Source organism: Ranitomeya variabilis, chromosome 3 (genome assembly GCF_051348905.1).
Source record: "Ranitomeya variabilis isolate aRanVar5 chromosome 3, aRanVar5.hap1, whole genome shotgun sequence".
NCBI lineage: Eukaryota > Metazoa > Chordata > Amphibia > Anura > Dendrobatidae > Ranitomeya > Ranitomeya variabilis.
Window position 1 is genome coordinate 613,555,258 of NC_135234.1, and position 144,179 is coordinate 613,699,436.

The following is a 144,179-nucleotide window of genomic DNA, read 5'->3' on the forward strand; positions in this document are numbered from 1 at the left end:
TTATTCAGTTGAGGGCAACACCAGGGAGGGGCAGACACCGTTAGTAGGCCCTAACCACCAATTTTTAAAAACACAGCACTTAATGAGAGCCAGAAGGTTGAAGCTCAGCTTTATTCAGTTGAGGGCAACACCAGGGAGGGGCAGACACCGTTAGTAGGCCCTAACCAAAGTTGAAGGCCAAATGCAGTTTAATATCTGATACTATAGGCCGAAAGCCACAAGGTTGAAGCACAGCTTTATTCAGTTGAGGGCAACACCAGGGAGGGGCAGACACCGTTAGTAGGCCCTAACCACCAATTTTTAAAAACACAGCACTTAATGAGAGCCAGAAGGTTGAAGCTCAGCTTTATTCAGTTGAGGGCAACACCAGGGAGGGGCAGACACCGTTAGTAGGCCGTAACCAAAGTTGAAGGCCAAATGCAGTTTAATATCTGATACTATAGGCCGAAAGCCAGAAGGTTGAAGCACAGCTTTATTCAATTGAGGGCAACACCAGGGAGGGGCAGACACCGTTAGTAGGCCCTAACCACCAATTTTTAAAAACACAGCACTTAATGAGAGCCAGAAGGTTGAAGCTCAGCTGTATTCAGTTGAGGACAACACCAGGGAGGGGCAGACACCGTTAGTAGGCCGTAACCAAAGTTGAAGGCCAAATGCAGTTTAATATCTGATACTATAGGCCGAAAGCCAGAAGGTTGAAGCACAGCTTTATTCAGTTGAGGGCAACACCAGGGAGGGGCAGACACCGTTAGTAGGCCCTAACCACCAATTTTTAAAAACACAGCACTTAATGAGAGCCAGAAGGTTGAAGCTCAGCTTTATTCAGTTGAGGGCAACACCAGGGAGGGGCAGACACCGTTAGTAGGCCGTAACCAAAGTTGAAGGCCAAATGCAGTTTAATATCTGATACTATAGGCCGAAAGCCACAAGGTTGAAGCACAGCTTTATTCAGTTGAGGGCAACACCAGGGAGGGGCAGACACCGTTAGTAGGCCGTAACCAAAGTTGAAGGCCAAATGCAGTTTAATATCTGATACTATAGGCCGAAAGCCAGAAGGTTGAAGCACAGCTTTATTCAGTTGAGGGCAACACCAGGGAGGGGCAGACACCGTTAGTAGGCCCTAACCACCAATTTTCAAAAACACAGCACTTAATGAGAGCCAGAAGGTTGAAGCTCAGCTTTATTCAGTTGAGGGCAACACCAGGGAGGGGCAGACACCGTTAGTAGGCCGTAACCAAAGTTGAAGGCCAAATGCAGTTTAATATCTGATACTATAGGCCGAAAGCCACAAGGTTGAAGCACAGCTTTATTCAGTTGAGGGCAACACCAGGGAGGGGCAGACACCGTTAGTAGGCCCTAACCACCAATTTTTAAAAACACAGCACTTAATGAGAGCCAGAAGGTTGAAGCTCAGCTGTATTCAGTTGAGGACAACACCAGGGAGGGGCAGACACCGTTAGTAGGCCGTAACCAAAGTTGAAGGCCAAATGCAGTTTAATATCTGATACTATAGGCCGAAAGCCAGAAGGTTGAAGCACAGCTTTATTCAGTTGAGGGCAACACCAGGGAGGGGCAGACACCGTTAGTAGGCCCTAACCACCAATTTTTAAAAACACAGCACTTAATGAGAGCCAGAAGGTTGAAGCTCAGCTTTATTCAGTTGAGGGCAACACCAGGGAGGGGCAGACACCGTTAGTAGGCCCTAACCACCAATTTTTAAAAACACAGCACTTAATGAGAGCCAGAAGGTTGAAGCTCAGCTGTATTCAGTTGAGGACAACACCAGGGAGGGGCAGACACCGTTAGTAGGCCGTAACCAAAGTTGAAGGCCAAATGCAGTTTAATATCTGATACTATAGGCCGAAAGCCAGAAGGTTGAAGCACAGCTTTATTCAGTTGAGGGCAACACCAGGGAGGGGCAGACACCGTTAGTAGGCCCTAACCACCAATTTTTAAAAACACAGCACTTAATGAGAGCCAGAAGGTTGAAGCTCAGCTTTATTCAGTTGAGGGCAACACCAGGGAGGGGCAGACACCGTTAGTAGGCCGTAACCAAAGTTGAAGGCCAAATGCAGTTTAATATCTGATACTATAGGCCGAAAGCCACAAGGTTGAAGCGCAGCTTTATTCAGTTGAGGGCAACACCAGGGAGGGGCAGACACCGTTAGTAGGCCCTAACCACCAATTTTTAAAAACACAGCACTTAATGAGAGCCAGAAGGTTGAAGCTCAGCTTTATTCAGTTGAGGGCAACACCAGGGAGGGGCAGACACCGTTAGTAGGCCGTAACCAAAGTTGAAGGCCAAATGCAGTTTAATATCTGATACTATAGGCCGAAAGCCACAAGGTTGAAGCACAGCTTTATTCAGTTGAGGGCAACACCAGGGAGGGGCAGACACCGTTAGTAGGCCGTAACCAAAGTTGAAGGCCAAATGCAGTTTAATATCTGATACTATAGGCCGAAAACCACAAGGTTGAAGCACAGCTTTATTCAGTTGAGGGCAACACCAGGGAGGGGCAGACACCGTTAGTAGGCCGTAACCAAAGTTGAAGGCCAAATGCAGTTTAATATCTGATACTATAGGCCGAAAGCCAGAAGGTTGAAGCACAGCTTTATTCAGTTGAGGGCAACACCAGGGAGGGGCAGACACCGTTAGTAGGCCCTAACCACCAATTTTTAAAAACACAGCACTTAATGAGAGCCAGAAGGTTGAAGCTCAGCTTTATTCAGTTGAGGGCAACACCAGGGAGGGGCAGACACCGTTAGTAGGCCCTAACCACCATTTTGTTTTTTAAAAAACACTTAATGAGAGCCAGAAGGTTGAAGCTCAGCTTTATTCAGTTGAGGGCAACACCAGGGAGGGGCAGACACCGTTAGTAGGCCCTAACCACCAATTTTTAAAAACACAGCACTTAATGAGAGCCAGAAGGTTGAAGCTCAGCTGTATTCAGTTGAGGACAACACCAGGGAGGGGCAGACACCGTTAGTAGGCCGTAACCAAAGTTGAAGGCCAAATGCAGTTTAATATCTGATACTATAGGCCGAAAGCCAGAAGGTTGAAGCACAGCTTTATTCAGTTGAGGGCAACACCAGGGAGGGGCAGACACCGTTAGTAGGCCCTAACCACCAATTTTTAAAAACACAGCACTTAATGAGAGCCAGAAGGTTGAAGCTCAGCTGTATTCAGTTGAGGACAACACCAGGGAGGGGCAGACACCGTTAGTAGGCCGTAACCAAAGTTGAAGGCCAAATGCAGTTTAATATCTGATACTATAGGCCGAAAGCCAGAAGGTTGAAGCACAGCTTTATTCAGTTGAGGGCAACACCAGGGAGGGGCAGACACCGTTAGTAGGCCCTAACCACCAATTTTTAAAAACACAACACTTAATGAGAGCCAGAAGGTTGAAGCTCAGCTTTATTCAGTTGAGGGCAACACCAGGGAGGGGCAGACACCGTTAGTAGGCCGTAACCAAAGTTGAAGGCCAAATGCAGTTTAATATCTGATACTATAGGCCGAAAGCCACAAGGTTGAACTACAGCTTTATTCAGTTGAGGGCAACACCAGGGAGGGGCAGACACCGTTAGTAGGCCGTAACCAAAGTTGAAGGCCAAATGCAGTTTAATATCTGATACTATAGGCCGAAAGCCACAAGGTTGAAGCACAGCTTTATTCAGTTGAGGGCAACACCAGGAAGGGGCAGACACCGTTAGTAGGCCCTAACCACCAATTTTTAAAAACACAGCACTTAATGAGAGCCAGAAGGTTGAAGCTCAGCTTTATTCAGTTGAGGGCAACACCAGGGAGGGGCAGACACCGTTAGTAGGCCGTAACCAAAGTTGAAGGCCAAATGCAGTTTAATATCTGATACTATAGGCCGAAAGCCACAAGGTTGAAGCACAGCTTTATTCAGTTGAGGGCAACACCAGGGAGGGGCAGACACCGTTAGTAGGCCCTAACCACCAATTTTTAAAAACACAGCACTTAATGAGAGCCAGAAGGTTGAAGCTCAGCTGTATTCAGTTGAGGACAACACCAGGGAGGGGCAGACACCGTTAGTAGGCCCTAACCACCAATTTTTAAAAACACAGCACTTAATGAGAGCCAGAAGGTTGAAGCTCAGCTTTATTCAGTTGAGGGCAACACCAGGGAGGGGCAGACACCGTTAGTAGGCCGTAACCAAAGTTGAAGGCCAAATGCAGTTTAATATCTGATACTATAGGCCGAAAGCCACAAGGTTGAAGCACAGCTTTATTCAGTTGAGGGCAACACCAGGGAGGGGCAGACACCGTTAGTAGGCCCTAACCACCAATTTTTAAAAACACAGCACTTAATGAGAGCCAGAAGGTTGAAGCTCAGCTGTATTCAGTTGAGGACAACACCAGGGAGGGGCAGACACCGTTAGTAGGCCGTAACCAAAGTTGAAGGCCAAATGCAGTTTAATATCTGATACTATAGGCCGAAAGCCAGAAGGTTGAAGCACAGCTTTATTCAGTTGAGGGCAACACCAGGGAGGGGCAGACACCGTTAGTAGGCCCTAACCACCAATTTTTAAAAACACAGCACTTAATGAGAGCCAGAAGGTTGAAGCTCAGCTGTATTCAGTTGAGGACAACACCAGGGAGGGGCAGACACCGTTAGTAGGCCGTAACCAAAGTTGAAGGCCAAATGCAGTTTAATATCTGATACTATAGGCCGAAAGCCAGAAGGTTGAAGCACAGCTTTATTCAGTTGAGGGCAACACCAGGGAGGGGCAGACACCGTTAGGAGGCCCTAACCACCAATTTTTAAAAACACAGCACTTAATGAGAGCCAGAAGGTTGAAGCTCAGCTTTATTCAGTTGAGGGCAACACCAGGGAGGGGCAGACACCGTTAGTAGGCCGTAACCAAAGTTGAAGGCCAAATGCAGTTTAATATCTGATACTATAGGCCGAAAGCCACAAGGTTGAAGCACAGCTTTATTCAGTTGAGGGCAACACCAGGGAGGGGCAGACACCGTTAGTAGGCCCTAACCACCAATTTTTAAAAACACAGCACTTAATGAGAGCCAGAAGGTTGAAGCTCAGCTGTATTCAGTTGAGGACAACACCAGGGAGGGGCAGACACCGTTAGTAGGCCGTAACCAAAGTTGAAGGCCAAATGCAGTTTAATATCTGATACTATAGGCCGAAAGCCAGAAGGTTGAAGCACAGCTTTATTCAGTTGAGGGCAACACCAGGGAGGGGCAGACACCGTTAGTAGGCCCTAACCACCAATTTTTAAAAACACAGCACTTAATGAGAGCCAGAAGGTTGAAGCTCAGCTGTATTCAGTTGAGGACAACACCAGGGAGGGGCAGACACCGTTAGTAGGCCGTAACCAAAGTTGAAGGCCAAATGCAGTTTAATATCTGATACTATAGGCCGAAAGCCAGAAGGTTGAAGCACAGCTTTATTCAGTTGAGGGCAACACCAGGGAGGGGCAGACACCGTTAGTAGGCCCTAACCACCAATTTTTAAAAACACAGCACTTAATGAGAGCCAGAAGGTTGAAGCTCAGCTGTATTCAGTTGAGGACAACACCAGGGAGGGGCAGACACCGTTAGTAGGCCCTAACCACCAATTTTTAAAAACACAGCACTTAATGAGAGCCAGAAGGTTGAAGCTCAGCTTTATTCAGTTGAGGGCAACACCAGGGAGGGGCAGACACCGTTAGTAGGCCCTAACCACCAATTTTTAAAAACACAGCACTTAATGAGAGCCAGAAGGTTGAAGCTCAGCTGTATTCAGTTGAGGACAACACCAGGGAGGGGCAGACACCGTTAGTAGGCCGTAACCAAAGTTGAAGGCCAAATGCAGTTTAATATCTGATACTATAGGCCGAAAGCCAGAAGGTTGAAGCACAGCTTTATTCAGTTGAGGGCAACACCAGGGAGGGGCAGACACCGTTAGGAGGCCCTAACCACCAATTTTTAAAAACACAGCACTTAATGAGAGCCAGAAGGTTGAAGCTCAGCTTTATTCAGTTGAGGGCAACACCAGGGAGGGGCAGACACCGTTAGTAGGCCGTAACCAAAGTTGAAGGCCAAATGCAGTTTAATATCTGATACTATAGGCCGAAAGCCACAAGGTTGAAGCACAGCTTTATTCAGTTGAGGGCAACACCAGGGAGGGGCAGACACCGTTAGTAGGCCCTAACCACCAATTTTTAAAAACACAGCACTTAATGAGAGCCAGAAGGTTGAAGCTCAGCTGTATTCAGTTGAGGACAACACCAGGGAGGGGCAGACACCGTTAGTAGGCCGTAACCAAAGTTGAAGGCCTAATGCAGTTTAATATCTGATACTATAGGCCGAAAGCCAGAAGGTTGAAGCACAGCTTTATTCAGTTGAGGGCAACACCAGGGAGGGGCAGACACCGTTAGTAGGCCCTAACCACCAATTTTTAAAAACACAGCACTTAATGAGAGCCAGAAGGTTGAAGCTCAGCTGTATTCAGTTGAGGACAACACCAGGGAGGGGCAGACACCGTTAGTAGGCCGTAACCAAAGTTGAAGGCCAAATGCAGTTTAATATCTGATACTATAGGCCGAAAGCCAGAAGGTTGAAGCACAGCTTTATTCAGTTGAGGGCAACACCAGGGAGGGGCAGACACCGTTAGTAGGCCCTAACCACCAATTTTTAAAAACACAGCACTTAATGAGAGCCAGAAGGTTGAAGCTCAGCTTTATTCAGTTGAGGGCAACACCAGGGAGGGGCAGACACCGTTAGTAGGCCCTAACCACCAATTTTTAAAAACACAGCACTTAATGAGAGCCAGAAGGTTGAAGCTCAGCTTTATTCAGTTGAGGGCAACACCAGGGAGGGGCAGACACCGTTAGTAGGCCCTAACCAAAGTTGAAGGCCAAATGCAGTTTAATATCTGATACTATAGGCCGAAAGCCACAAGGTTGAAGCACAGCTTTATTCAGTTGAGGGCAACACCAGGGAGGGGCAGACACCGTTAGTAGGCCCTAACCACCAATTTTTAAAAACACAGCACTTAATGAGAGCCAGAAGGTTGAAGCTCAGCTTTATTCAGTTGAGGGCAACACCAGGGAGGGGCAGACACCGTTAGTAGGCCGTAACCAAAGTTGAAGGCCAAATGCAGTTTAATATCTGATACTATAGGCCGAAAGCCAGAAGGTTGAAGCACAGCTTTATTCAGTTGAGGGCAACACCAGGGAGGGGCAGACACCGTTAGTAGGCCCTAACCACCAATTTTTAAAAACACAGCACTTAATGAGAGCCAGAAGGTTGAAGCTCAGCTGTATTCAGTTGAGGACAACACCAGGGAGGGGCAGACACCGTTAGTAGGCCGTAACCAAAGTTGAAGGCCAAATGCAGTTTAATATCTGATACTATAGGCCGAAAGCCAGAAGGTTGAAGCACAGCTTTATTCAGTTGAGGGCAACACCAGGGAGGGGCAGACACCGTTAGTAGGCCCTAACCACCAATTTTTAAAAACACAGCACTTAATGAGAGCCAGAAGGTTGAAGCTCAGCTTTATTCAGTTGAGGGCAACACCAGGGAGGGGCAGACATCGTTAGTAGGCAGTAACCAAAGTTGAAGGCCAAATGCAGTTTAATATCTGATACTATAGGCCGAAAGCCACAAGGTTGAAGCACAGCTTTATTCAGTTGAGGGCAACACCAGGGAGGGGCAGACACCGTTAGTAGGCCGTAACCAAAGTTGAAGGCCAAATGCAGTTTAATATCTGATACTATAGGCCGAAAGCCAGAAGGTTGAAGCACAGCTTTATTCAGTTGAGGGCAACACCAGGGAGGGGCAGACACCGTTAGTAGGCCCTAACCACCAATTTTCAAAAACACAGCACTTAATGAGAGCCAGAAGGTTGAAGCTCAGCTTTATTCAGTTGAGGGCAACACCAGGGACGGGCAGACACCGTTAGTAGGCCGTAACCAAAGTTGAAGGCCAAATGCAGTTTAATATCTGATACTATAGGCCGAAAGCCAGAAGGTTGAAGCACAGCTTTATTCAGTTGAGGGCAACACCAGGGAGGGGCAGACACCGTTAGGAGGCCCTAACCACCAATTTTTAAAAACACAGCACTTAATGAGAGCCAGAAGGTTGAAGCTCAGCTTTATTCAGTTGAGGGCAACACCAGGGAGGGGCAGACACCGTTAGTAGGCCGTAACCAAAGTTGAAGGCCAAATGCAGTTTAATATCTGATACTATAGGCCGAAAGCCACAAGGTTGAAGCACAGCTTTATTCAGTTGAGGGCAACACCAGGGAGGGGCAGACACCGTTAGTAGGCCCTAACCACCAATTTTTAAAAACACAGCACTTAATGAGAGCCAGAAGGTTGAAGCTCAGCTGTATTCAGTTGAGGACAACACCAGGGAGGGGCAGACACCGTTAGTAGGCCGTAACCAAAGTTGAAGGCCAAATGCAGTTTAATATCTGATACTATAGGCCGAAAGCCAGAAGGTTGAAGCACAGCTTTATTCAGTTGAGGGCAACACCAGGGAGGGGCAGACACCGTTAGTAGGCCCTAACCACCAATTTTTAAAAACACAGCACTTAATGAGAGCCAGAAGGTTGAAGCTCAGCTGTATTCAGTTGAGGACAACACCAGGGAGGGGCAGACACCGTTAGTAGGCCGTAACCAAAGTTGAAGGCCAAATGCAGTTTAATATCTGATACTATAGGCCGAAAGCCAGAAGGTTGAAGCACAGCTTTATTCAGTTGAGGGCAACACCAGGGAGGGGCAGACACCGTTAGTAGGCCCTAACCACCAATTTTTAAAAACACAGCACTTAATGAGAGCCAGAAGGTTGAAGCTCAGCTGTATTCAGTTGAGGACAACACCAGGGAGGGGCAGACACCGTTAGTAGGCCCTAACCACCAATTTTTAAAAACACAGCACTTAATGAGAGCCAGAAGGTTGAAGCTCAGCTTTATTCAGTTGAGGGCAACACCAGGGAGGGGCAGACACCGTTAGTAGGCCCTAACCACCAATTTTTAAAAACACAGCACTTAATGAGAGCCAGAAGGTTGAAGCTCAGCTGTATTCAGTTGAGGACAACACCAGGGAGGGGCAGACACCGTTAGTAGGCCGTAACCAAAGTTGAAGGCCAAATGCAGTTTAATATCTGATACTATAGGCCGAAAGCCAGAAGGTTGAAGCACAGCTTTATTCAGTTGAGGGCAACACCAGGGAGGGGCAGACACCGTTAGTAGGCCCTAACCACCAATTTTTAAAAACACAGCACTTAATGAGAGCCAGAAGGTTGAAGCTCAGCTGTATTCAGTTGAGGACAACACCAGGGAGGGGCAGACACCGTTAGTAGGCCGTAACCAAAGTTGAAGGCCAAATGCAGTTTAATATCTGATACTATAGGCCGAAAGCCAGAAGGTTGAAGCACAGCTTTATTCAGTTGAGGGCAACACCAGGGAGGGGCAGACACCGTTAGGAGGCCCTAACCACCAATTTTTAAAAACACAGCACTTAATGAGAGCCAGAAGGTTGAAGCTCAGCTGTATTCAGTTGAGGACAACACCAGGGAGGGGCAGACACCGTTAGTAGGCCGTAACCAAAGTTGAAGGCCAAATGCAGTTTAATATCTGATACTATAGGCCGAAAGCCACAAGGTTGAAGCACAGCTTTATTCAGTTGAGGGCAACACCAGGGAGGGGCAGACACCGTTAGTAGGCCCTAACCACCAATTTTTAAAAACACAGCACTTAATGAGAGCCAGAAGGTTGAAGCTCAGCTGTATTCAGTTGAGGACAACACCAGGGAGGGGCAGACACCGTTAGTAGGCCGTAACCAAAGTTGAAGGCCAAATGCAGTTTAATATCTGATACTATAGGCCGAAAGCCAGAAGGTTGAAGCACAGCTTTATTCAGTTGAGGGCAACACCAGGGAGGGGCAGACACCGTTAGTAGGCCCTAACCACCAATTTTTAAAAACACAGCACTTAATGAGAGCCAGAAGGTTGAAGCTCAGCTTTATTCAGTTGAGGGCAACACCAGGGAGGGGCAGACACCGTTAGTAGGCCCTAACCACCAATTTTTAAAAACACAGCACTTAATGAGAGCCAGAAGGTTGAAGCTCAGCTTTATTCAGTTGAGGGCAACACCAGGGAGGGGCAGACACCGTTAGTAGGCCCTAACCAAAGTTGAAGGCCAAATGCAGTTTAATATCTGATACTATAGGCCGAAAGCCACAAGGTTGAAGCACAGCTTTATTCAGTTGAGGGCAACACCAGGGAGGGGCAGACACCGTTAGTAGGCCCTAACCACCAATTTTTAAAAACACAGCACTTAATGAGAGCCAGAAGGTTGAAGCTCAGCTTTATTCAGTTGAGGGCAACACTAGGGAGGGGCAGACACCGTTAGTAGGCCGTAACCAAAGTTGAAGGCCAAATGCAGTTTAATATCTGATACTATAGGCCGAAAGCCAGAAGGTTGAAGCACAGCTTTATTCAGTTGAGGGCAACACCAGGGAGGGGCAGACACCGTTAGTAGGCCCTAACCACCAATTTTTAAAAACACAGCACTTAATGAGAGCCAGAAGGTTGAAGCTCAGCTGTATTCAGTTGAGGACAACACCAGGGAGGGGCAGACACCGTTAGTAGGCCGTAACCAAAGTTGAAGGCCAAATGCAGTTTAATATCTGATACTATAGGCCGAAAGCCACAAGGTTGAAGCACAGCTTTATTCAGTTGAGGGCAACACCAGGGAGGGGCAGACACCGTTAGTAGGCCGTAACCAAAGTTGAAGGCCAAATGCAGTTTAATATCTGATACTATAGGCCGAAAGCCAGAAGGTTGAAGCACAGCTTTATTCAGTTGAGGGCAACACCAGGGAGGGGCAGACACCGTTAGTAGGCCCTAACCACCAATTTTCAAAAACACAGCACTTAATGAGAGCCAGAAGGTTGAAGCTCAGCTTTATTCAGTTGAGGGCAACACCAGGGAGGGGCAGACACCGTTAGTAGGCCGTAACCAAAGTTGAAGGCCAAATGCAGTTTAATATCTGATACTATAGGCCGAAAGCCACAAGGTTGAAGCACAGCTTTATTCAGTTGAGGGCAACACCAGGGAGGGGCAGACACCGTTAGTAGGCCCTAACCACCAATTTTTAAAAACACAGCACTTAATGAGAGCCAGAAGGTTGAAGCTCAGCTGTATTCAGTTGAGGACAACACCAGGGAGGGGCAGACACCGTTAGTAGGCCGTAACCAAAGTTGAAGGCCAAATGCAGTTTAATATCTGATACTATAGGCCGAAAGCCAGAAGGTTGAAGCACAGCTTTATTCAGTTGAGGGCAACACCAGGGAGGGGCAGACACCGTTAGTAGGCCCTAACCACCAATTTTTAAAAACACAGCACTTAATGAGAGCCAGAAGGTTGAAGCTCAGCTGTATTCAGTTGAGGACAACACCAGGGAGGGGCAGACACCGTTAGTAGGCCGTAACCAAAGTTGAAGGCCAAATGCAGTTTAATATCTGATACTATAGGCCGAAAGCCAGAAGGTTGAAGCACAGCTTTATTCAGTTGAGGGCAACACCAGGGAGGGGCAGACACCGTTAGTAGGCCCTAACCACCAATTTTTAAAAACACAGCACTTAATGAGAGCCAGAAGGTTGAAGCTCAGCTTTATTCAGTTGAGGGCAACACCAGGGAGGGGCAGACACCGTTAGTAGGCCCTAACCACCAATTTTTAAAAACACAGCACTTAATGAGAGCCAGAAGGTTGAAGCTCAGCTGTGTTCAGTTGAGGACAACACCAGGGAGGGGCAGACACCGTTAGTAGGCCGTAACCAAAGTTGAAGGCCAAATGCAGTTTAATATCTGATACTATAGGCCGAAAGCCAGAAGGTTGAAGCACAGCTTTATTCAGTTGAGGGCAACACCAGGGAGGGGCAGACACTGTTAGTAGGCCCTAACCACCAATTTTTAAAAACACAGCACTTAATGAGAGCCAGAAGGTTGAAGCTCAGCTTTATTCAGTTGAGGGCAACACCAGGGAGGGGCAGACACCGTTAGTAGGCCCTAACCACCAATTTTTAAAAACACAGCAATTAATGAGAGCCAGAAGGTTGAAGCTCAGCTGTATTCAGTTGAGGACAACACCAGGGAGGGGCAGACACCGTTAGTAGGCCGTAACCAAAGTTGAAGGCCAAATGCAGTTTAATATCTGATACTATAGGCCGAAAGCCAGAAGGTTGAAGCACAGCTTTATTCAGTTGAGGGCAACACCAGGGAGGGGCAGACACCGTTAGTAGGCCCTAACCACCAATTTTTAAAAACACAGCACTTAATGAGAGCCAGAAGGTTGAAGCTCAGCTTTATTCAGTTGAGGGCAACACCAGGGAGGGGCAGACACCGTTAGTAGGCCGTAACCAAAGTTGAAGGCCAAATGCAGTTTAATATCTGATACTATAGGCCGAAAGCCAGAAGGTTGAAGCACAGCTTTATTCAGTTGAGGGCAACACCAGGGAGGGGCAGACACCGTTAGTAGGCCCTAACCACCAATTTTTAAAAACACAGCACTTAATGAGAGCCAGAAGGTTGAAGCTCAGCTTTATTCAGTTGAGGGCAACACCAGGGAGGGGCAGACACCGTTAGTAGGCCCTAACCACCAATTTTTAAAAACACAGCACTTAATGAGAGCCAGAAGGTTGAAGCTCAGCTGTATTCAGTTGAGGACAACACCAGGGAGGGGCAGACACCGTTAGTAGGCCGTAACCAAAGTTGAAGGCCAAATGCAGTTTAATATCTGATACTATAGGCCGAAAGCCAGAAGGTTGAAGCACAGCTTTATTCAGTTGAGGGCAACACCAGGGAGGGGCAGACACCGTTAGTAGGCCCTAACCACCAATTTTTAAAAACACAGCACTTAATGAGAGCCAGAAGGTTGAAGCTCAGCTGTATTCAGTTGAGGACAACACCAGGGAGGGGCAGACACCGTTAGTAGGCCGTAACCAAAGTTGAAGGCCAAATGCAGTTTAATATCTGATACTATAGGCCGAAAGCCAGAAGGTTGAAGCACAGCTTTATTCAGTTGAGGGCAACACCAGGGAGGGGCAGACACCGTTAGGAGGCCCTAACCACCAATTTTTAAAAACACAGCACTTAATGAGAGCCAGAAGGTTGAAGCTCAGCTTTATTCAGTTGAGGGCAACACCAGGGAGGGGCAGACACCGTTAGTAGGCCCTAACCACCAATTTTTAAAAACACAGCACTTAATGAGAGCCAGAAGGTTGAAGCTCAGCTTTATTCAGTTGAGGGCAACACCAGGGAGGGGCAGACACCGTTAGTAGCCCTAACCAAAGTTGAAGGCCAAATGCAGTTTAATATCTGATACTATAGGCCGAAAGCCACAAGGTTGAAGCACAGCTTTATTCAGTTGAGGGCAACACCAGGGAGGGGCAGACACCGTTAGTAGGCCCTAACCACCAATTTTTAAAAACACAGCACTTAATGAGAGCCAGAAGGTTGAAGCTCAGCTTTATTCAGTTGAGGGCAACACCAGGGAGGGGCAGACACCGTTAGTAGGCCCTAACCACCAATTTTTAAAAACACAGCACTTAATGAGAGCCAGAAGGTTGAAGCTCAGCTGTATTCAGTTGAGGACAACACCAGGGAGGGGCAGACACCGTTAGTAGGCTGTAACCAAAGTTGAAGGCCAAATGCAGTTTAATATCTGATACTATAGGCCGAAAGCCAGAAGGTTGAAGCACAGCTTTATTCAGTTGAGGGCAACACCAGGGAGGGGCAGACACCGTTAGTAGGCCCTAACCACCAATTTTTAAAAACACAGCACTTAATGAGAGCCAGAAGGTTGAAGCTCAGCTGTATTCAGTTGAGGACAACACCAGGGAGGGGCAGACACCGTTAGTAGGCCGTAACCAAAGTTGAAGGCCAAATGCAGTTTAATATCTGATACTATAGGCCGAAAGCCAGAAGGTTGAAGCACAGCTTTATTCCGTTGAGGGCAACACCAGGGAGGGGCAGACACCGTTAGTAGGCCCTAACCACCAATTTTTAAAAACACAGCACTTAATGAGAGCCAGAAGGTTGAAGCTCAGCTGTATTCAGTTGAGGACAACACCAGGGAGGGGCAGACACCGTTAGTAGGCCGTAACCAAAGTTGAAGGCCAAATGCAGTTTAATATCTGATACTATAGGCCGAAAGCCAGAAGGTTGAAGCACAGCTTTATTCAGTTGAGGGCAACACCAGGGAGGGGCAGACACCGTTAGGAGGCCCTAACCACCAATTTTTAAAAACACAGCACTTAATGAGAGCCAGAAGGTTGAAGCTCAGCTTTTTTCAGTTGAGGGCAACACCAGGGAGGGGCAGACACCGTTAGTAGGCCCTAACCACCAATTTTTAAAAACACAGCACTTAATGAGAGCCAGAAGGTTGAAGCTCAGCTTTATTCAGTTGAGGGCAACACCAGGGAGGGGCAGACACCGTTAGTAGCCCTAACCAAAGTTGAAGGCCAAATGCAGTTTAATATCTGATACTATAGGCCGAAAGCCACAAGGTTGAAGCACAGCTTTATTCAGTTGAGGGCAACACCAGGGAGGGGCAGACACCGTTAGTAGGCCCTAACCACCAATTTTTAAAAACACAGCACTTAATGAGAGCCAGAAGGTTGAAGCTCAGCTTTATTCAGTTGAGGGCAACACCAGGGAGGGGCAGACACCGTTAGTAGGCCCTAACCACCAATTTTTAAAAACACAGCACTTAATGAGAGCCAGAAGGTTGAAGCTCAGCTGTATTCAGTTGAGGACAACACCAGGGAGGGGCAGACACCGTTAGTAGGCCGTAACCAAAGTTGAAGGCCAAATGCAGTTTAATATCTGATACTATAGGCCGAAAGCCAGAAGGTTGAAGCACAGCTTTATTCAGTTGAGGGCAACACCAGGGAGGGGCAGACACCGTTAGTAGGCCCTAACCACCAATTTTTAAAAACACAGCACTTAATGAGAGCCAGAAGGTTGAAGCTCAGCTGTATTCAGTTGAGGACAACACCAGGGAGGGGCAGACACCGTTAGTAGGCCGTAACCAAAGTTGAAGGCCAAATGCAGTTTAATATCTGATACTATAGGCCGAAAGCCAGAAGGTTGAAGCACAGCTTTATTCAGTTGAGGGCAACACCAGGGAGGGGCAGACACCGTTAGTAGGCCCTAACCACCAATTTTTAAAAACACAGCACTTAATGAGAGCCAGAAGGTTGAAGCTCAGCTTTATTCAGTTGAGGGCAACACCAGGGAGGGGCAGACACCGTTAGTAGGCCGTAACCAAAGTTGAAGGCCAAATGCAGTTTAATATCTGATACTATAGGCCGAAAGCCAGAAGGTTGAAGCACAGCTTTATTCAGTTGAGGGCAACACCAGGGAGGGGCAGACACCGTTAGTAGGCCCTAACCACCAATTTTTAAAAACACAGCACTTAATGAGAGCCAGAAGGTTGAAGCTCAGCTTTATTCAGTTGAGGGCAACACCAGGGAGGGGCAGACACCGTTAGTAGGCCCTAACCACCAATTTTTAAAAACACAGCACTTAATGAGAGCCAGAAGGTTGAAGCTCAGCTGTATTCAGTTGAGGACAACACCAGGGAGGGGCAGACACCGTTAGTAGGCCGTAACCAAAGTTGAAGGCCAAATGCAGTTTAATATCTGATACTATAGGCCGAAAGCCAGAAGGTTGAAGCACAGCTTTATTCAGTTGAGGGCAACACCAGGGAGGGGCAGACACCGTTAGTAGGCCCTAACCACCAATTTTTAAAAACACAGCACTTAATGAGAGCCAGAAGGTTGAAGCTCAGCTGTATTCAGTTGAGGACAACACCAGGGAGGGGCAGACACCGTTAGTAGGCCGTAACCAAAGTTGAAGGCCAAATGCAGTTTAATATCTGATACTATAGGCCGAAAGCCAGAAGGTTGAAGCACAGCTTTATTCAGTTGAGGGCAACACCAGGGAGGGGCAGACACCGTTAGGAGGCCCTAACCACCAATTTTTAAAAACACAGCACTTAATGAGAGCCAGAAGGTTGAAGCTCAGCTTTATTCAGTTGAGGGCAACACCAGGGAGGGGCAGACACCGTTAGTAGGCCCTAACCACCAATTTTTAAAAACACAGCACTTAATGAGAGCCAGAAGGTTGAAGCTCAGCTTTATTCAGTTGAGGGCAACACCAGGGAGGGGCAGACACCGTTAGTAGCCCTAACCAAAGTTGAAGGCCAAATGCAGTTTAATATCTGATACTATAGGCCGAAAGCCACAAGGTTGAAGCACAGCTTTATTCAGTTGAGGGCAACACCAGGGAGGGGCAGACACCGTTAGTAGGCCCTAACCACCAATTTTTAAAAACACAGCACTTAATGAGAGCCAGAAGGTTGAAGCTCAGCTTTATTCAGTTGAGGGCAACACCAGGGAGGGGCAGACACCGTTAGTAGGCCCTAACCACCAATTTTTAAAAACACAGCACTTAATGAGAGCCAGAAGGTTGAAGCTCAGCTTTATTCAGTTGAGGGCAACACCAGGGAGGGGCAGACACCGTTAGTAGGCCCTAACCACCAATTTTTAAAAACACAGCACTTAATGAGAGCCAGAAGGTTGAAGCTCAGCTGTATTCAGTTGAGGACAACACCAGGGAGGGGCAGACACCGTTAGTAGGCTGTAACCAAAGTTGAAGGCCAAATGCAGTTTAATATCTGATACTATAGGCCGAAAGCCAGAAGGTTGAAGCACAGCTTTATTCAGTTGAGGGCAACACCAGGGAGGGGCAGACACCGTTAGTAGGCCCTAACCACCAATTTTTAAAAACACAGCACTTAATGAGAGCCAGAAGGTTGAAGCTCAGCTGTATTCAGTTGAGGACAACACCAGGGAGGGGCAGACACCGTTAGTAGGCCGTAACCAAAGTTGAAGGCCAAATGCAGTTTAATATCTGATACTATAGGCCGAAAGCCAGAAGGTTGAAGCACAGCTTTATTCCGTTGAGGGCAACACCAGGGAGGGGCAGACACCGTTAGTAGGCCCTAACCACCAATTTTTAAAAACACAGCACTTAATGAGAGCCAGAAGGTTGAAGCTCAGCTGTATTCAGTTGAGGACAACACCAGGGAGGGGCAGACACCGTTAGTAGGCCGTAACCAAAGTTGAAGGCCAAATGCAGTTTAATATCTGATACTATAGGCCGAAAGCCAGAAGGTTGAAGCACAGCTTTATTCAGTTGAGGGCAACACCAGGGAGGGGCAGACACCGTTAGGAGGCCCTAACCACCAATTTTTAAAAACACAGCACTTAATGAGAGCCAGAAGGTTGAAGCTCAGCTTTTTTCAGTTGAGGGCAACACCAGGGAGGGGCAGACACCGTTAGTAGGCCCTAACCACCAATTTTTAAAAACACAGCACTTAATGAGAGCCAGAAGGTTGAAGCTCAGCTTTATTCAGTTGAGGGCAACACCAGGGAGGGGCAGACACCGTTAGTAGCCCTAACCAAAGTTGAAGGCCAAATGCAGTTTAATATCTGATACTATAGGCCGAAAGCCACAAGGTTGAAGCACAGCTTTATTCAGTTGAGGGCAACACCAGGGAGGGGCAGACACCGTTAGTAGGCCCTAACCACCAATTTTTAAAAACACAGCACTTAATGAGAGCCAGAAGGTTGAAGCTCAGCTTTATTCAGTTGAGGGCAACACCAGGGAGGGGCAGACACCGTTAGTAGGCCCTAACCACCAATTTTTAAAAACACAGCACTTAATGAGAGCCAGAAGGTTGAAGCTCAGCTGTATTCAGTTGAGGACAACACCAGGGAGGGGCAGACACCGTTAGTAGGTCGTAACCAAAGTTGAAGGCCAAATGCAGTTTAATATCTGATACTATAGGCCGAAAGCCAGAAGGTTGAAGCACAGCTTTATTCAGTTGAGGGCAACACCAGGGAGGGGCAGACACCGTTAGTAGGCCCTAACCACCAATTTTTAAAAACACAGCACTTAATGAGAGCCAGAAGGTTGAAGCTCAGCTGTATTCAGTTGAGGACAACACCAGGGAGGGGCAGACACCGTTAGTAGGCCGTAACCAAAGTTGAAGGCCAAATGCAGTTTAATATCTGATACTATAGGCCGAAAGCCAGAAGGTTGAAGCACAGCTTTATTCAGTTGAGGGCAACACCAGGGAGGGGCAGACACCGTTAGTAGGCCCTAACCACCAATTTTTAAAAACACAGCACTTAATGAAAGCCAGAAGGTTGAAGCTCAGCTGTATTCAGTTGAGGACAACACCAGGGAGGGGCAGACACCGTTAGTAGGCCGTAACCAAAGTTGAAGGCCAAATGCAGTTTAATATCTGATACTATAGGCCGAAAGCCAGAAGGTTGAAGCACAGCTTTATTCAGTTGAGGGCAACACCAGGGAGGGGCAGACACCGTTAGGAGGCACTAACCACCAATTTTTAAAAACACAGCACTTAATGAGAGCCAGAAGGTTGAAGCTCAGCTTTATTCAGTTGAGGGCAACACCAGGGAGGGGCAGACACCGTTAGTAGGCCGTAACCAAAGTTGAAGGCCAAATGCAGTTTAATATCTGATACTATAGGCCGAAAGCCACAAGGTTGAAGCACAGCTTTATTCAGTTGAGGGCAACACCAGGGAGGGGCAGACACCGTTAGTAGCCCCTAACCACCAATTTTTAAAAACACAGCACTTAATGAGAGCCAGAAGGTTGAAGCTCAGCTGTATTCAGTTGAGGACAACACCAGGGAGGGGCAGACACCGTTAGTAGGCCGTAACCAAAGTTGAAGGCCAAATGCAGTTTAATATCTGATACTATAGGCCGAAAGCCAGAAGGTTGAAGCACAGCTTTATTCAGTTGAGGGCAACACCAGGGAGGGGCAGACACCGTTAGTAGGCCCTAACCACCACTTTTTAAAAACACAGCACTTAATGAGAGCCAGAAGGTTGAAGCTCAGCTGTATTCAGTTGAGGACAACACCAGGGAGGGGCAGACACCGTTAGTAGGCCGTAACCAAAGTTGAAGGCCAAATGCAGTTTAATATCTGATACTATAGGCCGAAAGCCAGAAGGTTGAAGCACAGCTTTATTCAGTTGAGGGCAACACCAGGGAGGGGCAGACACCGTTAGTAGGCCCTAACCACCAATTTTTAAAAACACAGCACTTAATGAGAGCCAGAAGGTTGAAGCTCAGCTTTATTCAGTTGAGGGCAACACCAGGGAGGGGCAGACACCGTTATTAGGCCCTAACCACCAATTTTTAAAAACACAGCACTTAATGAGAGCCAGAAGGTTGAAGCTCAGCTCTATTCAGTTGAGGGCAACACCAGGGAGGGGCAGACACCGTTAGTAGGCCCTAACCAAAGTTGAAGGCCAAATGCAGTTTAATATCTGATACTATAGGCCGAAAGCCACAAGGTTGAAGCACAGCTTTATTCAGTTGAGGGCAACACCAGGGAGGGGCAGACACCGTTAGTAGGCCCTAACCACCAATTTTTAAAAACACAGCACTTAATGAGAGCCAGAAGGTTGAAGCTCAGCTTTATTCAGTTGAGGGCAACACCAGGGAGGGGCAGACACCGTTAGTAGGCCGTAACCAAAGTTGAAGGCCAAATGCAGTTTAATATCTGATACTATAGGCCGAAAGCCAGAAGGTTGAAGCACAGCTTTATTCAGTTGAGGGCAACACCAGGGAGGGGCAGACACCGTTAGTAGGCCCTAACCACCAATTTTTAAAAACACAGCACTTAATGAGAGCCAGAAGGTTGAAGCTCAGCTTTATTCAGTTGAGGGCAACACCAGGGAGGGGCAGACACCGTTAGTAGGCCGTAACCAAAGTTGAAGGCCAAATGCAGTTTAATATCTGATACTATAGGCCGAAAGCCAGAAGGTTGAAGCACAGCTTTATTCAGTTGAGGGCAACACCAGGGAGGGGCAGACACCGTTAGTAGGCCCTAACCACCAATTTTTAAAAACACAGCACTTAATGAGAGCCAGAAGGTTGAAGCTCAGCTGTATTCAGTTGAGGACAACACCAGGGAGGGGCAGACACCGTTAGTAGGCCGTAACCAAAGTTGAAGGCCAAATGCAGTTTAATATCTGATACTATAGGCCGAAAGCCAGAAGGTTGAAGCACAGCTTTATTCAGTTTAGGGCAACACCAGGGAGGGGCAGACACCGTTAGTAGGCCCTAACCACCAATTTTTAAAAACACAGCACTTAATGAGAGCCAGAAGGTTGAAGTTCAGCTTTATTCAGTTGAGGGCAACACCAGGGAGGGGCAGACATCGTTAGTAGGCCGTAACCAAAGTTGAAGGCCAAATGCAGTTTAATATCTGATACTATAGGCCGAAAGCCACAAGGTTGAAGCACAGCTTTATTCAGTTGAGGGCAACACCAGGGAGGGGCAGACACCGTTAGTAGGCCGTAACCAAAGTTGAAGGCCAAATGCAGTTTAATATCTGATACTATAGGCCGAAAGCCAGAAGGTTGAAGCACAGCTTTATTCAGTTGAGGGCAACACCAGGGAGGGGCAGACACCGTTAGTAGGCCCTAACCACCAATTTTCAAAAACACAGCACTTAATGAGAGCCAGAAGGTTGAAGCTCAGCTTTATTCAGTTGAGGGCAACACCAGGGAGGGGCAGACACCGTTAGTAGGCCGTAACCAAAGTTGAAGGCCAAATGCAGTTTAATATCTGATACTATAGGCCGAAAGCCAGAAGGTTGAAGCACAGCTTTATTCAGTTGAGGGCAACACCAGGGAGGGGCAGACACCGTTAGGAGGCCCTAACCACCAATTTTTAAAAACACAGCACTTAATGAGAGCCAGAAGGTTGAAGCTCAGCTTTATTCAGTTGAGGGCAACACCAGGGAGGGGCAGACACCGTTAGTAGGCCGTAACCAAAGTTGAAGGCCAAATGCAGTTTAATATCTGATACTATAGGCCGAAAGCCACAAGGTTGAAGCACAGCTTTATTCAGTTGAGGGCAACACCAGGGAGGGGCAGACACCGTTAGTAGGCCCTAACCACCAATTTTTAAAAACACAGCACTTAATGAGAGCCAGAAGGTTGAAGCTCAGCTGTATTCAGTTGAGGACAACACCAGGGAGGGGCAGACACCGTTAGTAGGCCGTAACCAAAGTTGAAGGCCAAATGCAGTTTAATATCTGATACTATAGGCCGAAAGCCAGAAGGTTGAAGCACAGCTTTATTCAGTTGAGGGCAACACCAGGGAGGGGCAGACACCGTTAGTAGGCCCTAACCACCAATTTTTAAAAACACAGCACTTAATGAGAGCCAGAAGGTTGAAGCTCAGCTGTATTCAGTTGAGGACAACACCAGGGAGGGGCAGACACCGTTAGTAGGCCGTAACCAAAGTTGAAGGCCAAATGCAGTTTAATATCTGATACTATAGGCCGAAAGCCAGAAGGTTGAAGCACAGCTTTATTCAGTTGAGGGCAACACCAGGGAGGGGCAGACACCGTTAGTAGGCCCTAACCACCAATTTTTAAAAACACAGCACTTAATGAGAGCCAGAAGGTTGAAGCTCAGCTGTATTCAGTTGAGGACAACACCAGGGAGGGGCAGACACCGTTAGTAGGCCCTAACCACCAATTTTTAAAAACACAGCACTTAATGAGAGCCAGAAGGTTGAAGCTCAGCTTTATTCAGTTGAGGGCAACACCAGGGAGGGGCAGACACCGTTAGTAGGCCCTAACCACCAATTTTTAAAAACACAGCACTTAATGAGAGCCAGAAGGTTGAAGCTCAGCTGTATTCAATTGAGGACAACACCAGGGAGGGGCAGACACCGTTAGTAGGCCGTAACCAAAGTTGAAGGCCAAATGCAGTTTAATATCTGATACTATAGGCCGAAAGCCAGAAGGTTGAAGCACAGCTTTATTCAGTTGAGGGCAACACCAGGGAGGGGCAGACACCGTTAGTAGGCCCTAACCACCAATTTTTAAAAACACAGCACTTAATGAGAGCCAGAAGGTTGAAGCTCAGCTGTATTCAGTTGAGGACAACACCAGGGAGGGGCAGACACCGTTAGTAGGCCGTAACCAAAGTTGAAGGCCAAATGCAGTTTAATATCTGATACTATAGGCCGAAAGCCAGAAGGTTGAAGCACAGCTTTATTCAGTTGAGGGCAACACCAGGGAGGGGCAGACACCGTTAGGAGGCCCTAACCACCAATTTTTAAAAACACAGCACTTAATGAGAGCCAGAAGGTTGAAGCTCAGCTTTATTCAGTTGAGGGCAACACCAGGGAGGGGCAGACACCGTTAGTAGGCCGTAACCAAAGTTGAAGGCCAAATGCAGTTTAATATCTGATACTATAGGCCGAAAGCCACAAGGTTGAAGCACAGCTTTATTCAGTTGAGGGCAACACCAGGGAGGGGCAGACACCGTTAGTAGGCCCTAACCACCAATTTTTAAAAACACAGCACTTAATGAGAGCCAGAAGGTTGAAGCTCAGCTGTATTCAGTTGAGGACAACACCAGGGAGGGGCAGACACCGTTAGTAGGCCGTAACCAAAGTTGAAGGCCAAATGCAGTTTAATATCTGATACTATAGGCCGAAAGCCAGAAGGTTGAAGCACAGCTTTATTCAGTTGAGGGCAACACCAGGGAGGGGCAGACACCGTTAGTAGGCCCTAACCACCAATTTTTAAAAACACAGCACTTAATGAGAGCCAGAAGGTTGAAGCTCAGCTGTATTCAGTTGAGGACAACACCAGGGAGGGGCAGACACCGTTAGTAGGCCGTAACCAAAGTTGAAGGCCAAATGCAGTTTAATATCTGATACTATAGGCCGAAAGCCAGAAGGTTGAAGCACAGCTTTATTCAGTTGAGGGCAACACCAGGGAGGGGCAGACACCGTTAGTAGGCCCTAACCACCAATTTTTAAAAACACAGCACTTAATGAGAGCCAGAAGGTTGAAGCTCAGCTTTATTCAGTTGAGGGCAACACCAGGGAGGGGCAGACACCGTTAGTAGGCCCTAACCCCAATTTTTAAAAACACAGCACTTAATGAGAGCCAGAAGGTTGAAGCTCAGCTTTATTCAGTTGAGGGCAACACCAGGGAGGGGCAGACACCGTTAGTAGGCCGTAACCAAAGTTGAAGGCCAAATGCAGTTTAATATCTGATACTATAGGCCGAAAGCCACAAGGTTGAAGCACAGCTTTATTCAGTTGAGGGCAACACCAGGGAGGGGCAGACACCGTTAGTAGGCCCTAACCACCAATTTTTAAAAACACAGCACTTAATGAGAGCCAGAAGGTTGAAGCTCAGCTTTATTCAGTTGAGGGCAACACCAGGGAGGGGCAGACACCGTTAGTAGGCCGTAACCAAAGTTGAAGGCCAAATGCAGTTTAATATCTGATACTATAGGCCGAAAGCCAGAAGGTTGAAGCACAGCTTTATTCAGTTGAGGGCAACACCAGGGAGGGGCAGACACCGTTAGTAGGCCCTAACCACCAATTTTTAAAAACACAGCACTTAATGAGAGCCAGAAGGTTGAAGCTCAGCTGTATTCAGTTGAGGACAACACCAGGGAGGGGCAGACACCGTTAGTAGGCCGTAACCAAAGTTGAAGGCCAAATGCAGTTTAATATCTGATACTATAGGCCGAAAGCCAGAAGGTTGAAGCACAGCTTTATTCAGTTGAGGGCAGCACCAGGGAGGGGCAGACACCGTTAGTAGGCCCTAACCACCAATTTTTAAAAACACAGCACTTAATGAGAGCCAGAAGGTTGAAGCTCAGCTTTATTCAGTTGAGGGCAACACCAGGGAGGGGCAGACATCGTTAGTAGGCCGTAACCAAAGTTGAAGGCCAAATGCAGTTTAATATCTGATACTATAGGCCGAAAGCCACAAGGTTGAAGCACAGCTTTATTCAGTTGAGGGCAACACCAGGGAGGGGCAGACACCGTTAGTAGGCCGTAACCAAAGTTGAAGGCCAAATGCAGTTTAATATCTGATACTATAGGCCGAAAGCCAGAAGGTTGAAGCACAGCTTTATTCAGTTGAGGGCAACACCAGGGAGGGGCAGACACCGTTAGTAGGCCCTAACCACCAATTTTCAAAAACACAGCACTTAATGAGAGCCAGAAGGTTGAAGCTCAGCTTTATTCAGTTGAGGGCAACACCAGGGAGGGGCAGACACCGTTAGTAGGCCGTAACCAAAGTTGAAGGCCAAATGCAGTTTAATATCTGATACTATAGGCCGAAAGCCACAAGGTTGAAGCACAGCTTTATTCAGTTGAGGGCAACACCAGGGAGGGGCAGACACCGTTAGTAGGCCCTAACCACCAATTTTTAAAAACACAGCACTTAATGAGAGCCAGAAGGTTGAAGCTCAGCTGTATTCAGTTGAGGACAACACCAGGGAGGGGCAGACACCGTTAGTAGGCCGTAACCAAAGTTGAAGGCCAAATGCAGTTTAATATCTGATACTATAGGCCGAAAGCCAGAAGGTTGAAGCACAGCTTTATTCAGTTGAGGGCAACACCAGGGAGGGGCAGACACCGTTAGTAGGCCCTAACCACCAATTTTTAAAAACACAGCACTTAATGAGAGCCAGAAGGTTGAAGCTCAGCTGTATTCAGTTGAGGACAACACCAGGGAGGGGCAGACACCGTTAGTAGGCCGTAACCAAAGTTGAAGGCCAAATGCAGTTTAATATCTGATACTATAGGCCGAAAGCCAGAAGGTTGAAGCACAGCTTTATTCAGTTGAGGGCAACACCAGGGAGGGGCAGACACCGTTAGTAGGCCCTAACCACCAATTTTTAAAAACACAGCACTTAATGAGAGCCAGAAGGTTGAAGCTCAGCTTTATTCAGTTGAGGGCAACACCAGGGAGGGGCAGACACCGTTAGTAGGCCCTAACCACCAATTTTTAAAAACACAGCACTTAATGAGAGCCAGAAGGTTGAAGCTCAGCTGTATTCAGTTGAGGACAACACCAGGGAGGGGCAGACACCGTTAGTAGGCCGTAACCAAAGTTGAAGGCCAAATGCAGTTTAATATCTGATACTATAGGCCGAAAGCCAGAAGGTTGAAGCACAGCTTTATTCAGTTGAGGGCAACACCAGGGAGGGGCAGACACCGTTAGTAGGCCCTAACCACCAATTTTTAAAAACACAGCACTTAATGAGAGCCAGAAGGTTGAAGCTCAGCTTTATTCAGTTGAGGGCAACACCAGGGAGGGGCAGACACCGTTAGTAGGCCCTAACCACCAATTTTTAAAAACACAGCACTTAATGAGAGCCAGAAGGTTGAAGCTCAGCTGTATTCAGTTGAGGACAACACCAGGGAGGGGCAGACACCGTTAGTAGGCCGTAACCAAAGTTGAAGGCCAAATGCAGTTTAATATCTGATACTATAGGCCGAAAGCCAGAAGGTTGAAGCACAGCTTTATTCAGTTGAGGGCAACACCAGGGAGGGGCAGACACCGTTAGTAGGCCCTAACCACCAATTTTTAAAAACACAGCACTTAATGAGAGCCAGAAGGTTGAAGCTCAGCTTTATTCAGTTGAGGGCAACACCAGGGAGGGGCAGACACCGTTAGTAGGCCGTAACCAAAGTTGAAGGCCAAATGCAGTTTAATATCTGATACTATAGGCCGAAAGCCAGAAGGTTGAAGCACAGCTTTATTCAGTTGAGGGCAACACCAGGGAGGGGCAGACACCGTTAGTAGGCCCTAACCACCAATATTTAAAAACACAGCACTTAATGAGAGCCAGAAGGTTGAAGCTCAGCTTTATTCAGTTGAGGGCAACACCAGGGAGGGGCAGACACCGTTAGTAGGCCCTAACCACCAATTTTTTAAAACACAGCACTTAATGAGAGCCAGAAGGTTGAAGCTCAGCTGTATTCAGTTGAGGACAACACCAGGGAGGGGCAGACACCGTTAGTAGGCCGTAACCAAAGTTGAAGGCCAAATGCAGTTTAATATCTGATACTATAGGCCGAAAGCCAGAAGGTTGAAGCACAGCTTTATTCAGTTGAGGGCAACACCAGGGAGGGGCAGACACCGTTAGTAGGCCCTAACCACCAATTTTTAAAAACACAGCACTTAATGAGAGCCAGAAGGTTGAAGCTCAGCTGTATTCAGTTGAGGACAACACCAGGGAGGGGCAGACACCGTTAGTAGGCCGTAACCAAAGTTGAAGGCCAAATGCAGTTTAATATCTGATACTATAGGCCGAAAGCCAGAAGGTTGAAGCACAGCTTTATTCAGTTGAGGGCAACACCAGGGAGGGGCAGACACCGTTAGGAGGCCCTAACCACCAATTTTTAAAAACACAGCACTTAATGAGAGCCAGAAGGTTGAAGCTCAGCTTTATTCAGTTGAGGGCAACACCAGGGAGGGGCAGACACCGTTAGTAGGCCCTAACCACCAATTTTTAAAAACACAGCACTTAATGAGAGCCAGAAGGTTGAAGCTCAGCTTTATTCAGTTGAGGGCAACACCAGGGAGGGGCAGACACCGTTAGTAGGCCCTAACCAAAGTTGAAGGCCAAATGCAGTTTAATATCTGATACTATAGGCCGAAAGCCACAAGGTTGAAGCACAGCTTTATTCAGTTGAGGGCAACACCAGGGAGGGGCAGACACCGTTAGTAGGCCCTAACCACCAATTTTTAAAAACACAGCACTTAATGAGAGCCAGAAGGTTGAAGCTCAGCTTTATTCAGTTGAGGGCAACACCAGGGAGGGGCAGACACCGTTAGTAGGCCCTAACCACCAATTTTTAAAAACACAGCACTTAATGAGAGCCAGAAGGTTGAAGCTCAGCTGTATTCAGTTGAGGACAACACCAGGGAGGGGCAGACACCGTTAGTAGGCCGTAACCAAAGTTGAAGGCCAAATGCAGTTTAATATCTGATACTATAGGCCGAAAGCCAGAAGGTTGAAGCACAGCTTTATTCAGTTGAGGGCAACACCAGGGAGGGGCAGACACCGTTAGTAGGCCCTAACCACCAATTTTTAAAAACACAGCACTTAATGAGAGCCAGAAGGTTGAAGCTCAGCTGTATTCAGTTGAGGACAACACCAGGGAGGGGCAGACACCGTTAGTAGGCCGTAACCAAAGTTGAAGGCCAAATGCAGTTTAATATCTGATACTATAGGCCGAAAGCCAGAAGGTTGAAGCACAGCTTTATTCAGTTGAGGGCAACACCAGGGAGGGGCAGACACCGATAGGAGGCCCTAACCACCAATTTTTAAAAACACAGCACTTAATGAGAGCCAGAAGGTTGAAGCTCAGCTTTATTCAGTTGAGGGCAACACCAGGGAGGGGCAGACACCGTTAGTAGGCCCTAACCACCAATTTTTAAAAACACAGCACTTAATGAGAGCCAGAAGGTTGAAGCTCAGCTTTATTCAGTTGAGGGCAACACCAGGGAGGGGCAGACACCGTTAGTAGGCCCTAACCAAAGTTGAAGGCCAAATGCAGTTTAATATCTGATACTATAGGCCGAAAGCCACAAGGTTGAAGCACAGCTTTATTCAGTTGAGGGCAACACCAGGGAGGGGCAGACACCGTTAGTAGGCCCTAACCACCAATTTTTAAAAACACAGCACTTAATGAGAGCCAGAAGGTTGAAGCTCAGCTTTATTCAGTTGAGGGCAACACCAGGGAGGGGCAGACACCGTTAGTAGGCCGTAACCAAAGTTGAAGGCCAAATGCAGTTTAATATCTGATACTATAGGCCGAAAGCCAGAAGGTTGAAGCATAGCTTTATTCAGTTGAGGGCAACACCAGGGAGGGGCAGACACCGTTAGTAGGCCCTAACCACCAATTTTTAAAAACACAGCACTTAATGAGAGCCAGAAGGTTGAAGCTCAGCTGTATTCAGTTGAGGACAACACCAGGGAGGGGCAGACACCGTTAGTAGGCCGTAACCAAAGTTGAAGGCCAAATGCAGTTTAATATCTGATACTATAGGCCGAAAGCCAGAAGGTTGAAGCACAGCTTTATTCAGTTGAGGGCAACACCAGGGAGGGGCAGACACCGTTAGTAGGCCCTAACCACCAATTTTTAAAAACACAGCACTTAATGAGAGCCAGAAGGTTGAAGCTCAGCTTTATTCAGTTGAGGGCAACACCAGGGAGGGGCAGACACCGTTAGTAGGCCGTAACCAAAGTTGAAGGCCAAATGCAGTTTAATATCTGATACTATAGGCCGAAAGCCACAAGGTTGAAGCACAGCTTTATTCAGTTGAGGGCAACACCAGGGAGGGGCAGACACCGTTAGTAGGCCGTAACCAAAGTTGAAGGCCAAATGCAGTTTAATATCTGATACTATAGGCCGAAAGCCAGAAGGTTGAAGCACAGCTTTATTCAGTTGAGGGCAACACCAGGGAGGGGCAGACACCGTTAGTAGGCCCTAACCACCAATTTTCAAAAACACAGCACTTAATGAGAGCCAGAAGGTTGAAGCTCAGCTTTATTCAGTTGAGGGCAACACCAGGGAGGGGCAGACACCGTTAGTAGGCCGTAACCAAAGTTGAAGGCCAAATGCAGTTTAATATCTGATACTATAGGCCGAAAGCCACAAGGTTGAAGCACAGCTTTATTCAGTTGAGGGCAACACCAGGGAGGGGCAGACACCGTTAGTAGGCCCTAACCACCAATTTTTAAAAACACAGCACTTAATGAGAGCCAGAAGGTTGAAGCTCAGCTGTATTCAGTTGAGGACAACACCAGGGAGGGGCAGACACCGTTAGTAGGCCGTAACCAAAGTTGAAGGCCAAATGCAGTTTAATATCTGATACTATAGGCCGAAAGCCAGAAGGTTGAAGCACAGCTTTATTCAGTTGAGGGCAACACCAGGGAGGGGCAGACACCGTTAGTAGGCCCAAACCACCAATTTTTAAAAACACAGCACTTAATGAGAGCCAGAAGGTTGAAGCTCAGCTGTATTCAGTTGAGGACAACACCAGGGAGGGGCAGACACCGTTAGTAGGCCGTAACCAAAGTTGAAGGCCAAATGCAGTTTAATATCTGATACTATAGGCCGAAAGCCAGAAGGTTGAAGCACAGCTTTATTCAGTTGAGGGCAACACCAGGGAGGGGCAGACACCGATAGGAGGCCCTAACCACCAATTTTTAAAAACACAGCACTTAATGAGAGCCAGAAGGTTGAAGCTCAGCTTTATTCAGTTGAGGGCAACACCAGGGAGGGGCAGACACCGTTAGTAGGCCCTAACCACCAATTTTTAAAAACACAGCACTTAATGAGAGCCAGAAGGTTGAAGCTCAGCTTTATTCAGTTGAGGGCAACACCAGGGAGGGGCAGACACCGTTAGTAGGCCCTAACCAAAGTTGAAGGCCAAATGCAGTTTAATATCTGATACTATAGGCCGAAAGCCACAAGGTTGAAGCACAGCTTTATTCAGTTGAGGGCAACACCAGGGAGGGGCAGACACCGTTAGTAGGCCCTAACCACCAATTTTTAAAAACACAGCACTTAATGAGAGCCAGAAGGTTGAAGCTCAGCTTTATTCAGTTGAGGGCAACACCAGGGAGGGGCAGACACCGTTAGTAGGCCGTAACCAAAGTTGAAGGCCAAATGCAGTTTAATATCTGATACTATAGGCCGAAAGCCAGAAGGTTGAAGCATAGCTTTATTCAGTTGAGGGCAACACCAGGGAGGGGCAGACACCGTTAGTAGGCCCTAACCACCAATTTTTAAAAACACAGCACTTAATGAGAGCCAGAAGGTTGAAGCTCAGCTGTATTCAGTTGAGGACAACACCAGGGAGGGGCAGACACCGTTAGTAGGCCGTAACCAAAGTTGAAGGCCAAATGCAGTTTAATATCTGATACTATAGGCCGAAAGCCAGAAGGTTGAAGCACAGCTTTATTCAGTTGAGGGCAACACCAGGGAGGGGCAGACACCGTTAGTAGGCCCTAACCACCAATTTTTAAAAACACAGCACTTAATGAGAGCCAGAAGGTTGAAGCTCAGCTTTATTCAGTTGAGGGCAACACCAGGGAGGGGCAGACACCGTTAGTAGGCCGTAACCAAAGTTGAAGGCCAAATGCAGTTTAATATCTGATACTATAGGCCGAAAGCCACAAGGTTGAAGCACAGCTTTATTCAGTTGAGGGCAACACCAGGGAGGGGCAGACACCGTTAGTAGGCCGTAACCAAAGTTGAAGGCCAAATGCAGTTTAATATCTGATACTATAGGCCGAAAGCCAGAAGGTTGAAGCACAGCTTTATTCAGTTGAGGGCAACACCAGGGAGGGGCAGACACCGTTAGTAGGCCCTAACCACCAATTTTCAAAAACACAGCACTTAATGAGAGCCAGAAGGTTGAAGCTCAGCTTTATTCAGTTGAGGGCAACACCAGGGAGGGGCAGACACCGTTAGTAGGCCGTAACCAAAGTTGAAGGCCAAATGCAGTTTAATATCTGATACTATAGGCCGAAAGCCACAAGGTTGAAGCACAGCTTTATTCAGTTGAGGGCAACACCAGGGAGGGGCAGACACCGTTAGTAGGCCCTAACCACCAATTTTTAAAAACACAGCACTTAATGAGAGCCAGAAGGTTGAAGCTCAGCTGTATTCAGTTGAGGACAACACCAGGGAGGGGCAGACACCGTTAGTAGGCCGTAACCAAAGTTGAAGGCCAAATGCAGTTTAATATCTGATACTATAGGCCGAAAGCCAGAAGGTTGAAGCACAGCTTTATTCAGTTGAGGGCAACACCAGGGAGGGGCAGACACCGTTAGTAGGCCCAAACCACCAATTTTTAAAAACACAGCACTTAATGAGAGCCAGAAGGTTGAAGCTCAGCTGTATTCAGTTGAGGACAACACCAGGGAGGGGCAGACACCGTTAGTAGGCCGTAACCAAAGTTGAAGGCCAAATGCAGTTTAATATCTGATACTATAGGCCGAAAGCCAGAAGGTTGAAGCACAGCTTTATTCAGTTGAGGGCAACACCAGGGAGGGGCAGACACCGTTAGTAGGCCCTAACCACCAATTTTTAAAAACACAGCACTTAATGAGAGCCAGAAGGTTGAAGCTCAGCTTTATTCAGTTGAGGGCAACACCAGGGAGGGGCAGACACCGTTAGTAGGCCCTAACCACCAATTTTTAAAAACACAGCACTTAATGAGAGCCAGAAGGTTGAAGCTCAGCTTTATTCAGTTGAGGGCAACACCAGGGAGGGGCAGACACCGTTAGTAGGCCCTAACCAAAGATGAAGGCCAAATGCAGTTTAATATCTGATACTATAGGCCGAAAGCCACAAGGTTGAAGCACAGCTTTATTCAGTTGAGGGCAACACCAGGGAGGGGCAGACACCGTTAGTAGGCCCTAACCACCAATTTTTAAAAACACAGCACTTAATGAGAGCCAGAAGGTTGAAGCTCAGCTTTATTCAGTTGAGGGCAACACCAGGGAGGGGCAGACACCGTTAGTAGGCCGTAACCAAAGTTGAAGGCCAAATGCAGTTTAATATCTGATACTATAGGCCGAAAGCCAGAAGGTTGAAGCACAGCTTTATTCAGTTGAGGGCAACACCAGGGAGGGGCAGACACCGTTAGTAGGCCCTAACCACCAATTTTTAAAAACACAGCACTTAATGAGAGCCAGAAGATTGAAGCTCAGCTGTATTCAGTTGAGGACAACACCAGGGAGGGGCAGACACCGTTAGTAGGCCGTAACCAAAGTTGAAGGCCAAATGCAGTTTAATATCTGATACTATAGGCCGAAAGCCAGAAGGTTGAAGCACAGCTTTATTCAGTTGAGGGCAACACCAGGGAGGGGCAGACACCGTTAGTAGGCCCTAACCACCAATTTTTAAAAACACAGCACTTAATGAGAGCCAGAAGGTTGAAGCTCAGCTTTATTCAGTTGAGGGCAACACCAGGGAGGGGCAGACACCGTTAGTAGGCCGTAACCAAAGTTGAAGGCCAAATGCAGTTTAATATCTGATACTATAGGCCGAAAGCCACAAGGTTGAAGCACAGCTTTATTCAGTTGAGGGCAACACCAGGGAGGGGCAGACACCGTTAGTAGGCCGTAACCAAAGTTGAAGGCCAAATGCAGTTTAATATCTGATACTATAGGCCGAAAGCCAGAAGGTTGAAGCACAGCTTTATTCAGTTGAGGGCAACACCAGGGAGGGGCAGACACCGTTAGTAGGCCCTAACCACCAATTTTCAAAAACACAGCACTTAATGAGAGCCAGAAGGTTGAAGCTCAGCTTTATTCAGTTGAGTGCAACACCAGGGAGGGGCAGACACCGTTAGTAGGCCGTAACCAAAGTTGAAGGCCAAATGCAGTTTAATATCTGATACTATAGGCCGAAAGCCACAAGGTTGAAGCACAGCTTTATTCAGTTGAGGGCAACACCAGGGAGGGGCAGACACCGTTAGTAGGCCCTAACCACCAATTTTTAAAAACACAGCACTTAATGAGAGCCAGAAGGTTGAAGCTCAGCTGTATTCAGTTGAGGACAACACCAGGGAGGGGCAGACACCGTTAGTAGGCCGTAACCAAAGTTGAAGGCCAAATGCAGTTTAATATCTGATACTATAGGCCGAAAGCCAGAAGGTTGAAGCACAGCTTTATTCAGTTGAGGGCAACACCAGGGAGGGGCAGACACCGTTAGTAGGCCCTAACCACCAATTTTTAAAAACACAGCACTTAATGAGAGCCAGAAGGTTGAAGCTCAGCTGTATTCAGTTGAGGACAACACCAGGGAGGGGCAGACACCGTTAGTAGGCCGTAACCAAAGTTGAAGGCCAAATGCAGTTTAATATCTGATACTATAGGCCGAAAGCCACAAGGTTGAAGCACAGCTTTATTCAGTTGAGGGCAACACCAGGGAGGGGCAGACACCGTTAGTAGGCCCTAACCACCAATTTTTAAAAACACAGCACTTAATGAGAGCCAGAAGGTTGAAGCTCAGCTTTATTCAGTTGAGGGCAACACCAGGGAGGGGCAGACACCGTTAGTAGGCCCTAACCACCAATTTTTAAAAACACAGCACTTAATGAGAGCCAGAAGGTTGAAGCTCAGCTTTATTCAGTTGAGGGCAACACCAGGGAGGGGCAGACACCGTTAGTAGGCCCTAACCAAAGTTGAAGGCCAAATGCAGTTTAATATCTGATACTATAGGCCGAAAGCCACAAGGTTGAAGCACAGCTTTATTCAGTTGAGGGCAACACCAGGGAGGGGCAGACACCGTTAGTAGGCCCTAACCACCAATTTTTAAAAACACAGCACTTAATGAGAGCCAGAAGGTTGAAGCTCAGCTTTATTCAGTTGAGGGCAACACCAGGGAGGGGCAGACACCGTTAGTAGGCCCTAACCACCAATTTTTAAAAACACAGCACTTAATGAGAGCCAGAAGGTTGAAGCTCAGCTGTATTCAGTTGAGGACAACACCAGGGAGGGGCAGACACCGTTAGTAGGCCGTAACCAAAGTTGAAGGCCAAATGCAGTTTAATATCTGATACTATAGGCCGAAAGCCAGAAGGTTGAAGCACAGCTTTATTCAGTTGAGGGCAACACCAGGGAGGGGCAGACACCGTTAGTAGGCCCTAACCACCAATTTTTAAAAACACAGCACTTAATGAGAGCCAGAAGGTTGAAGCTCAGCTGTATTCAGTTGAGGACAACACCAGGGAGGGGCAGACACCGTTAGTAGGCCGTAACCAAAGTTGAAGGCCAAATGCAGTTTAATATCTGATACTATAGGCCGAAAGCCAGAAGGTTGAAGCACAGCTTTATTCAGTTGAGGGCAACACCAGGGAGGGGCAGACACCGTTAGGAGGCCCTAACCACCAATTTTTAAAAACACAGCACTTAATGAGAGCCAGAAGGTTGAAGCTCAGCTTTATTCAGTTGAGGGCAACACCAGGGAGGGGCAGACACCGTTAGTAGGCCCTAACCACCAATTTTTAAAAACACAGCACTTAATGAGAGCCAGAAGGTTGAAGCTCAGCTTTATTCAGTTGAGGGCAACACCAGGGAGGGGCAGACACCGTTAGTAGGCCCTAACCAAAGTTGAAGGCCAAATGCAGTTTAATATCTGATACTATAGGCCGAAAGCCACAAGGTTGAAGCACAGCTTTATTCAGTTGAGGGCAACACCAGGGAGGGGCAGACACCGTTAGTAGGCCCTAACCACCAATTTTTAAAAACACAGCACTTAATGAGAGCCAGAAGGTTGAAGCTCAGCTTTATTCAGTTGAGGGCAACACCAGGGAGGGGCAGACACCGTTAGTAGGCCGTAACCAAAGTTGAAGGCCAAATGCAGTTTAATATCTGATACTATAGGCCGAAAGCCAGAAGGTTGAAGCATAGCTTTATTCAGTTGAGGGCAACACCAGGGAGGGGCAGACACCGTTAGTAGGCCCTAACCACCAATTTTTAAAAACACAGCACTTAATGAGAGCCAGAAGGTTGAAGCTCAGCTGTATTCAGTTGAGGACAACACCAGGGAGGGGCAGACACCGTTAGTAGGCCGTAACCAAAGTTGAAGGCCAAATGCAGTTTAATATCTGATACTATAGGCCGAAAGCCAGAAGGTTGAAGCACAGCTTTATTCAGTTGAGGGCAACACCAGGGAGGGGCAGACACCGTTAGTAGGCCCTAACCACCAATTTTTAAAAACACAGCACTTAATGAGAGCCAGAAGGTTGAAGCTCAGCTTTATTCAGTTGAGGGCAACACCAGGGAGGGGCAGACACCGTTAGTAGGCCGTAACCAAAGTTGAAGGCCAAATGCAGTTTAATATCTGATACTATAGGCCGAAAGCCACAAGGTTGAAGCACAGCTTTATTCAGTTGAGGGCAACACCAGGGAGGGGCAGACACCGTTAGTAGGCCGTAACCAAAGTTGAAGGCCAAATGCAGTTTAATATCTGATACTATAGGCCGAAAGCCAGAAGGTTGAAGCACAGCTTTATTCAGTTGAGGGCAACACCAGGGAGGGGCAGACACCGTTAGTAGGCCCTAACCACCAATTTTCAAAAACACAGCACTTAATGAGAGCCAGAAGGTTGAAGCTCAGCTTTATTCAGTTGAGGGCAACACCAGGGAGGGGCAGACACCGTTAGTAGGCCGTAACCAAAGTTGAAGGCCAAATGCAGTTTAATATCTGATACTATAGGCCGAAAGCCACAAGGTTGAAGCACAGCTTTATTCAGTTGAGGGCAACACCAGGGAGGGGCAGACACCGTTAGTAGGCCCTAACCACCAATTTTTAAAAACACAGCACTTAATGAGAGCCAGAAGGTTGAAGCTCAGCTGTATTCAGTTGAGGACAACACCAGGGAGGGGCAGACACCGTTAGTAGGCCGTAACCAAAGTTGAAGGCCAAATGCAGTTTAATATCTGATACTATAGGCCGAAAGCCAGAAGGTTGAAGCACAGCTTTATTCAGTTGAGGGCAACACCAGGGAGGGGCAGACACCGTTAGTAGGCCCTAACCACCAATTTTTAAAAACACCGCACTTAATGAGAGCCAGAAGGTTGAAGCTCAGCTGTATTCAGTTGAGGACAACACCAGGGAGGGGCAGACACCGTTAGTAGGCCGTAACCAAAGTTGAAGGCCAAATGCAGTTTAATATCTGATACTATAGGCCGAAAGCCAGAAGGTTGAAGCACAGCTTTATTCAGTTGAGGGCAACACCAGGGAGGGGCAGACACCGTTAGTAGGCCCTAACCACCAATTTTTAAAAACACAGCACTTAATGAGAGCCAGAAGGTTGAAGCTCAGCTTTATTCAGTTGAGGGCAACACCAGGGAGGGGCAGACACCGTTAGTAGGCCCTAACCACCAATTTTTAAAAACACAGCACTTAATGAGAGCCAGAAGGTTGAAGCTCAGCTTTATTCAGTTGAGGGCAACACCAGGGAGGGGCAGACACCGTTAGTAGGCCCTAACCAAAGATGAAGGCCAAATGCAGTTTAATATCTGATACTATAGGCCGAAAGCCACAAGGTTGAAGCACAGCTTTATTCAGTTGAGGGCAACACCAGGGAGGGGCAGACACCGTTAGTAGGCCCTAACCACCAATTTTTAAAAACACAGCACTTAATGAGAGCCAGAAGGTTGAAGCTCAGCTTTATTCAGTTGAGGGCAACACCAGGGAGGGGCAGACACCGTTAGTAGGCCGTAACCAAAGTTGAAGGCCAAATGCAGTTTAATATCTGATACTATAGGCCGAAAGCCAGAAGGTTGAAGCACAGCTTTATTCAGTTGAGGGCAACACCAGGGAGGGGCAGACACCGTTAGTAGGCCCTAACCACCAATTTTTAAAAACACAGCACTTAATGAGAGCCAGAAGATTGAAGCTCAGCTGTATTCAGTTGAGGACAACACCAGGGAGGGGCAGACACCGTTAGTAGGCCGTAACCAAAGTTGAAGGCCAAATGCAGTTTAATATCTGATACTATAGGCCGAAAGCCAGAAGGTTGAAGCACAGCTTTATTCAGTTGAGGGCAACACCAGGGAGGGGCAGACACCGTTAGTAGGCCCTAACCACCAATTTTTAAAAACACAGCACTTAATGAGAGCCAGAAGGTTGAAGCTCAGCTTTATTCAGTTGAGGGCAACACCAGGGAGGGGCAGACACCGTTAGTAGGCCGTAACCAAAGTTGAAGGCCAAATGCAGTTTAATATCTGATACTATAGGCCGAAAGCCACAAGGTTGAAGCACAGCTTTATTCAGTTGAGGGCAACACCAGGGAGGGGCAGACACCGTTAGTAGGCCGTAACCAAAGTTGAAGGCCAAATGCAGTTTAATATCTGATACTATAGGCCGAAAGCCAGAAGGTTGAAGCACAGCTTTATTCAGTTGAGGGCAACACCAGGGAGGGGCAGACACCGTTAGTAGGCCCTAACCACCAATTTTCAAAAACACAGCACTTAATGAGAGCCAGAAGGTTGAAGCTCAGCTTTATTCAGTTGAGTGCAACACCAGGGAGGGGCAGACACCGTTAGTAGGCCGTAACCAAAGTTGAAGGCCAAATGCAGTTTAATATCTGATACTATAGGCCGAAAGCCACAAGGTTGAAGCACAGCTTTATTCAGTTGAGGGCAACACCAGGGAGGGGCAGACACCGTTAGTAGGCCCTAACCACCAATTTTTAAAAACACAGCACTTAATGAGAGCCAGAAGGTTGAAGCTCAGCTGTATTCAGTTGAGGACAACACCAGGGAGGGGCAGACACCGTTAGTAGGCCGTAACCAAAGTTGAAGGCCAAATGCAGTTTAATATCTGATACTATAGGCCGAAAGCCAGAAGGTTGAAGCACAGCTTTATTCAGTTGAGGGCAACACCAGGGAGGGGCAGACACCGTTAGTAGGCCCTAACCACCAATTTTTAAAAACACCGCACTTAATGAGAGCCAGAAGGTTGAAGCTCAGCTGTATTCAGTTGAGGACAACACCAGGGAGGGGCAGACACCGTTAGTAGGCCGTAACCAAAGTTGAAGGCCAAATGCAGTTTAATATCTGATACTATAGGCCGAAAGCCAGAAGGTTGAAGCACAGCTTTATTCAGTTGAGGGCAACACCAGGGAGGGGCAGACACCGTTAGTAGGCCCTAACCACCAATTTTTAAAAACACAGCACTTAATGAGAGCCAGAAGGTTGAAGCTCAGCTTTATTCAGTTGAGGGCAACACCAGGGAGGGGCAGACACCGTTAGTAGGCCCTAACCACCAATTTTTAAAAACACAGCACTTAATGAGAGCCAGAAGGTTGAAGCTCAGCTTTATTCAGTTGAGGGCAACACCAGGGAGGGGCAGACACCGTTAGTAGGCCCTAACCAAAGATGAAGGCCAAATGCAGTTTAATATCTGATACTATAGGCCGAAAGCCACAAGGTTGAAGCACAGCTTTATTCAGTTGAGGGCAACACCAGGGAGGGGCAGACACCGTTAGTAGGCCCTAACCACCAATTTTTAAAAACACAGCACTTAATGAGAGCCAGAAGGTTGAAGCTCAGCTTTATTCAGTTGAGGGCAACACCAGGGAGGGGCAGACACCGTTAGTAGGCCGTAACCAAAGTTGAAGGCCAAATGCAGTTTAATATCTGATACTATAGGCCGAAAGCCAGAAGGTTGAAGCACAGCTTTATTCAGTTGAGGGCAACACCAGGGAGGGGCAGACACCGTTAGTAGGCCCTAACCACCAATTTTTAAAAACACAGCACTTAATGAGAGCCAGAAGATTGAAGCTCAGCTGTATTCAGTTGAGGACAACACCAGGGAGGGGCAGACACCGTTAGTAGGCCGTAACCAAAGTTGAAGGCCAAATGCAGTTTAATATCTGATACTATAGGCCGAAAGCCAGAAGGTTGAAGCACAGCTTTATTCAGTTGAGGGCAACACCAGGGAGGGGCAGACACCGTTAGTAGGCCCTAACCACCAATTTTTAAAAACACAGCACTTAATGAGAGCCAGAAGGTTGAAGCTCAGCTTTATTCAGTTGAGGGCAACACCAGGGAGGGGCAGACACCGTTAGTAGGCCGTAACCAAAGTTGAAGGCCAAATGCAGTTTAATATCTGATACTATAGGCCGAAAGCCACAAGGTTGAAGCACAGCTTTATTCAGTTGAGGGCAACACCAGGGAGGGGCAGACACCGTTAGTAGGCCGTAACCAAAGTTGAAGGCCAAATGCAGTTTAATATCTGATACTATAGGCCGAAAGCCAGAAGGTTGAAGCACAGCTTTATTCAGTTGAGGGCAACACCAGGGAGGGGCAGACACCGTTAGTAGGCCCTAACCACCAATTTTCAAAAACACAGCACTTAATGAGAGCCAGAAGGTTGAAGCTCAGCTTTATTCAGTTGAGTGCAACACCAGGGAGGGGCAGACACCGTTAGTAGGCCGTAACCAAAGTTGAAGGCCAAATGCAGTTTAATATCTGATACTATAGGCCGAAAGCCACAAGGTTGAAGCACAGCTTTATTCAGTTGAGGGCAACACCAGGGAGGGGCAGACACCGTTAGTAGGCCCTAACCACCAATTTTTAAAAACACAGCACTTAATGAGAGCCAGAAGGTTGAAGCTCAGCTGTATTCAGTTGAGGACAACACCAGGGAGGGGCAGACACCGTTAGTAGGCCGTAACCAAAGTTGAAGGCCAAATGCAGTTTAATATCTGATACTATAGGCCGAAAGCCAGAAGGTTGAAGCACAGCTTTATTCAGTTGAGGGCAACACCAGGGAGGGGCAGACACCGTTAGTAGGCCCTAACCACCAATTTTTAAAAACACAGCACTTAATGAGAGCCAGAAGGTTGAAGCTCAGCTGTATTCAGTTGAGGACAACACCAGGGAGGGGCAGACACCGTTAGTAGGCCGTAACCAAAGTTGAAGGCCAAATGCAGTTTAATATCTGATACTATAGTGTCATGATCTCTGCAAGCAGAGATCATAGCAAGCCTATAGAAGGACAAGCTCTCGGAAGATGGAACTATACTGACCATGAACTAAGCCTGCCGCGCAACTAGAAATAGCCAGGTAGCATTTCCTATTAATCGCTAGATGCCCAGCTCTGGCCTAAGACCTAAATAGCTAGCAGAGGGAAATATAAGACCTGGCTCACCTCTAGAGAAATATTCCAAAGAAGACAGTAGCCCCCCACATATAATGACGGTGAGTTCAGATGAAACAACAAACGCAGCAGGAAAATAGTCTTAGCAAATTTGAGGTCCGCTTACTAGATAGCAGAAGACAGATAGTATACTTTCATGGCCAGCAGAAAAATACTAACAAAACACCATCCAGAGATTACCTTAAACTCTGGCATTAACTCATAACGCCAGAGTAGCAATCCCTGATCGACGAGAGCTTTCCAGACACAGTAACAAAACTTCAGCTGCGAACTGGAACAAATAGGCAAAACAAAACATGGACAAAAGTCCAACTTATCAGTAGTTGTCTAGAAGCAGGAACAAGCACTGAGAGGCATCAGATAACATTGTTGACCGGCAAGAAACCACCAGAGAAATGAGCTTAAATAGCGACACCCACTACTGATGGAATCAGGTGAAACAGGAAAGAGGATGACAAGTCCAATTCCACAAGCGGCCACCGGGGGAGCCCAGAATCCAAATTCACAACAGTACCCCCCCCTCAAGGAGGGGGCACCGAACCCTCACCAGATCCACCAGGGCGACCAGGATGAGCCCTATGGAAGGCACGAACAAGATCAGAAGCATGAACATCAGATGCATTGACCCAAGAATTATCCTCCTGGCCGTAACCCTTCCAGTTGACCAGATACTGGAGTTTCCGTCTGGAAACACGAGAGTCCAAAATTTTCTCCACAACGTACTCCAACTCACCCTCAACCAACACCGGAGCAGGAGGCTCAACAGAAGGTACAACAGGTACCTCATACCTGCGCAATAACGACCGATGAAAAACGTTATGAATGGAAAAGGACGCAGGGAGGTCCAAACGGAAAGAAACAGGATTAAGAATCTCCAATATTCTATAAGGGCCGATGAACCGAGGTTTAAACTTAGGAGAAGAGACCCTCATAGGGACAAAACGAGAAGACAGCCACACTAAATCTCCAACACAAAGCCGAGAACCAACACGACGATGACGGTTGGCAAAACGCTGAGTCTTCTCCTGTGACAACTTCAAATTGTCCATAACCTGCCCCCAGATGTGATGCAATCTCTCCACCACCGCATCCACTCCAGGACAATCCGAGGATTCCACCTGACCGGAGGAAAATCGAGGGTGAAACCCCGAATTACAGAAAAACGGGGACACCAAGGTGGAAGAACTGGCCCGATTATTGAGGGCGAACTCTGCCAATGGCAAAAAAGCAACCCAATCATCCTGGTCAGCAGAGACAAAACACCTCAGATATGTCTCAAGGGTCTGATTAGTCCGCTCGGTCTGGCCATTAGTCTGAGGGTGAAAAGCAGATGAAAAAGACAAATCTATGCCCATCCTAGCACAGAATGCCCGCCAAAATCTAGACACAAATTGGGTACCTCTGTCAGAAACAATATTCTCAGGAATACCGTGCAATCGGACAACATTCTGAAAAAACAGAGGAACCAACTCAGAAGAAGAAGGCAACTTGGGCAGAGGAACCAAATGGACCATTTTAGAGAAACGGTCACAGACCACCCAGATGACAGACATCTTCTGGGAAACAGGCAGATCTGAAATAAAATCCATCGAGATGTGTGTCCAAGGCCTCTTAGGAATAGGCAAGGGCAACAGCAGTCCGCTAGCCCGAGAACTACAAGACTTGGCCCGAGCACAAACGTCACATGACTGCACAAAGACTCGCACATCTCGTGACAGAGAAGGCCACCAGAAGGATCTTGCCACCAAATCCCTGGTACCAAAAATTCCGGGATGACCTGCCAATGCAGAAGAATGTACCTCAGAGATGACTCTGCTGGTCCAATCATCCGGAACAAACAGTCTATCAGGCGGACAACGATCCGGTCTATCCGCCTGAAACTCTTGCAAGGACCGCCGCAGATCAGGAGAAACGGCCGACAAAATTACTCCCTCCCTAAGGATACCTGTGGGTTCAGAATTACCAGGAGAGTCCGGGTCGAAACTCCTAGAAAGGGCATCTGCCTTAACATTCTTAGAACCCGGTAGGTATGACACCACAAAATTAAAGCGAGAAAAAAATAAAGACCAGCGCGCCTGTCTAGGATTCAGGCGTCTGGCAGTCTCAAGATAAATCAAATTTTTGTGGTCAGTCAATACCACCACCTGATGCCTAGCCCCCTCGAGCCAATGGCGCCACTCCTCAAACGCCCACTTCATGGCCAAAAGCTCCCGATTCCCAACATCATAATTCCGCTCTGCGGGCGAAAATTTGCGAGAAAAGAAGGCACAAGGCCTAATGACGGAGCAGTCGGAACCTTTCTGCGACAACACTGCCCCAGCACCGATCTCCGAAGCGTCAACCTCAACCTGAAAAGGCAGATTCACATCAGGCTGACGCAACACAGGGGCAGAGGCAAAACGGCGCTTAAGCTCCTGAAAGGCCTCTACAGCATGAGGGGACCAATTAGCAACATCAGCGCCTTGTCTGGTCAAATCAGTCAGTGGTTTAACGACATCCGAAAAACCAACAATAAATCGGCGGTAAAAGTTGGCAAAGCCCAAAAATCTCTGAAGACCCTTAAGAGAGGAGGGCTGAGTCCAGTCACAAATAGCTTGCACCTTGACGGGATCCATCTCAATGGAAGAGGGAGAAAAAATATACCCCAAAAAGGAAATTTTCTGGACCCCAAAAACGCACTTAGACCCCTTCACACATAAAGAATTAGACCGCAGAACCTGAAAAACTCTCCTGACCTGCTGGACATGAGAGTCCCAGTCATCAGAAAAAATCAGAATATCATCCAGATATATTATCATAAATTTATCCAGAAAATCGCGGAAAATATCATGCATAAAAGACTGGAAAACTGAAGGGGCATTAGAAAGACCAAAAGGCATGACCAAATACTCAAAGTGGCCCTCGGGCGTATTAAATGCGGTCTTCCACTCATCCCCCTGCCTGATCCGCACCAAATTATACGCCCCACGAAGATCAATTTTAGAGAACCACTTAGCACCCTCTATACGAGCAAACAAATCAGTAAGCAATGGCAATGGGTATTGATACTTAACAGTGATCTTATTCAGAAGCCGATAATCAATACATGGTCTCAAAGAGCCGTCTTTTTTTGAGACAAAGAAAAACCCAGCTCCCAAGGGAGAAGAAGATGGACGAATATGTCCCTTTTCCAAAGACTCCTTTATATATTCCCGCATAGCAGCATGTTCCGGCACAGACAAATTAAACAAACGACCCTTTGGATATTTACAACCCGGTATCAAATCTATGGCACAATCGCACTCACGGTGCGGAGGTAACGACCCAAGCTTGGGTTCGTCAAAGACGTCTTGATAATCAGAGAGGAACTCAGGGACTTCAGAGGGAATGGACGACGAAATAGAAACCAAAGGTACGTCCCCATGAATACCCTTACATCCCCAGCTCAACACAGAAATAGCTCTCCAGTCCAAGACTGGGTTGTGAGACTGCAACCATGGCAATCCCAGTACCAAATCGTCATGTAAATTATACAGCACCAGGAAACGAATAATCTCCTGGTGATCCGGATTGATACGCATGGTTACTTGTGTCCAGTATTGTGGTTTATTATTAGCCAATGGGGTGGAGTCAATCCCCTTCAGAGGAATAAGAGTCTCCAAAGGCTCTAAATCAAAACCACAACGATTGGCAAAGGACCAATCCATAAGACTCAGAGCGGCGCCAGAGTCAACATAGGCGTCCGTGGCAATGGATGACAAAGAGCAAATCAGGGTTACAGACAAAATAAACTTAGACTGAATGGTGCCAATGGAAACAGACTTATCAAGCTTCTTTGTACGCCTAGAGCATGCCGATATAACATGAGTAGAATCCCCACAATAGAAACACAATCCATTCTTCCGTCTAAAATTCTGTCGCTCGCTCCTGGACAGAATTCTATCACACTGCATACTTTCTGGCGTCTTTTCCATAGACACCGCCAGATGGTGCATCGGTTTGCGCTCCCGCAGACGCCTATCAATCTGAATAGCCATTGTCATGGACTCATTCAGACCTGCAGGCAAAGGGAACCCCACCATAACATCCTTAACGGCATCAGAGAGACCTTCTCTGAAAGTTGCCGCCAAGGCGCACTCATTCCACTGAGTAAGCACAGACCATTTACGGAATTTTTGGCAGAAAACTTCAGCTTCGTCTTGCCCCTGAGATAGTGCCATCAAAGTTTTTTCTGCCTGAAGTTCCAAATGAGGTTCCTCATAAAGCAAGCCCAAGGCCAGAAAAAACGCATCCACATCGCGTAACGCAGGATCCCCTGCTGGCAATGAGAAGGCCCAATCTTGAGGGTCACCCCTGAGCAAGGAAATCACAATCCTAACTTGCTGAGCAGGGTCTCCAGCTGAACGAGACTTCAGGGACAAATAAAGCTTACAATTATTTCGGAAATTCTGGAAGCTAGCTCTATTCCCTGTGAAGAACTCCGGCAAAGGAATTCTCGGCTCAGATACCGGAGCATGTACTACAAAATCTTGTAAATTTTGTACTTTCGTGATGAGATTATTCAAACCCGCAGTTACACTCTGGAGATCCATTATTGTCAGGTGCACACAGAGCATACAGAGATTAGGAGGAGAGAGAGAAAAAAGACTGCAGCAAGGCAGACTGGAGGAAAAAAAAAAAAAAAAAAAAAAAAAAAAATTCCAGCAGACTTCTTATAACTCTCCTTTCTCAACCTGGGTCTTTAACACTTTTTCGGGCCGGTCAAACTGTCATGATCTCTGCAAGCAGAGATCATAGCAAGCCTATAGAAGGACAAGCTCTCGGAAGATGGAACTATACTGACCATGAACTAAGCCTGCCGCGCAACTAGAAATAGCCAGGTAGCATTTCCTATTAATCGCTAGATGCCCAGCTCTGGCCTAAGACCTAAATAGCTAGCAGAGGGAAATATAAGACCTGGCTCACCTCTAGAGAAATATTCCAAAGAAGACAGTAGCCCCCCACATATAATGACGGTGAGTTCAGATGAAACAACAAACGCAGCAGGAAAATAGTCTTAGCAAATTTGAGGTCCGCTTACTAGATAGCAGAAGACAGATAGTATACTTTCATGGCCAGCAGAAAAATACTAACAAAACACCATCCAGAGATTACCTTAAACTCTGGCATTAACTCATAACGCCAGAGTAGCAATCCCTGATCGACGAGAGCTTTCCAGACACAGTAACAAAACTTCAGCTGCGAACTGGAACAAATAGGCAAAACAAAACATGGACAAAAGTCCAACTTATCAGTAGTTGTCTAGAAGCAGGAACAAGCACTGAGAGGCATCAGATAACATTGTTGACCGGCAAGAAACCACCAGAGAAATGAGCTTAAATAGCGACACCCACTACTGATGGAATCAGGTGAAACAGGAAAGAGGATGACAAGTCCAATTCCACAAGCGGCCACCGGGGGAGCCCAGAATCCAAATTCACAACACTATAGGCCGAAAGCCAGAAGGTTGAAACACAGCTTTATTCAGTTGAGGGCAACACCAGGGAGGGGCAGACACCGTTAGTAGGCCCTAACCACCAATTTTTAAAAACACAGCACTTAATGAGAGCCAGAAGGTTGAAGCTCAGCTGTATTCAGTTGAGGACAACACCAGGGAGGGGCAGACACCGTTAGTAGGCCCTAACCAAAGTTGAAGGCCAAATGCAGTTTAATATCTGATACTATAGGCCGAAAGCCACAAGGTTGAAGCACAGCTTTATTCAGTTGAGGGCAACACCAGGGAGGGGCAGACACCGTTAGTAGGCCCTAACCACCAATTTTTAAAAACACAGCACTTAATGAGAGCCAGAAGGTTGAAGCTCAGCTTTATTCAGTTGAGGGCAACACCAGGGAGGGGCAGACACCGTTAGTAGGCCCTAACCACCAATTTTTAAAAACACAGCACTTAATGAGAGCCAGAAGGTTGAAGCTCAGCTTTATTCAGTTGAGGGCAACACCAGGGAGGGGCAGACACCGTTAGTAGGCCCTAACCACCATTTTGTTTTTTAAAAAACACTTAATGAGAGCCAGAAGGTTGAAGCTCAGCTGTAATCAGTTGAGGACAACTGTTGTGAATTTGGATTCTGGGCTCCCCCGGTGGCTACTGGTGGAATTGAACTGGTGTCTTCATCTTCTCTGTTCACCTGTTCCCATCAAGATGTGGGAGTCGCTATATAACCTTGCTGCTCTGTTAGTTGCTTGCCGGTCAACAATGTTATCAGAAGCCTCTCTGTGCTTGTTCCTGCTCCTAGACAACTACTAGATAAGTTGGACTCTTGTCCATGTTTGTTTTTGCATTTTGTTCCAGTTCACAGCTGTAGTTTCGTTACTGTGTCTGGAAAGCTCTTGTGAACGGGAATTGCCACTCTGGTGTTATGAGTTAATGCCAGAGTTTTAAAGTAATTTCTGGATGGTGTTTTTTGATAGGGTTTTCAGCTGACCATGAAAGTGTCCTTTCTGTCTTCTGCTATGTAGTAAGTGGACCTCAAATTTGCTAAACCTATTTTCATACTACGTTTGTTATTTCATCTCAACTCACCGCCAATACATGTGGGGGGCCTCTGTCTCCTTTCGGGGTATTTCTCTAGAGGTGAGCTAGGACTAATATTTTCCTCTGCTAGCTTTATTTAGTCCTCCGGCTGGGCTGGGCATCTAGAATCAACGTAGGCATGCTACCCGGCCACTGCTAGTTGTGCGTTAGGTTTAGTTCATGGTCAGCTCAGTTCCCATCTTCCAAGAGCTAGTTCCTATATATGCTTATGCTATGTTCTCTTGCCATTGAGATCATGACAGTTTGACCGGCCCGCAAAGTGTTAATTGTTTGGGCTGAAGCAGGAGAAAAAGAAGTGTTGAAGGGAAATTTTTTTTTTTTCCCCCTCAGAGTTTGGCTGCCTAGCCCTTAATTGCTGTCTAGCTGCTTCTTACCTCCTCTTAACCCTTGAATGGCTCTGTGTCCATCTGTTTGTAATGGATCTTCAGAGTGTAACTGCAGGTTTGAATAATCTCGCCACGAAGGTACAAAATTTGCAAGATTTTGTTTGTCATGCACCTGTATCTGAGCCGAGAATTCCTTTGCCGGAATTTTTCTCGGGGAATAGATCCGGGTTTCAGAATTTTCGAAATAATTGCAAATTATTTTTGTCTCTGAAATCTCGCTCTGCCGGAGACCCTGCACAGCAGGTCAGGATTGTGATTTCCTTGCTCCGGGGCGACCCTCAAGACTGGGCTTTTTCATTGACACCAGGGGATCCTGCGTTGCTCAATGTGGATGCGTTTTTTCTGGCCTTGGGGTTGCTTTATGACGAACCTCATTTGGAGCTTCAGGCAGAAAAAACTTTGATGTCCCTATCTCAGGGGCAAGATGAAGCGGAAATTTACTGCCAAAGATTCCGTAAATGGTCTGTGCTTACTCAGTGGAATGAGTGCGCCCTGGCGGCGACTTTCAGAGAGGGTCTCTCTGATGCCATTAAGGATGTTATGGTGGGGTTCCCTGTGCCTGCGGGTCTGAATGAGTCCATGACAATGGCTATTCAGATCGATAGGCGTTCGCGGGAGCGCAAACCAGTGCACCATCTGGCGGTGTCCACTGAGAAGTCGCCAGAGAGTATGCAGTGTGATAGAATTCTGTCCCGAAGCGAGCGGCAGAATTTTAGACGGAAAAATGGGTTGTGTTTCTATTGTGGTGATTCTACTCATGTTATATCAGCATGCTCTAAGCGCACTAAAAAGCTTGGTAAATCTGTTTCCATTTGCACCTTACCGTCTAAATTTATTCTATCTGTGACCCTGATTTGCTCTTTGTCATCTATTACCACGGACGCCTATGTCGACTCTGGCGCCGCTTTGAGTCTTATGGATTGGTCCTTTGCCAAACGCTGTGGGTATGATTTAGAGCCTTTGGAGACTTCTATTCCTCTGAAGGGTATTGACTCCACCCCATTGGCTAATAATAAACCACAATACTGGACACAAGTAACTATGCGTATTAATCCGGATCACCAGGAGATTATTCGCTTTCTGGTGCTGTATAATCTACATGATGATTTGGTGCTAGGATTGCCTTGGCTGCAATCTCACAACCCAGTCCTCGACTGGAGAGCTATGTCTGTGTTGAGCTGGGGATGTAAGGGGGCTCATGGGGATGTACCTGTGGTTTCCATTTCATCATCCATTCCCTCTGAAATTCCTGAGTTCCTGTCTGACTATCGTGACGTCTTTGAAGAATCCAAGCTTGGTTCGTTACCTCCGCACCGAGAGTGCGATTGTGCCATAGATTTAATCCCGGGTAGTAAATACCCAAAGGGTCGTTTATTTAATCTGTCTGTGCCTGAACATGCTGCTATGCGAGAATATATAAAGGAGTCCTTGGAAAAGGGACATATTCGTCCATCGTCATCTCCCTTAGGAGCCGGTTTTTTCTTTGTGTCAAAAAAAGACGGCTCTTTGAGACCATGTATTGATTATCGGCTTTTGAATAAAATCACTGTTAAATATCAATACCCATTGCCGTTGCTGACTGATTTGTTTGCTCGCATAAAGGGGGCCAAGTGGTTCTCTAAGATTGACCTTCGTGGGGCGTATAATTTGGTGCGAATCAGGCAGGGGGATGAGTGGAAAACCGCATTTAATACGCCCGAGGGCCACTTTGAGTATTTAGTGATGCCTTTTGGTCTTTCTAATGCTCCGTCAGTTTTCCAGTCCTTTATGCATGATATTTTTTGCGATTATTTGGATAAATTTATGATTGTGTATCTGGATGATATTCTGATTTTTTCGGATGACTGGGACTCTCATGTCCAGCAAGTCAGGAGGGTTTTTCAGGTTTTGCGGTCTAATTCTTTGTGTGTGAAGGGTTCTAAGTGTGTTTTTGGGGTACAGAGGATTTCCTTTTTGGGATATATTTTTTCCCCCTCTTCCATTGAAATGGATCCTGTCAAGGTTCAAGCTATTTGTGATTGGACGCAGCCCTCTTCTCTTAAGAGTCTTCAGAAATTTTTGGGCTTTGCTAACTTTTATCGTCGATTTATTGCTGGTTTTTCGGATATTGCTAAGCCATTGACCGATTTGACTAAGAAGGGTGCTGATGTTGCTGATTGGTCCCCTGATGCTGTGGAGGCCTTTCGGGAGCTTAAGCGCCGTTTTTCCTCTGCCCCTGTGTTGCGTCAGCCTGATGTTGCTCTACCTTTTCAGGTTGAGGTCGACGCTTCTGAGATCGGAGCTGGGGCAGTGTTGTCGCAGAAAAGTTCTGACTGCTCCGTGATGAGGCCTTGTGCCTTCTTTTCCCGTAAATTTTCGCCCGCTGAGCGGAATTATGATGTTGGGAATCGGGAGCTTTTGGCCATGAAGTGGGCTTTTGAGGAGTGGCGCCATTGGCTCGAGGGGGCCAGACATCAGGTGGTGGTATTGACTGACCACAAAAATTTGATTTATCTTGAGACCGCCAGGCGCCTGAATCCTAGACAGGCGCGCTGGTCATTATTTTTCTCTCGGTTTAATTTTGTGGTGTCATACCTGCCGGGTTCTAAGAATGTTAAGGCGGATGCCCTTTCTAGGAGTTTTGAGCCTGACTCGCCTGGTAACTCTGAGCCCACAGGTATCCTTAAGGATGGAGTGGTATTGTCAGCCGTTTCTCCAGACCTGCGGCGGGCCTTGCAGGAGTTTCAGGCGGAGAGACCTGATCGTTGCCCACCTGATAAACTGTTTGTTCCTGATGATTGGACCAGTAGAGTCATCTCTGAGGTTCATTCTTCTGCGTTGGCAGGTCATCCTGGCATTTTTGGTACCAGGGATTTGGTGGCAAGGACCTTCTGGTGGCCTTCCCTGTCACGAGATGTGCGAGGCTTTGTGCAGTCTTGTGACGTTTGTGCTCGGGCCAAGCCTTGTTGTTCTCGGGCTAGTGGATTATTGTTGCCCTTGCCTATTCCTAAGAGGCCTTGGACGCACATCTCGATGGATTTTATTTCAGATCTGCCTGTTTCTCAGAAGATGTCTGTCATCTGGGTGGTGTGTGACCGTTTTTCTAAGATGGTCCATTTGGTTCCTCTGCCCAAGTTACCTTCTTCTTCCGAGTTGGTTCCTCTGTTTTTTCAAAATGTTGTTCGTTCGCATGGTATTCCTGAGAATATCGTTTCTGACAGAGGGACCCAATTCGTGTCTAGATTTTGGCGGGCATTCTGTGCTAGGATGGGCATAGATTTATCTTTTTCGTCCGCTTTCCATCCTCAGACGAATGGCCAGACCGAGCGGATTAATCAGACCCTGGAGACATATCTGAGGTGTTTTGTGTCTGCTGACCAGGATGATTGGGTTGCTTTTTTGCCATTGGCGGAGTTCGCTCTTAATAATCGGGCCAGCTCTGCCACTTTGGTGTCCCCGTTTTTCTGTAATTCGGGGTTTCATCCTCGATTTTCCTCTGGTCAGGTGGAATCTTCGGATTGTCCTGGAGTGGATGCTCTGGTGGAGAGATTGCATCAGATCTGGGGGCAGGTGGTGGACAATTTGAGGTTGTCCCAGGAGAAGGCTCAGCTTTTTGCCAACCGCCACCGTCGTGTTGGTCCTCGGCTTTCTGTTGGGGATTTGGTGTGGTTGTCTTCTCGTTTTGTCCCTATGAGGGTCTCTTCTCCTAAGTTTAAGCCTCGGTTTATCGGCCCGTATAAGATATTGGAGATTCTTAACCCTGTTTCCTTCCGTTTGGACCTCCCTGCATCCTTTTCTATTCATAACGTTTTTCATCGGTCATTATTGCGCAGGTATGAGGTACCGGTTGTGCCTTCCGTTGAGCCTCCTGCTCCGGTGTTGGTTGAGGGTGAGTTGGAGTACGTTGTGGAGAAAATCTTGGACTCTCGTGTTTCCAGACGGAGACTCCAGTATCTGGTCAAGTGGAAGGGATACGGCCAGGAGGATAATTCTTGGGTGAATGCATCTGATGTTCATGCCTCCGATCTGGTTCGTGCCTTTCATAGGGCTCATCCTGATCGCCCTGGTGGTTCTGGTGAGGGTTCGGTGCCCCCTCCTTGAGGGGGGGGTACTGTTGTGAATTTGGATTCTGGGCTCCCCCGGTGGCTACTGGTGGAATTGAACTGGTGTCTTCATCTTCTCTGTTCACCTGTTCCCATCAAGATGTGGGAGTCGCTATATAACCTTGCTGCTCTGTTAGTTGCTTGCCGGTCAACAATGTTATCAGAAGCCTCTCTGTGCTTGTTCCTGCTCCTAGACAACTACTAGATAAGTTGGACTCTTGTCCATGTTTGTTTTTGCATTTTGTTCCAGTTCACAGCTGTAGTTTCGTTACTGTGTCTGGAAAGCTCTTGTGAACGGGAATTGCCACTCTGGTGTTATGAGTTAATGCCAGAGTTTTAAAGTAATTTCTGGATGGTGTTTTTTGATAGGGTTTTCAGCTGACCATGAAAGTGTCCTTTCTGTCTTCTGCTATGTAGTAAGTGGACCTCAAATTTGCTAAACCTATTTTCATACTACGTTTGTTATTTCATCTCAACTCACCGCCAATACATGTGGGGGGCCTCTGTCTCCTTTCGGGGTATTTCTCTAGAGGTGAGCTAGGACTAATATTTTCCTCTGCTAGCTTTATTTAGTCCTCCGGCTGGGCTGGGCATCTAGAATCAACGTAGGCATGCTACCCGGCCACTGCTAGTTGTGCGTTAGGTTTAGTTCATGGTCAGCTCAGTTCCCATCTTCCAAGAGCTAGTTCCTATATATGCTTATGCTATGTTCTCTTGCCATTGAGATCATGACAGACAACACCAGGGAGGGGCAGACACCGTTAGTAGGCCGTAACCAAAGTTGAAGGCCAAATGCAGTTTAATATCTGATACTATAGGCCGAAAGCCAGAAGGTTGAAGCACAGCTTTATTCAGTTGAGGGCAACACCAGGGAGGGGCAGACACCGTTAGTAGGCCCTAACCACCAATTTTTAAAAACACAGCACTTAATGAGAGCCAGAAGGTTGAAGCTCAGCTTTATTCAGTTGAGGGCAACACCAGGGAGGGGCAGACACCGTTAGTAGGCCGTAACCAAAGTTGAAGGCCAAATGCAGTTTAATATCTGATACTATAGGCCGAAAGCCACAAGGTTGAAGCACAGCTTTATTCAGTTGAGGACAACACCAGGGAGGGGCAGACACCGTTAGTAGGCCCTAACCACCAATTTTTAAAAACACAGCACTTAATGAGAGCCAGAAGGTTGAAGCTCAGCTGTATTCAGTTGAGGACAACACCAGGGAGGGGCAGACACCGTTAGTAGGCCGTAACCAAAGTTGAAGGCCAAATGCAGTTTAATATCTGATACTATAGGCCGAAAGCCAGAAGGTTGAAGCACAGCTTTATTCAGTTGAGGGCAACACCAGGGAGGGGCAGACACCGTTAGTAGGCCCTAACCACCAATTTTTAAAAACACAGCACTTAATGAGAGCCAGAAGGTTGAAGCTCAGCTGTATTCAGTTGAGGACAACACCAGGGAGGGGCAGACACCGTTAGTAGGCCGTAACCAAAGTTGAAGGCCAAATGCAGTTTAATATCTGATACTATAGGCCGAAAGCCAGAAGGTTGAAGCACAGCTTTATTCAGTTGAGGGCAACACCAGGGAGGGGCAGACACCGTTAGTAGGCCCTAACCACCAATTTTTAAAAACACAGCACTTAATGAGAGCCAGAAGGTTGAAGCTCAGCTTTATTCAGTTGAGGGCAACACCAGGGAGGGGCAGACACCGTTAGTAGGCCGTAACCAAAGTTGAAGGCCAAATGCAGTTTAATATCTAATACTATAGGCCGAAAGCCACAAGGTTGAAGCACAGCTTTATTCAGTTGAGGGCAACACCAGGGAGGGGCAGACACCGTTAGTAGGCCGTAACCAAAGTTGAAGGCCAAATGCAGTTTAATATCTGATACTATAGGCCGAAAGCCACAAAGTTGAAGCACAGCTTTATTCAGTTGAGGGCAACACCAGGGAGGGGCAGACACCGTTAGTAGGCCGTAACCAAAGTTGAAGGCCAAATGCAGTTTAATATCTGATACTATAGGCCGAAAGCCACAAGGTTGAAGCACAGCTTTATTCAGTTGAGGGCAACACCAGGGAGGGGCAGACACCGTTAGTAGGCCCTAACCACCAATTTTTAAAAACACAGCACTTAATGAGAGCCAGAAGGTTGAAGCTCAGCTGTATTCAGTTGAGGACAATACCAGGGAGGGGCAGACACCGTTAGTAGGCCGTAACCAAAGTTGAAGGCCAAATGCAGTTTAATATCTGATACTATAGGCCGAAAGCCAGAAGGTTGAAGCACAGCTTTATTCAGTTGAGGGCAACACCAGGGAGGGGCAGACACCGTTAGTAGGCCCTAACCACCATTTTGTTTTTTAAAAAACACTTAATGAGAGCCAGAAGGTTGAAGCTCAGCTTTATTCAGTTGAGGGCAACACCAGGGAGGGGCAGACACTGTTAGTAGGCCCTAACCACCAATTTTTAAAAACACAGCACTTAATGAGAGCCAGAAGGTTGAAGCTCAGCTGTATTCAGTTGAGGACAACACCAGGGAGGGGCAGACACCGTTAGTAGGCCGTAACCAAAGTTGAAGGCCAAATGCAGTTTAATATCTGATACTATAGGCCGAAAGCCAGAAGGTTGAAGCACAGCTTTATTCAGTTGAGGGCAACACCAGGGAGGGGCAGACACCGTTAGTAGGCCCTAACCACCAATTTTTAAAAACACAGCACTTAATGAGAGCCAGAAGGTTGAAGCTCAGCTTTATTCAGTTGAGGGCAACACCAGGGAGGGGCAGACACCGTTAGTAGGCCCTAACCACCAATTTTTAAAAACACAGCACTTAATGAGAGCCAGAAGGTTGAAGCTCAGCTGTATTCAGTTGAGGACAACACCAGGGAGGGGCAGACACCGTTAGTAGGCTGTAACCAAAGTTGAAGGCCAAATGCAGTTTAATATCTGATACTATAGGCCGAAAGCCAGAAGGTTGAAGCACAGCTTTATTCAGTTGAGGGCAACACCAGGGAGGGGCAGTCACCGTTAGTAGGCCCTAACCACCAATTTTTAAAAACACAGCACTTAATGAGAGCCAGAAGGTTGAAGCTCAGCTTTATTCAGTTGAGGGCAACACCAGGGAGGGGCAGACACCGTTAGTAGGCCGTAACCAAAGTTGAAGGCCAAATGCAGTTTAATATCTGATACTATAGGCCGAAAGCCAGAAGGTTGAAGCACAGCTTTATTCAGTTGAGGGCAACACCAGGGAGGGGCAGACACCGTTAGTAGGCCCTAACCACCAATTTTTAAAAACACAGCACTTAATGAGAGCCAGAAGGTTGAAGCTCAGCTGTATTCAGTTGAGGACAACACCAGGGAGGGGCAGACACCGTTAGTAGGCCGTAACCAAAGTTGAAGGCCAAATGCAGTTTAATATCTGATACTATAGGCCGAAAGCCAGAAGGTTGAAGCACAGCTTTATTCAGTTGAGGGCAACACCAGGGAGGGGCAGACACCGTTAGTAGGCCCTAACCACCAATTTTTAAAAACACAGCACTTAATGAGAGCCAGAAGGTTGAAGCTCAGCTTTATTCAGTTGAGAGCAACACCAGGGAGGGGCAGACACCGTTAGTAGGCCGTAACCAAAGTTGAAGGCCAAATGCAGTTTAATATCTGATACTATAGGCCGAAAGCCACAAGGTTGAAGCACAGCTTTATTCAGTTGAGGGCAACACCAGGGAGGGGCAGACACCGTTAGTAGGCCGTAACCAAAGTTGAAGGCCAAATGCAGTTTAATATCTGATACTATAGGCCGAAAGCCAGAAGGTTGAAGCACAGCTTTATTCAGTTGAGGGCAACACCAGGGAGGGGCAGACACCGTTAGTAGGCCCTAACCACCAATTTTCAAAAACACAGCACTTAATGAGAGCCAGAAGGTTGAAGCTCAGCTGTATTCAGTTGAGTGCAACACCAGGGAGGGGCAGACACCGTTAGTAGGCCGTAACCAAAGTTGAAGGCCAAATGCAGTTTAATATCTGATACTATAGGCCGAAAGCCAGAAGGTTGAAGCACAGCTTTATTCAGTTGAGGGCAACACCAGGGAGGGGCAGACACCGTTAGTAGGCCCTAACCACCAATTTTCAAAAACACAGCACTTAATGAGAGCCAGAAGGTTGAAGCTCAGCTGTATTCAGTTGAGGACAACACCAGGGAGGGGCAGACACCGTTAGTAGGCCATAACCAAAGTTGAAGGCCAAATGCAGTTTAATATCTGATACTATAGGCCGAAAGCCAGAAGGTTGAAGCACAGCTTTATTCAGTTGAGGGCAACACCAGGGAGGGGCAGACACCGTTAGTAGGCCCTAACCACCAATTTTTAAAAACACAGCACTTAATGAGAGCCAGAAGGTTGAAGCTCAGCTGTATTCAGTTGAGGACAACACCAGGGAGGGGCAGACACCGTTAGTAGGCCGTAACCAAAGTTGAAGGCCAAATGCAGTTTAATATCTAATACTATAGGCCGAAAGCCAGAAGGTTGAAGCACAGCTTTATTCGGTTGAGGGCAACACCAGGGAGGGGCAGACACCGTTAGTAGGCCCTAACCACCAATTTTTAAAAACACAGCACTTAATGAGAGCCAGAAGGTTGAAGCTCAGCTTTATTCAGTTGAGGGCAACACCAGGGAGGGGCAGACACCGTTAGTAGGCCGTAACCAAAGTTGAAGGCCAAATGCAGTTTAATATCTAATACTATAGGCCGAAAGCCACAAGGTTGAAGCACAGCTTTATTCAGTTGAGGGCAACACCAGGGAGGGGCAGACACCGTTAGTAGGCCGTAACCAAAGTTGAAGGCCAAATGCAGTTTAATATCTGATACTATAGGCCGAAAGCCACAAAGTTGAAGCACAGCTTTATTCAGTTGAGGGCAACACCAGGGAGGGGCAGACACCGTTAGTAGGCCGTAACCAAAGTTGAAGGCCAAATGCAGTTTAATATCTGATACTATAGGCCGAAAGCCACAAGGTTGAAGCACAGCTTTATTCAGTTGAGGGCAACACCAGGGAGGGGCAGACACCGTTAGTAGGCCCTAACCACCAATTTTTAAAAACACAGCACTTAATGAGAGCCAGAAGGTTGAAGCTCAGCTGTATTCAGTTGAGGACAATACCAGGGAGGGGCAGACACCGTTAGTAGGCCGTAACCAAAGTTGAAGGCCAAATGCAGTTTAATATCTGATACTATAGGCCGAAAGCCAGAAGGTTGAAGCACAGCTTTATTCAGTTGAGGGCAACACCAGGGAGGGGCAGACACCGTTAGTAGGCCCTAACCACCAATTTTTAAAAACACAGCACTTAATGAGAGCCAGAAGTTTGAAGCTCAGCTGTATTCAGTTGAGGACAACACCAGGGAGGGGCAGACACCGTTAGTAGGCCGTAACCAAAGTTGAAGGCCAAATGCAGTTTAATATCTGATACTATAGGCCGAAAGCCACAAGGTTGAAGCACAGCTTTATTCAGTTGAGGGCAACACCAGGGAGGGGCAGACACCGTTAGTAGGCCGTAACCAAAGTTGAAGGCCAAATGCAGTTTAATATCTGATACTATAGGCCGAAAGCCACAAGGTTGAAGCACAGCTTTATTCAGTTGAGGGCAACACCAGGGAGGGGCAGACACCGTTAGTAGGCCCTAACCACCAATTTTTAAAAACACAGCACTTAATGAGAGCCAGAAGGTTGAAGCTCAGCTTTATTCAGTTGAGGGCAACACCAGGGAGGGGCAGACACCGTTAGTAGGCCCTAACCACCATTTTGTTTTTTAAAAAACACTTAATGAGAGCCAGAAGGTTGAAGCTCAGCTTTATTCAGTTGAGGGCAACACCAGGGAGGGGCAGACACTGTTAGTAGGCCCTAACCACCAATTTTTAAAAACACAGCACTTAATGAGAGCCAGAAGGTTGAAGCTCAGCTGTATTCAGTTGAGGACAACACCAGGGAGGGGCAGACACCGTTAGTAGGCCGTAACCAAAGTTGAAGGCCAAATGCAGTTTAATATCTGATACTATAGGCCGAAAGCCAGAAGGTTGAAGCACAGCTTTATTCAGTTGAGGGCAACACCAGGGAGGGGCAGACACCGTTAGTAGGCCCTAACCACCAATTTTTAAAAACACAGCACTTAATGAGAGCCAGAACGTTGAAGCTCAGCTTTATTCAGTTGAGGGCAACACCAGGGAGGGGCAGACACCGTTAGTAGGCCGTAACCAAAGTTGAAGGCCAAATGCAGTTTAATATCTGATACTATAGGCCGAAAGCCAGAAGGTTGAAGCACAGCTTTATTCAGTTGAGGGCAACACCAGGGAGGGGCAGACACCATTAGTAGGCCGTAACCAAAGTTGAAGGCCAAATGCAGTTTAATATCTGATACTATAGGCCGAAAGCCAGAAGGTTGAAGCACAGCTTTATTCAGTTGAGGGCAACACCAGGGAGGGGCAGTCACCGTTAGTAGGCCCTAACCACCAATTTTTAAAAATACAGCACTTAATGAGAGCCAGGAGGTTGAAGCTCAGCTTTATTCAGTTGAGGGCAACACCAGGGAGGGGCAGACACTGTTAGTAGGCCCTAACCACCAATTTTTAAAAACACAGCACTTAATGAGAGCCAGAAGGTTGAAGCTCAGCTGTATTCAGTTGAGGACAACACCAGGGAGGGGCAGACACCGTTAGTAGGCCGTAACCAAAGTTGAAGGCCAAATGCAGTTTAATATCTGATACTATAGGCCGAAAGCCAGAAGGTTGAAGCACAGCTTTATTCAGTTGAGGGCAACACCAGGGAGGGGCAGACACCGTTAGTAGGCCCTAACCACCAATTTTTAAAAACACAGCACTTAATGAGAGCCAGAACGTTGAAGCTCAGCTTTATTCAGTTGAGGGCAACACCAGGGAGGGGCAGACACCGTTAGTAGGCCGTAACCAAAGTTGAAGGCCAAATGCAGTTTAATATCTGATACTATAGGCCGAAAGCCAGAAGGTTGAAGCACAGCTTTATTCAGTTGAGGGCAACACCAGGGAGGGGCAGACACCGTTAGTAGGCCGTAACCAAAGTTGAAGGCCAAATGCAGTTTAATATCTGATACTATAGGCCGAAAGCCACAAGGTTGAAGCACAGCTTTATTCAGTTGAGGGCAACACCAGGGAGGGGCAGACACCGTTAGTAGGCCGTAACCAAAGTTGAAGGCCAAATGCAGTTTAATATCTGATACTATAGGCCGAAAGCCACAAAGTTGAAGCACAGCTTTATTCAGTTGAGGGCAACACCAGGGAGGGGCAGACACCGTTAGTAGGCCCTAACCACCAATTTTTAAAAACACAGCACTTAATGAGAGCCAGAAGGTTGAAGCTCAGCTGTATTCAGTTGAGGACAACACCAGGGAGGGGCAGACACCGTTAGTAGGCCGTAACCAAAGTTGAAGGCCAAATGCAGTTTAATATCTGATACTATAGGCCGAAAGCCAGAAGGTTGAAGCACAGCTTTATTCAGTTGAGGGCAACACCAGGGAGGGGCAGACACCGTTAGTAGGCCCTAACCACCAATTTTTAAAAACACAGCACTTAATGAGAGCCAGAAGGTTGAAGCTCAGCTTTATTCAATTGAGGGCAACACCAGGGAGGGGCAGACACCGTTAGTAGGCCCTAACCACCATTTTGTTTTTTAAAAAACACTTAATGAGAGCCAGAAGGTTGAAGCTCAGCTTTGTTCAGTTGAGGGCAACACCAGGGAGGGGCAGACACCGTTAGTAGGCCCTAACCACCAATTTTTAAAAACACAGCACTTAATGAGAGCCAGAAGGTTGAAGCTCAGCTTTATTCAGTTGAGGGCAACACCAGGGAGGGGCAGACACCGTTAGTAGGCCGTAACCAAAGTTGAAGGCCAAATGGAGTTTAATATCTGATACTATAGGCCGAAAGCCACAAGGTTGAAGCACAGCTTTATTCAGTTGAGGGCAACACCAGGGAGGGGCAGACACTGTTAGTAGGCCCTAACCACCAATTTTTAAAAACACAGCACTTAATGAGAGCCAGAAGGTTGAAGCTCAGCTTTATTCAGTTGAGGGCAACACCAGGGAGGGGCAGACACCGTTAGTAGGCCGTAACCAAAGTTGAAGGCCAAATGCAGTTTAATATCTGATACTATAGGCCGAAAGCCAGAAGGTTGAAGCACAGCTTTATTCAGTTGAGGGCAACACCAGGGAGGGGCAGACACCGTTAGTAGGCCCTAACCACCAATTTTTAAAAACACAGCACTTAATGAGAGCCAGAAGGTTGAAGCTCAGCTTTATTCAGTTGAGGGCAACACCAGGGAGGGGCAGACACCGTTAGTAGGCCGTAACCAAAGTTGAAGGCCAAATGCAGTTTAATATCTGATACTATAGGCCGAAAGCCACAAGGTTGAAGCACAGCTTTATTCAGTTGAGGGCAACACCAGGGAGGGGCAGACACCGTTAGTAGGCCGTAACCAAAGTTGAAGGCCAAATGCAGTTTAATATCTGATACTATAGGCCGAAAGCCACAAGGTTGAAGCACAGCTTTATTCAGTTGAGGGCAACACCAGGGAGGGGCAGACACCGTTAGTAGGCCGTAACCAAAGTTGAAGGCCAAATGCAGTTTAATATCTGATACTATAGGCCGAAAGCCACAAGGTTGAAGCACAGCTTTATTCAGTTGAGGGCAACACCAGGGAGGGGCAGACACCGTTAGTAGGCCCTAACCACCAATTTTTAAAAACACAGCACTTAATGAGAGCCAGAAGGTTGAAGCTCAGCTGTATTCAGTTGAGGACAACACCAGGGAGGGGCAGACACCGTTAGTAGGCCGTAACCAAAGTTGAAGGCCAAATGCAGTTTAATATCTGATACTATAGGCCGAAAGCCACAAGGTTGAAGCACAGCTTTATTCAGTTGAGGGCAACACCAGGGAGGGGCAGACACCGTTAGTAGGCCGTAACCAAAGTTGAAGGCCAAATGCAGTTTAATATCTGATACTATAGGCCGAAAGCCACAAGGTTGAAGCACAGCTTTATTCAGTTGAGGGCAACACCAGGGAGGGGCAGACACCGTTAGTAGGCCCTAACCACCAATTTTTAAAAACACAGCACTTAATGAGAGCCAGAAGGTTGAAGCTCAGCTTTATTCAGTTGAGGGCAACACCAGGGAGGGGCAGACACCGTTAGTAGGCCCTAACCACCATTTTGTTTTTTAAAAAACACTTAATGAGAGCCAGAAGGTTGAAGCTCAGCTTTATTCAGTTGAGGGCAACACCAGGGAGGGGCAGACACTGTTAGTAGGCCCTAACCACCAATTTTTAAAAACACAGCACTTAATGAGAGCCAGAAGGTTGAAGCTCAGCTGTATTCAGTTGAGGACAACACCAGGGAGGGGCAGACACCGTTAGTAGGCCGTAACCAAAGTTGAAGGCCAAATGCAGTTTAATATCTGATACTATAGGCCGAAAGCCAGAAGGTTGAAGCACAGCTTTATTCAGTTGAGGGCAACACCAGGGAGGGGCAGACACCGTTAGTAGGCCCTAACCACCAATTTTTAAAAACACAGCACTTAATGAGAGCCAGAACGTTGAAGCTCAGCTTTATTCAGTTGAGGGCAACACCAGGGAGGGGCAGACACCGTTAGTAGGCCGTAACCAAAGTTGAAGGCCAAATGCAGTTTAATATCTGATACTATAGGCCGAAAGCCAGAAGGTTGAAGCACAGCTTTATTCAGTTGAGGGCAACACCAGGGAGGGGCAGACACCATTAGTAGGCCGTAACCAAAGTTGAAGGCCAAATGCAGTTTAATATCTGATACTATAGGCCGAAAGCCAGAAGGTTGAAGCACAGCTTTATTCAGTTGAGGGCAACACCAGGGAGGGGCAGTCACCGTTAGTAGGCCCTAACCACCAATTTTTAAAAACACAGCACTTAATGAGAGCCAGAAGGTTGAAGCTCAGCTTTATTCAGTTGAGGGCAACACCAGGGAGGGGCAGACACTGTTAGTAGGCCCTAACCACCAATTTTTAAAAACACAGCACTTAATGAGAGCCAGAAGGTTGAAGCTCAGCTGTATTCAGTTGAGGACAACACCAGGGAGGGGCAGACACCGTTAGTAGGCCGTAACCAAAGTTGAAGGCCAAATGCAGTTTAATATCTGATACTATAGGCCGAAAGCCAGAAGGTTGAAGCACAGCTTTATTCAGTTGAGGGCAACACCAGGGAGGGGCAGACACCGTTAGTAGGCCCTAACCACCAATTTTTAAAAACACAGCACTTAATGAGAGCCAGAACGTTGAAGCTCAGCTTTATTCAGTTGAGGGCAACACCAGGGAGGGGCAGACACCGTTAGTAGGCCGTAACCAAAGTTGAAGGCCAAATGCAGTTTAATATCTGATACTATAGGCCGAAAGCCAGAAGGTTGAAGCACAGCTTTATTCAGTTGAGGGCAACACCAGGGAGGGGCAGACACCGTTAGTAGGCCGTAACCAAAGTTGAAGGCCAAATGCAGTTTAATATCTGATACTATAGGCCGAAAGCCACAAGGTTGAAGCACAGCTTTATTCAGTTGAGGGCAACACCAGGGAGGGGCAGACACCGTTAGTAGGCCGTAACCAAAGTTGAAGGCCAAATGCAGTTTAATATCTGATACTATAGGCCGAAAGCCACAAAGTTGAAGCACAGCTTTATTCAGTTGAGGGCAACACCAGGGAGGGGCAGACACCGTTAGTAGGCCCTAACCACCAATTTTTAAAAACACAGCACTTAATGAGAGCCAGAAGGTTGAAGCTCAGCTGTATTCAGTTGAGGACAACACCAGGGAGGGGCAGACACCGTTAGTAGGCCGTAACCAAAGTTGAAGGCCAAATGCAGTTTAATATCTGATACTATAGGCCGAAAGCCAGAAGGTTGAAGCACAGCTTTATTCAGTTGAGGGCAACACCAGGGAGGGGCAGACACCGTTAGTAGGCCCTAACCACCAATTTTTAAAAACACAGCACTTAATGAGAGCCAGAAGGTTGAAGCTCAGCTTTATTCAATTGAGGGCAACACCAGGGAGGGGCAGACACCGTTAGTAGGCCCTAACCACCATTTTGTTTTTTAAAAAACACTTAATGAGAGCCAGAAGGTTGAAGCTCAGCTTTGTTCAGTTGAGGGCAACACCAGGGAGGGGCAGACACCGTTAGTAGGCCCTAACCACCAATTTTTAAAAACACAGCACTTAATGAGAGCCAGAAGGTTGAAGCTCAGCTTTATTCAGTTGAGGGCAACACCAGGGAGGGGCAGACACCGTTAGTAGGCCGTAACCAAAGTTGAAGGCCAAATGGAGTTTAATATCTGATACTATAGGCCGAAAGCCACAAGGTTGAAGCACAGCTTTATTCAGTTGAGGGCAACACCAGGGAGGGGCAGACACTGTTAGTAGGCCCTAACCACCAATTTTTAAAAACACAGCACTTAATGAGAGCCAGAAGGTTGAAGCTCAGCTTTATTCAGTTGAGGGCAACACCAGGGAGGGGCAGACACCGTTAGTAGGCCGTAACCAAAGTTGAAGGCCAAATGCAGTTTAATATCTGATACTATAGGCCGAAAGCCAGAAGGTTGAAGCACAGCTTTATTCAGTTGAGGGCAACACCAGGGAGGGGCAGACACCGTTAGTAGGCCGTAACCAAAGTTGAAGGCCAAATGCAGTTTAATATCTGATACTATAGGCCGAAAGCCACAAGGTTGAAGCACAGCTTTATTCAGTTGAGGGCAACACCAGGGAGGGGCAGACACCGTTAGTAGGCCGTAACCAAAGTTGAAGGCCAAATGCAGTTTAATATCTGATACTATAGGCCGAAAGCCACAAGGTTGAAGCACAGCTTTATTCAGTTGAGGGCAACACCAGGGAGGGGCAGACACCGTTAGTAGGCCGTAACCAAAGTTGAAGGCCAAATGCAGTTTAATATCTGATACTATAGGCCGAAAGCCACAAGGTTGAAGCACAGCTTTATTCAGTTGAGGGCAACACCAGGGAGGGGCAGACACCGTTAGTAGGCCCTAACCACCAATTTTTAAAAACACAGCACTTAATGAGAGCCAGAAGGTTGAAGCTCAGCTGTATTCAGTTGAGGACAACACCAGGGAGGGGCAGACACCGTTAGTAGGCCGTAACCAAAGTTGAAGGCCAAATGCAGTTTAATATCTGATACTATAGGCTGAAAGCCAGAAGGTTGAAGCACAGCTTTATTCAGTTGAGGGCAACACCAGGGAGGGGCAGACACCGTTAGTAGGCCCTAACCACCAATTTTTAAAAACACAGCACTTAATGAGAGCCAGAAGGTTGAAGCTCAGCTTTATTCAGATGAGGGCAACACCAGGGAGGGGCAGACACCGTTAGTAGGCCCTAACCACCAATTTTTAAAAACACAGCACTTAATGAGAGCCAGAAGGTTGAAGCTCAGCTGTATTCAGTTGAGGACAACACCAGGGAGGGGCAGACACCGTTAGTAGGCCGTAACCAAAGTTGAAGGCCAAATGCAGTTTAATATCTGATACTATAGGCCGAAAGCCAGAAGGTTGAAGCACAGCTTTATTCAGTTGAGGGCAACACCAGGGAGGGGCAGACACCGTTAGTAGGCCCTAACCACCAATTTTTAAAAACACAGCACTTAATGAGAGCCAGAAGGTTGAAGCTCAGCTTTATTCAGTTGAGGGCAACACCAGGGAGGGGCAGACACCGTTAGTAGGCCGTAACCAAAGTTGAAGGCCAAATGCAGTTTAATATCTGATACTATAGGCCGAAAGCCACAAGGTTGAAGCGCAGCTTTATTCAGTTGAGGGCAACACCAGGGAGGGGCAGACACCGTTAGTAGGCCCTAACCACCAATTTTTAAAAACACAGCACTTAATGAGAGCCAGAAGGTTGAAGCTCAGCTTTATTCAGTTGAGGGCAACACCAGGGAGGGGCAGACACCGTTAGTAGGCCGTAACCAAAGTTGAAGGCCAAATGCAGTTTAATATCTGATACTATAGGCCGAAAGCCACAAGGTTGAAGCACAGCTTTATTCAGTTGAGGGCAACACCAGGGAGGGGCAGACACCGTTAGTAGGTCGTAACCAAAGTTGAAGGCCAAATGCAGTTTAATATCTGATACTATAGTCCGAAAGCCACAAGGTTGAAGCACAGCTTTATTCAGTTGAGGGCAACACCAGGGAGGGGCAGACACCGTTAGTAGGCCGTAACCAAAGTTGAAGGCCAAATGCAGTTTAATATCTGATACTATAGGCCGAAAGCCAGAAGGTTGAAGCACAGCTTTATTCAGTTGAGGGCAACACCAGGGAGGGGCAGACACCGTTAGTAGGCCCTAACCACCAATTTTTTAAAAACACAGCACTTAATGAGAGCCAGAAGGTTGAAGCTCAGCTTTATTCAGTTGAGGGCAACACCAGGGAGGGGCAGACACCGTTAGTAGGCCCTAACCACCATTTTGTTTTTTAAAAAACACTTAATGAGAGCCAGAAGGTTGAAGCTCAGCTTTATTCAGTTGAGGGCAACACCAGGGAGGGGCAGACACCGTTAGTAGGCCCTAACCACCAATTTTTAAAAACACAGCACTTAATGAGAGCCAGAAGGTTGAAGCTCAGCTGTATTCAGTTGAGGACAACACCAGGGAGGGGCAGACACCGTTAGTAGGCCGTAACCAAAGTTGAAGGCCAAATGCAGTTTAATATCTGATACTATAGGCCGAAAGCCACAAGGTTGAAGCACAGCTTTATTCAGTTGAGGGCAACACCAGGGAGGGGCAGACACCGTTAGTAGGCCGTAACCAAAGTTGAAGGCCAAATGCAGTTTAATATCTGATACTATAGGCCGAAAGCCACAAGGTTGAAGCACAGCTTTATTCAGTTGAGGGCAACACCAGGGAGGGGCAGACACCGTTAGTAGGCCGTAACCAAAGTTGAAGGCCAAATGCAGTTTAATATCTGATACTATAGGCCGAAAGCCACAAGGTTGAAGCACAGCTTTATTCAGTTGAGGGCAACACCAGGGAGGGGCAGACACCGTTAGTAGGCCCTAACCACCAATTTTTAAAAACACAGCACTTAATGAGAGCCAGAAGGTTGAAGCTCAGCTGTATTCAGTTGAGGACAACACCAGGGAGGGGCAGACACCGTTAGTAGGCCGTAACCAAAGTTGAAGGCCAAATGCAGTTTAATATCTGATACTATAGGCTGAAAGCCAGAAGGTTGAAGCACAGCTTTATTCAGTTGAGGGCAACACCAGGGAGGGGCAGACACCGTTAGTAGGCCCTAACCACCAATTTTTAAAAACACAGCACTTAATGAGAGCCAGAAGGTTGAAGCTCAGCTTTATTCAGTTGAGGGCAACACCAGGGAGGGGCAGACACCGTTAGTAGGCCCTAACCACCAATTTTTAAAAACACAGCACTTAATGAGAGCCAGAAGGTTGAAGCTCAGCTGTATTCAGTTGAGGACAACACCAGGGAGGGGCAGACACCGTTAGTAGGCCGTAACCAAAGTTGAAGGCCAAATGCAGTTTAATATCTGATACTATAGGCCGAAAGCCACAAGGTTGAAGCGCAGCTTTATTCAGTTGAGGGCAACACCAGGGAGGGGCAGACACCGTTAGTAGGCCCTAACCACCAATTTTTAAAAACACAGCACTTAATGAGAGCCAGAAGGTTGAAGCTCAGCTTTATTCAGTTGAGGGCAACACCAGGGAGGGGCAGACACCGTTAGTAGGCCGTAACCAAAGTTGAAGGCCAAATGCAGTTTAATATCTGATACTATAGGCCGAAAGCCACAAGGTTGAAGCACAGCTTTATTCAGTTGAGGGCAACACCAGGGAGGGGCAGACACCGTTAGTAGGTCGTAACCAAAGTTGAAGGCCAAATGCAGTTTAATATCTGATACTATAGGCCGAAAGCCACAAGGTTGAAGCACAGCTTTATTCAGTTGAGGGCAACACCAGGGAGGGGCAGACACCGTTAGTAGGCCGTAACCAAAGTTGAAGGCCAAATGCAGTTTAATATCTGATACTATAGGCCGAAAGCCAGAAGGTTGAAGCACAGCTTTATTCAGTTGAGGGCAACACCAGGGAGGGGCAAACACCGTTAGTAGGCCCTAACCACCAATTTTTAAAAACACAGCACTTAATGAGAGCCAGAAGGTTGAAGCTCAGCTTTATTCAGTTGAGGGCAACACCAGGGAGGGGCAGACACCGTTAGTAGGCCCTAACCACCATTTTGTTTTTTAAAAAACACTTAATGAGAGCCAGAAGGTTGAAGCTCAGCCTTATTCAGTTGAGGGCAACACCAGGGAGGGGCAGACACCGTTAGTAGGCCCTAACCACCAATTTTTAAAAACACAGCACTTAATGAGAGCCAGAAGGTTGAAGCTCAGCTGTATTCAGTTGAGGACAACACCAGGGAGGGGCAGACACCGTTAGTAGGCCGTAACCAAAGTTGAAGGCCAAATGCAGTTTAATATCTGATACTATAGGCCGAAAGCCAGAAGGTTGAAGCACAGCTTTATTCAGTTGAGGGCAACACCAGGGAGGGGCAGACACTGTTAGTAGGCCCTAACCACCAATTTTTAAAAACACAGCACTTAATGAGAGCCAGAAGGTTGAAGCTCAGCTTTATTCAGTTGAGGGCAACACACCAGGGAGGGGCAGACACCGTTAGTAGGCCGTAACCAAAGTTGAAGGCCAAATGCAGTTTAATATCTGATACTATAGGCCGAAAGCCACAAGGTTGAAGCACAGCTTTATTCAGTTGAGGGCAACACCAGGGAGGGGCAGACACCGTTAGTAGGCCGTAACCAAAGTTGAAGGCCAAATGCAGTTTAATATCTGATACTATAGGCCGAAAGCCACAAGGTTGAAGCACAGCTTTATTCAGTTGAGGGCAACACCAGGGAGGGGCAGACATCGTTAGTAGGCCGTAACCAAAGTTGAAGGCCAAATGCAGTTTAATATCTGATACTATAGGCCGAAAGCCACAAGGTTGAAGCACAGCTTTATTCAGTTGAGGGCAACACCAGGGAGGGGCAGACACCGTTAGTAGGCCCTAACCACCAATTTTTAAAAACACAGCACTTAATGAGAGCCAGAAGGTTGAAGCTCAGCTGTATTCAGTTGAGGACAACACCAGGGAGGGGCAGACACCGTTAGTAGGCCGTAACCAAAGTTGAAGGCCAAATGCAGTTTAATATCTGATACTATAGGCCGAAAGCCAGAAGGTTGAAGCACAGCTTTATTCAGTTGAGGGCAACACCAGGGAGGGGCAGACACCGTTAGTAGGCCGTAACCAATGTTGAAGGCCAAATGCAGTTTAATATCTGATACTATAGGCCGAAAGCCACAAGGTTGAAGCACAGCTTTATTCAGTTGAGGGCAACACCAGGGAGGGGCAGACACCGTTAGTAGACCCTAACCACCAATTTTTAAAAACACAGCACTTAATGAGAGCCAGAAGGTTGAAGCTCAGCTGTATTCAGTTGAGGACAACACCAGGGAGGGGCAGACACCGTTAGTAGGCCGTAACCAAAGTTGAAGGCCAAATGCAGTTTAATATCTGATACTATAGGCCGAAAGCCAGAAGGTTGAAGCACAGCTTTATTCAGTTGAGGGCAACACCAGGGAGGGGCAGACACCGTTAGTAGGCCCTAACCACCAATTTTTAAAAACACAGCACTTAATGAGAGCCAGAAGGTTGAAGCTCAGCTTTATTCAGTTGAGGGCAACACCAGGGAGGGGCAGACACCGTTAGTAGGCCCTAACCACCATTTTGTTTTTTAAAAAACACTTAATGAGAGCCAGAAGGTTGAAGCTCAGCTTTATTCAGTTGAGGGCAACACCAGGGAGGGGCAGACACCGTTAGTAGGCCCTAACCACCAATTTTTAAAAACACAGCACTTAATGAGAGCCAGAAGGTTGAAGCTCAGCTTTATTCAGTTGAGGGCAACACCAGGGAGGGGCAGACACCGTTAGTAGGCCGTAACCAAAGTTGAAGGCCAAATGCAGTTTAATATCTGATACTATAGGCCGAAAGCCACAAGGTTGAAGCACAGCTTTATTCAGTTGAGGGCAACACCAGGGAGGGGCAGACACTGTTAGTAGGCCCTAACCACCAATTTTTAAAAACACAGCACTTAATGAGAGCCAGAAGGTTGAAGCTCAGCTTTATTTAGTTGAGGGCAACACCAGGGAGGGGCAGACACCGTTAGTAGGCCGTAACCAAAGTTGAAGGCCAAATGCAGTTTAATATCTGATACTATAGGCCAAAAGCCAGAAGGTTGAAGCACAGCTTTATTCAGTTGAGGGCAACACCAGGGAGGGGCAGACACCGTTAGTAGGCCCTAACCACCAATTTTTAAAAACACAGCACTTAATGAGAGCCAGAAGGTTGAAGCTCAGCTTTATTCAGTTGAGGGCAACACCAGGGAGGGGCAGACACCGTTAGTAGGCCGTAACCAAAGTTGAAGGCCAAATGCAGTTTAATATCTGATACTATAGGCCGAAAGCCACAAGGTTGAAGCACAGCTTTATTCAGTTGAGGGCAACACCAGGGAGGGGCAGACACCGTTAGTAGGCCGTAACCAAAGTTGAAGGCCAAATGCAGTTTAATATCTGATACTATAGGCCGAAAGCCACAAGGTTGAAGCACAGCTTTATTCAGTTGAGGGCAACACCAGGGAGGGGCAGACACCGTTAGTAGGCCGTAACCAAAGTTGAAGGCCAAATGCAGTTTAATATCTGATACTATAGGCCGAAAGCCACAAGGTTGAAGCACAGCTTTATTCAGTTGAGGGCAACACCAGGGAGGGGCAGACACCGTTAGTAGGCCCTAACCACCAATTTTTAAAAACACAGCACTTAATGAGAGCCAGAAGGTTGAAGCTCAGCTTTATTTAGTTGAGGGCAACACCAGGGAGGGGCAGACACCGTTAGTAGGCCCTAACCACCAATTTTTAAAAACACAGCACTTAATGAGAGGCAGAAGGTTGAAGCTCAGCTGTATTCAGTTGAGGACAACACCAGGGAGGGGCAGACACCGTTAGTAGGCCGTAACCAAAGTTGAAGGCCAAATGCAGTTTAATATCTGATACTATAGGCTGAAAGCCAGAAGGTTGAAGCACAGCTTTATTCAGTTGAGGGCAACACCAGGGAGGGGCAGACACCGTTAGTAGGCCCTAACCACCAATTTTTAAAAACACAGCACTTAATGAGAGCCAGAAGGTTGAAGCTCAGCTTTATTCAGTTGAGGGCAACACCAGGGAGGGGCAGACACCGTTAGTAGGCCCTAACGACCAATTTTTAAAAACACAGCACTTAATGAGAGCCAGAAGGTTGAAGCTCAGCTGTATTCAGTTGAGGACAACACCAGGGAGGGGCAGACACCGTTAGTAGGCCGTAACCAAAGTTGAAGGCCAAATGCAGTTTAATATCTGATACTATAGGCCGAAAGCCAGAAGGTTGAAGCACAGCTTTATTCAGTTGAGGGCAACACCAGGGAGGGGCAGACACCGTTAGTAGGCCCTAACCACCAATTTTTAAAAACACAGCACTTAATGAGAGCCAGAAGGTTGAAGCTCAGCTGTATTCAGTTGAGGACAACACCAGGGAGGGGCAGACACCGTTAGTAGGCCGTAACCAAAGTTGAAGGCCAAATGCAGTTTAATATCTGATACTATAGGCCGAAAGCCAGAAGGTTGAAGCACAGCTTTATTCAGTTGAGGGCAACACCAGGGAGGGGCAGACACCGTTTGTAGGCCCTAACCACCAATTTTTAAAAACACAGCACTTAATGAGAGCCAGAAGGTTGAAGCTCAGCTTTATTCAGTTGAGGGCAACACCAGGGAGGGGCAGACACCGTTAGTAGGCCCTAACCACCATTTTGTTTTTTAAAAAACACTTAATGAGAGCCAGAAGGTTGAAGCTCAGCTTTATTCAGTTGAGGGCAACACCAGGGAGGGGCAGACACCGTTAGTAGGCCCTAACCACCAATTTTTAAAAACACAGCACTTAATGAGAGCCAGAAGGTTGAAGCTCAGCTTTATTCAGTTGAGGGCAACACCAGGGAGGGGCAGACACCGTTAGTAGGCCGTAACCAAAGTTGAAGGCCAAATGCAGTTTAATATCTGATACTATAGTCCGAAAGCCACAAGGTTGAAGCACAGCTTTATTCAGTTGAGGGCAACACCAGGGAGGGGCAGACACTGTTAGTAGGCCCTAACCACCAATTTTTAAAAACACAGCACTTAATGAGAGCCAGAAGGTTGAAGCTCAGCTTTATTCAGTTGAGGGCAACACCAGGGAGGGGCAGACACCGTTAGTAGGCCGTAACCAAAGTTGAAGGCCAAATGCAGTTTAATATCTGATACTATAGGCCGAAAGCCAGAAGGTTGAAGCACAGCTTTATTCAGTTGAGGGCAACACCAGGGAGGGGCAGACACCGTTAGTAGGCCCTAACCACCAATTTTTAAAAACACAGCACTTAATGAGAGCCAGAAGGTTGAAGCTCAGCTTTATTCAGTTGAGGGCAACACCAGGGAGGGGCAGACACCGTTAGTAGGCCGTAACCAAAGTTGAAGGCCAAATGCAGTTTAATATCTGATACTATAGGCCGAAAGCCACAAGGTTGAAGCACAGCTTTATTCAGTTGAGGGCAACACCAGAGAGGGGCAGACACCGTTAGTAGGCCGTAACCAAAGTTGAAGGCCAAATGCAGTTTAATATCTGATACTATAGGCCGAAAGCCAGAAGGTTGAAGCACAGCTTTATTCAGTTGAGGGCAACACCAGGGAGGGGCAGACACCGTTAGTAGGCCGTAACCAATGTTGAAGGCCAAATGCAGTTTAATATCTGATACTATAGGCCGAAAGCCACAAGGTTGAAGCACAGCTTTATTCAGTTGAGGGCAACACCAGGGAGGGGCAGACACCGTTAGTAGACCCTAACCACCAATTTTTAAAAACACAGCACTTAATGAGAGCCAGAAGGTTGAAGCTCAGCTGTATTCAGTTGAGGACAACACCAGGGAGGGGCAGACACCGTTAGTAGGCCGTAACCAAAGTTGAAGGCCAAATGCAGTTTAATATCTGATACTATAGGCCGAAAGCCAGAAGGTTGAAGCACAGCTTTATTCAGTTGAGGGCAACACCAGGGAGGGGCAGACACCGTTAGTAGGCCCTAACCACCAATTTTTAAAAACACAGCACTTAATGAGAGCCAGAAGGTTGAAGCTCAGCTTTATTCAGTTGAGGGCAACACCAGGGAGGGGCAGACACCGTTAGTAGGCCCTAACCACCATTTTGTTTTTTAAAAAACACTTAATGAGAGCCAGAAGGTTGAAGCTCAGCTTTATTCAGTTGAGGGCAACACCAGGGAGGGGCAGACACCGTTAGTAGGCCCTAACCACCAATTTTTAAAAACACAGCACTTAATGAGAGCCAGAAGGTTGAAGCTCAGCTTTATTCAGTTGAGGGCAACACCAGGGAGGGGCAGACACCGTTAGTAGGCCGTAACCAAAGTTGAAGGCCAAATGCAGTTTAATATCTGATACTATAGGCCGAAAGCCACAAGGTTGAAGCACAGCTTTATTCAGTTGAGGGCAACACCAGGGAGGGGCAGACACTGTTAGTAGGCCCTAACCACCAATTTTTAAAAACACAGCACTTAATGAGAGCCAGAAGGTTGAAGCTCAGCTTTATTTAGTTGAGGGCAACACCAGGGAGGGGCAGACACCGTTAGTAGGCCGTAACCAAAGTTGAAGGCCAAATGCAGTTTAATATCTGATACTATAGGCCAAAAGCCAGAAGGTTGAAGCACAGCTTTATTCAGTTGAGGGCAACACCAGGGAGGGGCAGACACCGTTAGTAGGCCCTAACCACCAATTTTTAAAAACACAGCACTTAATGAGAGCCAGAAGGTTGAAGCTCAGCTTTATTCAGTTGAGGGCAACACCAGGGAGGGGCAGACACCGTTAGTAGGCCGTAACCAAAGTTGAAGGCCAAATGCAGTTTAATATCTGATACTATAGGCCGAAAGCCACAAGGTTGAAGCACAGCTTTATTCAGTTGAGGGCAACACCAGGGAGGGGCAGACACCGTTAGTAGGCCGTAACCAAAGTTGAAGGCCAAATGCAGTTTAATATCTGATACTATAGGCCGAAAGCCACAAGGTTGAAGCACAGCTTTATTCAGTTGAGGGCAACACCAGGGAGGGGCAGACACCGTTAGTAGGCCGTAACCAAAGTTGAAGGCCAAATGCAGTTTAATATCTGATACTATAGGCCGAAAGCCACAAGGTTGAAGCACAGCTTTATTCAGTTGAGGGCAACACCAGGGAGGGGCAGACACCGTTAGTAGGCCCTAACCACCAATTTTTAAAAACACAGCACTTAATGAGAGCCAGAAGGTTGAAGCTCAGCTTTATTCAGTTGAGGGCAACACCAGGGAGGGGCAGACACCGTTAGTAGGCCGTAACCAAAGTTGAAGGCCAAATGCAGTTTAATATCTGATACTATAGTCCGAAAGCCACAAGGTTGAAGCACAGCTTTATTCAGTTGAGGGCAACACCAGGGAGGGGCAGACACTGTTAGTAGGCCCTAACCACCAATTTTTAAAAACACAGCACTTAATGAGAGCCAGAAGGTTGAAGCTCAGCTTTATTCAGTTGAGGGCAACACCAGGGAGGGGCAGACACCGTTAGTAGGCCGTAACCAAAGTTGAAGGCCAAATGCAGTTTAATATCTGATACTATAGGCCGAAAGCCAGAAGGTTGAAGCACAGCTTTATTCAGTTGAGGGCAACACCAGGGAGGGGCAGACACCGTTAGTAGGCCCTAACCACCAATTTTTAAAAACACAGCACTTAATGAGAGCCAGAAGGTTGAAGCTCAGCTTTATTCAGTTGAGGGCAACACCAGGGAGGGGCAGACACCGTTAGTAGGCCGTAACCAAAGTTGAAGGCCAAATGCAGTTTAATATCTGATACTATAGGCCGAAAGCCACAAGGTTGAAGCACAGCTTTATTCAGTTGAGGGCAACACCAGAGAGGGGCAGACACCGTTAGTAGGCCGTAACCAAAGTTGAAGGCCAAATGCAGTTTAATATCTGATACTATAGGCCGAAAGCCAGAAGGTTGAAGCACAGCTTTATTCAGTTGAGGGCAACACCAGGGAGGGGCAGACACCGTTAGTAGGCCGTAACCAATGTTGAAGGCCAAATGCAGTTTAATATCTGATACTATAGGCCGAAAGCCACAAGGTTGAAGCACAGCTTTATTCAGTTGAGGGCAACACCAGGGAGGGGCAGACACCGTTAGTAGACCCTAACCACCAATTTTTAAAAACACAGCACTTAATGAGAGCCAGAAGGTTGAAGCTCAGCTGTATTCAGTTGAGGACAACACCAGGGAGGGGCAGACACCGTTAGTAGGCCGTAACCAAAGTTGAAGGCCAAATGCAGTTTAATATCTGATACTATAGGCCGAAAGCCAGAAGGTTGAAGCACAGCTTTATTCAGTTGAGGGCAACACCAGGGAGGGGCAGACACCGTTAGTAGGCCCTAACCACCAATTTTTAAAAACACAGCACTTAATGAGAGCCAGAAGGTTGAAGCTCAGCTTTATTCAGTTGAGGGCAACACCAGGGAGGGGCAGACACCGTTAGTAGGCCCTAACCACCATTTTGTTTTTTAAAAAACACTTAATGAGAGCCAGAAGGTTGAAGCTCAGCTTTATTCAGTTGAGGGCAACACCAGGGAGGGGCAGACACCGTTAGTAGGCCCTAACCACCAATTTTTAAAAACACAGCACTTAATGAGAGCCAGAAGGTTGAAGCTCAGCTTTATTCAGTTGAGGGCAACACCAGGGAGGGGCAGACACCGTTAGTAGGCCGTAACCAAAGTTGAAGGCCAAATGCAGTTTAATATCTGATACTATAGGCCGAAAGCCACAAGGTTGAAGCACAGCTTTATTCAGTTGAGGGCAACACCAGGGAGGGGCAGACACTGTTAGTAGGCCCTAACCACCAATTTTTAAAAACACAGCACTTAATGAGAGCCAGAAGGTTGAAGCTCAGCTTTATTTAGTTGAGGGCAACACCAGGGAGGGGCAGACACCGTTAGTAGGCCGTAACCAAAGTTGAAGGCCAAATGCAGTTTAATATCTGATACTATAGGCCAAAAGCCAGAAGGTTGAAGCACAGCTTTATTCAGTTGAGGGCAACACCAGGGAGGGGCAGACACCGTTAGTAGGCCCTAACCACCAATTTTTAAAAACACAGCACTTAATGAGAGCCAGAAGGTTGAAGCTCAGCTTTATTCAGTTGAGGGCAACACCAGGGAGGGGCAGACACCGTTAGTAGGCCGTAACCAAAGTTGAAGGCCAAATGCAGTTTAATATCTGATACTATAGGCCGAAAGCCACAAGGTTGAAGCACAGCTTTATTCAGTTGAGGGCAACACCAGGGAGGGGCAGACACCGTTAGTAGGCCGTAACCAAAGTTGAAGGCCAAATGCAGTTTAATATCTGATACTATAGGCCGAAAGCCACAAGGTTGAAGCACAGCTTTATTCAGTTGAGGGCAACACCAGGGAGGGGCAGACACCGTTAGTAGGCCGTAACCAAAGTTGAAGGCCAAATGCAGTTTAATATCTGATACTATAGGCCGAAAGCCACAAGGTTGAAGCACAGCTTTATTCAGTTGAGGGCAACACCAGGGAGGGGCAGACACCGTTAGTAGGCCCTAACCACCAATTTTTAAAAACACAGCACTTAATGAGAGCCAGAAGGTTGAAGCTCAGCTTTATTTAGTTGAGGGCAACACCAGGGAGGGGCAGACACCGTTAGTAGGCCCTAACCACCAATTTTTAAAAACACAGCACTTAATGAGAGGCAGAAGGTTGAAGCTCAGCTGTATTCAGTTGAGGACAACACCAGGGAGGGGCAGACACCGTTAGTAGGCCGTAACCAAAGTTGAAGGCCAAATGCAGTTTAATATCTGATACTATAGGCTGAAAGCCAGAAGGTTGAAGCACAGCTTTATTCAGTTGAGGGCAACACCAGGGAGGGGCAGACACCGTTAGTAGGCCCTAACCACCAATTTTTAAAAACACAGCACTTAATGAGAGCCAGAAGGTTGAAGCTCAGCTTTATTCAGTTGAGGGCAACACCAGGGAGGGGCAGACACCGTTAGTAGGCCCTAACGACCAATTTTTAAAAACACAGCACTTAATGAGAGCCAGAAGGTTGAAGCTCAGCTGTATTCAGTTGAGGACAACACCAGGGAGGGGCAGACACCGTTAGTAGGCCGTAACCAAAGTTGAAGGCCAAATGCAGTTTAATATCTGATACTATAGGCCGAAAGCCAGAAGGTTGAAGCACAGCTTTATTCAGTTGAGGGCAACACCAGGGAGGGGCAGACACCGTTAGTAGGCCCTAACCACCAATTTTTAAAAACACAGCACTTAATGAGAGCCAGAAGGTTGAAGCTCAGCTGTATTCAGTTGAGGACAACACCAGGGAGGGGCAGACACCGTTAGTAGGCCGTAACCAAAGTTGAAGGCCAAATGCAGTTTAATATCTGATACTATAGGCCGAAAGCCAGAAGGTTGAAGCACAGCTTTATTCAGTTGAGGGCAACACCAGGGAGGGGCAGACACCGTTTGTAGGCCCTAACCACCAATTTTTAAAAACACAGCACTTAATGAGAGCCAGAAGGTTGAAGCTCAGCTTTATTCAGTTGAGGGCAACACCAGGGAGGGGCAGACACCGTTAGTAGGCCCTAACCACCATTTTGTTTTTTAAAAAACACTTAATGAGAGCCAGAAGGTTGAAGCTCAGCTTTATTCAGTTGAGGGCAACACCAGGGAGGGGCAGACACCGTTAGTAGGCCCTAACCACCAATTTTTAAAAACACAGCACTTAATGAGAGCCAGAAGGTTGAAGCTCAGCTTTATTCAGTTGAGGGCAACACCAGGGAGGGGCAGACACCGTTAGTAGGCCGTAACCAAAGTTGAAGGCCAAATGCAGTTTAATATCTGATACTATAGTCCGAAAGCCACAAGGTTGAAGCACAGCTTTATTCAGTTGAGGGCAACACCAGGGAGGGGCAGACACTGTTAGTAGGCCCTAACCACCAATTTTTAAAAACACAGCACTTAATGAGAGCCAGAAGGTTGAAGCTCAGCTTTATTCAGTTGAGGGCAACACCAGGGAGGGGCAGACACCGTTAGTAGGCCGTAACCAAAGTTGAAGGCCAAATGCAGTTTAATATCTGATACTATAGGCCGAAAGCCAGAAGGTTGAAGCACAGCTTTATTCAGTTGAGGGCAACACCAGGGAGGGGCAGACACCGTTAGTAGGCCCTAACCACCAATTTTTAAAAACACAGCACTTAATGAGAGCCAGAAGGTTGAAGCTCAGCTTTATTCAGTTGAGGGCAACACCAGGGAGGGGCAGACACCGTTAGTAGGCCGTAACCAAAGTTGAAGGCCAAATGCAGTTTAATATCTGATACTATAGGCCGAAAGCCACAAGGTTGAAGCACAGCTTTATTCAGTTGAGGGCAACACCAGAGAGGGGCAGACACCGTTAGTAGGCCGTAACCAAAGTTGAAGGCCAAATGCAGTTTAATATCTGATACTATAGGCCGAAAGCCACAAGGTTGAAGCACAGCTTTATTCAGTTGAGGGCAACACCAGGGAGGGGCAGACACCGTTAGTAGGCCGTAACCAAAGTTGAAGGCCAAATGCAGTTTAATATCTGATACTATAGGCCGAAAGCCAGAAGGTTGAAGCACAGCTTTATTCAGTTGAGGGCAACACCAGGGAGGGGCAGACACCGTTAGTAGGCCCTAACCACCAATTTTTAAAAACACAGCACTTAATGAGAGCCAGAAGGTTGAAGCTCAGCTTTATTCAGTTGAGGGCAACACCAGGGAGGGGCAGACACCGTTAGTAGGCCCTAACCACCATTTTGTTTTTTAAAAAACACTTAATGAGAGCCAGAAAGTTGAAGCTCAGCTTTATTCAGTTGAGGGCAACACCAGGGAGGGGCAGACACCGTTAGTAGGCCCTAACCACCAATTTTTAAAAACACAGCACTTAATGAGAGCCAGAAGGTTGAAGCTCAGCTGTATTCAGTTGAGGACAACACCAGGGAGGGGCAGACACCGTTAGTAGGCCGTAACCAAAGTTGAAGGCCAAATGCAGTTTAATATCTGATACTATAGGCCGAAAGCCAGAAGGTTGAAGCACAGCTTTATTCAGTTGAGGGCAACACCAGGGAGGGGCAGACACCGTTAGTAGGCCCTAACCACCAATTTTTAAAAACACAGCACTTAATGAGAGCCAGAAGGTTGAAGCTCAGCTTTATTCAGTTGAGGGCAACACACCAGGGAGGGGCAGACACCGTTAGTAGGCCGTAACCAAAGTTGAAGGCCAAATGCAGTTTAATATCTGATACTATAGGCCGAAAGCCACAAGGTTGAAGCACAGCTTTATTCAGTTGAGGGCAACACCAGGGAGGGGCAGACACCGTTAGTAGGCCGTAACCAAAGTTGAAGGCCAAATGCAGTTTAATATCTGATACTATAGGCCGAAAGCCACAAGGTTGAAGCACAGCTTTATTCAGTTGAGGGCAACACCAGGGAGGGGCAGACATCGTTAGTAGGCCGTAACCAAAGTTGAAGGCCAAATGCAGTTTAATATCTGATACTATAGGCCGAAAGCCACAAGGTTGAAGCACAGCTTTATTCAGTTGAGGGCAACACCAGGGAGGGGCAGACACCGTTAGTAGGCCCTAACCACCAATTTTTAAAAACACAGCACTTAATGAGAGCCAGAAGGTTGAAGCTCAGCTGTATTCAGTTGAGGACAACACCAGGGAGGGGCAGACACCGTTAGTAGGCCGTAACCAAAGTTGAAGGCCAAATGCAGTTTAATATCTGATACTATAGGCCGAAAGCCAGAAGGTTGAAGCACAGCTTTATTCAGTTGAGGGCAACACCAGGGAGGGGCAGACACCGTTAGTAGGCCGTAACCAAAGTTGAAGGCCAAATGCAGTTTAATATCTGATACTATAGGCCGATAGCCACAAGGTTGAAGCACAACTTTATTCAGTTGAGGGCAACACCAGGGAGGGGCAGACACCGTTAGTAGGCCCTAACCACCAATTTTTAAAAACACAGCACTTAATGAGAGCCAGAAGGTTGAAGCTCAGCTGTATTCAGTTGAGGACAACACCAGGGAGGGGCAGACACCGTTAGTAGGCCGTAACCAAAGTTGAAGGCCAAATGCAGTTTAATATCTGATACTATAGGCCGAAAGCCAGAAGGTTGAAGCACAGCTTTATTCAGTTGAGGGCAACACCAGGGAGGGGCAGACACCGTTAGTAGGCCCTAACCACCAATTTTTAAAAACACAGCACTTAATGAGAGCCAGAAGGTTGAAGCTCAGCTTTATTCAGTTGAGGGCAACACCAGGGAGGGGCAGACACCGTTAGTAGGCCCTAACCACCATTTTGTTTTTTAAAAAACACTTAATGAGAGCCAGAAGGTTGAAGCTCAGCTTTATTCAGTTGAGGGCAACACCAGGGAGGGGCAGACACCGTTAGTAGGCCCTAACCACCAATTTTTAAAAACACAGCACTTAATGAGAGCCAGAAGGTTGAAGCTCAGCTTTATTCAGTTGAGGGCAACACCAGGGAGGGGCAGACACCGTTAGTAGGCCGTAACCAAAGTTGAAGGCCAAATGCAGTTTAATATCTGATACTATAGGCCGAAAGCCACAAGGTTGAAGCACAGCTTTATTCAGTTGAGGGCAACACCAGGGAGGGGCAGACACCGTTAGTAGGCCCTAACCACCATTTTGTTTTTTAAAAAACACTTAATGAGAGCCAGAAAGTTGAAGCTCAGCTTTATTCAGTTGAGGGCAACACCAGGGAGGGGCAGACACCGTTAGTAGGCCCTAACCACCAATTTTTAAAAACACAGCACTTAATGAGAGCCAGAAGGTTGAAGCTCAGCTGTATTCAGTTGAGGACAACACCAGGGAGGGGCAGACACCGTTAGTAGGCCGTAACCAAAGTTGAAGGCCAAATGCAGTTTAATATCTGATACTATAGGCCGAAAGCCAGAAGGTTGAAGCACAGCTTTATTCAGTTGAGGGCAACACCAGGGAGGGGCAGACACCGTTAGTAGGCCCTAACCACCAATTTTTAAAAACACAGCACTTAATGAGAGCCAGAAGGTTGAAGCTCAGCTTTATTCAGTTGAGGGCAACACACCAGGGAGGGGCAGACACCGTTAGTAGGCCGTAACCAAAGTTGAAGGCCAAATGCAGTTTAATATCTGATACTATAGGCCGAAAGCCACAAGGTTGAAGCACAGCTTTATTCAGTTGAGGGCAACACCAGGGAGGGGCAGACACCGTTAGTAGGCCGTAACCAAAGTTGAAGGCCAAATGCAGTTTAATATCTGATACTATAGGCCGAAAGCCACAAGGTTGAAGCACAGCTTTATTCAGTTGAGGGCAACACCAGGGAGGGGCAGACATCGTTAGTAGGCCGTAACCAAAGTTGAAGGCCAAATGCAGTTTAATATCTGATACTATAGGCCGAAAGCCACAAGGTTGAAGCACAGCTTTATTCAGTTGAGGGCAACACCAGGGAGGGGCAGACACCGTTAGTAGGCCCTAACCACCAATTTTTAAAAACACAGCACTTAATGAGAGCCAGAAGGTTGAAGCTCAGCTGTATTCAGTTGAGGACAACACCAGGGAGGGGCAGACACCGTTAGTAGGCCGTAACCAAAGTTGAAGGCCAAATGCAGTTTAATATCTGATACTATAGGCCGAAAGCCAGAAGGTTGAAGCACAGCTTTATTCAGTTGAGGGCAACACCAGGGAGGGGCAGACACCGTTAGTAGGCCGTAACCAAAGTTGAAGGCCAAATGCAGTTTAATATCTGATACTATAGGCCGATAGCCACAAGGTTGAAGCACAACTTTATTCAGTTGAGGGCAACACCAGGGAGGGGCAGACACCGTTAGTAGGCCCTAACCACCAATTTTTAAAAACACAGCACTTAATGAGAGCCAGAAGGTTGAAGCTCAGCTGTATTCAGTTGAGGACAACACCAGGGAGGGGCAGACACCGTTAGTAGGCCGTAACCAAAGTTGAAGGCCAAATGCAGTTTAATATCTGATACTATAGGCCGAAAGCCAGAAGGTTGAAGCACAGCTTTATTCAGTTGAGGGCAACACCAGGGAGGGGCAGACACCGTTAGTAGGCCCTAACCACCAATTTTTAAAAACACAGCACTTAATGAGAGCCAGAAGGTTGAAGCTCAGCTTTATTCAGTTGAGGGCAACACCAGGGAGGGGCAGACACCGTTAGTAGGCCCTAACCACCATTTTGTTTTTTAAAAAACACTTAATGAGAGCCAGAAGGTTGAAGCTCAGCTTTATTCAGTTGAGGGCAACACCAGGGAGGGGCAGACACCGTTAGTAGGCCCTAACCACCAATTTTTAAAAACACAGCACTTAATGAGAGCCAGAAGGTTGAAGCTCAGCTTTATTCAGTTGAGGGCAACACCAGGGAGGGGCAGACACCGTTAGTAGGCCGTAACCAAAGTTGAAGGCCAAATGCAGTTTAATATCTGATACTATAGGCCGAAAGCCACAAGGTTGAAGCACAGCTTTATTCAGTTGAGGGCAACACCAGGGAGGGGCAGACACTGTTAGTAGGCCCTAACCACCAATTTTTAAAAACACAGCACTTAATGAGAGCCAGAAGGTTGAAGCTCAGCTTTATTCAGTTGAGGGCAACACCAGGGAGGGGCAGACACCGTTAGTAGGCCGTAACCAAAGTTGAAGGCCAAATGCAGTTTAATATCTGATACTATAGGCCGAAAGCCAGAAGGTTGAAGCACAGCTTTATTCAGTTGAGGGCAACACCAGGGAGGGGCAGACACCGTTAGTAGGCCCTAACCACCAATTTTTAAAAACACAGCACTTAATGAGAGCCAGAAGGTTGAAGCTCAGCTTTATTCAGTTGAGGGCAACACCAGGGAGGGGCAGACACCGTTAGTAGGCCGTAACCAAAGTTGAAGGCCAAATGCAGTTTAATATCTGATACTATAGGCCGAAAGCCACAAGGTTGAAGCACAGCTTTATTCAGTTGAGGGCAACACCAGGGAGGGGCAGACACCGTTAGTAGGCCGTAACCAAAGTTGAAGGCCAAATGCAGTTTAATATCTGATACTATAGGCCGAAAGCCACAAGGTTGAAGCACAGCTTTATTCAGTTGAGGGCAACACCAGGGAGGGGCAGACACCGTTAGTAGGCCGTAACCAAAGTTGAAGGCCAAATGCAGTTTAATATCTGATACTATAGGCCGAAAGCCACAAGGTTGAAGCACAGCTTTATTCAGTTGAGGGCAACACCAGGGAGGGGCAGACACCGTTAGTAGGCCCTAACCACCAATTTTTAAAAACACAGCACTTAATGAGAGCCAGAAGGTTGAAGCTCAGCTTTATTCAGTTGAGGGCAACACCAGGGAGGGGCAGACACCGTTAGTAGGCCCTAACCACCAATTTTTAAAAACACAGCACTTAATGAGAGCCAGAAGGTTGAAGCTCAGCTGTATTCAGTTGAGGACAACACCAGGGAGGGGCAGACACCGTTAGTAGGCCGTAACCAAAGTTGAAGGCCAAATGCAGTTTAATATCTGATACTATAGGCTGAAAGCCAGAAGGTTGAAGCACAGCTTTATTCAGTTGAGGGCAACACCAGGGAGGGGCAGACACCGTTAGTAGGCCCTAACCACCAATTTTTAAAAACACAGCACTTAATGAGAGCCAGAAGGTTGAAGCTCAGCTTTATTCAGTTGAGGGCAACACCAGGGAGGGGCAGACACCGTTAGTAGGCCCTAACCACCAATTTTTAAAAACACAGCACTTAATGAGAGCCAGAAGGTTGAAGCTCAGCTGTATTCAGTTGAGGACAACACCAGGGAGGGGCAGACACCGTTAGTAGGCCGTAACCAAAGTTGAAGGCCAAATGCAGTTTAATATCTGATACTATAGGCCGAAAGCCAGAAGGTTGAAGCACAGCTTTATTCAGTTGAGGGCAACACCAGGGAGGGGCAGACACCGTTAGTAGGCCCTAACCACCAATTTTTAAAAACACAGCACTTAATGAGAGCCAGAAGGTTGAAGCTCAGCTGTATTCAGTTGAGGACAACACCAGGGAGGGGCAGACACCGTTAGTAGGCCGTAACCAAAGTTGAAGGCCAAATGCAGCTTAATATCTGATACTATAGGCCGAAAGCCAGAAGGTTGAAGCACAGCTTTATTCAGTTGAGGGCAACACCAGGGAGGGGCAGACACCGTTAGTAGGCCCTAACCACCAATTTTTAAAAACACAGCACTTAATGAGAGCCAGAAGGTTGAAGCTCAGCTTTATTCAGTTGAGGGCAACACCAGGGAGGGGCAGACACCGTTAGTAGGCCCTAACCACCATTTTGTTTTTTAAAAAACACTTAATGAGAGCCAGAAGGTTGAAGCTCAGCTTTATTCAGTTGAGGGCAACACCAGGGAGGGGCAGACACCGTTAGTAGGCCCTAACCACCAATTTTTAAAAAACACAGCACTTAATGAGAGCCAGAAGGTTGAAGCTCAGCTTTATTCAGTTGAGGGCAACACCAGGGAGGGGCAGACACCGTTAGTAGGCCGTAACCAAAGTTGAAGGCCAAATGCAGTTTAATATCTGATACTATAGGCCGAAAGCCACAAGGTTGAAGCACAGCTTTATTCAGTTGAGGGCAACACCAGGGAGGGGCAGACACTGTTAGTAGGCCCTAACCACCAATTTTTAAAAACACAGCACTTAATGAGAGCCAGAAGGTTGAAGCTCAGCTTTATTCAGTTGAGGGCAACACCAGGGAGGGGCAGACACCGTTAGTAGGCCGTAACCAAAGTTGAAGGCCAAATGCAGTTTAATATCTGATACTATAGGCCGAAAGCCAGAAGGTTGAAGCACAGCTTTATTCAGTTGAGGGCAACACCAGGGAGGGGCAGACACCGTTAGTAGGCCCTAACCACCAATTTTTAAAAACACAGCACTTAATGAGAGCCAGAAGGTTGAAGCTCAGCTTTATTCAGTTGAGGGCAACACCAGGGAGGGGCAGACACCGTTAGTAGGCCGTAACCAAAGTTGAAGGCCAAATGCAGTTTAATATCTGATACTATAGGCCGAAAGCCACAAGGTTGAAGCACAGCTTTATTCAGTTGAGGGCAACACCAGGGAGGGGCAGACACCGTTAGTAGGCCGTAACCAAAGTTGAAGGCCAAATGCAGTTTAATATCTGATACTATAGGCCGAAAGCCACAAGGTTGAAGCTCAGCTTTATTCAGTTGAGGGCAACACCAGGGAGGGGCAGACACCGTTAGTAGGCCGTAACCAAAGTTGAAGGCCAAATGCAGTTTAATATCTGATACTATAGGCCGAAAGCCACAAGGTTGAAGCTCAGCTTTATTCAGTTGAGGGCAACACCAGGGAGGGGCAGACACCGTTAGTAGGCCGTAACCAAAGTTGAAGGCCAAATGCAGTTTAATATCTGATACTATAGGCCGAAAGCCACAAGGTTGAAGCACAGCTTTATTCAGTTGAGGGCAACACCAGGGAGGGGCAGACACCGTTAGTAGGCCGTAACCAAACTTGAAGGCCAAATGCAGTTTAATATCTGATACTATAGGCCGAAAGCCACAAGGTTGAAGCACAGCTTTATTCAGTTGAGGGCAACACCAGGGAGGGGCAGACACCGTTAGTAGGCCCTAACCACCAATTTTTAAAAACACAGCACTTAATGAGAGCCAGAAGGTTGAAGCTCAGCTTTATTCAGTTGAGGGCAACACCAGGGAGGGGCAGACACCGTTAGTAGGCCCTAACCACCAATTTTTAAAAACACAGCACTTAATGAGAGCCAGAAGGTTGAAGCTCAGCTGTATTCAGTTGAGGACAACACCAGGGAGGGGCAGACACCGTTAGTAGGCCGTAACCAAAGTTGAAGGCCAAATGCAGTTTAATATCTGATACTATAGGCCGAAAGCCAGAAGGTTGAAGCACAGCTTTATTCAGTTGAGGGCAACACCAGGGAGGGGCAGACACCGTTAGTAGGCCCTAACCACCAATTTTTAAAAACACAGCACTTAATGAGAGCCAGAAGGTTGAAGCTCAGCTTTATTCAGTTGAGGGCAACACCAGGGAGGGGCAGACACCGTTAGTAGGCCGTAACCAAAGTTGAAGGCCAAATGCAGTTTAATATCTGATACTATAGGCCGAAAGCCACAAGGTTGAAGCGCAGCTTTATTCAGTTGAGGGCAACACCAGGGAGGGGCAGACACCGTTAGTAGGCCCTAACCACCAATTTTTAAAAACACAGCACTTAATGAGAGCCAGAAGGTTGAAGCTCAGCTTTATTCAGTTGAGGGCAACACCAGGGAGGGGCAGACACCGTTAGTAGGCCGTAACCAAAGTTGAAGGCCAAATGCAGTTTAATATCTGATACTATAGGCCGAAAGCCACAAGGTTGAAGCACAGCTTTATTCAGTTGAGGGCAACACCAGGGAGGGGCAGACACCGTTAGTAGGCCGTAACCAATGTTGAAGGCCAAATGCAGTTTAATATCTGATACTATAGGCCGAAAACCACAAGGTTGAAGCACAGCTTTATTCAGTTGAGGGCAACACCAGGGAGGGGCAGACACCGTTAGTAGGCCGTAACCAAAGTTGAAGGCCAAATGCAGTTTAATATCTGATACTATAGGCCGAAAGCCAGAAGGTTGAAGCACAGCTTTATTCAGTTGAGGGCAACACCAGGGAGGGGCAGACACCGTTAGTAGGCCCTAACCACCAATTTTTAAAAACACAGCACTTAATGAGAGCCAGAAGGTTGAAGCTCAGCTTTATTCAGTTGAGGGCAACACCAGGGAGGGGCAGACACCGTTAGTAGGCCCTAACCACCATTTTGTTTTTTAAAAAACACTTAATGAGAGCCAGAAGGTTGAAGCTCAGCTTTATTCAGTTGAGGGCAACACCAGGGAGGGGCAGACACCGTTAGTAGGCCCTAACCACCAATTTTTAAAAACACAGCACTTAATGAGAGCCAGAAGGTTGAAGCTCAGCTGTATTCAGTTGAGGACAACACCAGGGAGGGGCAGACACTGTTAGTAGGCCGTAACCAAAGTTGAAGGCCAAATGCAGTTTAATATCTGATACTATAGGCCGAAAGCCAGAAGGTTGAAGCACAGCTTTATTCAGTTGAGGGCAACACCAGGGAGGGGCAGACACCGTTAGTAGGCCCTAACCACCAATTTTTAAAAACACAGCACTTAATGAGAGCCAGAAGGTTGAAGCTCAGCTGCATTCAGTTGAGGACAACACCAGGGAGGGGCAGACACCGTTAGTAGGCCGTAACCAAAGTTGAAGGCCAAATGCAGTTTAATATCTGATACTATAGGCCGAAAGCCAGAAGGTTGAAGCACAGCTTTATTCAGTTGAGGGCAACACCAGGGAGGGGCAGACACCGTTAGTAGGCCGTAACCAAAGTTGAAGGCCAAATGCAGTTTAATATCTGATACTATAGGCCGAAAGCCAGAAGGTTGAAGCACAGCTTTATTCAGTTGAGGGCAACACCAGGGAGGGGCAGACACCGTTAGTAGGCCCTAACCACCAATTTTTAAAAACACAGCACTTAATGAGAGCCAGAAGGTTGAAGCTCAGCTGTATTCAGTTGAGGACAACACCAGGGAGGGGCAGACACCGTTAGTAGGCCCTAACCACCAATTTTTAAAAACACAGCACTTAATGAGAGCCAGAAGGTTGAAGCTCAGCTTTATTCAGTTGAGGGCAACACCAGGGAGGGGCAGACACCGTTAGTAGGCCCTAACCACCAATTTTTAAAAACACAGCACTTAATGAGAGCCAGAAGGTTGAAGCTCAGCTGTATTCAGTTGAGGACAACACCAGGGAGGGGCAGACACCGTTAGTAGGCCGTAACCAAAGTTGAAGGCCAAATGCAGTTTAATATCTGATACTATAGGCCGAAAGCCAGAAGGTTGAAGCACAGCTTTATTCAGTTGAGGGCAACACCAGGGAGGGGCAGACACCGTTAGTAGGCCCTAACCACCAATTTTTAAAAACACAGCACTTAATGAGAGCCAGAAGGTTGAAGCTCAGCTTTATTCAGTTGAGGGCAACACCAGGGAGGGGCAGACACCGTTAGTAGGCCGTAACCAAAGTTGAAGGCCAAATGCAGTTTAATATCTGATACTATAGGCCGAAAGCCACAAGGTTGAAGCGCAGCTTTATTCAGTTGAGGGCAACACCAGGGAGGGGCAGACACCGTTAGTAGGCCCTAACCACCAATTTTTAAAAACACAGCACTTAATGAGAGCCAGAAGGTTGAAGCTCAGCTTTATTCAGTTGAGGGCAACACCAGGGAGGGGCAGACACCGTTAGTAGGCCGTAACCAAAGTTGAAGGCCAAATGCAGTTTAATATCTGATACTATAGGCCGAAAGCCACAAGGTTGAAGCACAGCTTTATTCAGTTGAGGGCAACACCAGGGAGGGGCAGACACCGTTAGTAGGCCGTAACCAATGTTGAAGGCCAAATGCAGTTTAATATCTGATACTATAGGCCGAAAACCACAAGGTTGAAGCACAGCTTTATTCAGTTGAGGGCAACACCAGGGAGGGGCAGACACCGTTAGTAGGCCGTAACCAAAGTTGAAGGCCAAATGCAGTTTAATATCTGATACTATAGGCCGAAAGCCAGAAGGTTGAAGCACAGCTTTATTCAGTTGAGGGCAACACCAGGGAGGGGCAGACACCGTTAGTAGGCCCTAACCACCAATTTTTAAAAACACAGCACTTAATGAGAGCCAGAAGGTTGAAGCTCAGCTTTATTCAGTTGAGGGCAACACCAGGGAGGGGCAGACACCGTTAGTAGGCCCTAACCACCATTTTGTTTTTTAAAAAACACTTAATGAGAGCCAGAAGGTTGAAGCTCAGCTTTATTCAGTTGAGGGCAACACCAGGGAGGGGCAGACACCGTTAGTAGGCCCTAACCACCAATTTTTAAAAACACAGCACTTAATGAGAGCCAGAAGGTTGAAGCTCAGCTGTATTCAGTTGAGGACAACACCAGGGAGGGGCAGACACTGTTAGTAGGCCGTAACCAAAGTTGAAGGCCAAATGCAGTTTAATATCTGATACTATAGGCCGAAAGCCAGAAGGTTGAAGCACAGCTTTATTCAGTTGAGGGCAACACCAGGGAGGGGCAGACACCGTTAGTAGGCCCTAACCACCAATTTTTAAAAACACAGCACTTAATGAGAGCCAGAAGGTTGAAGCTCAGCTGCATTCAGTTGAGGACAACACCAGGGAGGGGCAGACACCGTTAGTAGGCCGTAACCAAAGTTGAAGGCCAAATGCAGTTTAATATCTGATACTATAGGCCGAAAGCCAGAAGGTTGAAGCACAGCTTTATTCAGTTGAGGGCAACACCAGGGAGGGGCAGACACCGTTAGTAGGCCGTAACCAAAGTTGAAGGCCAAATGCAGTTTAATATCTGATACTATAGGCCGAAAGCCAGAAGGTTGAAGCACAGCTTTATTCAGTTGAGGGCAACACCAGGGAGGGGCAGACACCGTTAGTAGGCCCTAACCACCAATTTTTAAAAACACAGCACTTAATGAGAGCCAGAAGGTTGAAGCTCAGCTGTATTCAGTTGAGGACAACACCAGGGAGGGGCAGACACCGTTAGTAGGCCGTAACCAAAGTTGAAGGCCAAATGCAGTTTAATATCTGATACTATAGGCCGAAAGCCAGAAGGTTGAAGCACAGCTTTATTCAGTTGAGGGCAACACCAGGGAGGGGCAGACACCGTTAGTAGGCCCTAACCACCAATTTTTAAAAACACAGCACTTAATGAGAGCCAGAAGGTTGAAGCTCAGCTTTATTCAGTTGAGGGCAACACCAGGGAGGGGCAGACACCGTTAGTAGGCCCTAACCACCAATTTTTAAAAACACAGCACTTAATGAGAGCCAGAAGGTTGAAGCTCAGCTGTATTCAGTTGAGGACAACACCAGGGAGGGGCAGACACCGTTAGTAGGCCGTAACCAAAGTTGAAGGCCAAATGCAGTTTAATATCTGATACTATAGGCCGAAAGCCAGAAGGTTGAAGCACAGCTTTATTCAGTTGAGGGCAACACCAGGGAGGGGCAGACACCGTTAGTAGGCCCTAACCACCAATTTTTAAAAACACAGCACTTAATGAGAGCCAGAAGGTTGAAGCTCAGCTTTATTCAGTTGAGGGCAACACCAGGGAGGGGCAGACACCGTTAGTAGGCCGTAACCAAAGTTGAAGGCCAAATGCAGTTTAATATCTGATACTATAGGCCGAAAGCCACAAGGTTGAAGCGCAGCTTTATTCAGTTGAGGGCAACACCAGGGAGGGGCAGACACCGTTAGTAGGCCCTAACCACCAATTTTTAAAAACACAGCACTTAATGAGAGCCAGAAGGTTGAAGCTCAGCTTTATTCAGTTGAGGGCAACACCAGGGAGGGGCAGACACCGTTAGTAGGCCGTAACCAAAGTTGAAGGCCAAATGCAGTTTAATATCTGATACTATAGGCCGAAAGCCACAAGGTTGAAGCACAGCTTTATTCAGTTGAGGGCAACACCAGGGAGGGGCAGACACCGTTAGTAGGCCGTAACCAATGTTGAAGGCCAAATGCAGTTTAATATCTGATACTATAGGCCGAAAACCACAAGGTTGAAGCACAGCTTTATTCAGTTGAGGGCAACACCAGGGAGGGGCAGACACCGTTAGTAGGCCGTAACCAAAGTTGAAGGCCAAATGCAGTTTAATATCTGATACTATAGGCCGAAAGCCAGAAGGTTGAAGCACAGCTTTATTCAGTTGAGGGCAACACCAGGGAGGGGCAGACACCGTTAGTAGGCCCTAACCACCAATTTTTAAAAACACAGCACTTAATGAGAGCCAGAAGGTTGAAGCTCAGCTTTATTCAGTTGAGGGCAACACCAGGGAGGGGCAGACACCGTTAGTAGGCCCTAACCACCATTTTGTTTTTTAAAAAACACTTAATGAGAGCCAGAAGGTTGAAGCTCAGCTTTATTCAGTTGAGGGCAACACCAGGGAGGGGCAGACACCGTTAGTAGGCCCTAACCACCAATTTTTAAAAACACAGCACTTAATGAGAGCCAGAAGGTTGAAGCTCAGCTGTATTCAGTTGAGGACAACACCAGGGAGGGGCAGACACTGTTAGTAGGCCGTAACCAAAGTTGAAGGCCAAATGCAGTTTAATATCTGATACTATAGGCCGAAAGCCAGAAGGTTGAAGCACAGCTTTATTCAGTTGAGGGCAACACCAGGGAGGGGCAGACACCGTTAGTAGGCCCTAACCACCAATTTTTAAAAACACAGCACTTAATGAGAGCCAGAAGGTTGAAGCTCAGCTGCATTCAGTTGAGGACAACACCAGGGAGGGGCAGACACCGTTAGTAGGCCGTAACCAAAGTTGAAGGCCAAATGCAGTTTAATATCTGATACTATAGGCCGAAAGCCAGAAGGTTGAAGCACAGCTTTATTCAGTTGAGGGCAACACCAGGGAGGGGCAGACACCGTTAGTAGGCCGTAACCAAAGTTGAAGGCCAAATGCAGTTTAATATCTGATACTATAGGCCGAAAACCACAAGGTTGAAGCACAGCTTTATTCAGTTGAGGGCAACACCAGGGAGGGGCAGACACCGTTAGTAGGCCGTAACCAAAGTTGAAGGCCAAATGCAGTTTAATATCTGATACTATAGGCCGAAAGCCAGAAGGTTGAAGCACAGCTTTATTCAGTTGAGGGCAACACCAGGGAGGGGCAGACACCGTTAGTAGGCCCTAACCACCAATTTTTAAAAACACAGCACTTAATGAGAGCCAGAAGGTTGAAGCTCAGCTTTATTCAGTTGAGGGCAACACCAGGGAGGGGCAGACACCGTTAGTAGGCCCTAACCACCATTTTGTTTTTTAAAAAACACTTAATGAGAGCCAGAAGGTTGAAGCTCAGCTTTATTCAGTTGAGGGCAACACCAGGGAGGGGCAGACACCGTTAGTAGGCCCTAACCACCAATTTTTAAAAACACAGCACTTAATGAGAGCCAGAAGGTTGAAGCTCAGCTGTATTCAGTTGAGGACAACACCAGGGAGGGGCAGACACTGTTAGTAGGCCGTAACCAAAGTTGAAGGCCAAATGCAGTTTAATATCTGATACTATAGGCCGAAAGCCAGAAGGTTGAAGCACAGCTTTATTCAGTTGAGGGCAACACCAGGGAGGGGCAGACACCGTTAGTAGGCCCTAACCACCAATTTTTAAAAACACAGCACTTAATGAGAGCCAGAAGGTTGAAGCTCAGCTGCATTCAGTTGAGGACAACACCAGGGAGGGGCAGACACCGTTAGTAGGCCGTAACCAAAGTTGAAGGCCAAATGCAGTTTAATATCTGATACTATAGGCCGAAAGCCAGAAGGTTGAAGCACAGCTTTATTCAGTTGAGGGCAACACCAGGGAGGGGCAGACACCGTTAGTAGGCCGTAACCAAAGTTGAAGGCCAAATGCAGTTTAATATCTGATACTATAGGCCGAAAACCACAAGGTTGAAGCACAGCTTTATTCAGTTGAGGGCAACACCAGGGAGGGGCAGACACCGTTAGTAGGCCGTAACCAAAGTTGAAGGCCAAATGCAGTTTAATATCTGATACTATAGGCCGAAAGCCAGAAGGTTGAAGCACAGCTTTATTCAGTTGAGGGCAACACCAGGGAGGGGCAGACACCGTTAGTAGGCCCTAACCACCAATTTTTAAAAACACAGCACTTAATGAGAGCCAGAAGGTTGAAGCTCAGCTTTATTCAGTTGAGGGCAACACCAGGGAGGGGCAGACACCGTTAGTAGGCCCTAACCACCATTTTGTTTTTTAAAAAACACTTAATGAGAGCCAGAAGGTTGAAGCTCAGCTTTATTCAGTTGAGGGCAACACCAGGGAGGGGCAGACACCGTTAGTAGGCCCTAACCACCAATTTTTAAAAACACAGCACTTAATGAGAGCCAGAAGGTTGAAGCTCAGCTGTATTCAGTTGAGGACAACACCAGGGAGGGGCAGACACCGTTAGTAGGCCGTAACCAAAGTTGAAGGCCAAATGCAGTTTAATATCTGATACTATAGGCCGAAAGCCAGAAGGTTGAAGCACAGCTTTATTCAGTTGAGGGCAACACCAGGGAGGGGCAGACACCGTTAGTAGGCCCTAACCACCAATTTTTAAAAACACAGCACTTAATGAGAGCCAGAAGGTTGAAGCTCAGCTGTATTCAGTTGAGGACAACACCAGGGAGGGGCAGACACCGTTAGTAGGCCGTAACCAAAGTTGAAGGCCAAATGCAGTTTAATATCTGATACTATAGGCCGAAAGCCAGAAGGTTGAAGCACAGCTTTATTCAGTTGAGGGCAACACCAGGGAGGGGCAGACACCGTTAGTAGGCCCTAACCACCAATTTTTAAAAACACAACACTTAATGAGAGCCAGAAGGTTGAAGCTCAGCTTTATTCAGTTGAGGGCAACACCAGGGAGGGGCAGACACCGTTAGTAGGCCGTAACCAAAGTAGAAGGCCAAATGCAGTTTAATATCTGATACTATAGGCCGAAAGCCACAAGGTTGAACTACAGCTTTATTCAGTTGAGGGCAACACCAGGGAGGGGCAGACACCGTTAGTAGGCCGTAACCAAAGTTGAAGGCCAAATGCAGTTTAATATCTGATACTATAGGCCGAAAGCCACAAGGTTGAAGCACAGCTTTATTCAGTTGAGGGCAACACCAGGAAGGGGCAGACACCGTTAGTAGGCCCTAACCACCAATTTTTAAAAACACAGCACTTAATGAGAGCCAGAAGGTTGAAGCTCAGCTTTATTCAGTTGAGGGCAACACCAGGGAGGGGCAGACACCGTTAGTAGGCCGTAACCAAAGTTGAAGGCCAAATGCAGTTTAATATCTGATACTATAGGCCGAAAGCCACAAGGTTGAAGCACAGCTTTATTCAGTTGAGGGCAACACCAGGGAGGGGCAGACACCGTTAGTAGGCCCTAACCACCAATTTTTAAAAACACAGCACTTAATGAGAGCCAGAAGGTTGAAGCTCAGCTGTATTCAGTTGAGGACAACACCAGGGAGGGGCAGACACCGTTAGTAGGCCCTAACCACCAATTTTTAAAAACACAGCACTTAATGAGAGCCAGAAGGTTGAAGCTCAGCTTTATTCAGTTGAGGGCAACACCAGGGAGGGGCAGACACCGTTAGTAGGCCGTAACCAAAGTTGAAGGCCAAATGCAGTTTAATATCTGATACTATAGGCCGAAAGCCACAAGGTTGAAGCACAGCTTTATTCAGTTGAGGGCAACACCAGGGAGGGGCAGACACCGTTAGTAGGCCCTAACCACCAATTTTTAAAAACACAGCACTTAATGAGAGCCAGAAGGTTGAAGCTCAGCTGTATTCAGTTGAGGACAACACCAGGGAGGGGCAGACACCGTTAGTAGGCCGTAACCAAAGTTGAAGGCCAAATGCAGTTTAATATCTGATACTATAGGCCGAAAGCCAGAAGGTTGAAGCACAGCTTTATTCAGTTGCAGCTTCTTTGCAATAATATAAAGAAGACGCGACAGGACAACACTCGGTGGATGCCATATCTGTGTTTTCAATGGAAAAAAACCTTTCAGTTAACTACTTGCAGGAGAAAGTTTTTGTAGCTGGTGGCCAATTTTGGTACTGTACCAGTTTTTGGTTGTATGTGTTTTTGTTTTTAATGTTAAAATGTATGCATTTGATATCTCTCCAGTATTTTCTTTATTATAAGCAAAATACTTATTTTTATATTTTCTGATGTTTTATACCGGAGTGTTCCTCGGGACACGCTTATAAACTTGATAATTGGATCCAGGGGTACACGGGCAACAGTGATCTGGTCAGTGGAGGCCTAGTGGAAGGAGGGACCGCAGACAGGCTTCGAAGGCCTAACATAATAAAATGGGCTGGCTGTAGGCACTTTATAATTGGTTCCAGGGGTACACGGGCAGCAGTGGTCTGGTCAGTGGAGGCCTAGTGGAAGGAGGGACCGCAGACAGGCTTCGAAGGCCTAACATAATAAAATGGGCTGGCTGTAGGCACTGTAAAATAGGTTCCAGGGGTACACGGGCAGCAGTGGTCTGGTCAGTGGAGGCCTAGTGGAAGGAGGGACCGCAGACAGGCTTCGAAGGCCTAACATAATAAAATGGGCTGGCTGTAGGCACTGTAAAATAGGTTCCAGGGGTACACGGGCAGCAGTGGTCTGGTCAGTGGAGGCCTAGTGGAAGGAAGGACCGCAGACAGGCTTCGAAGGCCTAACATAATAAAATGGGCTGGCTGTAGGCACTGTAAAATAGGTTCCAGGGGTACACGGGCAGCAGTGGTCTGGTCAGTGGAGGCCTAGTGGAAGGAAGGACCGCAGACAGGCTTTGAAGGCCTAACATGATAAAATGGGCTGGCTGTAGGCACTTTATAATTGGTTCCAGGGGTACACGGGCAGCAGTGGTCTGGTCAGTGGAGGCCTAGTGGAAGGAGGGACCGCAGACAGGCTTCGAAGGCCTAACATAATAAAATGGGCTGGCTGTAGGCACTTTATAATTGGTTCCAGGGGTACACGGGCAGCAGTGGTCTGGTCAGTGGAGGCCTAGTGGAAGGAAGGACCGCAGACAGGCTTCGAAGGCCTAACATGATAAAATGGGCTGGCTGTAGGCACTTTATAATTGGTTCCAGGGGTACACGGGCAGCAGTGGTCTGGTCAGTGGAGGCCTAGTGGAAGGAGGGACCGCAGACAGGCTTCGAAGGCCTAACATAATAAAATGGGCTGGCTGTAGGCACTTTATAATTGGTTCCAGGGGTACACGGGCAGCAGTGGTCTGGTCAGTGGAGGCCTAGTGGAAGGAGGGACCGCAGACAGGCTTCGAAGGCCTAACATAATAAAATGGGCTGGCTGTAGGCACTGTAAAATAGGTTCCAGGGGTACACGGGCAGCAGTGGTCTGGTCAGTGGAGGCCTAGTGGAAGGAAGGACCGCAGACAGGCTTCGAAGGCCTAACATAATAAAATGGGCTGGCTGTAGGCACTGTAAAATAGGTTCCAGGGGTACACGGGCAGCAGTGGTGTGGTCAACGGAGGCCGATTGTAATGAGTGTCTACCAGTTAGTAGTCAAAAAACAACAAATAAATGTGAATGTCTCGCATTAAAACAAAGACACTAAAGGGTGCAATCATTAGGTTCAGGGGTGGGATCCTCTGCATTGTTTCAGACCTACTAATTTAGCGCAAAGTATTTACTGTGGTAAATAGAGGACACTGCCCCTGACTATGTTATGTACCATCATACATGTCAACACAATGGTATTGTCAGTGGCAGGTATGGAAGGATGTCAGCGCATAGACTAAACATTGGTGGAAGTGTAAGAGATAACTGTGGAAGTGGTAGAGCAATGTTTGACCTGGGGGTGGGTGAACTCTCTTGTGGCCGGCGGTACAGGCCCAGGGCCCCTCATGTTACAACAGTGTGTCTGACGTTGGGTGCGCACCACCACCGCCAGAGACACTTTATTGTACTATGAGGGACCCAGTACCAATGCCGTCGACCAAAAGCGAGCACACCCACCTCTTCAGGCAAACAGCTGTCTCACGGGTGCTTGCGCCAAGTCGCGATACCACGGCCCCGTGTGGGGAGTTTGGCCATTTAGGGAGGTGTAAACATGTCATATGCCGGACAATCAGCTGCAGAAAATTAGACATTAGAAAAGTAATTCACAGTAGTCCACAGGCAAGAGCTTTTCATAGGAAAGCTAGGTGTCGGCCGGGCAAGGTGGGGCAAAAGATTTTGAAATCCAGTTGTGGTTCATTTTAATGAATGTTAGATCGTCAACATTTTGGGTAGCCAGACGAGTCCTTTTTTCGGTTAATATTGAACCTGCAGCACTGAATACTCTTTCTGATAGGACACTTGCTGCCGGGCAAGCAAGCTCCTGCAATGCATATTCTGCCAATTCTGGCCAGGTGTCTAATTTTGAGGCCCAGTAATCAAATGGGAATGACGGTTGAGGGAGAACATCGATAAGGGATGAAAAATAGTTAGTAACCATACTGGACAAATGTTGTCTCCTGTCACTTTCAATTGATGCAGCAGTACCTGTCCTGTCTGCGGTCATAGCAAAATCACTCCACAACCTGGTCAGAAAACCCCTTTGTCCAACGCCACTTCTGATGTGTGCACCCCTAACACTACTAATCTGCTGCCCCCTGGAGCTCGTGTGATAACGATCACGTGCGCTGTGTGCTGGGAATGCCTGAAGCAAACGGTCAACAAGAGTTGATTGTTTGGTTGCTAATATTAGTTCCAAGTTCTCATGTGGCATAATATTTTGCAATTTGCCTTTATAGCGTGGATCAAGGAGGCAGGCCAACCAGTAATCGTCATCGTTCATCATTTTCGTTATGCGTGTGTCCCTTTTTAGGATACGTAAGGCATAATCCGCCATGTGGGCCAAAGTTCCAGTTGTCAAATCTCCGGTTGTGATTGGTTGAGGGGCAGTTTCAGGCAAATCTACGTCACTTGTGTCCCTCAAAAAACCAGAACCCGGCCTTGCCACGCAACCAATTTCCAGTGCCCCCGGGAAAGCTTCCGCATTAAAAATATACTCATCCCCATCATCCTCCTCGTCCTCCACCTCCTCTTTGCCCGCTACCTCGTCCTGTACACTGCCCTGACCAGACAATGGCTGACTGTCATCAAGGCTTTCCTCTTCCTCTGGTGCAGACGCCTGCTCCTTTATGTGCGTCAAACTTTGCATCAGCAGACACATTAGGGGGATGCTCATGCTTATTACGGCGTTGTCTGCACTAACTAGCCGTGTGCATTCCTCAAAACACTGAAGGACTTGACACATGTCTTGTATCTTGGACCACTGCACACCAGACAACTCCATGTCTGCCATCCTACTGCCTGCCCGTGTATGTGTATCCTCCCACAAAAACATAACAGCCCGCCTCTGTTGGCACAGTCTCTGAAGCATGTGCAGTGTTGAGTTCCACCTTGTTGCAACGTCTATGATTAGGCGATGCTGGGGAAGGTTCAAAGACCGCTGATAGGTCTGCATACGGCTGGAGTGTACAGGCGAACGTCGGATATGTGAGCAAAGTCCACGCACTTTGAGGAGCAGGTCGGAGAACCCAGGATAAGTTTTCAATAAGCACTGCACCACCAGGTTTAAGGTGTGAGCCAGGCAAGGAATGTGTTTCAGTTGGGAAAGGGAGATGGCAGCCATGAAATTCCTTCCGTTATCACTCACTACCTTGCCTGCCTCAAGATCTACTGTGCCCAGCCACGACTGCGTTTCTTGTTGCAAGAACTCGGACAGAACTTCCGCGGTGTGTCTGTTGTCGCCCAAACACTTCATAGCCAATACAGCCTGCTGACGCTTGGCAGTAGCTGGCCCATAATGGGACAACTGGTGTGCAACAGTGTCATCTGCCGATGGAGTGGTTGGCCGACTGTGGTCTGTGGAAGAGCTGTAGCTTCTGCAGGAGGACGAGGAGGAGGAGGAGGAGGTGGTGCGAACGCCTACAGCCAACTGTTTCCTAGACCGTGGGCTAGGCACAACTGTCCCGAAATTGATGTCCCCTGAGGACCCTGCATCCACCACATTCACCCAGTGTGCCGTGATGGACACATAACGTCCCTGGCCATGCCTACTGGTCCATGCATCTGTAGTCAGGTGCACCTTTGTACTCACAGATTGCCTGAGTGCATGGACGATGCGCTGTTTAACATGCTGGTGCAGGGCCGGGATGGCTTTTCTGGAAAAAAAGTGTCGACTGGGTAGCTCGTATCGTGGTTCAGCGTACTCCATCAGGGCTTTGAAAGCTTCGCTTTCAACTAACCGGTAGGGCATCATCTCTAACGATATTAGTCTAGCTATGTGGGCGTTAAAACCCTGTGTACGCGGATGCGAGGATAAATACTTCCTTTTTCTAACCAGAGTCTCTGTTGTGAATTCTGTTTTTGGGCTCCCTCTGGTGGTTACTGGTGGTACTGGTTGACTGGTGTCTTGTTTTTTCCAGTGCACCTGTTTCCATTAGGAAATTGGGAGTCTCCTATTTAGTCTGGCTTCCCAGTCATTGCAGTGCCGGCAATCAATGTTATCAGAGCACCTTGTTGCTTGCTTCCTGCTCCAAGTCTGCAAGTCAGCTAAGTTGAATCTTTGGCTTTTGTGTTTGTTTTGTCCAGCATGCATTTTCATATCTCGTGCGGCTGGAAGCTCTAGTGATCTGGAATTGCTACTCTGGTGTCATGAGTTGACAACGGAGTTAAGGTAATTCCAGGATGGCTGTTCAGGGTTTTGAGGTGACCGCGAAGTCCTCTTTGGTATATTCCGCTATCTAGTCAGAGGGCCTCGCTTTGCTGAATCTATATTCATACTGCGTTTGTGTTTTCCTCTTACCTAACCGTTATTATATGTTGGGGGCTACTATAACCTTTGGGGTTTCCCTGGAGGCAAGTCAGGTCTGTGTATTCCTCTATTAGGGGTAGTTAGTTCTCCGGCTGGCGCGAGGTGTCTAGAGACAACGTAGGCACACCCCCTGGCTATTTTTAGTTGCGTGTTAGGTTCAGTATCGCGGTTACCTAAGATACCATCCTTCCTAGAGCTTGTCCGTTTTTTGCCTAAGTCCCTGCCATTGGGAATCATGACAGTATCCCTTCCCCCTCTGACTTACTGTTGTGAATTCTGTTTTTGGGCTCCCTCTGGTGGTTACTGGTGGTACTGGTTGAATGGTTCCTTTGTTTTTTCAGAATGTGGTTCGTTTACATGGTATCCCGGAAAACATCGTTTCTGACAGGGGATCTCAATTTGTGTCCAGGTTCTGGCGAGCATTCTGTGCCAGGATGGGCATTGATTTGTCTTTTTCGTCTGCGTTCCATCCCCAGACTAATGGCCAGACGGAGCGAACTAATCAGACCTTGGAGACTTATTTGAGGTGTTTTGTGTCTGCTGATCAGGATGATTGGGTCGCCTTTTTGCCGTTGGCAGAGTTTGCCCTCAATAATCGGGCCAGTTCTGCCACTCTGGTTTCTCCTTTCTTTTGCAATTCAGGGTTTCACCCTCGTTTTTCATCTGGCCAGGTGGAATCTTCGGATTGTCCTGGAGTGGACACTGTGGTGGATAGACTGCACCAGATTTGGAGTCATGTGGTGGACAATTTGAAGCTGTCTCAGGAGAAGACTCAGCAGTTTGCTAATCGTCATCGTCGTGTGGGTCATCATCTCCGTGTTGGGGACTTGGTGTGGTTGTCTTCTCGTTTTGTCCCTATGAAGGTCTCCTCTCCTAAGTTTAAGCCTCGGTTTATAGGTCCTTATAAGATTTTGGAGATTCTTAATCCTGTATCTTTTCGTTTGGATCTACCAGCATCTTTCACCATTCATAATGTCTTCCATCGGTCGTTGTTGCGGAGGTACGAGGTACCGGTTGTTCCTTCTGTTGAGCCTCCTGCTCCTGTGCTGGTGGAGGGTGAATTGGAGTATGTTGTGGAGAAGATTTTGGACTCTCGCATTTCCAGACGGAGACTTCAGTATTTGGTTAAATGGAAGGGATACGGTCAGGAGGATAATTCTTGGGTGACTGCCTCTGATGTTCATGCTTCGGATTTGGTTCGCGCCTTTCATAGGGCGCATCCAGATTGCCCTGGTGGTTCTCATGAGGGTTCGGTGCCCCCTCCTTAAGGGGGGGGTACTGTTGTGAATTCTGTTTTTGGGCTCCCTCTGGTGGTTACTGGTGGTACTGGTTGACTGGTGTCTTGTTTTTTCCAGTGCACCTGTTTCCATTAGGAAATTGGGAGTCTCCTATTTAGTCTGGCTTCCCAGTCATTGCAGTGCCGGCAATCAATGTTATCAGAGCACCTTGTTGCTTGCTTCCTGCTCCAAGTCTGCAAGTCAGCTAAGTTGAATCTTTGGCTTTTGTGTTTGTTTTGTCCAGCATGCATTTTCATATCTCGTGCGGCTGGAAGCTCTAGTGATCTGGAATTGCTACTCCGGTGTCATGAGTTGACAACGGAGTTAAGGTAATTCCAGGATGGCTGTTCAGGGTTTTGAGGTGACCGCGAAGTCCTCTTTGGTATATTCCGCTATCTAGTCAGAGGGCCTCGCTTTGCTGAATCTATATTCATACTGCGTTTGTGTTTTCCTCTTACCTAACCGTTATTATATGTGGGGGGCTACTATAACCTTTGGGGTTTCCCTGGAGGCAAGTCAGGTCTGTGTATTCCTCTATTAGGGGTAGTTAGTTCTCTGGCTGGCGCGAGGTGTCTAGAGACAACGTAGGCACACCCCCTGGCTATTTTTAGTTGCATGTTAGGTTCAGTATCGTGGTTACCTAAGATACCATCCTTCCTAGAGCTTGTCCGTTTTTTGCCTAAGTCCCTGCCATTGGGAATCATGACAAGTCTCATGTAGTGTGAGCTGAACTGGAGAGATGGAGATCGTGGAACTTGCGGGTGTGCCGGTGGACATGGCAGACTGCGAGACGGTTGGAGATGGTATTGTTTCCGCCGGTGACCTAGATGCAATGTTTCCTCCTACAAAACTGGTGATTCCCTGACCCTGAGTGCTTTTGGCTGGCAAAGAAACCTGCACAGATACTGCCGGTGGTGCGGAAAATGGTGGCCTTACAGTGACGGAAGGGATGTTGCGTTGCTGACTAGCTTCATTGGCCGAGGGTGCTACAACCTTAAGGGACGTTTGGTAGTTAGTCCAGGCTTGAAAATGCATGGTGGTTAAGTGTCTATGCATGCAACTAGTATTGAGACATTTCAGATTCTGACCTCTGCTTAAGCTAGTTGAACATTTTTGACAGATGACTTTGCGCTGATCAATTGGATGTTGTTTAAAAAAATGCCAGACTGCACTCTTCCTAGCATCGGATCCCTTTTCAGGGATTGCAGACTGAGCTTTAACCGGATGGCCACGCTGTCCTCCAACAGGTTTTGGCTTTGACACGCGTTTTGGGCCAGATACGGGCCCGGCAGATGGAACCTGTTGCGATGTTGATGCCTGCTGCGGCCCCTCCTCCACCTCCGCTTCTGAACTACTGCCGCCTGCACCCTGTTCCCCCAATGGCTGCCAATCGGGGTCAATAACTGGGTCATCTATTAACTCCTCTTCGAGCTCGTGTGCAACTTCGTCTGTGTCACTGTGTCGGTCGGTGGTATAGCGTTCGTGGCGGGGCAACATAGTCTCATCAGGGTCTGATTGTGGATCAGTACCCTGAGAGGGCAATGTGGTGGTCTGAGTCAAAGGAGCAGCATAGTACTCTGGCTGTGGCTGTGCATCAGTGCACTCCATGTCAGAATCAACTTGTAATGGGCATGGCCTGTTAAGTGTTTCACTTTGTAAGCCAGGGACGGTATGTGTAAAGAGCTCCATGGAGTAACCCGTTGTGTCGCCTGCTGCATCCTTCTCTCTTGTTGTAGTTTTTGCTGAAGAGGACAAGGAAGCGACTTGTCCCTGACCGTGGACATCCACAAGCGACGCGCTGCTTTTACATTTACCAGTTTCAGAAGAGGAGGCAAAAGAGCTAGAGGCTGAGTCTGCAATGTAAGCCAAAACTTGCTGTTGCTGCTCCGCCTTTAAAAGCGGTTTTCCTACTCCCAGAAAAGAGAGCGTTCGAGGCCTTGTGTAGCCAGACGACGAAACTGGCTCCACAGCTCCAGACTTACGTGGAATATTTTTATCCCCACGACCACCTGATGCTCCACTACCACTACCATCATTACCAGCTGACAATGAACGCCCACGGCCACGACCTCTTGCACCAGACTTCCTCATTGTTTTAAAAACTTAACCAAAGTAACTTTATTTGTTGCTGTCAAACAACTTACACGGTAAGCTATAACTTCAGTATGATTTCAATATCCCTTAACAGGTTGGTGAGACCACAAGGAAAATCAGGCACAATGTTACACACTCTGTTTTCTGTGGCACAAAAACACAGAGATGCCACACACGCAGGACTGTCACTCAAGCACAAATGTCAATATTAATCTCCCACCTATTTTTTTTTTTTTTTTTTTTCCTCAGGGAGACTTTAGAAACCAAATAAGATAAATTGTTTTTTTCAGGGACAATTTAGAAACCAAATAATAATAAAAAAAAAAAAAAGCTTTCTATGGCCCAGTGCCCACTGAGTGAGAGATGGCACACACAGGAGTCAGGATAAGGAGTGGCACACAAGCCCTGAGGACACTATTAATCTCCCACTGATGGATGTAGTGTTTTTTTTTTTCAGTTAGATTTTAGAACCCAAATCAAGCAAAAAAATAAATAGGCTTTCTATGGCCCACAGAGTGAGAGATGGCGCTCACAGGAGTCAGGATCAGGAGTGGCACACAAGCCCTGAGGACAGTATTAATCTCCCACTGATGGATGTAGTGATTTTTTTTTCAGTTAGATTTTAGAACCCAAATCAAGCAAAAAAAATAAATAGGCTTTCTATGGCCCACTGAGTGAGAGATGGCGCGCACAGGAGTCAGGATCAGGAGTGGCACACAAGCCCTGAGGACAATATTAATCTCCCACTGATTGATGTAGTGTTTTTTTTTCAGGTAGATTTTAGAACCCAAATCAAGCAAAAAAATAAATAGGCTTTCTATGGCCCACAGAGTGAGAGATGGCGCTCACAGGAGTCAGGATCAGGAGTGGCACACAAGCCCTGAGGACAGTATTAATCTCCCACTGATGGATGTAGTGATTTTTTTTCAGGTAGATTTTAGAACCCAAATCAAGCAAAAAAATAAATAGGCTTTCTATGGCCCACTGAGTGAGAGATGGTGCTCACAGGAGTCAGGATCAGGAGTGGCACACAAGCCCTGAGGACAATATTAATCTCCCACTGATGGATGTAGTGTTTTTTTTTCAGGTAGATTTTAGAACCCAAATCAAGCAAAAAAATAAATAGGCTTTCTATGGCCCACTGAGTGAGAGGTGGCACACACAGGAGTCAGGAGTGGCACACAAGCCCTGAGGACAGTATTAATCTCCCACTGATGGATGTAGTGTTTTTTTTTTCAGGTAGATTTTAGAACCCAAATCAAGCAAAAAAATAAATAGGCTTTCTATGGCCCACTGAGTGAGAGATGGCGCGCGCAGGAGTCAGGATCAGGAGTGGCACACAAGCCCTGAGGACAATATTAATCTCCCACTGATTGATGTAGTGTTTTTTTTTCAGGTAGATTTTAGAACCCAAATCAAGCAAAAAAATAAATAGGCTTTCTATGGCCCACAGAGTGAGAGATGGCGCTCACAGGAGTCAGGATCAGGAGTGGCACACAAGCCCTGAGGACAGTATTAATCTCCCACTGATGGATGTAGTGATTTTTTTTCAGGTAGATTTTAGAACCCAAATCAAGCAAAAAAATAAATAGGCTTTCTATGGCCCACAGAGTGAGAGATGGCGCTCACAGGAGTCAGGATCAGGAGTGGCACACAAGCCCTGAGGACAGTATTAATCTCCCACTGATGGATGTAGGGATTTTTTTTCAGGTAGATTTTAGAACCCAAATCAAGCAAAAAAATAAATAGGCTTTCTATGGCCCACTGAGTGAGAGATGGCGCTCACAGGAGTCAGGATCAGGAGTGGCACACAAGCCCTGAGGACAATATTAATCTCCCACTGATGGATGTAGTGTTTTTTTTTCAGGTAGATTTTAGAACCCAAATCAAGCAAAAAAATAAATAGGCTTTCTATGGCCCACAGAGTGAGAGATGGCGCTCACAGGAGTCAGGATCAGGAGTGGCACACAAGCCCTGAGGACAGTATTAATCTCCCACTGATGGATGTAGTGATTTTTTTTTCAGTTAGATTTTAGAACCCAAATCAAGCAAAAAAATAAATAGGCTTTCTATGGCCCACTGAGTGAGAGATGGCGCTCACAGGAGTCAGGATCAGGAGTGGCACACAAGCCCTGAGGACAGTATTAATCTCCCACTGATGGATGTAGTGTTTTTTTTTTCAGGTAGATTTTAGAACCCAAATCAAGCAAAAAAATAAATAGGCTTTCTATGGCCCACTGAGTGAGAGATGGCGCGCACAGGAGTCAGGAGTGGCACACAAGCCCTGAGGACAGTATTAATCTCCCACTGATGGATGTAGTGATTTTTTTTTCAGGTAGATTTTAGAACCCAAATCAAGCAAAAAAATAAATAGGCTTTCTATGGCCCACTGAGTGAGAGATGGCGCTCACAGGAGTCAGGATCAGGAGTGGCACACAAGCCCTGAGGACAATATTAATCTCCCACTGATGGATGTAGTGTTTTTTTTTTCAGGTAGATTTTAGAACCCAAATCAAGTAAAAAAATAAATAGGCTTTCTATGGCCCACAGAGTGAGAGATGGCGCTCACAGGAGTCAGGATCAGGAGTGGCACACAAGCCCTGAGGACAGTATTAATCTCCCACTGATGGATGTACTGTTTTTTTTTTTCAGGTAGATTTTAGAACCCAAATCAAGCAAAAAAATAAATAGGCTTTCTATGGCCCACTGAGTGAGAGATGGCGCACACAGGGATGGCACACACACGGATGGCACTGTAGCAGAAATGCAAATCTTAATCTCCCACAAAAAAAAAAAAAAAAAACAGGGACTGTCCTACAATTACTATCTCCCTGCAGTAATCTCAGCCAGGTATGGCAGGCAGCAATAGGAGTGGACTGATGCACAAATTAAATAAAAAGTGTGGACAAACAAAAAAGATAGCTTTGCAGAAAGGAAGGAACAAGAGGATATGTGCTTTGAAAAAAGCAATTGGTTTCCACAGTGGCGTACACACAGCAATACAGCTATCACGGAGCCTTTTAGGGCAGCCCAATGAGCTACAGCGCTGAGAGAGAAAAAAAAAAAAATTAGCTTCCACTGTCCCTGCACACCGAAGGTGGTGTTGGACAGTGGAAATCGCTACAGCACAAGCGGTTTGGTGGTTAGTGGACCCTGCCTAACGCTATCCCTGCTTCTGACGAAGCGGCAGCAACCTCTCCCTAAGCTCAGATCAGCAGCAGTGAGATGGCGGTCGGCGGGAACGCCCCTTTATAGCCCCTGTGACGCCGCAGACAGCAAGCCAATCACTGCAATGCCCTTCTCTAAGATGGTGGGGACCAGGACCTATGTCATCACGCTGCCCACACTCTGCGTTCACCTTCATTGGCTGAGAAATGGCGCTTTTCGCGTCATTGAAACGCGACTTTGGCGCGAAAGTCGCGTACCGCATGGCCGACAAGCACAGGGGTCGGATCGGGTTTCATGAGACGCCGACTTAGCCAAAAGTCGGCGACTTTTGAAAATGAACGACCCGTTTTGCTCAACCCTAATCAGGACCATTTGTAAAATGTTATTTTATTTTGTTAGTATTTTAGGAGGTTTAAAAATGTAGCAGCAATTTTTCATTTTTTCAAGGAAATTTACTAAATTTATTTGTTTAGGGACTTATCCATGTTTGAAGTGACTTTAGGGATCTCATATATTGGGAAACCCCCAAACGTGATACCATTTTAAAAACAGCACCCCTTCACATATTGAAAACTGCAGTCAGGTAGTTTATTAACCCTTCAGGTGCTTTACAGGAATTAATGCAAAGTGGCATGACAAATGAAAATGTGTATTTTTACCACCTAAATGCCTCTAACTTCTAAACAGATTACTACAACCATCAGACTCTAAGGCCACTATTTGGTCGTGAATTGCCATGGCAAACATCAGGACCATACAATCATGATCTGAGGGCACCAATTTGGATAAAGAGGAAGCCCCCACCCTCTGTTAACCATTTATAATGATGTAGTCACTATTGACATCAGCATCTAAGGGGTTAAACAGATTTGGATGTTGCAAACAGTGATCGTGGCTGATACAGCAAGTTGTTAGCTATAGTGTACAGCCGACAGCTGCTGGATTGTCACCTGTATGGGGATGGTATTCTCTTATATCTCAGGTCAGTTAAAAGACGTATTGGCGGTCATTAAGGGGTTAACCCCTTCAGATGGATTTACAGCATGGGACATGACTGGTCGCCGGAAAGGTATGGGATATTGTTGCTTTTTTATTTTATTTTTTTCACAGAATGAGGGTCTTCAGGTGGATTAAGCATACAATAAAGATTTTTAAACCCCATGTGTGTATTTATTTCAATAAAATACTTTATTCATAATGTGTGTGTGTATTATTAACCCTTTACTACTATTGGATTAATAATGGATAGGTGTCTTATTGACATCTCTCCATTATTAACCAGGCTTAATGTCACCTTACATTAGCAAGGTGACATTAACCCTTTATTACCCCATATCCCATCACTACTCAGGAGTGGGAAGAGAGAGGCTAAGTGCCAGAATAGGCATATCTTATAGATGTGCCTTTTCTGGGGTGGCTGGGGGCAGATGTTTTTAGCCAGGGGGGGCCAATAACCATGGTCCCTCTCTAGGCTATTAATATCTGCCCTCAGTCACTGGCTTTCCCCCTCTGGCAGAGAAAATTGTGTGGGAGCCCACGCCAGTTTTTTCCGTGATTTAAACCTTTATTTTAACACTTAGAGCCACCATATTTTGCACACAGACACTTCTACCATTAGTAGTGAGGAATATGTAAAAAAATAAGGGATATGAAATGGCTTACTGTATGTTAAACCATGTCTCATATCCTGTCGGGTTTGATAAGGAGATAGCAAAAGCCAGCAATTGAATTACCGGCTTTTAAGCTATCTAGCGCTGTATGAAATATAAATATATACAGTGCCTACAAGTAGTATTCAACCCCCTGCAGATTTAGCAGGTTTACACATTTGGAATTAACTTGGCATTGTGACATTTGGACTGTAGATCAGCCTGGAAGTGTGAAATGCACTGCAGCAAAAAAGAATGTTATTTCTTTGTTTATTTTTTTTTAAATTGTGATAAGTTTTTTCAGAGGGTCATTTATTATTCAACCCCTCAACCCCCCAGAATTCTGTTTTGTTCCCCTAAAGTATTAAGAAGTAGTTCAGGCACAAAGAACAATGAGCTTCACATGTTTGGATTAATTATCTCTTTTTCCAGCCTTTTCTGACTATTTAAGACCCTCCCCAAACTTGTGAACAGCACTCATACATGGTCAACATGGGAAAGACAAAGGAGCATTCCAAGGCCATCAGAGACAAGATCGTGGAAGGTCACAAGGCTGGCAAGGGGTACAAAACCCTTTCCAAGGAGTTGGGCCTACCTGTCTCCACTGTTGGGAGCATCATCCGGAAGTGGAAGGCTTATGGAACTACTGTTAGCCTTCCACGGCCTGGACAGCCTTTGAAAGTTTCCTCCCGTGCCGAGGCCAGGCTTGTCCGAAGAGTCAAGGCTAACCCAAGGACAACAAGGAAGGAGCTCCGGGAAGATCTCATGGCAGTGGGGACATTGGTTTCAGTCAATACCATAAGTAACATACTCCACCGCAATGGTCTCCGTTCCAGACGAGCCCGTAAGGTACCTTTACTTTCAAAGCGTCATGTCAAGGCTCGTCTACAGTTTGCTCATGATCACTTGGAGGACTCTGAGACTGACTGGTTCAAGGTTCTCTGGTCTGATGAGACCAAGATCAAGATCTTTGGTGCCAACCACACACGTGACGTTTGGAGACTGGATGGCACTGCATACGACCCAAGAATACCATCCCTACAGTCAAGCATGGTGGTGGCAGCATCATGCTGTGGGGCTGTTTCTCAGCCAAGGGGCCTGGCCATCTGGTCCGCATCCATGGGAAGATGGATAGCCCGGCCTACCTGGAGATTTTGGCCAAGAACCTCCGCTCCTCCATCAAGGATCTCAAGATGGGTCGTCATTTCATCTTCCAACAAGACAACGACCCAAAGCACACAGCCAAGAAAACCAAGGCCTGGTTCAAGAGGCAAAAAATCAAGGTGTTGCAGTGGCCTAGTCAGTCTCCTGACCTTAACCCAATTGAAAACTTGTGGAAGGAGCTCAAGATTAAAGTCCACATGAGACACCCAAAGAACCTAGATAACTTGGAGAAGATCTGCATGGAGGAGTGGGCCAAGATAACTCCAGAGACCTGTGCCGGCCTGATCAGGTCTTATAAAAGACGAATATTAGCTGTAATTGCAAACAAAGGTTATTCCACAAAATATTAAACCTAGGGGTTGAAGAATAATTGACCCACACTTTTATGTTTAAAATTTATAAAAATTTAACTGAGCAACAAAACTTTTTGGTTTGTAAGATTTATGCATCTGTTAATAAATCCTGCTCTTGTTTGAAGTTTGAAGGCTCTAACTTATTTGCATCTTATTAAACCTGCTAAATCTGCAGGGGGTTGAATACTACTTTTAGGCACTGTATACAGTATATATGTGTCTCACTGATATATACAGTTAGGTCCAGAAATATTTGGACAGAGACAACATTTTTCTCATTTTGGTTATAGACATTACCACAATTTAATTTTAAACAAAACAATTCAGATGCAGTTGAAGTTCAGACTTTCAGCTTTCATTTGAGGGTATCCACATTAAAATTGGATGAAGGTTTTAGGAGTTTCAGCTCCTTAACATGTGCCACCCTGTTTTTTTAAGGGACCAAAAGTAATTGGACAGATTCAATAATTTTAAATAAAATGTTCATTTCTAGTACTTGGTTGAAAACCCTTTGTTGGCAATGACTGCCTGAAGTCTTGAACTCATGGACATCACCAGACGCTGTGTTTCCTCCTTTTTGATGCTCTGCCAGGCCTTCACTGCGGTGGTTTTCAGTTGCTGTTTGTTTGTGGGCCTTTCTGTCTGAAGTTTAGTCTTTAACAAGTGAAATGCATGCTCAATTGGGTTGAGATCAGGTGACTGACTTGGCCATTCAAGAATATTCCACTTCTTTGCTTTAATAGACTCCTGGGTTGCTTTGGCTTCATGTTTTGGTCATTGTCCATCTGTAGTATGAAACGACGACCAATCAGTTTTGCTGCATTTGGCTGGATCTGAGCACACAGTATGGCTCTGAATACCTCAGAATTCATTTGGCTGCTTCTGTCCTGTGTCACATCATCAATAAACACTAGTCACCCAGTGCCACTGGCAGCCATGCATGGCAAAGCCATCACACTGCCTCCACCGTGTTTTACAGATGATGTGGTATGCTTTGGATCATGAGCTGTACCAAGCCTTCGCCATACTTTTCTCTTTACATCATTCTGGTAGAGGTTGATCTTGGTTTCATCTGTCCAAAGAATGTTCTTCCTGAACTGTGCTGGCTTTTTTAGATGTTTTTTAGCCAAGTCCAGTCTAGCCTTTTTATTCTTGACACTTATGAGTGGCTTGCACCGTGCAGTGAACCCTCTGTATTTACTTTCATGCCGTCTTCTCTTTATAGTAGATTTGGATATTGATGCGTCTACCTCCTGGAGAGTGTTCTTCACTTGGTTGGCTGTTGTGAAGGGGTTTCTCTTCACCATGGAGGTTATTCTGCGATCACCCACCACTGTTGTCTTCCGTGGGCGCCCAGGTCTTTTGGCATTCATGAGTTCACCAGTGCTTTCTTTCCTTCTCAGGATGTACCAAACTGTACATTTTGCCACTCCGAATATTGTAGCAATTTCTCGGATGGGTTTTTTCTCTGTTTTCACAGCTTAAGAATGGCTTGTTTCACCTTCATGGAGAGCACTTTTGACCGCATGTTTACTTCATAGGAAAACCTTCCAAATGCAAGCACCACACCTCAAATCAACTCCAGGCCTTTTATCTGCTTAGTTGAGAATGACATAATGAAGGGATTGCCCACACCTGTCCATGAAATAGCCTTGGAGTCAATTGTCCAATTACTTTTGGTCCCTTGAAAAAACAGGGTGGCACAGGTTAAGGAGCTGAAACTCCTAAACTCTTCATCCAATTTTAATATGGATACCCTCAAATGAAAGCTGAAAGTCTGAACTTCAACTGCATCTGAATTGTTTTGTTTAAAATTAAATTGTGGTCTCTGGAGAAGGGGCATATCCATCCTTCCTCTTCCCCTCTTGGTGCGGGATTCTTTTTTGTGGCCAAGAAGGACGGATCTTTGAGACCTTGTATTGACTATCGGCTTCTGAATAAAATCACTGTTAAATTTCAGTATCCTTTGCCTCTGTTGTCGGACTTGTTTGCCCGGATTAAAGGTGCCAAGTGGTTCACCAAGATAGATCTTCGTGGTGCGTACAACCTTGTGCGCATTAAGCAAGGAGATGAATGGAAGACTGCATTTAATACGCCCGAAGGTCATTTTGAGTACTTGGTGATGCCTTTTGGGCTCTCTAATGCTCCCTCAGTGTTTCAGTCCTTTATGCATGATATTTTCCGGAAGTATCTGGATAAATTTATGATTGTTTTTCTGGATGATATTCTGGTTTTCTCTGAAGATTGGGACTCACATGTGGAGCAGGTCAGGATGGTGTTTCAGGTTTTGGCGTGAGAATGCTTTGTTTGTTAAAGGCTCAAAGTGTCTCTTTGGAGTACAGAAGGTTCCCTTTTTGGGGTTTATTTTTTCCCCTTCTGCTGTGGAGATGGACCCAGTCAAGGTCCGAGTTATTCATGAGTGGACTCAACCCACGTCAGTTAAGAGTCTTCAGAAGTTCTTGGGTTTTGCTAACTTCTACCGTCGTTTTATCGCTAATTTTTCTAGCGTTGTTAAACCTTTGACGGATATGACCAAGAAAGGTTCTGATGTTGCTAACTGGGCTCCTGCAGCCGTGGAGGCGTTCCAAGAGTTGAAGCGCCGGTTTACTTCGGCGCCTGTTTTGTGCCAGCCTGATGTCTCACTTCCCTTTCAGGTCGAAGTGGATGCTTCTGAGATTGGGGCAGGGGCCATTTTGTCACAGAGAGGCCCTGGTTGCTCGGTAATGAGACCATGTGCTTTCTTCTCTAGGAAGTTTTCGCCTGCTGAGCGGAATTATGATGTTGGCAATCGGGAGTTACTGGCCATGAAGTGGGCATTTGAGGAGTGGCGTCATTGGCTCGAGGGTGCTAAGCATCGTGTGGTGGTCTTGACTGATCACAAAAATTTGATGTATCTCGAGTCTGCTAAACGCCTGAATCCTAGACAGGCCCGCTGGTCATTGTTTTTCTCCCGTTTTGACTTTGTGGTCTCGTATTTACCAGGTTCAAAGAATGTGAAGGCTGATGCTCTTTCAAGGAGCTTTGTGCCTGACTCTCCTGGAGTCGCAGAACCTGTTGGTATTCTTAAAGAGGGAGTTATTTTGTCAGCCATTTCTCCTGATTTGCGATGCGTGTTGCAGAGATTTCAGGCTGGTAGACCTGACTCTTGTCCACCTGACAGACTGTTTGTTCCTGATAAGTGGACCAGCAGAGTCATTTCCGAGGTTCATTCCTCGGTGTTGGCAGGTCATCCGGGAATTTTTGGCACCAGAGATCTGGTGGCTAGGTCCTTTTGGTGGCCTTCCTTGTCACGGGATGTGCGGTCATTTGTGCAGTCCTGTGGGACTTGTGCTCGAGCTAAGCCTTGCTGTTCTCGTGCCAGCGGGTTGCTCTTGCCCTTGCCTGTCCCGAAGAGGCCTTGGACACACATTTCCATGGATTTCATTTCTGATCTCCCGGTGTCTCAGGGTATGTCTGTCATCTGGGTGGTATGTGATCGCTTCTCGAAAATGGTCCATTTGGTGCCTTTGCCTAAGCTGCCTTCCTCTTCCGATCTGGTTCCTGTGTTCCTTCAGAATGTGGTTCGTTTACACGGCATTCCTGAGAATATTGTGTCTGACAGAGGATCCCAGTTTGTTTCCAGGTTCTGGCGATCCTTTTGTGCTAGGATGGGCATTGATTTGTCGTTCTCGTCTGCCTTTCATCCTCAGACTAATGGACAAACGGAGCGAACTAATCAGACTCTGGAGGCTTATTTGAGGTGTTTTGTTTCGGCAGATGAGGATGATTGGGTGACCTTCTTGCCGTTGGCTGAGTTTGCCCTTAATAATCGGGCTAGTTCCGCTACTTTGGTTTCGCCATTTTTCTGCAACTTTGGTTTCCATCCTCGTTTTTCCTCGGGACATGTGGAGCCTTCTGACTGTCCTGGGGTAGATTCTGTGGTGGATAGGTTGCAGCAGATCTGGAATCATGTGGTGGACAACTTAAAATTGTCACAGGAGAAGGCTCAGCGTTTTGCTAACCGCCGCCGCGGTGTGGGTCCCCGACTTCGTGTTGGGGATTTGGTGTGGCTGTCTTCTCGATTTGTTCCTATGAAGGTCTCCTCTCCTAAATTTAAGCCTCGCTTCATCGGTCCTTACAAGATATTGGAAATCCTTAATCCAGTGTCCTTTCGCTTGGATCTTCCGGTTTCGTTTGCCATTCACAACGTGTTCCATAGGTCTTTATTGCGACGCTACGTTGTGCCTGTGGTTCCTTCTGCTGAGCCTCCTGCTCCGGTGTTGGTTGAGGGTGAGTTGGAGTACGTGGTTGAGAAGATCTTGGATTCTCGTCTCTCCAGACGGAGGCTTCAGTATTTGGTCAAGTGGAAGGGCTATGGTCAGGAGGATAATTCCTGGGTGGTTGCCTCTGATGTGCATGTGGCCGATTTAGTTCGTGCCTTTCACGCTGCTCATCCTGATCTCCCTGGTGGTCTTGGTGAGGGTTTGGTGACCCCCCCTTAAGGGGGGGGGTACTGTTGTGAATTAGACTTTTTGGCTCCCTCTTGTGGTTACTAGTGATATGACTCTGGGATTTTCTTCCCTCAGTTTGCACCCAGCTGGGTCGTTAGTTCAGGGGTGTTGCTATATAACCTCCTGGATCCTTAGTCCAGTGCCTGGCATCGTTGTAATCAGACACATTCTGTTTGCTCCTATCTGCTGGTCCTGGTTCGTGCAAAATTAAGCTAAGTCCTGCTTCTTTGTTTTTTGGGTTATTTGCTTGCTCTCATTTTTGTCCAGCTTGTACTAAATGTGATTCCTGACCTTGCTGGAAGCTCTAGGGGGCTGGTGTTCTCCCCCCGGGCCGTTAGACGGTTCGGGGGTTCTTGAATTTCCAGTGTGGATATTTTTGATAGGGTTTTTGCTGACCATATAAGTTATCTTTCTATATTCTGCTATTAGCTAGTGGGCCTCTCTTTGCTAAATACCTAGCTCATTCTTATGTTTGTCTTTTCCTCTTACCTCACTTACATTATTTGTTGGGGGCTTGTATCCAACTTTTGGGGTCTATTCTCTGGAGGCAAGAAAGGTCTTTCTTTTCCCTTCTAGGGTTAGTTAGTTCTCCGGCTGGCGCGAGACGTCTAGAATCAACGTAGGCACGTTCCCCGGCTGCTGGTATTTGTGGTGCTAGGATTAGATATATGGTCAGCCCAGTTACCACTGCCCTATGAGTTGGTTTTCTGTGTTTGCAGACTTAGCAATTATTCCTGAGACCCTCTGCCATTGGGGTCATAACAGTGGTGGGGGAGAAAACAATGTTGGTGGTGGAAAGGACAATGCTGGTGGTGGATAGGGCAATAATGGGCATAGTGGCGATGAGGAAATGGTAGTAGAATGGTCAATGATGGGGTGGTGGGGGAGAAGGCAATGACGGGGGTGATGGAGAGGGCAATGATGGAGGTGGTGGAAAGGACAATAATGAGGGTGGTTGGGGAGAAGGCAATGATGGTGCTGGTGGAAAGGACAATGATGGGATGGTGGTGGTTGAAAGGTCAATGATGGGGTGGTGGGGGTGGAGGAAATGATGAAGATGGTGGTATGAGCAATGATGGAGTGGCGGGGAGAAAGCAATGATGATGGTGGTGGAAAGGACAATGAAAGGGTGCTGGGGAGAAGGCAATGATGGTGGTGTAAAGGACAATGATGATGGTGAAAAGGGCAATATTGGGCGTAGTGGTGAAGAGGAAATGATGGTAGTAGAATGGGCAATGATGGGGTGGTGGGGGAAAAATCAATAATGGTGGTGGTGGAAAGGACAAAGATGGTGGTGGTGGAAAGGGCATTGATGGAGATGACGAGGAGAAGGAAATGATGGAGGAGGAGGAATGGGCAATGATGGAGGTGGTGGAAACGGCAATGATGAAGTGGTGAGGGAGACGGCAAGGATGGTTTTAGTGGAAAGGACAATGATGGGGTGGTGGGGAAGGAGGCAATGATGGAGCTGGTGGAAAGGGCAATGATGGGGTGGGGATGAAGGAAATGATGGAGGTGGTGGAAAGGGCAATGATGGAGTGGTGGGGGAGAAGGCAATGATGGTGGTGATGGAGAGGGCAAAGATGGAGGTGGTGAAAAGGGCAATGATGGGAGTGGTGGGGGAGAAAGCATTGATGAAGGTGGTGGAAATGACAATAATGGGAGTGGTGGGGGAGAAGGCAATGATGGTCGTGGTGGAAAGGACAATGATGGGATGGTGGTTGAAAGTGCAATGATGGGGGTGATGGCGGAGGAGGAAATGATGGAGACGGTAGAATGAGCAATGATGGAGTGGTGGGGAGAAAGCAATGATAGAGGTGGTGGAAAGGGCAATAATGGGAATGGTGGGGGAGAAGACAATGATGGAGATGGTGGAGAAGGCAATGATGGAGGTGGTGGAGAGGGCAATGAAGGGGGTGGGGGAGAGGACAATAATGGGATGCGAGGGGAGGAGGACAATGAGGGGTGTGGGGGATTGGGATGGGAGGAAAGGGGATTTATAATGGACTTAGGAACAGGAGGAGGTGGAGGAAGATGTTATTATCACTTACAGTGCCTTGCGAATGTATTCGGCTGCCTGGAACTTCTGAACCTTAAAAATATAAAAAAAATAAAAAATATATAAAAGTTCAAATCACCCCCCTTTCGCCCCAATCAAAATAAAACAATTAAAAAAAATCAAACCTACACATATTTGTTATTGCCGCGTTCAGAATCGCCCGATCTATGAATAAAAACAAAGGATTAACCTGATCGCTAAATGGGGTAGTGAGAAAAAAAATCAAAACCCCAAAATTACGTTTTTTTGGTCGCCGTGACATTGCATTAAAATGCAATAACGGGCAATCAAAAGAATGTATCTGCACCAAAATGGTATCATTAAAAACGCCAGCTGGGCACGCAAAAAATAAGCCCTCACCCGACCCCCGATCATGAAAAATGGAGACGCTACGGGTATCGGAAAATGGCAAAAAAAATGTTTTTTTCTAGCAAACTTTGGAATATTTTTTTACCACTTTGATAAAAGAGAACCTATACATGTTTGGTGTCTATGAACTCGTAATGACCTGGAGAATCATAAAGGCAGGTTAGTTTTAGCATTTGGTGAATCTAGCTAAAAAGCCAAACAAAAAACAAGGGGTGAGATTGCACTTTTTTTGCAATTTCATTTCACTTGGAATTTTTTTTCCCGTTTTCTGTTACATGGCATGGTAAAACCAATAGTATTGTTCAAAAGTACATCTCGTCCCACAAAAAATAAGCCCTCACATGGCCATATTGACGGAAAAATAAAAAAGTTATGGCTCTGGGAAATAGGGGAGCGAAAAACGAAAACAAAAAAAACGAAAAAAGCTCCGGGTGTGAAGGGGTTAACTTAATACTTTGTTGCGCCACCTTTTTCTGCAATTACAGCTGCAAGTCGCTTGGGGTATGTCTCTATCAGTTTTGTACATTGAGAAACTGAAATTCTTGCCCATTCTTCCTTGGCAAACAGCTCGACCTCAGTGAGGTTTGATTGAGATCGTTTGTGAACAGCAGTTTTCAGCTCTTTCCACAAATTCCTGATTGGATTGATGTCTGGACTTTGACTTGGCCATTCTAGCACCTGGATTTGTTTATTTGTGAACCATTCCATTGTAGATTTTGCTTTATGTTTGGGATCATTGTGTTGTTGGAAGACAAATCTCCGTCCCAGTCTCAGGTCTTTTGCAGACTCCAACAGGTTTTCTTCAAGAATGGTCCTGTATTTGGCTCCATCCATCTTCCTGAAGAAGAAAAGCAGGCCCAAACCATGATGCTGCCACCACCATGTTTGACAGTGGGGATGGTGTGTTCAGGGTGATGAGCTGTGTTGCCTTTATGAGAAACATATCGTTTGGCATTTTGTCATTGTTGCCAAAAAGTTTGATTTTGGTTTCATCTGACCAGAGCACCTTCTTCCACATGTTTGCTGTGTCTCCCAGGTGGCTTGTCGCAAACTTTAAATACACTTTTTATGGATATCTTTGAGAAATGGCTTTCTTCTTGCCACTCCACTTCCATAAAGGCCAGATTTGTGCAGTGTACGACTGATTGTTGTCATATGGACAGACTGTCCCACTTCAGCTGTAGATCTCTGCAATTCATCCAGAGTGATCATGGACCTCTTGGCTGCATCTCTGATCAGTCTTCTCCTTCTTTGAGATGAAAGTTTAGAGGGATGGCCAGGTCTTGGTAGATTTGCAGTGTTATAATACTCCTTTCATTTCAATATGATCGCTTGCACAGTGCTTCTTGGGATGTTTAAAGTTTTGGAAATCATTTTGTATCCAAATCCGGTTTTAAACTTCTCCACAACAGTATCACGGACCTGCCTGTTGTGCTCCTTGGTCTTCATAATGCTCTCTATGTGCTACTTCACAATTGTGTTCCCCTTGTTGTTGATTCTTCACCCAAAATTTACATTTGGTATCTTTATGTTTGAAGCATGATATGTGGGAAAAGGTTGAACAGTTTCAGGGAGCCGAATACTTTCGCAAAGCACTGTATTATGTCTAACACATTCCCTTCGTATATAGTGTACTCACTTATTATACTTAGCACAATCCCTTAGGCTGGTTTCACACTTGCGTTTTGATCTGCAGCGTTTGTAAAAAAACGCAGGTGGTGAAAAAACGCATGAAAACGCGTGCAAACGCTGCGTTTTTTGGACGCATGCGTTTTTGTATGCAGTAAAAAAATGCGGCGTTTTGACTCATTTACATGCATTTTTTCCTGCGTTTGCGTTTTTGAAACGCATGCTGATAAGTGTGTGACAGCTGCCAATCATCAAAATCAACTGGAAAACCCACTATTAATAGAATTAGCTAGGGTTAGGGTTAGGGATAGAGTTAGGGTTAGGATCCCTAGGGTTAGGTTTAGGGTTAGGGGTAGGGTTAGGGTTAGTGTTAAGGGTAGGGTTAGGGTTTGGATCCCTAGGGTTAGGGTTAGGGGTAGCTTTTTATTAGAAGAATGTCCTGGTCACCAGGTCACTGATAAGCCACCCCCCACCATCAAGGTGATAAAGGGATCCTAACCCTAACCCTACCCCTAACCCTAACCTTAACCCTAGGGATCCAAACCCTAACCCTACCCCTAACCCTAACCCTAGGGATCCTAGGGATCCATAGGGAATGGCTATTATGTTGACCTGGAGACCAGGACATTCTTCTAATAAAAAGCTTTGTTCAATGTGGACACCCCAAGATATACGATATTGCTATAGAGTACTAAAAATATAAACTCGGAGAGTATTCACTGTCATATTGTTAGGGTTAGGGTTAGGGGTAGGGGTAGGGGTAGGGGTAGGGTTAGGGTTAGGGGTAGGGTTAAGGTTAGGGTTAGGGTTTGGATCCCTAGGGTTAGGGTTAGGGGTAGGGTTAGGGTTAGGGTTAGGATCCCTTTATCACCCTGATGGTGGGGGGTGGCTTATCAGGGTGTATTCTTGTTTTTTTCTATAAAAACGCATGCGTTTAAAACGCAAGCAAATGCATGTACGCAAAAACACATGCGTTTCCATAGACATCAATGTATTTTTTGCCGCAAATCAAACGCAAATGAACGCATGCGTTTTTTGGGGGCAAAAAAACGCCTCTGAAAATTACTACATGTTGCATTTCTGCAAAAGAACGCATGCAGCAAAAAAACGCATGCATCGTTAAATGCGGCAAAACGCGTACAAAAAAAAAAGGAATCCGTTTTTAATGTTAAACATAGGGAAAAAAGACCCATGCGTTTTTTTCGGTAAAAATGCTGCAGATCAAAACGCAAGTGTGAAACCAGCCTTAGTATGTAGTGTACTCTCTTATTATGTATAGCACAGTCCCTTAGTATATAGTGTAGTCACTTTTTATGTATAACACTCTCTTAGTATATAGTTTACTCACTTATTATGTATAGCAAAGTCCCTTAGTGTATAGTGTACTCACTTATGTATAGCACAGTCAATTAGTATATCGTGTACTCACTTATTATGTCTCACTTATTATGTCTCACATTATATAAGTGTACTCACTTATATAATGTACTCAATTATTATGTATAGCACAGTCCCTTTTGTATATAGTGTATTCACTTAATATGTATAACACAGTCCTTAGTTACATAGTTTCCTCTTTTATTACCATATGTATAGCACCATCCCTTATTATGTACCATTCTCTTTAGTTATATATGGTGCCGTCCCTTATTATATAGCTTCCTCTGCTGTTATGTACAGTGCTGTCTCTTACATAATATACAGTCATATGAAAAAGTTTGGGCACCCCTATTAATCTTAAGCTTAATGTTTTATAAAAATTGTTTTTTTTTGCAACAGCTATTTCAGTTTCATATATCTAATAACTATTGGACACAGTAATGTTTCTGCCTTGAAATGAGGTTTATTGTACTAACAGAAAATGTGCAATCTGTATTCAAACAAAATTTGACATGTGCATAAGTATGGGCACCCTTATCATTTTCTTGTTTTAAATACTCCTACCTACTTTTTACTGACTTACTAAAGCACTTTTTTTGGTGTTGTAACCTCATTGAGCTTTGAACTTCATAGCCAGGTGTATGCAATCATGAGAAAAGCTGCTTAAAGTGGCCACTTGCAAGTTGTTCTCCTGTTTGAATCTCCTCTGAAGAGTGGCATCATGGGCTCCGCAAAACAACTGTCAAATGATCTGAAAACAAAGATTATTCAACATAGTTGTTCAGGGGAAGGATACAAAAAGCTGTCTCAGAGATTTAAATTTAACCTGTCAATTTCCACTGTGAGGAACATAGTAAGGAAATGGAAGAACACAGGTACAGTTCTTGTTAAGACCAGAAGTGGCAGGCCAAGAAAAACATCAGAAAGGCAGAGAAGAAGAATGGTGAGATCGGTCAAGGACAATCCTCAGACCACCTCCAGAGAGCTGCGGCATTAACTTGCTGCAGATGATGTCACTGTGCATCGGTCAACTATACAACGCACTTTGCACAAGGAGAAGCTGTATGGGAGAGTGATGCGAAAGAAGCCGTTTCTGCAAGCACGCCACAAACAGAGTCGGCTGAGGTATGCAAAAGCACATTTGGAGAAGCCAATTTCTTTTTGGAAGAAGGTCCTGTGGACTGATGAAACCAAGATTGAGTTGTTTGGTCATACAAAAAGGCGTTATGCATGGCGGCAAAAAAACACAGTGTGTTTTATAGTTGACAGATGCACAGTGACACCATCTGCAGCAAGTTGATGCTGCAGATCTCTGGAGGTGGTCTGAGGATTGTCCTTGACTGATCTCACCATTCTTCTTCTCTGCCTTTCTGATGTTTTTCTTGGCCTGCCACTTCTGGCCTTATCAAGAACTGTACCTGTGTTCTTCCATTTCCTTACTATGTTCCTCACAGTGGAAATTGATAGGTTAAATCTCTGAGACAGCTTTTTGTATCCTTCCCCTGAACAACTATGTTGAATAATCTTTGTTTTCAGATCATTTGACAGTTGTTTTGAGGAGCCCATGATGCCACTCTTCAGAGGAGATTCAAACAGGAGAACAACTTGCAAGTGGCCACTTTAAGTAGCTTTTCTCATGATTGCATACACCTGGCTATGAAGTTCAAAGCTCAATGAGGAAACAAAACCAAAAAAAGTGCTTTAGTAAGTCAGTAAAAAGTAGGTAGGAGTTTTTTAAACAAGAAAATGATAAGGGTGCCCATACTTATGCACCTGTCAAATTTTGTTTGAATGCAGATTGCACATTTTCTGTTAGTACAATAAACCTCATTTCAAGGCAGAAACATTACTGTGTACAACAGTTATTAGATATATGGAACTGAAATAGCTGTTGCAAAAAAAAAACAATTTTTATAAAACATTGAGCTTAAGATTAATAGGGGTGCCCAAACTTTTTCATATGACTGTATTCTTGTTATTTTTGTTATTCACAGCACCCTCTTTTATTACACAGTCCCCTCTCTTGTTAGATATAAAATGACTGCTGATGGATGAGCAAGTGACCAGACGACCAGTCCATCAGTTCCTCCATTCGAAAAGAAGTTTTCCCATGCTCCATCAGCCATCATTGCATTATACAGCTAACAAGACAGGACGGTATGTAATTAAAACCAGGGCTCTATAAAATCCAATATCTAGGGGACAATGCTGATCATAACAAGAGAGGGCAATGTAAATTAATGGACAGCAATATACATAATAAAGGAGTCTATGTAATAGATATACATGTATGTGTGTGTGTGGTTTTATATACAGTACAGATCAAAAGTTTGGACACACCTCATTTAAGGATTTTTCTGTATTTTCATGACTATGAAAATAGTAAATTCACACTGAAAGCATCAAAACTAAGAATTAACACATGTTGAATTATATACTTAACAAAAAAGTGTGAAACAACTGAAAATATGTCTTATATTCTAGGTTCTTCAAAGTACCCACCTTTTGCTTTGATGACTGCTTTGCACACTCATGGCATTCTCTTGATGAGCTTCAAGAGGTAGTCACCAGAAATGATCTTCCAAATATCTTGAAGGAGTTCCCAGAGATGCTTAGCACTTGTTGGCCCTTTTGCCTTCACTCTGCGGTCCAGCTCACCCCAAACCATCTCGATTGGGTTCAGGTCTGGTGACTGTGGAGGCCAGGTCATCTGACGTAGCACCCCATCACTCTTCTTCTTGGTCAAATAGCCCTTACACAGCCTGGAGGTGTGTTTGGGGTCATTGTCCTGTTGAAAAATAAATGATGGTCCAACTAAACGCAAACCGGATGGAATAGCATGCCGCTGCAAGATGCTGTGGTAGCCATGCAGGTTCAGTATGACTTCAATTTTGAATAAATCCCCAAGAGTGTCACCAGCAAAGCACCCCCACACCATCACACCTCCTCCATGCTTCATGGTGGGAACCAGGCATGTAGAGTCCATCCGTTCACCTTTTCTGCGTCACACAAAGACACTGTGGTTGGAACCAAAGATCTCAAATTTGGACTCATCAGACCAAAGCACAGATTTCCACTGGTCTAATGTCCATTCCTTGTGTTCTTTAGCTCAAACAAGTCTCTTCTGCTTGTTGCCTGTCCTTAGCAGTGGTTTCCTAGCAGCTATTTTACCATGAAGGCCTGCTGCACAAAGTCTCCTCTGAACAGTTGTTGTAGAGATGTGTCTGCTGCTAGAACTCTGTGTGGCATTGACCTGGTCTCTAATCTGAGCTGCTGTTAACCTGCGATTTCTGAGGCTGGTGACTCGGATAATCCTTAGAAGTAGAGGTGACTCTTTGTCTTCCTTTCCTGGGGCGGTCCTAATTGTGAGCCAGTTTCTTTTTAGTGTTTGATGGTTTTTGCAACTGCACTTGGGGATACTTACAAAGTTTTCCCAGTTTTTCAGACTGACTGACCTTCATTTCTTAAAGTAATGATGGCCACTCGTTTTTCTTTATTTAGCTGCTTTTTTCTTGCCATAAATTATAATACAAATTCTAACAGTCTATTCAGTAGGACTATCAGCTGTGTATCCACCAGACTTCTGCTCAACACAACTGATGGTCCCAACCCCATTTATAAGGAAAGAAATCCCACTTATTAAACCTGACAGGGCACACATGTGAAGTGAAAACCATTCCCGGTGACTACCTCTTGAAGCCCCTCAAGAGAATGCCAAGAGTGTGCAAAGCAGTCATCAAAGCAAAAGGTGGCTACTTTGAAGAACCTAGAATATAAGACATAATTTCAGTTGTTTCACACTTTCTTGTTAAGTATATAATTCCACATGTGTTAATTCATAGTTTTGATGCCTTCAGTGTGAATTTACAATTTTCATAGTCATGACAATACAAAAAAATCTTTAAATGAGAAGGTGTGTCCAAACTTTTGATCTGTATTGTATATATATATATATATATATATATATATATATATATATATATATATATATATATATGTATATGTACATATGTACAGTATATATATATATATATATATATATATATATATATATATTATATGTGTGTAGCTTTCGTCGCCATAAAAGGCGGAGGGGGCCAAGACACATTTCTTGCACAGGGGCCCCAAGCTGTCAGTTTCCGCCCCTGCACTACATTATGGATTACTTGCTTTACTTTCATACAGTACCTCTGTATTTCTCTGATTTTGTATGGAAGTTTAAGGAGGTAATTGTTTTAACAGATTCCACAGAGGTCCTGGCAAACATCATCACAATGCATATTATGGAGATGTTCAGAAAATTACAAATGACAAATCCTCCAGGCACCATGCAACAGTGCACAGAACGGCTCCAGATTCAAAATATTTATATATAGTGCCTTGAAAAAGTATTCACACCCCATGAAGTTTTCCACATTTTTTTCACGTTACACCCACAAACATAACTGTTTTTTTATTGAGATTGTATGTGATATACCAACACAAAGTAGCAAGCATTTGTAAACTGTAAAGGAAATGATATATGGTTTAATTACTTTAAAAATAAATATCGGAAAATTGTACCTTGCATTTGTATTCAGCTCCCTGTAGTCTGATACCCCGAAAAAATCCTGAGTCACCAATTGCCAACAGAAGTCTTATAATTAGTAAATTGAGCCCATCTGTGTGCAGTTTACTGTCCGTATAACTACAGTTGTTCTGTGAAGGCCTCAGAGGTTTGTTTGAGAACATTATGGATTAAACAGTATCATGAAAAACAAGGAACACCCCAGACAGGTCAGGGATAAATGAGTGAAGAACAGTAAAGCAAGGATAGATTATACAAAGTAGCTCAAGCTCTCACACTCCTTGGAGCACTGTTCAATCCTTTATCCAAAAATTAAAGGCGTGCAGCACAACTGCAAAAATTCCAAGACATGGCTGTCCACCTAAACTGACATCCCATGCAAGGAGAGCACTAAGTAGAGAAGCTGCCAAGAGGCCCATAGTAATTCTGGAGGAGCTGAAGAGATCCACAGCTCAGGTGGGAGAATAGGATTACAGGACAACTATTAGTCACATGCGCCACAAATCTAGCCTTTAAGGAAGTGTGGCAAGAAGAAATCCATTTTTGAAAGCAGCCCATAAGAAGTCCCTTTTGAAGTTTGCACAAAGCCAAGTAAGGGACATAGCTACCATGTAGAAAAAGGTACTCTGGTCAGATAAAACCAAACAATAACTTTTTGTGCTAAATGCAAAACACTTTGTCGGTGTCCCAACATGGTTTTTACACCTCCTCCCCCACTGATATGCTTACCGTGCTCTGCTGTTCCCCCTGCTACTGCCACAGCTCCCAGGTTTCAGAGTCTACGCATGCTGTGCATGTCCCCTGGCAACACACTTAGGTCGCCTGTACTCTCCACTTCTTAAAGGGGCAGCGTTCACTCCGGAAGTCTCCCCAGCCTTTTGCTGTTATGCATCATGTATTTAAGGTACCCTCCCCTGTAGGGAGTTGCCTGAGAAACTCTAGTCTCTGATTTGTCTTCATACCTTCTAGTCTTGTCTGGTCCCCATCCTGTCTGAACCAGTACCTATGATCTTGAACCCATCCTGTCTAAACCAGCTCTCCTTTCTGAACCAGTACCTGTATTCCTGAACCCGCAGAATCCATTCAGTCTGAACCAGTGTCAGAATAATTTTTCCAGTGATCCTGATCTTGTCCTACCTGACTCACACAGCTGCAGTACTGCAGGGACTGCCCTAGAGTGGTACTCGGCAGCTACTTGCAGCTCAAGTGAAACCTCGGCATCTGAGGCTCTAGAGAAGACCAAGTAGCCACTTAGTTATGCCCCTCCTGGATAAGCCCGGCCCATGGCACAGTGGGTCCACACCCTCCAGCATGACACTCCATGTGTGGCAGAAAACAAATACTTTACATCACCCTGAAAACACCATCCCTACCGTCACACATGGGGGTGGCAGCATCTTGCTGTGAGGATGCTTTTCTTCAACAGGGACAAGGAAGCTGGTCAGAGTTGAAGGGAAGATGAAGCTAAATAAAAAGGACAATCCAGGAGGAAAACCTGTTACAGGTTGCAAAAGATTTGAGACTAGGGCATGGGTTCACTTTCCAGCAAGACAGTGACCCTAAACCTACTGACAGGGCTGCAATGGAATGGTTTTGATCACAACATATTCATGTGTTTGAATAACCCAGTCACATTCCAGATCTAAATCCCACTGAGAAACTGTGGCAAGTCCTGAAAACTGCTGTATGCAGATACTCTCCAGCCAATCTGACTGAGCTAGAGATAGCTTGCAAAGAAGAATGGGCAAAAATGTGTCAGCCTCTAGATGTCCTAAGTTGGTAGAGACACACCTCAAAAACTTGCAGCAGTAATTTCAACCAAAGGTGGTTCTAATTATTGACTGGGGGGGCTGAATACAAACGCACACCACATTTTTCAGCTTATTATTTTTTAAATATTTAGAAAACCTTGTATAATTTAATTTACACTTTACAAATATTGCTACTTTGTGTTGGTATATCACATGAAATACATTTAACTCCTGAGTGATCGGGCCAAATTTTTAAAATCTGAACAGTGTCACTTTATGTGGTAAAAACTCTGGAAAGCTTCAACACATCCCAGTTATTTTGAAATTTTTTTACATGGCACATTAAAATTTATGATCATGGTAAATTTAGGTTGATATGTTTTGTGTTTATTTACAAAAAATAGTTTTAAAAATAAAGGCGTGTGCACTACTAAGATAGGTGCCAAGGTAGGTTCCCACACCTTGTGAAACAGAAAGAAGAAAGAGCATCTACAGAAGGCCATCTCCACCAGCACTGAACGTATTCAAACTATAGAAGCACAACTCTCTTCATCCGGTACCCCCGAGGAACTTAACTCCCTGAAGGAACTAATCTCTAAAAATATAGAGAAACACCGACGTGACACAGAAGACAGGAAAAGAGTTCCAGAGAGACGCGGAGGACTACGAGTCTAACCAAATCTATCGATGGCACGACAGCTTCCGCAATCCACGAAACCCGGCTCGTTCAACTCCCCAGTCCTCCCTCGACTACTCTACATCTGGTTCGGAACACGAAAGAGCGACTCCATCTGCTGGGGCTCCACGTTTTTTAGGACAGCGATCACGCCCTCCAAGAAGAAGACCACGAGGCACGGCCACGGACACAAATCCAGATTATGCGAGGATCACGCGGTCACAGGTATCAACCCTCTGGTGATCAATATCTCGGACAGGACCGAGAATGGGGGTGGCAGAATATAGTGGACTACAGAAGGGGTTGTCATTTTGTCCCACCTATCGGTGTCTCACTTTTGATCTAGAAATGGATCTACAACGCTTCTTTCGATCCATTCAACTGAAAGCTTATTTCTCTCAGGTCCCAGACAGTACTCCTGTTCAACCTCCCACTGACACTGTACCCCATATCCTCTCATCTCAGAGTCTGGGGCTATATAAGAAAAGTCATTTCAGACCCCCACACGGCTCACATGCCATAGAGACTTTTATTGGTTTTATCCAAGACTCTTTTCATACACTGTGGGAGGACATCAACAGGGGTAGGCTTCTTTATCCCCCGAATCTCACTAGTACCGAACGCCAGGCCCTCCGTGGCCTACAAGAGGACGATAGTCTAATAATTAAACCAGCAGACAAAGGCGGTGCCCTAGTTATTATGAATAAATCAGACTATCTATGTGAAATATCTCGCCAACTAAACGATACTACCATCTATCAGAAATTACAAAACAACCCCACTGCCTCTATACGTCAAAGAATCTCGGACACCCTCCTAAAATATACACAACTCGGGGTCCTCGATGCAAAAACGTGTGATTTTCTCACCAATTCACACCCAGTAACTCCAGTGTTCTACACCCTCCCTAAGATACACAAAAACTTGGAGAAACCCCCAGGGAGACCAATAGTGGCCTCCTCCAACTCAATTCTCTCTCCCATAGCGGTGTATCTTGAGAAAATACTGACCCCTTTGACACAGACCTCCCGGTCCTTCATCCTTGACACAGGTACTTTTCTCAATGTCCTACAGGGTTTAAATAACATTCCCCCTAATGCCACATTGGTCACGTTGGACGTTAAAGACCTATATACGTCAATCCCGCATATTGAGGGCATCAACTCCGTCCACAGGTTACTCTCTCACTCTGGGATGCATGTGGAGCAGGTCAACTTATGTGTGGAACTTCTAACTATCATTTTAACATGGAACCATTTTATGTTTCAGGACGACTTCTATCTCCAGATCCGTGGCACTGCTATGGGCTCCAACGTAGCGCCCCCTTATGCAAACTGTTACATGGCAAACTTTGAGGAGAGCACCATATACAGTAACTCATTCTTCCAAGATAACGTTTTACTTTGGAAATGTTACATAGATGATATTTTCTGCATTTGGGGTGGCACGTTGGAGCCCCTGGCTCTTTTCTTTGAATGGCTTAATACAGCATGGCCGGGTATCACGTTCACTATGTCGCATGATCCACACAGGATCAACTTTTTGGACACCATGGTCATTTTGCAGCCTGATGGTTCACTTTCCACCGACCTCTACACCAAGAGCACTGATCGTAACAGCCTGTTACATTACACCAGCTTTCACCCCACTGCTACCAAACGTTCCATACCAAAATCCCAGTTTCACCGGGTCACTAAAATCGTGTCAGACACTGACCTCCGTTCCTGCAGGCTAAAGGAAATGGTCACAAAATTCTCACAACGGGGCTATCCAGCTGCCATCCTCCACAATGCCCATACACCATCTCCTTCCAGACCCAATCAGTCCTCTAGCCGCATCCCGTTTGTACACTCATTTCACCCATTTGCCTACATCCTTCACAAATCAATACGCAGACACTGGCACCTATTGGCCAGTGCCCATCCGAACATCCCGGAATTCCAAGAACCATTTCATCCCTGCTTTCGGCGGGCTCCCAATCTAAAAGATTCATTGGTGAAAGCCGATTTTGGTTCTAGAAAACCAGCACTTCGCCAACGGTTTCTCTCCAACCCCAGAACAGGAACATTTCCCTGTCTCCATTGCGCACAGTGCCATAATGTCCTAAAGGGTACATCCTTTCTTCATCCACATTCCGGCAAAACCTTTAAAGTTCCTGACTTCTTCACCTGTGACTCATCATGGGTGGTATACCTTATTAAATGCCCCTGCGGCTTGCTTTATGTGGGACAAACCACCCAGCCCATACGCAACAGAATATCAAAGCATAAATCCACCATACGCTGTAAAAACCTCCTATTACCAATTCCTCTACATTTTACCACCCTGGGTCACAACATCTCCCAACTTAGATTTCAGGTGATAGAGCATATACCCCCACCTAGACGCGGTGGCGACAGGATTTCCTTACTGAAACGCCATGAGGCGTTCTGGATACACACTCTGGAGACCCTACACCCAAAGGGACTCAATAGAGACTACGATTTGGTGCCCTTTGTCTAAATTTGCCACCATAAGTTACAGTCTTTCTACAGTTTCAACGTGCCGCATGCAACTCATATGTATAATTTGTTACACAGCAACCAATGTGTTCTTGGCTTACTTTATTTCATTTTATTCTATTAAGATATATGCCAATCTGCCAGGGACAGCCTGATTTCTGTATTAGAATTGTTTCTTTCTGACACTTCATATGCTGTCGTTTTGGCTGTTATGTAAACAGAACGTATAATTGGCTATGTGTGACTAATCTGTCTTATTTTGGGCTCCCATACTAATAATTTTCTCCTTTTTATAGAGCCGGCTGTACTAATGATGTTGCGGCACGTTCTTTCCACCGTGATCCACTCCACTGGATTTCTCCATAAACTCCTGCTCACCACCATTCCGCCGTCTTGTAGATCCACCACCGGACTTCTGCCTATGTTTTTACCCACTACGGTGACTCTGACTTCTACGGCACCTCCCTCTCCATGTTCCTCCCCCTACGTCACCATCTATCAGCGTCACCCTGCTGGAATGCAAACACCGGCCCTAGTGACACGCACGGCCATATTACTTCCGCCGACGTCACTTCTGCCCACACGTCCGTACTTCAATTGGACCATTCTGCCTTAGGCACCGCCCCCCGCCAATATGTACACGCAGCCCACGCCATTACTCCAGACCAGCGGCGGATACCGCGTCTTGGACACCGACACACACTAAACGCTGCTACTAAGGTACTATCTCCATTATCTCTCCTACCTAGCCGCCACCCACTGTTTGCCGCACGCCGGCATATCCTAGTGGTGGACCGACAACCCCCCCTTCTCATGTTTTTAATTTTAGTCCTTCATTTATGCCCTTGCCGCGCTACTAATAGGTAGGCCACTATACCCCTCTCCACACTATAGCACACACCCACGTGATTAGTCACTGTTCGTCTTTTACGTTAATATAGGCGCAGACTTCCATGTGCTTTCTGACACATCTTGTCAGCATTAACCAGTCTAAGCTAGAAGTACGGTACGTTTCAATTTCCCCTCCCCCATCTTCTTTATTGGGTCACGTGCTCTTATGCCATAGGCCTTGTTCACACTTTGCAGAATTTGCTGCGGATTTTTCTGTAGCGGATTTGGAAAAACCGCAGTGCAAAACCGCTGTGGTTTTCACTGCGGATTTTCCTGCAGTTTCTTCTGCGGATTCCTCTGCGGATTTTCAACAGCACTTTCCTATTGGTGCTAGTTGAAAACCGCTGCGGAATCCGCAGAAAGAAGTGACATGCTCCTTCTTTTTTTCCGCAGCAATTCCGCGCGGTTTTTAAAGGGATTTTCTGCAATGTGGGCACAGCGGTTTTTGTTTTCCATAGGGTAACATTGTACTGTACCCTGCATGGAAAACTGCTGCGGATCCGCAGCGTCAAATCCGCTGCGGATCCGCAGCAAAAACCGCAAAGTGTGAACATAGCCTTATACTTCCTGGACTCTTTTTGCTGGACTTTTCTGTATCCATGCCATATTGTCTCTTATAGAATATATAATCACTGCACTCATACGATGGAAATACTTGATTCATGTGAATACTTTTATTGAGAAAATGTTCGGGTGGAGCGATAAGTACAAAACGTTTCGGCCAACCCGTGGCCTTGATCACTTAATCGCTGAAACAAATAAGATAAAACATAGTAAATAACTATATACATAGTGTAAACAAAGACAATCATACATATATACATATATACAGTTCAAAATACATGTCAGAGCCGTATGCTGAGAACAAAAATATATCTCAAGGCCATGTGGTATCATACCATCAGAACAAGGTAAGGAGCACAAATAACAGAAAAGGAGAAGGTTTCAAAGGAGCACAATGCATAGATGTTATTAAAGAGACGGTAAAGATCACAGCATACCCTTAGGTAGAAATTCTTTTTTCTAGAGTGTAACTGGTGCTGCTAGGGTATCAGCCAAAAAATAGGGGTAGACAAACCTGTCAGGGTAAGAGGACAAAAGTGAGTCGTACAGTTGTGATACTGGTATAATTATTACATCAGGTAAGATCAAGCGTAAAGGTACCTTCACACGAAGCGACGCTGCAGCGATAGCGACAACGATGCCGATCGCTGCAGCGTCGCTGTTTGATCGCTGGGGAGCTGTCACACAGACCGCTCTCCAGCGACCAACGATGCCGAGGTCCCCGGGTAACCAGGGTAAACATCGGGTTGCTAAGCGCAGGGCCGCGCTTATTAACCCGATGTTTACCCTGGTTACCAGCGTAAAAGTAAAAAAAACAAACAGTACATACTCACCTGCGCGTCCCCCGGCGTCCGCTTCCTGACACTGACTGAGCTCTGGCCCTAACAGCAGAGCGGTGACGTCACCGCTGTGCTTTCACTTTCACTTTAGGGCTGGCGCTCAGTAAGTGTCAGGAAGCAGACGCTGGGGGACGCGCAGGTGAGTATGTACTGTTTGTTTTTTTTACTTTTACGCTGGTAACCAGGGTAAACATCGGGTTACTAAGCGCGGTCCTGCGCTTGGTAACCCAATGTTTACCCTGGTTACCAGTGTAAAACATCGCTGGTATCGTTGCTTTTGCTTTCAAACACAACGATACACGGCGATCGGACGACCAACTAAAGTTCTGGACTTTATTCAGCGACCAGCGACATCACAGCAGGATCCTGATCGCTGCTGCGTGTCAAACTAAACGATATCGCTAGCGAGGACGCTGCAACGTCACGGATCGCTAGCGATATCGTTACAAAGTCGTTTCGTGTGAAGGTACCTTAAGCCCTGGACATGACTGGCTTATACGTGTGTAAGGGGTATTCATCACCTTAATCTTATTAGTGCAGCGGCCGCTGTGGAAAGAAGTCGGTTGCTACATCCATCAAAGGCTGTAGGGGTAAATGTAGATACACTAAGTAGCGTTGTCTAATGGCAACCTCAAAGTAGAACGTTCAAAATAGCAGTAGCTACCTGTTAGATTGAGAAGCCTATCAAGGCGAGTGCCTGATGCTTTTAAAGGGGTGGACCCATCCTCTGGAAAAACCTGCCCGGCTAAGAGGGGGATAGACAATATGAGAATATATGAAAATATCAAATTAACCATACCCCTTTTATGTTATAGTATATTGGCAAAGTACATGTAGCATGAATCAGAAATGAATTATTACCTTCTTGTTTAAGGAGCCAGCCTGAGCTCATGTGCGTTAATTTTAGCAAGATAGACCCGCAGGGTGAGGGAGTCAGTGTAGCTACAAAGAGAGACAGATGGCATAAAGATGGAGCACAACTTGAGCTGTCATGAACTAGTAACTTATCTGGTGGTGGTAGCTCACATCCGTTCCTCAGGGTTCCTTACACTCAGTGGCTGGGATCCACGTTGGTGGATAAGTGGGATGTGCAGACAACGGCCGTGTCAATGCATGTGGCAGCGCTGCTTATGGATCAAAAAAGGCGCTTATATGTGGTCCCAGGTGGTCAGTAACGCGCACAGGGACGCCGGCGTGTGCGCAGTACAGGTTGCGGCCGTTCGCACATGCGCAGTGGAAACGGAGCTAATCGGTAAGCACTAGAATGGCTGGGTTTGCGCAGTATGCATGAGACCAAATACGCCGATAGCGGAAAAGACGTCAGAGTCTACGCTGTGGGGGCAGAAAAAAGGTGTCAGTGTATACACCGTACAACAGAGGAGAGGGCGGTAATATCGCCAGTATTATTAGGGGGAGGGGAGGGGGGGGGTTGTCAGTCTAGAATCAACCAGCGCTAATGTAATGAGGGCTAAGGTGTTGCCTCGGTTATGTATACAGGGAGAGCTACTGTGTTTAGGGGCACTAATGAAAAGGATATGAAGGGCTGATACACAAAGCATGGTAAAACAACATAGTGGAGCAAACTCACAGATATACATGATATATACTGGAATATACAGTTACATTGTTATATGCAGATACATGGTAGGAGTCCAAACTAATAAATAAATAAATAAAATAAAATAAATGAAATGAAATAAATCAAAAGTAAATGAAATAAATGGGATAAATGGAATAAATGAAGAGAGCTAATGAAATAAATGAAAAAAAATGAATAAAATCGAAAAAAATGAAAAAAAATGAATGAAAAATACTAAAAGAAAAAAATGAGTAAAATATGAAAAACAGGAAAAAGAAAACGCAACAAAAGGAAATAATAAAAAAATAAAAATAAAAAAATAAAAAATAAAAATGGGGGTACTGTTTTAAGCCAGAAAACATTGGGGTGTGATCTTACCGTCTCGGGTGCGCAGAAGGATGAGGCTAATAGTGCAGTGGGTTAAGTCTAAAAGAATAGTGCAAAAAATAGAGTTAATCATACTAGCCAGTCTATTTCCCGGTTCAATCCCCTAGGGTGAAGGCTATCCAGAGTATAGATCCAGAAGGTTTCTCTCTGTTTCAATAATTGAATATGGTTACCACCCCTCCTCGGGCGAGGGACTTTTTCAACAATCTGGAATCTAAGCTGCGACACATTGTGTCTTGCCTCTTTAAAATGTAGTGGTAGTGGTAGCCAAACCTTTCCAAATCTAATTGTAGACTTATGGCTTGATATTCGGTCTTTGATGGCTTGAGTCGTTTCCCCCACATACAGTAGCCCGCAGGGGCATTTGATAATGTATACTACATAATTTGTGTCGCAGGTATAGTGTTCCTTGATGGGATATGATTTCCCAGTACGTGGATGAACAATCTCATTGCCCCTAATGATATTCGAGCAACATCTACAGTTTAAGGGAAAGTACCTGTTCTACTTAAGCCAGTCAGAGTTCTGATTGATGATGTTTTGTGTGGTCCTAAGTCAGCCCTCACTACTTTGTCCCATATGTTCCTGGGTCGTCTGGTGCACATTAAAGGTGGATCTTTGAATATAGAGATTGTGGGATAGGCCTTGCTGAGAAGAGGCCAGTGTCCTCGGATTAGATTGTGTATTTTTTGCATTGTAGGATGGTGGTTATGTACAAAGGGGAGTCGTGGACTCCTTTGTACCCTAGAGATTGTATCGTCTGAATCATGGAGGGCTCTGGCAGATTCCGTGTTGAGAAGATCAGATGGATACTGGCGGGCTTCAAACTTTTTCGACATTTCTTGTAACCTGGTCTCCCTAGTGGAAGGGTCGGAAACAATTCTAGTAACTCTTTTGAATTGTGATCTTGGGAGACTATTTTTAATGTACCTGGGATGACAGCTATTGTCTAGTATATTGTCTCTTATGACCTGTCTATATCGTCGCTTGGGACACATTGACTATTCATCAAGCTTGTATATACTTTGTTTGTTTGTTCCTTTTATTTTTTTGTATCTATATTTTGTATCCATTTTGTATATAATTTTCCTTTCACATTTGTAGTAACTGATGAAGGTCCGGATACAGGACCGAAACGTTTTGTGTACTACATTAAAATTTACACAAGCATTAAGTTGAGTGCCAGGTTTCTTCTTTCTATTTACAAAAAATATCAGAAATTTGAGAAAAATGTAAAAAAATTGGTAATTTTCAAACTTTGAATGATTATCCCTTTTATCCAGATAGTCATAATAACATATAAAAACCCTAATAAATAACATTTCCGACATGTCTGCTTTAAATCAGCACTACTTGTGAAATCTTTTTTTTATTTTGCTAGCATTTTAGAAGGTTTAACCCCTTTACCCCCAAGAGTGGTTTGCACGTTAATGACTGGGCCAATTTTTACCACTGTCCCTTTATGAGGTTATAACTCTGGAACGCTACATCTCGATGATTCTCACAATGTTTTCTCATGACATATTGTACTTCATGATACTGGTAACATTTCTTTGATATTACTTGCGTTTATTTGTGAAAAAAAACAGAAATTTGGTGAAAATTTTGAAAATTTCACAATTTTCCAACTTTAAATTTTCATTCCCTTAAATCACAGAGATATCTTACACAAAATACTTAATAAGTAACATTTCCCACATGTCTACTTTACATCAGCATGATTTTGGAACCCAAATTTTTTTGTTAGGGAGTTATAAGGGTTGAAAGATGGCCAGTAGGGTTGAGCGACTTTCATTTTTTTAAGATCGAGTAGGGTTTTGGGAAACCCGATTTTGTCCAGAGTCGAGTCGAGTGCAGTCGGCCGATTATCGCTAAAAGTCGGGGATCGACCGAAACACGAAACCCAATGCAAGTCAATGGGGAAGCATAGTCGGCAGTGAGTGGAGGCCAGGAAAACACCTACAGTGCCCATTTTAATGCCAAAAACATCCATTCTTGTTTCTGAAGCTTGCCAATCTTAATTAACTGTATAATAATAGTTGGGCATAGGGAATTGGGGGAAAGTTGTGGGGGGAGTAGGGCTGGCTCAAGTTTTTCGTGGGCCCAGGAAATGCGGACTACGTCACGGCGGTGTTGCAGGGAAAGGTAAGTATTTAAACGTTGCAAGTGCTGTGATCCTGAGCAAGCAGGGGGGGCCCACTCGTTCGCATTGGCACTGGCACAGGGCCCCTCAAAGTACGGCGGTGTGTTTGCATGGCGGGGGCGCCTCCCACCAGCAGCGACACTTTTGCGTACTCTGAGGGGCCCTGTGCCAGTGACGTCGCCAACGAGTATGCCCCCCCACCTGATGAAGGAACCTGCACTTTCATCTGCACCTTCCTCTTTGTCCCTGTGTAAGGTGGTATAACATGCGGGAAGGGGAACCTTACTTTCAGCAGGGTCAGATTCTGGCTGTGTAGAGTACAAGGGGAATGTAGTGGTCTAGGTCAATGTACCAGCAGACTCATTTAGCAGTGGCTGGGCAATGGGCAGGATGAGGAGGAAACAGATATAGGGCCAAAGAATAAAGTAGGCTAAATGCAGTTCAAAATTGGTAACAGGACTAAACAGGCGGCATTGCTTTGTTCAGTGGAGTAGCAAACCCAAGAGCAGCAGACACTGTTTCAAGGGCCTAACCACACTAGTAGGCCAAATGCAGTTTAATATCTGATAGTATAGGGCGAAAGCCAGAATGTGGAAGCTCAGCTTTGTTCAGTTGAGGACAACACCAGGGAGGGGCAGACACCTTTAGTAGGCCGGAAAAGCCTATTGCATTTTTTAAAATGGTAATTTGGAGCAGAAGGTTGAAGCTCAGCTTTATTTAGTTGAGGGCAACACCAGGCAGGGGCACACAGACAGACACCTTTAGTAGGCCGGAAAAGCCTATTGCATTTTTTAAAATGGTAATTTGGAGCAGAAGGTTGAAGCTCAGCTTTATTTAGTTGAGGGCAACACCAGGGAGGGGCAGAAGCCGTTAGTAGGCCCTAACCACCATTTTTTTTTTTAAAAACCACTTAATGAGAGCCGGAAGGTTGAAGCTCAGCTTTATTTAGTTGAGGACAACACCAGGCAGGGGCACACAGACAGACACCTTTAGTAGGCCGGAAAAGCCTATTGCATTTTTTAAAATGGTAATTTGGATCAGAAGGTTGAAGCTCAGCTTTATTTAGTTGAGGGCAACACCAGGGAGGGGCAGAAGCCGTTAGTAGGCCCTAACCACCATTTTTTTTTTTAAAAACCACTTAATGAGAGCCGGAAGGTTGAAGCTCAGCTTTATTTAGTTGAGGACAACACCAGGCAGGGGCACACAGACAGACACCTTTAGTAGGCCGGAAAAGCCTATTGCATTTTTTAAAATGGTAATTTGGAGCAGAAGGTTGAAGCTCAGCTTTATTTAGTTGAGGGCAACACCAGGGAGGGGCAGAAGCCGTTAGTAGGCCCTAACCACCATTTTTTTTTTAAAAAACCACTTAATGAGAGCCGGAAGGTTGAAGCTCAGCTTTATTTAGTTGAGGACAACACCAGGCAGGGGCACACAGACAGACACCTTTAGTAGGCCGGAAAAGCCTATTGCATTTTTTAAAATGGTAATTTGGAGCAGAAGGTTGAAGCTCAGCTTTATTTAGTTGAGGGCAACACCAGGGAGGGGCAGAAGCCGTTAGTAGGCCCTAACCACCATTTTTTTTTTTAAAAACCACTTAATGAGAGCCGGAAGGTTGAAGCTCAGCTTTATTTAGTTGAGGACAACATCAGGCAGGGGCACACAGACAGACACCTTTAGTAGGCCGGAAAAGCCTATTGCATTTTTTAAAATGGTAATTTGGAGCAGAAGGTTGAAGCTCAGCTTTATTTAGTTGAGGGCAACACCAGGGAGGGGCAGAAGCCGTTAGTAGGCCCTAACCACCATTTTTTTTTTAAAAAAACACTTAATGAGAGCCGGAAGGTTGAAGCTCAGCTTTATTTAGTTGAGGACAACACCAGGCAGGGGCACACAGACAGACACCTTTAGTAGGCCGGAAAAGCCTATTGCATTTTTTAAAATGGTAATTTGGAGCAGAAGGTTGAAGCTCAGCTTTATTTAGTTGAGGGCAACACCAGGCAGGGGCACACAGACAGACACCTTTAGTAGGCCGGAAAAGCCTATTGCATTTTTTAAAATGGTAATTTGGAGCAGAAGGTTGAAGCTCAGCTTTATTTAGTTGAGGACAACACCAGGCAGGGGCACATAGACAGACACCTTTAGTAGGCCGGAAAAGCCTATTGCATTTTTTAAAATGGTAATTTGGAGCAGAAGGTTGAAGCTCAGCTTTATTTAGTTGAGGGCAACACCAGGCAGGGGCACACAGACAGACACCTTTAGTAGGCCGGAAAAGCCTATTGCATTTTTTAAAATGGTAATTTGGAGCAGAAGGTTGAAGCTCAGCTTTATTTAGTTGAGGACAACACCAGGCAGGGGAACACAGACAGACACCTTTAGTAGGCCGGAAAAGCCTATTGCATTTTTTAAAATGGTAATTTGGAGCAGAAGGTTGAAGCTCAGCTTTATTTAGTTGAGGGCAACACCAGGCAGGGGCACACAGACAGACACCTTTAGTAGGCCGGAAAAGCCTATTGCATTTTTTAAAATGGTAATTTGGAGCAGAAGGTTGAAGCTCAGCTTTATTTAGTTGAGGACAACACCAGGCAGGGGCACACAGACAGACACCTTTAGTAGGCCGGAAAAGCCTATTGCATTTTTTAAAATGGTAATTTGGAGCAGAAGGTTGAAGCTCAGCTTTATTTAGTTGAGGGCAACACCAGGGAGGGGCACACAGACAGACACCTTTAGTAGGCCGGAAAAGCCTATTGCATTTTTTAAAATGGTAATTTGGAGCAGAAGGTTGAAGCTCAGCTTTATTTAGTTGAGGGCAACACCAGGGAGGGGCAGAAGCCGTTAGTAGGCCCTAACCACCATTTTTTTTTTTAAAAACCACTTAATGAGAGCCGGAAGGTTGAAGCTCAGCTTTATTTAGTTGAGGACAACACCAGGCAGGGGCACACAGACAGACACCTTTAGTAGGCCGGAAAAGCCTATTGCATTTTTTAAAATGGTAATTTGGAGCAGAAGGTTGAAGCTCAGCTTTATTTAGTTGAGGGCAACACCAGGGAGGGGCAGAAGCCGTTAGTAGGCCCTAACCACCATTTTTTTTTTAAAAAAACACTTAATGAGAGCCGGAAGGTTGAAGCTCAGCTTTATTTAGTTGAGGACAACACCAGGCAGGGGCACACAGACAGACACCTTTAGTAGGCCGGAAAAGCCTATTGCATTTTTTAAAATGGTAATTTGGAGCAGAAGGTTGAAGCTCAGCTTTATTTAGTTGAGGGCAACACCAGGCAGGGGCACACAGACAGACACCTTTAGTAGGCCGGAAAAGCCTATTGCATTTTTTAAAATGGTAATTTGGAGCAGAAGGTTGAAGCTCAGCTTTATTTAGTTGAGGACAACACCAGGCAGGGGCACATAGACAGACACCTTTAGTAGGCCGGAAAAGCCTATTGCATTTTTTAAAATGGTAATTTGGAGCAGAAGGTTGAAGCTCAGCTTTATTTAGTTGAGGGCAACACCAGGCAGGGGCACACAGACAGACACCTTTAGTAGGCCGGAAAAGCCTATTGCATTTTTTAAAATGGTAATTTGGAGCAGAAGGTTGAAGCTCAGCTTTATTTAGTTGAGGACAACACCAGGCAGGGGAACACAGACAGACACCTTTAGTAGGCCGGAAAAGCCTATTGCATTTTTTAAAATGGTAATTTGGAGCAGAAGGTTGAAGCTCAGCTTTATTTAGTTGAGGACAACACCAGGCAGGGGAACACAGACAGACACCTTTAGTAGGCCGGAAAAGCCTATTGCATTTTTTAAAATGGTAATTTGGAGCAGAAGGTTGAAGCTCAGCTTTATTTAGTTGAGGGCAACACCAGGCAGGGGCACACAGACAGACACCTTTAGTAGGCCGGAAAAGCCTATTGCATTTTTTAAAATGGTAATTTGGAGCAGAAGGTTGAAGCTCAGCTTTATTTAGTTGAGGACAACACCAGGCAGGGGCACACAGACAGACACCTTTAGTAGGCCGGAAAAGCCTATTGCATTTTTTAAAATGGTAATTTGGAGCAGAAGGTTGAAGCTCAGCTTTATTTAGTTGAGGGCAACACCAGGGAGGGGCAGAAGCCGTTAGTAGGCCCTAACCACCATTTTTTTTTTTAAAAACCACTTAATGAGAGCCGGAAGGTTGAAGCTCAGCTTTATTTAGTTGAGGACAACACCAGGCAGGGGCACACAGACAGACACCTTTAGTAGGCCGGAAAAGCCTATTGCATTTTTTAAAATGGTAATTTGGAGCAGAAGGTTGAAGCTCAGCTTTATTTAGTTGAGGACAACACCAGGCAGGGGAACACAGACAGACACCTTTAGTAGGCCGGAAAAGCCTATTGCATTTTTTAAAATGGTAATTTGGAGCAGAATGTTGAAGCTCAGCTTTATTTAGTTGAGGACAACACCAGGCAGGGGAACACAGACAGACACCTTTAGTAGGCCGGAAAAGCCTATTGCATTTTTTAAAATGGTAATTTGGAGCAGAAGGTTGAAGCTCAGCTTTATTTAGTTGAGGGCAACACCAGGCAGGGGCACACAGACAGACACCTTTAGTAGGCCGGAAAAGCCTATTGCATTTTTTAAAATGGTAATTTGGAGCAGAAGGTTGAAGCTCAGCTTTATTTAGTTGAGGACAACACCAGGCAGGGGCACACAGACAGACACCTTTAGTAGGCCGGAAAAGCCTATTGCATTTTTTAAAATGGTAATTTGGAGCAGAAGGTTGAAGCTCAGCTTTATATAGTTGAGGGCAACACCAGGGAGGGGCAGAAGCCGTTAGTAGGCCCTAACCACCATTTTTTTTTTTTAAAACCACTTAATGAGAGCCGGAAGGTTGAAGCTCAGCTTTATTTAGTTGAGGACAACACCAGGCAGGGGCACACAGACAGACACCTTTAGTAGGCCGGAAAAGCCTATTGCATTTTTTAAAATGGTAATTTGGAGCAGAAGGTTGAAGCTCAGCTTTATTTAGTTGAGGGCAACACCAGGCAGGGGCACACAGACAGACACCTTTAGTAGGCCGGAAAAGCCTATTGCATTTTTTAAAATGGTAATTTGGAGCAGAAGGTTGAAGCTCAGCTTTATTTAGTTGAGGACAACACCAGGCAGGGGCACACAGACAGACACCTTTAGTAGGCCGGAAAAGCCTATTGCATTTTTTAAAATGGTAATTTGGAGCAGAAGGTTGAAGCTCAGCTTTATTTAGTTGAGGGCAACACCAGGCAGGGGCACACAGACAGACACCTTTAGTAGGCCGGAAAAGCCTATTGCATTTTTTAAAATGGTAATTTGGAGCAGAAGGTTGAAGCTCAGCTTTATTTAGTTGAGGGCAACACCAGGGAGGGGCAGAAGCCGTTAGTAGGCCCTAACCACCATTTTTTTTTTAAAAAACCACTTAATGAGAGCCGGAAGGTTGAAGCTCAGCTTTATTTAGTTGAGGACAACACCAGGCAGGGGCACACAGACAGACACCTTTAGTAGGCCGGAAAAGCCTGCTGCATTTTTTAAAATGGTAATTTGGAGCAGAAGGTTGAAGCTCAGCTTTATTTAGTTGAGGGCAACACCAGGGAGGGGCAGAAGCCGTTAGTAGGCCCTAACCACCATTTTTTTTTTTAAAAACCACTTAATGAGAGCCGGAAGGTTGAAGCTCAGCTTTATTTAGTTGAGGACAACACCAGGCAGGGGCACACAGACAGACACCTTTAGTAGGCCGGAAAAGCCTATTGCATTTTTTAAAATGGTAATTTGGAGCAGAAGGTTGAAGCTCAGCTTTATTTAGTTGAGGGCAACACCAGGGAGGGGCACACAGACAGACACCTTTAGTAGGCCGGAAAAGCCTATTGCATTTTTTAAAATGGTAATTTGGAGCAGAAGGTTGAAGCTCAGCTTTATTTAGTTGAGGACAACACCAGGCAGGGGCACACAGACAGACACCTTTAGTAGGCCGGAAAAGCCTATTGCATATTTTAAAATGGTAATTTGGAGCAGAAGGTTGAAGCTCAGCTTTATTTAGTTGAGGGCAACACCAGGCAGGGGCACACAGACAGACACCTTTAGTAGGCCGGAAAAGCCTATTGCATTTTTTAAAATGGTAATTTGGAGCAGAAGGTTGAAGCTCAGCTTTATTTAGTTGAGGACAACACCAGGCAGGGGCACACAGACAGACACCTTTAGTAGGCCGGAAAAGCCTATTGCATTTTTTAAAATGGTAATTTGGAGCAGAAGGTTGAAGCTCAGCTTTATTTAGTTGAGGGCAACACCAGGCAGGGGCACACAGACAGACACCTTTAGTAGGCCGGAAAAGCCTATTGCATTTTTTAAAATGGTAATTTGGAGCAGAAGGTTGAAGCTCAGCTTTATTTAGTTGAGGACAACACCAGGCAGGGGAACACAGACAGACACCTTTAGTAGGCCGGAAAAGCCTATTGCATTTTTTAAAATGGTAATTTGGAGCAGAAGGTTGAAGCTCAGCTTTATTTAGTTGAGGGCAACACCAGGGAGGGGCAGAAGCCGTTAGTAGGCCCTAACCACCATTTTTTTTTTTAAAAACCACTTAATGAGAGCCGGAAGGTTGAAGCTCAGCTTTATTTAGTTGAGGGCAACACCAGGGAGGGGCAGAAGCCGTTAGTAGGCCCTAACCAAAGTTGAAGGCCAAATGCAGTTTAATTTCTGATACTATAGGCCGAAAGCCAGAAGGTGGAAGCTCCAATTTAGACAGTGGAGGACAATTTGAATTAGGGACTGCAGACAGACTTAGTAGGCTGTCCCCTGTGGACCATGCATCCACCACATTAACCCATTGCGCCGTAATGGACACGTAATCTTCCGTGGCCATGCCTACAGGTCCATGCGTCTGTTGTCAGGTGCACCTTTGTACTCACAGATTGCCAGAGTGCATGGACAATGCGGTCTTCTACATGCTGGTGGAGGGTTGGGATGGCTTTTCTCGCAAAAGAAGTGTCGACTGGTTAGCTTGTAGCGTGGTACAGCGTAGTCCATCATGGCCTTATTAATAGTAAATAAAATATATAACTAGGCTCTATGAACTTTTAAATAGGTTCCAGGGGTACACGGGCAGCATTGGTGTGGTCAGTGGAGGAGTATTGCAAGTAGGGGCTGCAGACAGGCTATCAAAGGCCTAAAATACCAAACAGTAGGCACTCATGGCAGTTTTACATCGGTTACATGGATACACAGGCAGCTAGGTGGTGAGTGGAGGAGTATTTAAAGTAAGGACCGCAGACAGGCTATCAAAGGCCTAACATAACAAACAATAGGCTCATGGCAGTTTTACAGCGGTTACATGGATAGACGGGCAGGCAGCTTGGTGGTGAGTGGAGGAGTATTTAAAGTAGGGACCGCAGACAGGCTATCAAAGGCCTAACATAACAAACAATAGGCTCATGGCAGTTTTACAGCGGTTACATGGATACACGGGCAGGCAGCTTGGTGGTGAGTGGAGGAGTATTTAAAGTAGGGACCGCAGACAGGCTTCAAAGGCCTAACATAAGAAAATGGGCTGGCTGTAGGCACTTTATAATTGGTTCCAGGGGTACACGGGCAGCAGTGGTCTGGTCAGTGGAGGACTAGTGGAAGGAGGGACCGCAGACAGGCTTCAAAGGCCTAACATAAAAAATGGGCTGGCTGTAGGCACTTTATAATTGGTTCCAGGGGTACACGGGCAGCAGTGGTCTGGCCAGTGGAGGACTAGTGGAAGGAGGGACCGCAGACAGGCTTCAAAGGCCTAACATAAAAAAATGGGCTGGCTGTAGGCACTTTATAATTGGTTCCAGGGGTACACGGGCAGCAGTGGTCTGGTCAGTGGAGGACTAGTGGAAGGAGGGACCGCAGACAGGCTTCAAAGGCCTAACATAAAAAAATGGGCTGGCTGTAGGCACTTTATAATTGGTTCCAGGGGTACACGGGCAGCAGTGGTCTGGCCAGTGGAGGACTAGTGGAAGGAGGGACCGCAGACAGGCTTCAAAGGCCTAACATAAAAAAATGGGCTGGCTGTAGGCACTTTATAATTGGTTCCAGGGGTACACGGGCAGCAGTGGTCTGGTCAGTGGAGGACTAGTGGAAGGAGGGACCGCAGACAGGCTTCAAAGGCCTAAAATAACAAACAATAGGCTCATGGCAGTTTTACAGCGGTTACATGGATACACGGGCAGCTTGGTGGTGAGTGGAGGAGTAGTGCAAGGAGTGTCTGTCCCAGTACTCCCAAAATATAAATAGATGTTAATGTCTCGCAAAACAACCAAAACAAAAAAAAAGGTGGCATACTTAGGTACAGGGGTGGGCTCATCTGCTGAGTTTCTGACATAGTAATTTGGCAGTAACTATTTAATGGTGCCAATATAGGACACAGACACAGACTACTTTAAGTTGCATCATAGATGTCTACAAATTTGTATTGTCAGTGCCAGACATTGAATGATGTCAGCGAATAGACTAAAGATTGGTGGAGCTGTGCGACATAATTTTGCACGTGGTAGAGCACATTTTGAGCTGGGGTAGGGGGGAACTCTCTTGAGGCCGGCGGGACCGCCCCAGGGCCCCTCATGTTACAACGGTGTGTCTGACGTTGGGTGCGCACCACCACCGCCAGAGACACTACATTGTACTATGAGGGACCCAGTAGCAATGCCGTCAACCAAAAGCGAGCACACCCACCTCTTCAGACAAACAGCAGTCTCACGGGTGCTTGCGCCAAGTCGCGATACCACGGCCCCGTGTGGGGAGTTTTGCCATTTAGGGACGTGTAAACATGTCGTATGCTGTACAATCAGCTGCAGCAAATTAGACATTAGAAAAGTAATTCACAGGCAAGAGCTTTTCATAGGAAAGCTAGGTGTCGGCCGGGCAAGGTGGGGCAAAAGATTTTGAAATCCAGTTGTGGTTCATTTTAATGAATGTTAGATCGTCAACATTTTGGGTAGCCAGACGAGTCCTTTTTTCGGTTAATATTGAACCTGCAGCACTGAATACTCTTTCTGATAGGACACTTGCTGCTGGGCAAGCAAGCTCCTGCAATGCATATTCTGCCAATTCTGGCCAGGTGTCTAATTTGGAGGCCCAGTAATCAAATGGGAATGACGGTTGAGGGAGAACATCGATAAGGGATGAAAAATAGTTAGTAACCATACTGGACAAATGTTGTCTCCTGTCACTTTCAATTGATGCAGCAGTACCTGTCCTGTCTGCGGTCATAGCAAAATCACTCCACAACCTGGTCAGAAAACCCCTCTGTCCAACGCCACTTCTGATGTGTGCACCCCTAACACTCCTAGTCTGCTGCCCCCTGGAGCTCGTGTGAGAACGATCACGTGCGCTGTGTGCTGGGAATGCCTGAAGCAAACGGTCAACAAGAGTTGATTGTTTGGTTGCTAATATTAGTTCCAAGTTCTCATGTGGCATAATATTTTGCAATTTGCCTTTATAGCGTGGATCAAGGAGGCAGGCCAACCAGTAATCGTCATCGTTCATCATTTTCGTAATGCGTGTGTCCCTTTTTAGGATACGTAAGGCATAATCCGCCATGTGGGCCAAAGTTCCAGTTGTCAAATCTCCGGTTGTGATTGGTTGAGGGGCAGTTGCAGGCAAATCTACGTCACTTGTGTCCCTCAAAAAACCAGAACCCGGCCGTGACACGCAACCAATTTCCTGTGCCCCCGGGAAAGGTTCGGCATTAAAAATATACTCATCCCCATCATCCTCCTCGTCCTCCACCTCCTCTTCGCCCGCTACCTCGTCCTGTACACTGCCCTGACCAGACAATGGCTGACTGTCATCAAGGCTTTCCTCTTCCTCTGGTGCAGACGCCTGCTCCTTTATGTGCGTCAAACTTTGCATCAGCAGACGCATTAGGGGGATGCTCATGCTTATTACGGCGTTGTCTGCACTAACCAGCCGTGTGCATTCCTCAAAACACTGAAGGACTTGACACATGTCTTGTATCTTAGACCACTGCACACCTGACAACTCCATGTCTGCCATCCTACTGCCTGCCCGTGTATCCTCCCACAAATAAATAACAGCACGCCTCTGTTCGCACAGTCTCTGAAGCATGTGCAGTGTTGAGTTCCACCTTGTTGCAACGTCTATGATTAGGCGATGCTGGGGAAGGTTCAAAGACCGCTGATAGGTCTGCATACGGCTGGCGTGTACAGGCGAACGTCGGATATGTGAGCAAAGTGCACGCACTTTGAGGAGCAGGTTGGAGAACCCAGGATAAGTTTTCAATAAGCACTGCACCACCAGGTTTAAGGTGTGAGCCAGGCAAGGATTGTGTTTCAGTTGGGAAAGGGAGATGGCAGCCATGAAATTCCTTCCGTTATCACTCACTACCTTGCCTGCCTCAAGATCTACTGTGCCCAGCCACGACTGCGTTTCTTGTTGCAAGAACTCGGACAGAACTTCCGCGGTGTGTCTGTTGTCGCCCAAGCACTTCATAGCCAATACAGCCTGCTGACGCTTGGCAGTAGCTGGCCCATAATGGGACAACTGGTGTGCAACAGTGTCATCTGCCGATGGAGTGGTTGGCAGACTGCGTTCTGTGGAAGAGCTGTAGCTTCTGCAGGAGGACGAGGAGGAGGAGGAGGAGGGGGTGCGAACGCCTACAGCCAACTGTTTCCTAGACCGTGGGCTAGGCACAACTGTCCCTAAATTGATGTCGCCTGTGGACCCTGCATCCACCACATTCACCCAGTGTGCCGTGATGGGCACATAACGTCCCTGGCCATGCCTACTGGTCCATGCATCTGTAGTCAGGTGCACCTTTGTACTCACAGATTGCCTGAGTGCATGGACGATGCGCTGTTTAACATGCTGGTGCAGGGCTGGGATGGCTTTTCTGGAAAAAAAGTGTCGACTGGGTAGCTCGTATCGTGGTTCAGCGTACTCCATCAGGGCTTTGAAAGCTTCGCTTTCAACTAACCGGTAGGGCATCATCTCTAACGAGATTAGTCTAGCTATGTGGGCGTTAAAACACTGTGTACGCGGATGCGAGGATAAGTACTTCCTTTTTCTAACCAGAGTCTCATGTAGGGTGAGCTGGACTGGAGAGCTGGAGATCGTGGAACTTTCGGGTGTGCCGGTGTACATGGCAGACTGAGAGACGGTTGGAGACGGTATTGTTTCCGCCGGTGCCCTAGATGCAATATTTCCTCCTACAAAACTGGTGATTCCCTGACCCTGACTGCTTTTGGCTGGCAAAGAAACCTGCACAGATACTGCCGGTGGTGCGGAAAATGGTGGCCTTACAGTGACGGAAGGGATGTTGCGTTGCTGACTAGCTTCATTGGCCGAGGGTGC